At 43.1% G+C, this 131,498-nt stretch overlaps 1 protein-coding gene and 1 pseudogene across 2 annotated transcripts; one reads left to right on the forward strand and one right to left on the reverse strand.

Annotated features, from left to right (window-relative positions):
• Positions 1-9,395: 9,395 nt before the first annotated feature.
• PPP6R2 (protein phosphatase 6 regulatory subunit 2) lies at positions 9,396-121,648 on the reverse strand. 2 transcript variants are annotated; one of them, XM_034763226.1, is made up of 24 exons: positions 121,520-121,648; positions 97,200-97,445; positions 86,602-86,788; positions 85,413-85,550; positions 76,441-76,506; positions 74,862-74,974; positions 68,357-68,470; positions 65,412-65,538; positions 64,500-64,652; positions 60,369-60,572; positions 59,397-59,461; positions 56,915-57,030; positions 55,571-55,656; positions 55,096-55,176; positions 53,245-53,342; positions 50,780-50,837; positions 48,242-48,369; positions 45,480-45,655; positions 43,554-43,716; positions 43,104-43,192; positions 35,903-36,110; positions 24,424-24,447; positions 13,788-13,943; positions 9,396-9,948 (listed from the first exon to the last, which is right to left on the reverse strand). In XM_034763226.1, the coding sequence occupies exons 2-24, from the start codon at positions 97,424-97,426 to the stop codon at positions 9,897-9,899; spliced, it is 2,829 nt and encodes a 942-aa protein (XP_034619117.1). In that variant the 5' UTR covers positions 97,427-97,445; positions 121,520-121,648; the 3' UTR covers positions 9,396-9,896. The 2 variants fall into 2 exon arrangements, with proteins under 2 accessions (XP_034619117.1, XP_034619126.1); XM_034763235.1 differs by lacking the exon at positions 24,424-24,447.
• LOC117873648 lies at positions 37,901-38,688 on the forward strand (annotated as a pseudogene).
• Positions 121,649-131,498: the final 9,850 nt, after the last annotated feature.

A 131,498-nucleotide genomic window follows, 5' to 3' on the forward strand; every position in this document is an offset into this window, starting at 1 on the left:
TTCAGAAAAGAAGGGGTGATGTCCTGCCCGAGGACATTCTGCTTTGGTGGGCACGCTACCCTGGCAAGTCAGAGCTGCTCTACACGACAGAGGTTACGGAGGCACACGGCGCTGCAGCTGCGCACTCCAGCAACGGAGGGGGTTCTTCCTTTGCGACAGCGACTCCACCTGCCTGAGCGAGGGTAGTTCTGTTGACGGACGCATTCTTCCCTCAACCTAACCACCTCTACGCTGGGGCTGTAGGTCGGCATACCGACAGCACTCAGGAGTATGGACTTTTCACATACCCCTGACGCCTGTAGCGATGTCAATCTAAGTTTTAAATACATGCCAGGCCCCAGTCACAGTTCGGTATTTAAACCTTACTACAAAAATGAGATGGGCACTGAAAGGGTTAAAAACTTAGTGCGGGATCATTTATAAAACCACCATTGAATACTGAGGCTGAAGACCCAGGGCTTGTAGCATCAGAGAAACATGGTCGATAACTCCGAGTACATAACGGTACTCACACACAGAAGTGGCCAGTACATATTCTATAAAAGAAAACATCAGAGGCCCATGGGGACCTAGTTGTATTTTGTCTAATACATATCTTAAGTTAAAGCCCTCTCTATTTTCCTGGTACTTCCTATGGCCCTGATCTGCAAACATTTAAACATGTGTATAATTTTATTAATGTGAGTAGATTCGTTGAACTAAATTAAGTGTTTGCAGGTTGAGGGCCTATATTCAAAACTCAACCAAAATATTCACTGGGGGTCACCAATTTATCAGTACAAATAATCATTATTTCAAATTCTGTTCAAGTTTTATTAACATTTGATGTGATTTAGTTATATCCCAAGTTTGCACCCGTTAGTGGTCTAATTTAGGAGAAATTTTCCCAATACCTGGCAACGAACCGTCTTGATGCATGAAACACGATTACTCAAAACCCAGCGAAGTGGGGAATGCACTAATACAAACTAATTATTATGATTACCAGAATCTTTAAAAAGTTCTACTCAATCATTAGAACCACATGAAAAATGTTTTTAACATTTACATGCACACAACTGTCAAATGAAAACAGCTGAGGGAGACCCAGCCGTGTACAAAAAGCCGCCACTACTCCAGGAAAAATCCTCTCTCCTGAGCAATCAATATAAAAATACATTTTACAAAAATGCCCGTTTTCCAGCCTTTTTATAGTCCATTTTAAAAAGCTGAAAATAAGAAAAAGGTCATTCTGGAATAGAATTCAATTCTTTTATAAAATCGATTGGGAGGTTTTTACTCTTAGGTCAGGCTTATTAACACACTGCCCTTCCAGTAATGAGGTAAACGAGTTCTAGCCTAATTGGCCATAATATGGTAACTGCACAACCAGGAGCCAGTCAAACAGTGAATTTTTGTGACTCTCTGTATCAGAGAAAGCGAGTGTTTCAGTCTGTGATATTGTCTCTACTGGGGTTTACTAAGAAATGTCATTCTTCCTGACGCTGCAGGTGGAGGCCAGATCCTAGTGAAAATTTCTCTCTCTCAACCCACAACTCCAGTTTCCCCCATAAAAAGTCAGAAACTTTTGTCACTATAAAGTTAATGAGAGTTGGATAGGGCCCTGCCTGTTTTGGAAAAAATCTTCTTAGAAACTTCTGCTCAATTTATATTTAAAAAACTGTGACACCCATGCATAGATCCTCCTAGGGGGTATCTAAGGGCTACACAAAATAATTCTCACAGCATCATTCTGGGTTTTGATTAAGGCACCATCCACAATGAAGCCAATGTTGTCATGGTTTTCCTGATAAATGGAGACTGGAATTTACCTGCCATAGGGAGGCTTAGAAAAGTCTGACTGCTAGTTATGAACGTTGACATAAGATGGGGTTTACTCCAAGTTATTTTAAATTTAGTAACTGTAGAAGTTGAAAAATTAGTAAGATTCATAATTAAAATGTATTTGACAGTTTTCCCACTTACAAGCATCACTTACTTAGAGCAAGCAAATGTGCACCGAATGGACCATCATGCCGAAGGAAGTAACCTGCCTTTGAATTTCTACTCTTCCTCAATGCACATTATGCTGGGACCCTTAGTCCTCCAGGACTTTCCCCTGCTGTAAATTTCCGTGAACCATGTGGGTTCTTTTGGGAAAAGGGAGAAATTAACTAGTTTATGTGCATGATTACCTTTGTAATACAAATGTCCCCCTCTCTGTGCTCTAAGTGCCTTTTACATGCATCAGAAATGTATTTTTTAAAAAGATGTCCACAAATCAGCAGTCTTACCCCCGTCCCGTAAAACTTATATTGAATGACCCCACTTTCCCCTTTCCCCCAAAGCCTGTGGAAAGCCGATGAAACTTCATAGCACGGGGTAGATCCCAACAGATTCACACCGGTTTGGACCAGTGGTATGCAAGTAAGTACCAAAATCAAGTGACCGCTACAGAGAATGCCCTGGCAGCAGCAAGAGGACTCCAGCTTGTGTGTCTCTGCTGGTCTCAACGATGGTATCACCACACAGGGAGAGAGGCAGGCTTCTCACGTAGGTCGCTTCCAAGCCAGTTAGGGCTTTACCAAACAGCTTAAATCCCACTTGGAAATGAGTAGGCAGCCAGTCCAGATGCAACCTGATGATTGTGCAGTCGGACCAAGGGAATTATGAACATTTATTAATTACTGTCTAAATCCTTCTCAGACGACCTGTCGCCATGTTCCCATACCAGGCTATTGATTACTAGGCAGCTTGAATAACATGATTTTAAAAAAATCCCTTTAAAAGTGGATTAGTGAAACCACGCAAGTGCTGAGACTCAGAGAAGGCCATCCCTGGAAAAGGAAGAAGCGATCCGATCTTCACCAAGACGACCAAAACTACCAAGAAAGTGAAATGCATTTTCCTATGAACATCACCAGCAATGCAGCATTTTGGAAAAGTATTATCATGTCACCAGCTTAGTTTCTAGGCTATTGACCATTTTGTGGGTAAGCTTTTTTTGTCATTTGACCCCACTTCAACCAATTAGTAGCAGAAAATCCTTGGACTATACTAATGTGTATTGCCTTCTTACCCCCCCACCCCCCCCCAAGTTCACCGCTCTCTTCTTCAGCTGTTCCCAGCAGACTCTGCATGGTTTCGTTCGAAAAAACAGAAATCACAGAAAGATCCCTCTGCTAGTTGTTCAGAAAACCACAAAATTTTCTCCCCCAGGAGGGATGACTGTCCACGTGTTATAAGAAAATTTAGCCTGTAATGTCTAAACAAACTCAAACACTATAGAGCAGTGGCTCTCAAACGTTTGTACTGGTGACCCCTTTCACACAGCAAGCCTCTGAGTGTGACCCCCCCTTATAAATTAAAAACACTTTATTATATATTTAACACCATTCTAAATGCTGGAGGCGAAGTGGGATTTGGGGTGGAGGCTGACAGCTCGCGACTCCCAATGTAATCACCTCGCGACCCCCTGAAGGGTCGCGACCCCCAGTTTGAGAACCCCTGCTCTAGAGGTTAGAGTGGCACTGTACAGCACCATGGCAAGAAACACCTACACTGTACCCTCTAAATAGCAAACAAACGTGAGACTCTATGCAGCAACCTTTGCAACACATCCCCCTATTAAAAGCCCTCATCCCTGGTAAAAGGGAAAGGGCCAAGGTTATTTAACAAATTAACGTTCACTTTGGGGGGAGAACCTATCCAAAATATTTTATTTTAAAGCTGGCCCTGGTGAAAGAATAAATCTGTGCAGTACACTTGCCTTGTGAGAGCCTATAACCAGGAAAAACATGTTTTCAGAACAATAATGAAGTGCTCAATTAGGATTTCACAGAGAACTGATGCTGGGATAAAGAAAAACCAACAAACCATTGTGAACACAAGGTTTCATTTTGTTTTATAGACACTTTTGAAAAAAAAAATCACATCAAAATCTGTCTTAACAGCTAGAGACTAAATCAACTGACCGGAACACAGTTCAGAGTGAGGTCACTGTTATGCGACGATCAACAGGAGAAGGAAACCTATTCTTTGGAACAATGGTTAAAAATTATAAGATGAGCTGCTGTATTTTTTTCTTAAAATTAAACTGAAACAAGAAGAACTCCACCAGTCTCATGTGACACTGAGCTGCATGTCTGACTAACAGAATAGACAAAGCAATAAAGACTTGTTCTCCCTCCACTTCCACTGGGCCCCCTCTTTCAACATCAATACTGACAATCCACCATGCGCCTTAATAAGGTCAGCAGAGTTGCTGTGGATTCTGCTGTTGTAACACAATTGTTTCTCTGTTAGAATTGTTGGACAAGTGAGGGAATTGGGGATGCTTTCATTTAAACGTGATTACGGCTGGAGTAGAAGTGGCTCCTCATCTGGGAAGATGGAGCCATAATTAAAAGTACAAAGGCAGGGGAGTTAAAAATGCAGGGAAAGTTGCACAAGATGAGGAAGGGAAGCAAAACCTGTGATATCCCTGCAGAGGGCTGTGGATCCCGAAACCACACATCCGAGCACTGTACTAGCAACAAAGCCTCCAGCTGCTAAAAAGGCAGAAGGAAATCAAGAGGCTTCTGCCCAGGGGAACTAGAGGGAAAGTGGAACATTAGAAAGAAACATAGGAAAACCATTCTGGAGTAGATAGCAGTGAACAGCCCATGGATAGCGATCTATCAGCCAGAACGTCTGGCCAGGAACAACCTCTTAAATAAGCTAGATGATGCTTCAATTACAACTGGCTGGCCATCTTGCTGAACCTCATTTTTGGACACCCGCTGATAATGGGGGCAAACTGTACCGCCACCTTTAGGCCTCGGCTTTCCTTTTCCTCTCCCCCGGCCTGCAAATTTTACACCTGTGCCCCAAACGTTTTGACTGAGATGGCTGCCATCAACAGGGTGTTCAGACAAGCCAGAGTAAAGAAAAAACTTCACCAACTTTTCATGTGCTTTCCAGACAGCTGTGCTGAACACAACCAAATATCCTTGGTTCAAGTATCCTTTGTTTTTATGGTGGTACAATTTTGAAGTGAACCATACCTCTAGGTTAGCAGCAGGGGAATTCACACCTGAGAAAGCAATTCCAAGTCCCATTCAATCTGTAAGAATAGGTCTCCCTGCTAGCAGCACTCCCTACGTTCTCCAAATCCTGAACAGAACGACGTGAAAGAGAATTCAGACAAACAGGTCTGCACAAAAGCAAGGCAAAAGATTCTAACACAACAACTTGAGTTTGCAAGTTCCCATGCCCCCTAACCAGTTCTCTCTGAAACATCTCAACAACAGGATGGTCTGATAGCAATTACCATAGATTTGCCTTTCACAGATTTAATTTTTTTGCAAATGTAATAAACCCTGGTTTTCAACAGAGTGGTCATACACACTTGATAATGATCAACTGACATCACAAGACAGGACTCACCAAAGGTCCACAGATCATATTATGATGCCTGAAAGGATGAAGGATTTTTTTCACAGTCCTATCAGCTTCAAGGTGAGATGTCAGTACAACGTAAGAACTTTTTAATGACAGCTGATTTGTATACGTTTCTCTACGAAGTGTGCAACCAACTCCTCCACCTCTTCCAGTACAAAAGCACATTGGCAGATAAAGTATTGTCCAGCAGCAGCGTTGCCAGGAGCAATGATATAAATCAGTCATTTTGCAGCGAATGCACTTTTGTAATCCATTTATTTCAACGCGCTGCTGGGTGAAAATTATTAAACTAGAATATATAAAACAGATTTTCCCACCACAAGCTATGCTCCATCAGCCTCAGTCTTAACCAACAAATATGGCTGTGCATGTCTTGGAGTTTTATATGTACCTGTGCATACATATGTAAATCAAGTTCTTTGTGCATTGAGTCTCCATTTCACTAAGTTTCATACGATTTCAGATTGTGTGTGTATATAAACATACATATATCTATTGAAATCTGTATTATGCTATTTATATACACACCTGTGTGTGTGTGTGTGTGTGTATATATATACACACACACACACTCAAAACTAAACAAATTATACATACCATATAGATATGATCAGATTTAAATACTGCATATAGATGGGGAAGGAGAGAGCTGAATACAGTTCCTGTTCAGTCTTCATTGCTTTCTGATCATGATTTTGCCCCAGTCTAAAATTATTTTTGAAGGATACGGCTGGGAGTAAATAAATCCATCTTTGGTAGAGAATATGCCTTGCTTCCAACCGTGCACCAATTCCCCCCAGGATACAGTGCTTACCCTGTGGGAGGACCCAGATGTATAGCATACATCCGATGAAGAACACCTCCAATGGTCAAAGTAAGTCCCAATCCGTCATCATAAACAATGGAAACATCTTAGTTGCAACTGGGACATTGCACAAGGCATAGCACGGCCTAGGAAAGGGTTAACTCGATTTCTTATCAAGTCATTGTGAACCCTTAAAAGAAAATAACCACGAAAGGTAATCCGGATACAGTACAGCAATCAAATGGCCGGACTGCGACACAACAAGAGTACTAGACTGTAGCCTAAAGTGGCTAGGAAGAAAGCTCAGATAGCAACGAGGACCAAATGGAAAAACTGCATGCCACATGAACTGGAGACAGAGGGACCTTAATCTAGACATACTGTACATGACTTTAGATAGCAGAGAGTTCAATATACAGATAACCAGAGTTGTGTGTGTAGCTTACTAATAAAATCATTTGGGTCAGGCAAGGACTCCACCACCTGACAGGTTCTGCGCTAAATTACAACCTCCAAGATACTAAGGGTGAAAACATATAAAAGCTACTTTCCATCTCAGTCCACTGGCTAATAGGAAGGACAATGCTGTGGATTCAATGAGGTATAATTCAGAACCTAAACTCCAGAATATGGAGGAATCATTCACTGTCTTAAAAGCAAGAAATCTGGGGCATTTCTACAAGTTTATCTATTTATAAGATGCCTAATCACTAATTAGGCTCAAGAGACCAAGTTCACTACTGTCTTTTCAGATAAAGAGCCCCTCCAAATTCAGCGAAGGTTGTGCAGCGAAGGTTGGGGCTCACTCCTAACATATTCTGGGCCATGTAGAGCTGCTTATTGGATATGTTTTAAACACATTTTTAAAGCTTTCACCTGAAGTCATGAAGTCAATGCTCAAAGCTAATGAACATGAAACATAAAAGGTTAAAATCTGCTACTAACACTGCAGACTTGATGCAACTTACCCTACTGCAGTGGCTGAAATTGCATCAAGCCAAGAGAAAGACCAGATTCCTACGGACTTTTCCCCTTCTCCTCTGAAAGAGATCCCAAGCAGGCTGCACTTAGTCACAGAACGATACCAGCTGGAAATGCAGCCCCTGGAAGCCAAGAATTGCAACTGAGAAGAGATTGGGAACAAGCTATTGGCCTCACCAGGTACTTAATGGGGCTGTGACACCCAACCATGGATTTCAAGTAACTGCTGGGATCAGCTGCAGGTCTGTTGTATTTGGTTAATAACATTTCTGCTTTGACAAAGTACATTTTTTGAGTGCCCAACTTAAGGGATCTTAAAGAGGCCTGATTTTTATAAACTGCTGAACCTCAACTCTCTGAAAATCAGACTCTGCTAAAACATCTCCAACTGGGCACTCAAGGTTACTAATCATTTAATTGTTTTTGGAAAATCTTGGCTGTGAAGTGAAACTGGCTTCTGAACAGCCTGGGGAGCAACCAACAGTGAGTGTGAGGCTTCCCTCCCAGCACAATGCATCTTTCAATGATTTCTTTTCAATTGCATGATGGAGGGAGAGAGGGCCTCCAGAACAATGGAGCTGGAAAGCATTTGCTTACCAAATACCTGCAGTTGGGAGACAACACAGCTGTATCAGCTGCAAGAAACTGCCTCAACAACAACTTGCGAGTTCACAGGGCTGCTGAGTGCCATCTCATTTTACTTCCTGCACTCTGGACTTCATTTCTGACACTCCAATAAAGGAAATCCTCAGTCTACCCTAAGAACAAAACAAAATGTGTATCTTTGGACAAATAAATGAGAGCCTGGTGTTGTGGGCACCTCACTTCCAGACACTGATACTGAGTCGGTCTGTTCTGCTGGGACAAGGGGGAACATTTCATTCTTCACTTTTCTATACCAATATACTTTTAAGAACATTTAATATGCAGCATAATGTACTTCTACATCATGCATTTCAAAATAAAATATTTTAAAAAACAAACTGAAATATGGCTGGGGCGCTTTTGCTCACGATAACAGATGTGTGTCAGGGCTATTTTTCATACTCACAAGGTGAAGGCCTTCAGATTCGCACAGATGAGAATACAGCTGAAAATATGCTATTTGGCTACCTATGTGCCAAGCCTCATGCTTTTATTCCAAAGTGAATGATTTTCCAGCTTAGATCTTGGACTAGTAAAATAAGCGGCATTTCAAATGTGACCAGGTGGGTTTCAGCACACGGCTTACACACAAAAGCAAGCCCAGCTCCGTGTTTAAAGCCTACAGGAGTATAGACTGATCACAACGTATGTCCGTCTGCTGTTATGAGCCTGAGCCTGGTACTGAAAGTGGCCCATCTTTTACACCCGTACGACCTAGGGCACAAGTCCAGGCTGGAAACAAGCTCGCTGCTGAAGCCAGCACAGGCTGGGCACTTCATGCTTACGCAGAGACTCCTTTGTTCCAGGGTCAAGTACACAACCTTACATGACCTTGCTCCTGGGCAGTTCTAGGTACCGTCCTTTTCTCTGCACTGTTCTACCTCACAGTTCCTGAGAGCAGTGTGCCTCCCCAGCCCCCTCCACAACCGTCTACATGGGGCTTTACAGCAGGAGTCCTGTGCTGGGGCCACATCATTCTCCATTGCTGTCACTAGGTACAAAGTGCAAAAGTGTTGCTGTTCCTGCATCCATTAAAAACTTTAAAAACAGAACAAAAAGATTTCCATATCAATTTGAAAATACATTAGTCTCCAAAAAGCCAGCAAGCACCTGATAACCTGTCTGTGCCACATCAGCTCCTGTCCCTGCGTGGCAGCAGTCCTGGGATGACTGTCCTCTCAGATGGCAAACACAACATGCTACTGTCTTTGCACGCTCTCCAGCCCAACGTAGGACGACGACATCCATAGGGTTGAGTTTTGATGGCGTGGACGGAAATAACCGGTTGCTAAATGTTCCAAGCTCCTGCAGTGAACTGTCACGCCCCAGAAACAGAGCACTGTGCAACTCACTGGAATGCAGAGACAGCCCACTGCTCAAGACAGTTCAGTGTTACACTAACTTTGCTATCTGGCCTCTGGCTTGGGACACAATGTCATTGTCTTCCCTTTCACCCCCTCCCGCCCCTCCCCCCCCCCCAAAATCCCCAGCCCTCCCTGCCTCATCCCATTTAAAGTGTTTGTTTTATCTTTACCTCCTATGAAATGTTTCTGATAAGGCTTTATTGCTATACAAAAGCGGTGCAAATGCTGCCCAAAGACAGCTCCATCAGGAACTTTGGTCACACGACTGCAGGACTTATTGTGCACCGTCCAAGTCCCAGCGTTAGACCTGCTACCTTTCTGAAGAGAAGCTGAATACTGTGTGCAATAACACTAAGAAAATAGGATTGAACCCCAAATAGAAAACAAAAACAAGGGAAGAAGAGGGAGGGGGACAAGGTACTAAAATTAGGCAGAAGGCTTCCTTGGGTAGGGCCGAATCACTCCTGTGATGACTAACTGATCAATGCTACATTTAGACAATACAAGTGTCTTCCGGAACAGATTGTTGGTGTTGAAATCGTGTATCTGGTCCCGAATGCCAGCTCGCTCATCAATGCAGCATTTATTAAAAAATAAAATTAAAATGAAAAAAACTGACAAATTGCATCACCAGGTAGCAGCCTGGCCTGGATCAGACATGTCCCACTGCATTTGCTTCATCAAGCAGGGCCATTTAATGTGGCTTCAGCACATGGCAAGACCTCCTCTTTCCTACAAGAAAAACAAACAGTATTACAGTAAGCATTAAAGAACTAAGACAGCTGTGCAACCCACCCATCTTCTTTCAACCTTACACTGATCCGAGCATTCACCTGGACAAATCATATTTTCTGTGACACTGAAGCCATCCTTCCAGCGTATAGTTTTTTCAATAGCCATGACCACAACATTAATAACTTAGCACTTGTATGGCACTGGACTGCCTCATTTTACATATGGAGAGCTTGCAGTAAAGGTGTCCAAGGCCAAATGTCAAAACAAGGATTAGAAGCCATATGCTCCTGGTTCTCAAGTGTGCATTCATATAAAATGCACTGGATATTTTACAATCCGATTGGCTGATGGCTGTGCTAGTGGAGTAGAACTACCTGAACGCTGGGTTTTCTCCTGTAATACATCAAACAGCAGCTGAAGGAGGTGTCTAAAAGCACCCTTAAGCCGTGAACAATATTAATTAATGATGGATGCACTCCTTCAGTCAAAGAGTACCCTGTACCCTCTCCTCCGACTGCTTCAGCCAACCCATCCTCACCCTCAGTCTTGTCTGGGCAGAGTCTCGGCCAGCCCCAATCTCAAGTAGACACTGGGTGAGGCACTGAATCAGATGACACAGACATGTAGCTGGGTGTCATCAGCCCACTGCACCCTGTGCCTCCTCACTAACACTTCTAAATGCTCCACCCACGTGTTGAACAGGAGGGGTGACAGAATGGCACCCTATGGCACTCCAGACTTGAGAGCTCTTCGGGACAGGGGCAACTGCCCACAACTACCCGTTGAGATCTGAGAGAGAAAAGAATGAAGGCACTGAGTGAAGCCCCATCTGCTCCTGCCAGGGTATCACTTCTTGATTAACTGTATTGAAGGCATAAAATACCACCAGCATGGAGCCTTGGTCTTTATTCATCACCAGCACATCATCAACCAATGCGACCTAATGAAGTCTTGGTGCTGTAGCCAAATCTATATCCAGATTGATAAGGGTCAAGGAGATCAAAGGCATCCAGATACTTGGACAGTTGTCTCATACAAACCTTCTCCACAAGGGAAGATGATATACTGGACAACAAATTGCCAGTGTGAAGTGACGACTTCTTGGGCAAAGGACAGACTATTGCTTTCTTCAAAGCTATCGGCAGCCTGCCGTTTCTAAAAGATGTGTTGACAATCTTCGCAGGTGAGGCGACCCGTTACTTCCCGAGGGGTCTTCACCAGACAGGAAGGATGCGGATCCAAAGCACAGGTTGTGGGACAAAGTTCTCCCAACACCTCCGTTAGTTCAGGGAACATCGCTGGGTGAAACACTCTCAGAGAAGATGAGGACCTTGTTCCCTCAAGACCCTGCTCTGCCACCACAGAGGTAGATAGCCAATTGCTAATCTGATCTACTGTGTCCACAAAAGGGCAAACAACTTCCTCACAGCTGGTGGAACGCCAACCTGCTACACAACTGAGACAGTCCAGGTTGACCAGACTACCTATTGCCCAAAACAAATCTGATGTCTGAGATTTTTCTTTGCCTCCCACAGAACCACAACACAAGAACTTAAAGAAAATCTTTATGCTGCAACTTTCCAGCCTCAGCACAAAACTTCCCTCTCGCCTCATTTGTCAGAGATCATCTGTAACATAGCATGGCCTGTAAGAACAAAGCCAGCAAAGAGGGCACCCAGGGGCCATCTCATCAACGGTGCGAATGGGGTGGGAGGAGAGTATTACAGCGCTCTGCCAACCTGTCGAGAGAGGGGTCTGTCAGTGGAACAAGATTCTCCCTCAGAGCTCTCTAGAACATTTCTAGTTCCATGACTCTTCAAGGGAAGACCATCTAAACAGGTCCCTTCCCGACAAGACAGACGAGCCCCAACCTCAAAGCACAGGAGGTAATGGTCAGTCTATGACAGATCTGAAGGTGCAGTTGCCTAGCCTGAAATCCCAGCCAATGTGTGAGTTGAGACAGTAGCTCCCAGGGATAGGACCATGGTCATCATGGTGGCCAGGAAATCCTGAGCTGATTCTTCAACTACATGCAGACTGAAGTTGCCCATAGCACGCTCTGCATTTCCAATGCCACTGTAGTTAGGAATTCAGTTAGCTTGTGAAGTGACTTGGCAGCAAAGTCAGGGCAAGTGGTACACTAAAATCAGTCCCATCTTACGCCTATCCTGGGACTTTCATACTAAATGGACACGTCATCAGACGCAGTTTTGGAGACGACCATCTCCTATGCCTCAGGATGGATGCAGTGAGCATGGCCACACCTACTCTCCACTGACTCCTCCCCCAATCTTGATTCATAATGTATTAAACACCCAGCCGGGGAGAATGTAACAAAATTGGCCCAGCAGCAGCAATCAACCAGAGACCGTTAATACAGGCAAAGTCAGGGGGTTCGTCTATTATGAAATCACAGACGGTTGATCTATTTCACAAGTGAGCATTAAGCATCATGAACCGAAGGATCCTGAAAAACTCAGCCTTCCAAGGAGGTGAAACCAAAGAAACAGAAATTAAACGTCTTGTTCTTGGCTGACACCATCACCTTGTCTCCCCGCCGCTAACTACCACAGGGACCTAGGACTCCAAGTCCACACAACCCTTTCCTGGGCCCCCATATTCCTGGGAATGGCAGCATCATTCCACGCTCTCAGCAGCTTGACAGTGGCCATCGGAGGGGCTGCAGCTGCGTGCCCAAACAGTGACCCCTAGGGCTGGCTGCAGAAAGGCATAATAAAAAATGAAGAAACAAAATGACAACGAACAAACCTACACACACCCTATCTAACCCAACACCCAACTCGCTCTCTTTCATCAAAGGACTTATCTCATATTACAATGCCAACTCTCTATAAAAAACCCTGATCCCTTGACGGGCTAGCTGGGTGAACAATGGCAAAAGGGGCACAGAAGAGTTAGGAAGTTAAAAAGAATGTCCTTATGTTGGGGGTGGAGAGCCAATCTCACTTGTGGTAGACCCTTCTGCCTGGTACTCTCCTCCTCCAGTCCCAGAGCGTCTTTGCCTTCTGCTTACAATTTATTGTTTCTACAAAGCATTTTGTGATCCTGTGCATTAAGGACACCAAACAACAAGATGCATCAAAATTAACATGATTCTGAAAATGCTTCGTCTCTCCACCTAGAAGTGTTCTAACTGCAGCCAAGCACTGCCATGTGGGAATCAGGAGTCTGAGAGCAAGGACCAGGAAGTGCTACAGAGGCTGGGTGCCTGGCCCCGGGGGTGGAGGAAGCGCCTCATTATTGAGGGACAGCTCTCTGGCTGAAACACAGCGCAAAATGCCTCCATGACAGCAGGGCCTTTGAGGATGACATCACTGGAAAACCCCAAGGACCAAGCTACATAAAAACCGAAAAAAGTGACATTCCAACAACTTTATAATAAGCACTTCCCTCTACCTCCCTGACTCCCAGTCTCAGTCACCAAAACTATCCTCCAAATTTCTTCTCCCACATTTTTTTTTTTTAAAAAAAAAAAAAAAAAAAAAAAAAAAATCACTAAAGCTTTTAAGGTTCTTTTTAAAAAAACTAGACCATTTCCTTATGCAGAGTGAATATTAAACATCAAAGCCCTATGATTTACTTTTCATGGCATCAAAGATTTGATAAAATCCGTAAGAAACTGCAGGATGTGTGCATTATATTGTAATAGTCTAACACACTGTGCTTTCAGCCTCATGGGTCACTAGGCACCCAAGACAGACCAGCATGCATTCTACTGTGCGCTAGTGCTAAGCGGAGGGATTCAATGGTTTGGTACAGAATAAATTACCGTTTTTGTCTGACCCACGGTGGTTAGAAAATTTCGACCCGCTCACCTGTCTTTTGTTGTGCTTTCTGTGGCAGCCATGCTGACAGCTGCAGTGTTGTGGAGCTCCTCAGAATGCTGGGGCATGCTGTTTAGTGGTTTGGACACCTTTGTCGTTCCCATGTCGGTGATGGTCAACTTGTCAATAACCAGGCAGTCTGCATCACTGTGTGAGGAGAACTCAAGCTCAAGTCAAACTGGCAATTGAGGGGTGTTAAATTCCAATGGAGAAAAATGGATTCTCCTCCTCGCCTAACAGAAATCCACCATTCCCACAAGTGGAGTCATGTAATGAATGAATTCAAATGAACAGTAAAATTGAACTGGAATTAAAAGCATTCTACCTATCCTGGAGAATATGTTCCCTAAAATCAGGACACTAAAAACGCATAAAACCACTGATTTCCACAAAGGACACTTCCAATCAGTGCCACAGAAACAAGCCAACGAGCTTCCGTACATTCTTATTCCCTGGAAGAAAGACGCGTTAGTACTCTCCTAGATGCAAACGCTATTAATAGCATGTTGTCCAGCGATGGAGAATGGAGAACGAATACTGTCAGCCTGCTAAGTCATCAGCAGAAGAGACCCAACAAATGAGGGGCATTCAAATGAGAACCTTACAGGTGAGCAGGCCAAGTTCACTGCTGGATGAAAGAAAATGATTCACCTATAATAGTGGATGGAGATTATCCATCACTATTCTCGGGGCCGTGCTCCTGTACCCAACCAAGGCTGGAAATTCCCAAGCCCAAAGTTCTTAAATGTTAGTTCCAGCAGAGCACTTTTCACATGGTCACCCGGGCACCCCTTCTGCTCCAACCTACAACTGGCGAGTGAAGTCACGCCCATGTGTGTTTTTTAAAAAGTTTCATTTAAGAAGTACAGAACCTGGAGCTCTATGGGGAGGAAGGTGGACAAGAGGGGATATCTTATGATTGGTAATTTTCAGACCACAGTTACAGGTAGGTAATTCTCACCCCTGCAAAGATTCCCAAGAGAACAGATCCCCAACACTTGGAGATTAACCGTTCCAAGGATGTCTCTATAAAACAAAATACAACATAAGAAAATGAAAAAACCTGCAGCAGGAAGTAAAGCTGCAGGCCAGGTAAATCTATCTTGGACGTTAACACTAAAGAACACTTTTCAGAGTGGAGAAATAAGATATTTCTATAAATTCTGGTGTGTTTTGTACTTTAACGCAGTGAGATAAAATACCTCTAAAAACAGGCAAGAGGAGTTTAAAATACAGAGAGCCTAAAAATAAAGTCAGTTTGCTCCAAGTTAGGAGAGTTTGTCTGCCCCTAAACAGGAGACAGTGATTCTGTGACACTGACAGACCAGACCTCTACTCCAGCCTAAAGGATGAATCTAAGTTACAGTGCTTGGGGAACATACCATGCTGACATACACTGTATGACTGCACTGCAGATCTCAAATTAACAACATTATTTAATACTTATATTGCAGTGGTTAGCCTGTTGCTGCCAGAGTAAAACTTGCTTCGTACAGAATGAGCTTTGATGTGACAAACCTGTACTGCTGCCCGGTTATTAACATGAGAGAGGCAGCCAGCCACTTACACATGCTTCTTTTGGAAACAGTGAAAACAAAGCAAAACTGAGACATCCTGAGGATTTTAGTCTACTCCAGATAAAAACTTAGGGATCTTCTGACATGCAGCTTCTGGAGAACGGCTTTTCTGCAATGAGCATATAGGCATGGAAGGGAAGCTAGCAGGGTGAGTGACTGGTTAAGTAGAAATCCGGTCACCACCTTATGGAGGAATCTAGGATGTGTCCATATCACCATAGTCTGGTGGTTAAAGCATGGGATAGGCAATCTGATTTGGGTTCTATTCCTACCTCTGTCACTGCCTTCTCTGTGGTCTTGGACAATTCACGGTCTCTCTGCCTTAGACTTCCCCAGTTGTAAAAATAGACTTTTATAAGGTGCTTTAAGATCCTCTGAAAGGAGCTAAATACAGTAAGTACAAAATGTTATACTATCTTAAAAAGAATTTGCATGAGATGAGATCAGAAACTAACGCCTGTTATTATTTGTTATTTATAGTATCAAAGCACCTATTTACGAACCAGGATCCCACTAAGTTAGGTGCTATACAAGCACAGAACAAACAGAAGCTCCCTGGCCCAAAGAACTTACCATCTTAGTATAAGACGAGAGACAATAGATGGATGCAGAGACGGGAGTACAAGGAAACAATGAGAGAATATTGGTCAGCATGTTTGGCTGTGGTCTCAGCACACAGCGGCCTTACCATTGTCAAGTTGTAACCTTCTAGTAGCCTCATTCTAAGCAACTAGGAAGGGTAGAGATGCCGCCTCAAACACCAGTCTTCTATTTCTACGCTCAGCAGCCACTCTGACAATGCAAGCGATCACTAATTGGTCTGGTTCAGCATCATCAGATAGGGTCAGACACTCACAATGACAACACTGACCACTCAAATCCTGGACAGGTTTAAGAATATCATCTGTATGGAAATGTTACAAGCATGTAACATTTCTCTCTCATGAGCCTGGTTAGGACAGAGGTTGCCGAAGAGATGTGTCTGAGCAGTAGACTGAGATGGCATCACTTAACAATGCAGTCTGTTCCCAGTATAGTCTCCTCTTAGCTTGATGTTCAAAGTGCCTGTGAACAAACCTCTGATATTTCCTATTCATGAAAGATCTAATCACCTGCCTCCTGATCTGAGGCCACTCATGTGAGTCTTCTATCAACAGACTCAACCGATCTGTGATTGTGTCTTCCTTCCCAATGGATAAGTGGCCAGTTAAGCATGTCTTGTGGGACAATCCGTTTCCACACTTGCAAGGCTTTCTAACACAAGGAAGCATATCCTCCTCTTCTTCTTGTTGATGTAAAACATTATGGCCTAATTGTTCACATGTATTAGGACCAACTTTTGGTATACTAGTCTCTAAAGGTTCTTGGCAATCAAGACTGCGCTCTCCAACAGTTACGATGGTCCTGAAGATACTGTACACCGAATCTGTCTGCACAAATGCCTCATCCCTGCCAGAGCTCATCTGTGGTTACTACCGTTTGGATCACCAGAATTTGAAAGCCCCCTTCCAACTGACACCAAGTCACAGGGCATTGGAGGTCACTCGCCACCTGGATGTTATGTGGACCTCTCTGGGTATGTCTACATTGCAGCTGGGCAGTGTGATTCCCAGCATGGGCAGCCAGACTTGCCTGTGCTCTGCGTGAAATAGCAGTGTGGAGGCTGCAACACAGGCAGTGGCTTGGGTTAGCCACCGAAGTTTGGACCTGGGAGGTCAGACAGGCTTGGATTTGGGTGGATAGCCTGCAATGTCCACCAGCACTGGGAACTGCATCTCCTAGCTGCAGTGCAGACACACCCTGTAGAGCTTAGCAACACCAAGACTCCAGGGTTGATTGAGTTTGCCTCATCTGTTGGCATGTGATAGCAGATATCTTTTGGCCCTGGCAAATCCACTCTGCTGGATCCACAATGTCCTGATGCAGGAATGTCTTGAGTTAAGCCTTCTACCACAGGATTCTTTTGTACTGTCTGTCTCTACCGAACAAACTGAGACTTTGGGCAGATAATCTTGAACCCCAGAGATACAAACAAGTTGATACCAGCAATGGACTGATGCTTGGATCTCCTCCAAAGTGATGGTCTTGATCAGCCAATTATCCAGATAGGGGAACAACTGAACTCCATTTTTTAGGTATGTAGCTACCTATGACTGTATCTTGCTGGACCAAGACAAATGTGCCTTAAACACAATCTCAATGCCTAGTTGAGACACTCAACTCAGTACTCAAAGACTGTGCTACTATGGCCTAGAGAGCCAATATTTCATCTGACTTATGAGATGCATCAGAGGAAGCCAAGAGAGTTTTGAGGCTCTCCATGCAGGACTTGACCGCTCACCGTGATAGCCGTGAACAGTGGAGCTAGTCCTGCTCCATTCCAAAGTACAGGGCACAGTAGATATATATGCCTGTTTAGGAAGGACTTGGTTTGACCACACTCTTAACACATTTTAAAGCCTAGAATGCTACCTTCTCTCCATACCTCTATATAATAAAAGGAATTGGGGGAAGAAGGGGGGGAGGAACAAAGTCAAAATGTTCACCTGTACAAATGCTGAAAACAAGGAAAAACCAATCCCCTCGAACAGAGCTGTAGCCCAAGAGGTCAGAGTTTCAATGTGCTAAGTGACACATGCAACACTGTCTGCTGATCAAGCTGGAATGCTTTGAAGAAGTGGGCGGTTATGAGGGTTGGAGTTCCAAGTCGTCTAACAAATCGTTTTTGGGATGGTGGAATAATGCAATGATTGAAGTGCCAGAGTCTGGAAAAAGTGTACTCTGTGATATCATTAGTGCTGATGAGGTGTCCACGTGAGCTGGTAGCCATGAAGCCTGAAGTAGCTACATACAACAAATAAAGGGAAGCTCCGACACTGTCTAAAAAAATACGACAGTGATACATATGGATTAAAATGGAACAATTCAAGGCTATTTGATCTAGACTTTGCTGACGACATCGTTCTTATCTACGAAGATGCCAATGGACTACAAAAATGCACAAACCAAATAAAAGAAGTAATGGAGAAGATAGGTTTGAGATACAATGCAAAGAAACATAAAGACATGTTAATGGGGTTTATAGGGACAGAAATCAAAATTGAAGAAGAGAAACTGGAGAAGGTGGACAATTTTATGTATCTTGAAAGTACCATCAGCCAAGATGGTACTAGTTCCGAGGAAATAAGTAGTATCAGGAAGGCAAACGCTGCATTTGGAAGACTCAAAAACATCTGGCAATTCAAAAACACCTCCCTCAAGACAAAACTGAACATGTAAAAAGCAATTATTATCGCCATCACAACATATAGCAGTGAGACATGGCAACTTACCAAGAAAGAGACGCAAAAGCTGGATGCATTTCATCACAAATGTCTGAGAAGAATATTGGGAATAACATATAGAGATAGGAAGACAAAAGAAGTCAGAAAAATCACTGAACAAGGCACCCTCTCACAAATAATCTACAAAAGAAGACATCAGTAGTTGGGACATGTGCTGAGAATGGAAAAGGAATACATACCAAATACTGCCCTTGAATGGAAGCCAGAAAACGGAAGAAGAAAGAGAGGAAGACCGCTAGTAACATGGAAACGAACAGTTCTGAATGACATCAAGCACCTTAACAAGAAATGGGAAGATTTGGAGAGAAGGGCAGTTGACAGGCAAGGATGGCAAATGTGGGTAGCCCAATATGCAGCAAAGCACGGGATGGACTAAGGTCTAAGGCCTATGCTGACTCCTCTCAGACAGGAGCTGGTGGTTGGAGCCTCTGGGGTGCTGGCAGGAGATGCCTCCTGCCAGAACCAACTTTAAAACTTTGAGTCTGGGGAGTTTTCTGCCTCAGTTACTTGTAGGAGCATGTACTCAAGAGTGGAGATCTGCCACGAAGTTTGTCAGTGTTAATTTGTCACCCAGTGAAATGCCCCTCCCCGCTTTTTAAAAAATCTGTTATACCACTGTGGTCTGCTTTTCTTGTTCAACTAATGTTTTTTCTAACTTACATGTTGTCATTGTCTTTTTAGACTGTAAGTTCCTCAGGGCAGGCACAATACAATAATTATTAAAATAACAATGGTCTCTTCAGAGAAAGAGGAATTACTTGCAACAGAACTTCTTCCAAAAGATGTCATCGTTTGTTAGGTATCTCCTGTATGTTAGAGTTAGGCAGCTTCCAAAACGCCACTGGTTGAAGTTTCAAAGAGACAGATCAGATAGACTGACGGATGCACCGCACCTCACAGCTTGTAAAAAACACTTTTTTAGGTTTACCATTTCCAGCAAAGATCAGAATTCAGATCTAAGAGAAGTGGATTGATATATGTGAAAAATAAATAATTGGCACTTATTTAGTACATTTCATCTAGGAATCTTAAGGCATTCTGAACACAATAAATTAAGCCCCCATCCCTTTTTTTACAGATGGGAAAACAGCAGAAATTAAGCCTAATATTTTATAATCAGGGTGCCTCATGTTAGGCTCCTAAGTTCCCTGTTTAGCTACCTAAAAAACTGAAGTCATGGGATTTAAAAAAAGAAAAGATAACCCTGTCTACACTTGGAATTAGCCCCAATTGCAAGCCATCAGTGCAAACCCCTAGAATAGACAAGGAAAATCATGTTTTTGAGCTTACACTGGTTTCAAGCAGGTTTTAAATAACTTTTCAAGACGTGCATTGATTACATGCACATGTTATGTGAGGGGTTTGAGACAAGGTACACTGGCTCCTAGCCGCCTCTGGAGAATTTGTTAGGAAGCTCCCAAACTGGAAATGTGTCTTCGTCACCTTGTTCTCAGAGTAATTCCTCTCAGAGATTTGCCTTTCGAGAAGCTGTATGAGACACTGCCTCTACTGTAACGCAGCATTCCTGCAGCATGTGGCTTCCTCAACCTGATAATGCAACTGTGTGTTCTGAAAGCGTTATTTCTTCCTCAGCAGTGAACAAGAATAAAAGATTAGTTCTCATTTTGCAGTTACTGTAGGTCTCATAAAAGCATCCTGTAATGAAAATGATAGATTGTTAAAATGCAGCGGTAGGCTGTCCAGCTAATAAAGAAAGCAAGCTCTGTTTGGCAGCTTTACTGCGATACTTCTGTGCACAGGAAATATTTATCTTTTTATTTCCAAAATGTCTTTCCCACAGATTACTGTAAAATATTTTATTGCTGCTATATCTTGTTTCTATTCCTCCCTGCCAACCAGTTCGACTATGTAAACTCAACAAGTAAATCTAACCTGCATGAAGATCACTCCAATCAAACAGCCTTGCCTGTCTCATCCTTCCACTGACCTACTTATTGAGAAGCACCAAGTCTAGCAAAACAACATTAATTCCCATGGCCTCACTGGGAATTCAGACATGCCAGATGGACTCTCATTCATACTACCAGGCAGAGAATCCACAAACTACAGCACCTAACGTAGCTTCTGATGATGATGATGATGAGCCCGTTGATAAAATGTATCTCGTTGTCAAAGACCTGTAAAGAAGTCAGTCTGAAATGGTCAATGATCCAAGGGCTTAAAGTATTTCAGGAAAATATGGATTTGATACTAAATAAAGCAACCTTAGAATCCAATTCTACCCACCTCTGAGGCTTACTATTGTGGCTCCGGGGATACACTCTAGTTATCCTCTAGTCTCTCTTTGGTAAACAATTAATAAGTATCATAGACATCAAAACATTGTAAGGACAGACTAGGAAGGATGGTGACACTACAAATGGATACACAAAACTAGTATAAACGGCATACCTAAACAACACAAGCCCCATGCTGAGCCCAGAAAGAAGCCATTTAAAGCCAAATTCTGCAACAGTCAACCAAGGATCAAACCAAAAGGGGATGCAATGGCAATCATGCTAAATTACATACTTCTCAACAGGCTGTTGAAACGATCTGCTGGCTAGTAATTAAACAAGGTCACAGAAAATAGGAGGGCTCAATGAATAGTTCCCAAATTACATAATGCCATTTTATGTTGTAAAAGCCAACAGATACACCAGCACAGAAGATCCAGTCTATGATAATTAATTGCACTAAACTTCCATCTTTGATTACAAAACATCGATTTTTACAGTGAAATGTGTGACTGCAGTCTGGTCACCATGCCTTTGGGTTTTTTTGTTTTTTAAATACCTGTAAATTGATATTTAACCAATTTCTATAGATGGAGATGTGTTACATGCCTAATTTTCCACAGCATGCTTAGCTTCTGAATAATCCATTTAATGCATTCCAGCAAACGTGCCATGCTAAGGGCATAACTAAATGCTAACAAGACAACTGACTCTTCTGCTTTTTTTTTTCATGCTTTCTCGGAAAAAATGAGAAGTCCACAGGTCATGCAGGATGAAGAATCAGCAGGCACAGAAGAGAAAAATGTATCCCAAAATGGGAGAGCTCAAAACATCCACTGTGACAATATAACTCCATTCAGTCTGGGAAACTGGAGGGTTATTTTCTCTGCTGCATGTAAGTGGATGCTACACCAAATTCCTTGGTCAACAACAGCAAAAAGAAAATTGTGAGATAGCCTGGTACCAACTGTTTGGTTATACTTTACAAGTGCCATCAAAGACACATTCCTTTCTGGATCCTTCATGCAATGGAGAGAATGCCAGCTCCATGTCGGAGTTCATGCCCAAAGCAATGGGAACAACCATTTCCAGCTGTTATTTCAGAGCTATTTCAGAAGAAGGAATTTAAGGTTTTCACTGCTGCTAACAAGTATGTAAGCTAAACAGTTTCACCCTAGAACTAAGCTATCATTGAACACAAAAGAAGGGACTTCCTGTTCTACAGGAGCTCCTTAATGTATCCAAAATTTGGAATTTGTTGGCATCAGCTCCTTTTTACTTCAGACTTAAAAAAAACTACTGTAGTGCTTACTTATGATACATAGCCACTACCCCAGGCATTTACTAACTAAGAATGAGTATTATATAGAGATCAGAAAAAATAGTTTTCATAGCTAGCAAACAACATAGTTTAGACTAAATTCCAGCCTCCGTTCTAAACCCACTTTTTCTGTTGCTCATTAAAACAAACCCTTTGGGGATGAAATTTTCATGCTTAGCCTCAGCGCAGCGTTGAATTTTTTCTGGATGGGGGAGACGCTAAATCTAAACTGATCTGACACTTTTCAGAACAGCGAGTGTAAAGAAAACAACATTAGTCCCTCACTTGAAAACATCTAATGCTATAGACTGCAAACTCGGCAACATTTTAGTTGTCACCAAGGAAAGGTAAAAAAAACAAACCAACCAACCAGCCAAGTGTGGAGAAAAATTATGTAAAAGTTATGAATTTTTTAAAATGCTAGTCCAAGCATACACAACAAATTATCGGCCACTTTTTAGTGTGTCTCAGCTTTAAAAGGAGCCATCATTTAAGGGCAACTCAGCAGTGAAACACCTTCTACACCCTTTAAATAACAGAGAAATACAATCCAAAAGCTTATGTCGATAATAATGGTGAAGTTGAAAAATTAATCACATAGAATGTGGAAATTCAAAAGTCATTTCCCACAAAAAATAGGTACCACATTGCACATACGTAAAATTCACTATTGCTGCTTTCCTTGTTCAATGTCAATCTTACTACTGTTTATGCTGTTAATCATATGCCATAAATATACAAAATGTGAAACATGGCTGAGTTACCACCACTGAGGGAACCTTAACCTTCTGTTTTCCTGGCTCATATGCTTAATTCTACACCCCTAGCAATGCATTAACATTCGTTTTTCAGATCGCATGTTCACTTTTAATATAATTTAGAGAAATTCTTTACCTGGCACTATTTCAAATATCTTAATTCTGAGTAGTGTTGGTGTCTCTCTGAACAAGGACTTCAATTTCACTGACACTTCCTGCCAGGAAGTCTAGCCTGACAGCACAAGTTTGAGACAAAGGAAATGCAGCTCAACCTTTGAATGCTTGAGAAAGACAGAAAACTGTCAAAGATGTGTAAAGTGGTAATATTTATTAGAAAATGGTTAAAATAAGCTCAAGTGGTCCAAAAATATTTTTAAATACCATTCATCCACAACTTTTAAAACTGCCTGAATCTCAGGTACATTTAATACTGGACTGCATTTTCTATGTCTAGTACTACAGTATGTCAGAATGATGGCTCCCTATGTGACTGATAACTATGTTTCATTATGTTATGTCAGTTTAAATGATTTTCTAAAGTGATTTAACTCTTCTTTCAAATTAGACATAATTATTAGGATATCACTTATTTTATATTGGAGCTTTCTTTTTATACCTGATCTAATAAGGAAATAATTACAGCAGAGCCTTGCTAATTTGCACTAAATGACTGGGACATCCAGTGTGAATTGATGAATTATTGAAAATGAGTAAAAACGCAATTTAAAAAAATGAAAGATAATATAGCTCAAAATGTCTTGTGATTTGACGAATGTAATTTAGGGTTTTTTACTGATAATACTTCGTAACATCCTAGTAAGTGTTTTGCTAAGTTAATTCATTGAAGTCTCAAGTATGGAGACGTCACTACAGCACTGTCCCCCTACACTGATAGCAGAAATAACTGATTTCATTCGAATTGTGTACAGTAACAAAGGGCAGTTAACAAGGCTTCACTGTTAAGTCTACTTGAACATAAACCGACCCTTCCCTTATAAAATTATTAAAACCTATTCCTATTTGCAGAAAGAGCTCGTGAACAGGTGGAATGGCAGAAGCTCAAGGACACAATGAGATACATGAAACTATCCAAATACTGTCATTATTTTTAAAGGGTTCTTTAACAGGTGTGCTGCCTCTGCATGTATTTTTCACAGAGGACTCCACACAATTTCTAGTTAGGCATTTCAAAGTACTGCTTCTAGGCACACGTTTAACTGATAGTGGAAGAGTGAGTTTTCTAGTGTAATTTGCCAGTTCAGTAATACAGCAGCTCTGTTCCCAATCCAGCATCAAGGACTTGGAAATCAGAAGGAAGTAGCTTAATAAAAGGAGAGACGACTTGTCAGGTGGATGTTTGGAACCCTGAAAATGTCACCATTATACATACCCTCTGACTGAAGGTCTAAATATTCTGAGCAATACCCACAGCAAGATAGAAAGGCAGCAAGAGAGACAGAGATAGGCAGAAAGCAGAAAGGAGAGAAAGAAAAAGAAAACAGTAAAGATTAGTGCAAAAACAGACAAAAGAATTAACTTTGCATTGCTATCCTCGGATGGTTTCCTTCCCTGTAAAAATGACAAGGCAAGGGATGTTTAAAAGCTTTTCTAATCATATGCAGTAGCTGAATACTGTGCACTGGAACCTCCATGTAAAACTGTACCCAATACACACAAAAGTAGATGAATCAATACACCATAAACAACAGCCTGCTCAAAGTTGACACTTAAAATACAAACTTTAGATTATCAAATAGCAAAATATGCCAGAAACAGGAAACTTTCTAGTCATCACCAGAGAACTCTACAAGGTCCTTTTGAACATTTTTTTCCAATTAATCTAAGATGTCAAATTTACTATGGATCTTCCAGGGGGGAAAATATATCTGCTGACGATGGCTGAAACAGCCTAGCACTTGGGTACGACCTTTTAAAACTGCTGCTAAGAATATGGTACACCTGAACCAAAACTGCCATGGGTAATGTTTTGTTGTGCAATGCAAGGAGATGATTAACTCAGGTGTGTTTCAACCATACCATCATGTAAAAAGTTTAAATGCAGATGCCAGATCCATCAGTGACATCTCCAACCGGTGGATTCACAAGAGAATAAGTACCACCAGTCATGACTGCTACCTGTTTTTATTTATTTGGGGTGGAGGGAAGGTCAACAGGAAGCAGAGTCCTGGAGGTGATTTAAAGAGGTTCCCAGAATTTGGAAAAGGTATAGTGGCAGCAGACTGGAGTAGACAAAGAGGGCCATGTTTGTACTGCCCTTAACAGCAGGTGCTTTTAGGATACTAGTAAGTTTAGTGATTACACACTCACCAGAACTATTTATTAAACATAGGTTATGTTATAGTACCCATCACTGTAGTATTGAAGTCTACTGTAGCTCTTTAACACTTCTCAATCTAGGAGAAGATTTTGCTCCTCCTTGGTAGCTGGCATACTACAATGTTGCCCTGTTGTGTGTCATAATTCTCCTGGAGTGACCCTTGATCTTGGGTAGGAAGTGATGGCACGCATTGTAGACTACCCGTAGCTTGCGGACGTTAATGTGAAGCAACAATTCTTGATGGTCCACTTGCCCTGTGCTATAAACTTCTGCAGGTGTTCCCAACACATACCCTGTGGGGGTCCTTCAACCAATCAAGTGTGTCAAGGACCCCGTGGGGAATGAATGCTCATTTGGACAAGCTATGTCTATTTGGTGTGTCAAAGGTGCTGCGACAGGTTTGAATGCATCTGGAGTGGAGCCTTGCTAGGGGCATCATAAATGTGCAGGCCACCGTATGGCTTAAGAGTTGTAGGCAAGACCTCTCGGTGGTCTGAGGGCTCTATTGTATCACGAATATGAGGCTGGACATGGTGTTGCACCTGTCTGTGGTTAGGTATTCCCTATTAGTTACTGAGTCCAGCATGGCCCTGATTAAAAATACATGGAGATATCCTATCTCATAGAACTGGAAGGGACCTTGAAAGGACATCAAGTCCAACCCCCTGCCTTCACTAGCAGGATCAATTTTTTTGCCCCAGATCCCTAAATGGCCCCCTCAAGGATTGAACTCACTACCCTGGGTTTAGCAGGCCAATGCTCAAACCACTGAGCTACCCCTTCCCCCTTAAGTCTATATGCTGAGCGGGTATTAGGTTGGACCTCTCTGCACTGAGGTGAAGGCCCAGGGAAAGAAACAGAGCTAGAGACTTGTTGGTGTGTGACCTGACTTCAGAGAAGAAGCTGCCCTTGAGAAGCCAGCTGTCCAAGTAGGGGAAGACGACTATTCCCATCTGACAGAGGTGAGCAGCAGCTACTGAGAGCCATTTGTAAAGGCATCAAATTGGTCCCTTTGATCCTGTGGCAGATGGTCAATAAGTTGAAAGAACTTGGAGTAGATGCTGTCATCATATTTTGCCAGCAGGGCATGATAATTTTGCTACCCTAAATTGTAATGCTGCTGAGAAGTAGCTCTCTGCAGGGGCTGCCTGTTCTTCTCATTGACCACACTGACCACCAAGGAGTGGGGGTGGGAAGAGAACAAAAGATATTCAGAGCCCTTGGCCGGATGATGGTATTTTTTGCCAGCCGTCTTGCACGTAGGCAGAATGGTGGCAGGTGCCTGCCAGATGTTATGGGCTGGTGACAACAGTGCATCATCAATAGGTAGGGCTACAAGTATGTCATGGAGGTCACGGATTCCCTGACTTTCCACAATCTCTGTGGCAATTGGGTCCCTGCAGCAGCCCAGCCACCACCGGCAGCAGGGGAACCCCCCAGCTCCCAGTCGCTGCAGGCAGCGGGCGGGGGGATTGAGGGGGGCGCAGCCTGCTGCCGCATGCAGCAGGGAAGGGTGCTGGACCTTCCTCCCTCCCCATTTTGTAAGGGATGTTTTTACTAAAAGTCAGGGACAGGTCACGGCTTCTGTGAATCTTTGTTCATTGCCTGTGACCTGTCCATGACTTTTACTAAAAATATCCAGGGCAAAAATCATAGCCTTATCAATAGGCAGTGCTATCTTGTCTTGTGATGTAGCATGGAGGATATCCATCAGGGAATGTCAGGATTCCTGCACCTGCTCCAGCGGGAGCTGTAAAGTCTTGACTGCCCTCGTCATCAAGTCCTGAAAAACTTTACAGTCAGCTGCATAGGATGGCGGAAGGGGCATGACTGCTTCGTCAGGAGACGACGAGGATTTGTCGGAAGAGGGAGTTTCCTCCTTGACTCTTCACTCTTGGTGTTCCACAAAGCCGTCCCGCAGAGGTGGTGATCCCAGAGTCCAGAGGGCTGCTTTCCCTGCTTTCTATGGGAAGGCACCCTGCAAAACTGGTTGCTGTAGGAAGCCGAAGGCTTCCAGAATGCCAAGTGTGGCAGGGCATGTGGAAAGTGAGTAGGACCTCAGGGGTGCTCCTGCCAAGATTGGCGGGGAGCGTGATGGCCAGATCCCAGAGTCTCCTCCTCAGGGTACACTCAGGGGATGGAGGAGGGGAGAGAAGGAAAAGGTGGCTGAATCCTGGACAGAGATGTCCAGATCAGAAGATGTGTAATCCCTTGTGTCCAATGGGGAAGCTAAGGGTGTTGGTACTGCAGCTCAGTATGTACTAGGGGTCGGATAGGTACTGGCAGCTGGGTGGGAAATGGCATCCAAGTCAGTACAGCTGGCCAACTTTTTGTAGCAGGATGCGGTGGTACCAATCAGTAGGTCGGTACTGGTGGGTGCCTGAAGTACCGAGAAAGGAACCCTCTCTGTACCTCTCAGGAGAGTGGAATCTGGCTCCTCTGTCATGCAGAGGTCCCTGTGGGAAAGAAGGTGATCTGGGGCAGTACTCCTTCAGCTGACGAGGGTCAAGCGGTACTTGCGTCGGTGTGGATGACCGGGCGTGCACACTCCCATGGCCCTCAGAGGGTGCTGAAGTCGGGTTGGTAGTTTCTTTGAGTCCCTGCAACGGGAGGGCTCTGAAGGTACAGAGAATGGGGTTGAGTGGGTCTGTTTGCTGAGAGACTTAGATCTCTTCGGCAGTACTGAGCCTTCAGTGCCAAACAAAGCAGGAGCCTCAGCGGCACCTGGAGTGGGATGCAAAGTCTCTTAGACCATGATCTTTGGGGAGACCTCTCACAGTGCTTCAAGCCCCAATCAAGGGACTGGGATCACTGCTTCTTGGAGTGTTTGGAGGCCTTTGAAGATGTCTCCTGCTCTTTGCTCCCTGGAGCAGCAGCACAAGTCAAAGAGGCCGGGGCAGACGTAGAGGGGAGAATCTAACCTTGCAGGCCTCAGAGATCACCCACCAAAATGGGGCTTTAGTCTGCCTTATCTCCACTTGCAAGATCTGCCTTTAAACCTGATGCAGACCTTGCACTTAGACAGGACGTGGGACTCTCCAAGGCAGCTGGAACGCCTGTTGCTGAGGGGAAATAGCTGTGGCAGGTCTGGCAGGGTTTGGAGCATAGTCAGACAAGGAATAAACCGCAACTGAAGAAAGGCCCAGGCTGGGAAAGGCCCCGGCCTAGCCATGGCCAACCAAGGGGACAGGTGAGAGCACAAAGAAAATTGAAAACTTGTGCTAAGGGAGAGAACTAAAATAAAAATCAAGGTTAAAAAAAAGTAAAATAAGGGGATAAAAACCAAAAAAGGTACAAATTATGCAGGTAAGTAGCGGACACCACAATATTCTGTCTCCAACCTCAGGCGGCTGAAAAGGAACTGGAGCAGTGGCGGATCTGGCCCTCACTATATACCCGCCGTCCGGAGCACGAGGATGGGCAGGGCGCAGACCCACAGACACTGCTCAGAGAAAAAAATCTTTGCGAGAAGGCGTATGAGCACGCACATACAGAATGTGGAGCACCCATAGGGGCATATACTTGAAGAACAAATGTTATGTATTATTATGCATGTAAGAGTAAAGATAGAGAAAAACTAATCAACCTCAAATGTATTAGAGTCCTCTCTTGATGCTAAAAAGTGCACTGCAAAGCTTTCCCTAGAAGAAATGGGATTTTGATATCCTAAATATCCTTTTCTGAATCTGTTGCACAAGCCAAGGCGGGTTAAAATTCACATGGCTGGTGCTCTAGTGAGCCACGCATACCAACCAATGAACAGATCACAGCTGTTATTCCATGACAGATTCCTACAAGAAACACAACAACATACAATGCAGGAGGGAAACATTCTCAGAGATTATCAAAGTTCACTAATGCAAAATACTTCCAGGTCTGTTTCCTCTACTAGTATGTAAAAGCTTTTTTAATCATCATCCTAGTGATGATGTCAGAATCATAGAAATGTAGGACTGGAAGGGACTTCAAGAGGTCATCAAGTCAACCTAGACCATCCCTGACTAGTGTTTGGTCCAACCTGATTTCAAAAACCTCCAGTGATGGGGATTCCACAACCTTTCTTTGAAGCCTATTTCAGAAGTTAACTACCCTCACAGTTAGAAAGTCTTCCCTAATATCTAACCTAAGTCTCCCTTGCTGCAGATTAAGGCTATTACTTCTTGTCCCACCTTCAGTGGACATGAAGAACAATTGATCAACATTCTCTTTATAACAGGCATTAAACACGTGTGAAGACTTATCAGGTTCCCCCTCAGTCTTATTTTCTCAAGACTAAACATGCCAAGTTTTTTTTAACCTTTCCTTATAGGTCAGATTTTCTAAACCTTTGATCATTTTTGTGGCTCTCCTCTGGAACCTCTCCAACTTGTCCACATCCTTCCTGAAATGCGGTGCCCAGAATTGGACACAGTACTCCAGCTGAGGCCTCATCAGTGCCGAAACACAGTGGGACAATTACCTCTTGTCTCTTACTTATGACACTCTTGTTAATACATCCCAGAATGATACTAATCTTTTTCACAACTGCACCCCATTGTTGACTCATATTCAAATTGTGATCCACTAACTCCCAGATCCTTTTCAGCAGTACTACCACCCAGCCAGTTATTTGCCATTGTTAAATGATGCATTTGATTTTTCCTTCCCAAGTGTAGTACTTTGCACTTGTTTTTACTGAATTTCATCTTGTTGTATAGTAAGATGAAATTCAGTTAATCTTCTATATGAGCTCCATCTCAGGCCAATTTTCCCTCTCTTAATTACTGAGAACCATTTCTCCATGTTTTGCAACTCCTTTGGAGGAGATTAGGAAAGACAACATTTATTGGGTGCATATGGGAAAAAACTTCAGTTTGTCTCACGGTAATCCCTTTGGTGATTGCTGACAATCATTCATGTCTTCAGAATCTCTGGCATAGCACAGTACTGATTTACTAAATGTTAACATACACTGTGAAATTATCGGTTATGTAGCACCATGACGACAAATGAGTTTTAAACCCTAATAATAAGCATTTCTTTAGCACTTGACATCCTCTTAGGACTTTACTACACACATTAATTCATTAATCATCTGCATCCCGGTGGAATAAATATTAGCTACATTTTATGGATGGGCAAACTAAAGCACAGACCCTCACACCAACATCTTCACAACTGAGCATCTAAAGTTATATACAATGTTATTACAGTCCCAGGATATTAGAGAGACAAGGTGGGTGACCAACTTCTCTTGGTGAGAAAGACAAGCGTATGAGCTTAAACAGAGCTCTTCTGCAGGTCTGGGAAATGTACTCAGAGTGTCACAGCAAAATACAAGGTGGGTCAGATTGTTTAGCATAAGTTGTTCACACATATTTCAAGGGACCGTTCAAAGTGAAGAGGCCCGCTAACACCTCTCTAGTCATAGGGGGAAAAGGGGAAAAAAGAAAAAAAGGCAGGTGGGCAGGGGGTAAAGTTCCAGATTGTTGTAATAAACTATAAATCCAGTGGGCTTATTCAGTCCATGATTTTTAGCATCTAGTAAAGTTATGCACTTAAGCTTCCAGGCTCATCTTTTGAATGTGTTGTGCAGGTTTCCTTTGAGGATGAGGACTGAGAGGTTAGATACAGAGTGATTGCTTTGTGAGTAAAGTGTTCACCCACAGGTGAGATGGTGTTCTTGTTTTTTATCATTTTTCTGTGATAGTTCATCTGAGAGCGCGGTGATTGGTTTCACCCACATAATTGTTTTGGGGGTATTTAGTGCACTGAGTGAAGTACACCACATCTTGTGATTAGGTATATGTAGGACTAATAGGTCTTGACAGGTGCGTTGTGGGGGGTGCTGATCATCGTAGCAGTGGAGATATCAACACATTTTGCATCTGTTGTTTTGGCAGGGCCTGGTGCTGCTAGGGTGACCAGACTGCAAGTGTGAAAAAGCGGGACGGGGGCAATCTGTAGCTCAAAGTAGCATTCTGGAACCCCACTGTGACACGATCAGGATATATTTGGTACAAAGTATGCCTTGTGAGGTATTATTTTAAAAGTCTTAACCTGTTGAACCTTAATATCCTATTGATTTGTATGTGCCATCATTGTATGTGATGTTATGAAGTATTGCTATATGTGTTACTGAAATATGTTGTGAGGATGGAAGATGCCCCCAGCTGGCCTTTCAGTAGGGACAAAGGAGTAGCTATCACTGGCGAGACAGGTGGTGATGGCCCATCAAGAATAACCCACTCTCCCAGAGGCGTCTCAGAGACAGCACATACGCCATGAGGGCAGCCTAACCCACATCACAGCAAGGATCTTTCTAGCAGCTGAAAGAAAGTATAAAAGAGGGACAGTGACATCATCACTTAGCCTCCCCCCCCACACACACGCACATCTCAACACCTGGAAGAGCATCTGGAAGACAAAGACTTTGAACTGGGGAGATTGGTTCCAGGCTGGAAGGAAGTTCAGTCTGTGTATTAGGAACTGTGAACTGCCTGTAACGTCTGTTAGGGTGAGACACTGCTTAATTCAAATCTTAATTAGTGTGCTAAAGTTAGTGTTTAGACTGCAAATTTATTTGTATTTCTTAGGTAACCAACTTTGATCTCTATGCCTGCTATTTATAGTCACTTAAAATCTATCTTTCTGTAGTTAATGAATCTGTTTTATGGCTCATAAAATGGTGTGCTGAAGATTACAAAGGCTGGTGCATGTCCACATTCCTTTGAAGAAGTGGCGAACTAACTAATGAGCTTGCACTGTCCAAGGGAGTCTTGAGCAGCATAAGACGATATATTTCTGGGGTGCAAGGCTGGGCTTTGGGGGGGATTAGCTGGCGCCTCTCTCTGTATGATTCATGAGTAACTCAAGGAGTATTCATGCAATTTAGCTGGTGGGGGGCTCCACATGCTGATGGCTGAGTGATCGCAGCGCCTCTAGGGGTTTGCTGCTCATCACTGGCATAGCACTGAGAGAGGTTGGAGAGTTAAGGAAGCACAGTGATGCAACAGTTCCAGGTTGTGCCCCTAATATCGGGATATCTGGTCAACCCAGGTGCTGCTCTGAGATGGTGTGTCCTGGCCTGTAAGGAACTTGCTTCTGATAATGACCTTGAAATTGCCTGGGGGAGAAGGGTTGTCTGAAAGCCAGAAGAGGGGGTTCTCATCAAGCATGGGTTATAGATGTTTGATGCTACCCTATATGGGTTCCAGTGTGGGGTAGTAGGTGTTAACTAGAGGTGTGTGGTCAGAGGCGGTTTATTTCTGTATTGAAGCAGGTTCAACCAGGGTATTTGGGTGGCCTGTTCCATGATGCAATCTACTTCTCTGGTAGAGAGTCCTTGTTAGGTGAAGGTGGTTTTAAGTGTGTTACGGGATATATCCCGGACTTTCTCCTCAGAGTATACTCTGTGTTATCCGAGTGCCTGGCTATAGTTAACAGATTTCTTGCTGCATTTGGGGTGGTTACTGGATCTGGGAAGGTAGGTGTGGTGATCCATGGGTTTCTTGTATATAGTTGTCTGTAAGGTTCCATTGTTGGAGCTGATCATGGTGTCCAGGAAGCTGAGCTACTGTGGAAGTGTTGTAGTGAGAGTTTAATGGATGGGTGGGCGGTCATAGAAGATGCGGTGGAAATCTATGAGGGAGTGTATGTCGTCCGTCCAGAGGATGAAAATATAATTGACGTATCTCAGGTATATCATTGGTTTCATGGTGCATTTGCCCAGAAATAATTCTTCAAGGTGGCCCACAAAGAGGTTGGCATATTGGGGAGCCATCCTAGTACCAATGGCTGTTCCCATAGTTTCAATTAAGTGTTTGTTGCTGAATATAAAAGCGTTATGGGTGAGGATGAAATGGATGAGTTTGGCAATATGTTTGGGGTGCATATCTGAGGATTGTTCATTATCTTGTAAATATCTGAGGCAGACTGCAATGTCATCCATTGTGAGGGAGGTTAGTGTACAGGGAAGTGACATCCATGGTTTTCCGAGATTCGCAGTTTCTGGCGGAAGTCAGCTGTAACCCTGGAGAAGCTGGTCCTTTGTGTGGTGAGCGGTGTGAGGATGGTTTCGGAGTCCTGATATTCCTTCAGTAAGAGTGCCATGGCATTTTTTCCTCTCCCCCACCCCCATGACTGGAGGGATGTTAACAGACCACTTCCCCTTGAAAGGTCCCTTGAAATGCGTGTGAACTGATTATGCTAAACAATCTGTTTCACTTTGTATTTAGCAGTGCCACTAGGGCAGAAGAAGAAGAAGAGCTCTGTGTGGCTCGAAAGCTTGTCGCTCTCACCAACAAAAGTTGATTCAATAAAAGATATTCCCTCACCAACCTCATCTAAAGTTAGGCACCTAAATTCATATTTATGGACTTAAGAGGCCTGATTTTCAGAGATAATGGCAGCCCCAACTTCCCCTTATGACAATGGGAGCCAAAGGAGCTTAGCTCTTCTGAAAAATCAGCTCACTTTTAATTAGTGCCTAAATATATATTTAGATGGTTTCAGCAGCCATTTGTTTTAATTTCTGGTTGAGATTATGGCTGTGGTAAGATATCACACTTTTATAGTGGAGATTGTGGTTATCGGAGTATTTGCTTGCATTGCAAAAGCAGAATTAGTTTAACCACAATCCTGCAAAACAAAGCAGGTTCTGGAAACCTTGTTGTTTTGGTTTTTAAGTTATAACTGTACTTACCTGAGAGAGATCCTTATTACTAAAAAACATTAATCTAAAATTACAATGCTTAGATTTAGCAGTGTCATGGGCAATGACGTATCTAGCTAATCAAAATAAGAATACCCTTTTCCCAATCTGCTGTGAAGCTAATGTAAAAGTCACGCAAAATGCCAAACAGGATTTAAACTGCTGTTGTGTTAAACTGAACCAAGACAGACAGCTAAATTTAGAGCACAACTCCGGCTGTAAATGCCATAGGTTCAGAGATGAAAAAACACATTTGGAAGACAGTGCTGGCCACCACTCTATGTTCCAAATGTTTTATTTTGTTAAAATTCAAGGATCAATGGACACGAGAAAAGGAGCCAAGTGTATTATGAACAGCAGAGAGGGCTACTAGCCTAGATGCCCGAGTCAGCAACATTGACCATCTTTCATTTCTTCAGCCTGGTCTCTGAAAGCACAATCTGCTGGGCCGTCATCTCTGTGCATGGAAATTTGTCCCATTTATCCAAGTAGCTCTCCTGAACCAAACTGCTCGTCAGCAATGAAATTTTATGCATCAGATTTTTATTTCAAGTCTACAGCAGAAAAGGCAGCCTGGACTGACACAGAAATTCAAAAATTTTCAGATTATAAAAAACTCAACACAGATTGGATTAACCAAAATCTGTCACTGGTTTATTTTCTCCAGCAATTTCTCTTTGTTTTACAGCCATGTTACTTCAGCACACCATTTTATGAGCCATCTTTCCTTATTCCCAGAAAGTGTTCACTGGAGTAATGAGGTGTGCCAGGTACCTCAAACTGACCATCCCCAAAAGGGAATGAATCGTTATATTATATACACCGGGTGAATAACTGCTCCTAGCAAGCTTTCCAAAAGATTGCGTCCCCAGTTAATTGGCTCATACCCTACAAGCACGTGCGAGGAGAACAGGAAAGAAAAAAAACGGATCTTGTGTAAAATTTCAGAAAGTACCAAGTTGCCCATTTTCAAAAGTGATTTGGGCACTTTGGAGCCTAAGTCACTTATCAAAATTTTACCCCCCATGCTTGGTCTATTCCCCTTTTAAGAACTGTGAACTTGTGAAATGTACCCTCTCCCCTGAGGTGTCTTATGGTAAAACCTTATGGAGGGTGTGTATTTCAGGGCTCTTACAAAGATGCTGTCCATAAGTTACCATAAACCTTGGGATTGTAATGTCTAATTCTGGGGGTCTGTGCGTCTTACAATTTAGGAATGAATTTCAAAAAAAATGAGGAAATAGCAATAACTTGAGCCATTTCAACCCCTCACCCCCAGCAGTTCTGTGGGATGCCGATCTCAATGCTGATCCGTAACACCATGTGTTATTCATGACACGAAGCCTCACGTGGCTCTGCTCGCGGATCTCACTCTTGGCTTGCATCCCCCACTACTATTCCACTCCTACATCTCAAGTGAGCTGATATTGCCGATTATGTGGTAGTTTTGCAATATGATTCAGTGGCTAGGAAGACCCACATTTTCACTTGTGAACTGAGACAGCATTTGTGTAACAGTAATAAATACTTTAATTTATCAGCACCCAGCACCCCGGAGGGCTGTAAAGCACCTTAACAAAACCGCCTACAGTCAACATTCAGAACCCAGGTCTCAGAAAATAAAAAGCTGGTGCATTAATCCTTAGTGCCATGATGTTCTCAGGCATGAACATTTTTATCTTGTTTTCATGAACAGGCCCTGCATCCCATGAGTGATTTACACTTGATTTTAAACCAGAGGTGAGTTGCCAATTGTCTTATGCCATATTTGGATTCAGATTACACCTTACAAAACCCTAGTTACATATCTACCCCATCCCCAGCTGATTTCTTTCGCACCTGGTGAACACAGCCTTCTCGTTCTTAGCATCCATGGTGAGTTTGATGGTTTCCTGGCCTGAGCCTGTACTGATGGTTTCTGTGACGATATCAGCTTTATCCTCCTCTTCCTCACTGTCTGAGCCTCCAGATGAGCTGCTGTCTGAAGCCACCAAAGGTGCCTTCCTTGCCACACAGACATTCCAAACGCAGGGTGAGGCAGCGCTGACTGCAAAGAAAGAATAAATAATTTGCATGAAAAAAAATGAACAGAAACACAGGACGAACTGCTAAAACTCTCAAATATATCCCAAATACTTTCAGTAAAATAGAATGGTTACTTAATCTATAGCAGCTGTGGTTCTTTGAAATGTTGTCAGTATGGATCCCACCATAGGCAGGTACGTGCCTCACATATGTGAGGTGGCTTGTTTTTTTTAATTATAGCATCCATCGGGGCTGCACACAGACCCTGTGCTTCCTTGTGCCAGGACATAAAGGCTGGAGCAGCCACAACCCTCCTTCGGGTCCCTCACAATTCAAAGCCCGTGTAGCTGAGGTCTCCCAAAGCGGGGATGGAGGACGAGTTGTGGGATCCACACTGACATCAGCATCTCAAAGAAACACAATTTCTGTAAAGTAAGTAACCGTTCTCTCTTCTTCAAGTATGCATCTCTGTGGAACTCTTTGGTGACTGGCAAGCGGTATCCCCTAGGAATGGTGGCAATGAGGAGTTACAGCTGCACCAGTGATGCAGAGATTGTAGTACTGATCTCTCGAACATGGCATCTGCTCTAGCAACTAAGTCCAATGCATTATGCTTGACAAAAGTCAATGGGCACATTTGTGAAGCAAGCAGAAGATGTTATTGGAGCTCTGGTGGAATAAACCTGATGTTCAGTGGGAGAGGTACACCAGCTAGCTACACTGTGTTAAGCATTTTGATACCCTCTGTGAGGAGGTGACTTGACCATTAGAATATCCAGCTGCCACTCTAGACACATAGGGAGATAGTGTGAATGATTTGATCCTGTCAATGTAACAAAGCATAGTCCTGGATACATCTAGTGTGTGTCATTTCCTTCTTCCATGTGCCAAGTGTGGTTCTGGGAAGACGACGGGCAGGATGATTGACAGGTTTAGATGAAATTCTGAGCCCACCCTAGGAATGAATTTGGTGTAGCTGCAGCACCACCATGACGCTATGGAATGTTGTACTGAGAGTGGGGAAAGGGTTCGGCCAGAAGTGTCTGAAACTCAGTCACTCTCCTGGCCAGAGTAACAGAGACTGCGTTCAAAGCAAGGTGATGCAGGGCACAGGCTGACAGAGGTTCAAATGGAGGTTCCATGAGTCACAGGACTAGACTGAGGTCTCAGGAGAGGTAGGTTCTCTGACTTTCGGCAAATGCATAATGACCCTTTGAGAAACTCTGATATCATGGGGTAAGAGAAGAGCAACCCTGACCATACAGGCAAACGGAAATCACCACAAGGTGGGCTTTAATAGAGCTAACCGCCAGTCTGGCCAGTCTGAAGTGCAATAAGAAGCTGATGATACGTAATATCGAGGGGGCTGGGCAGGGTCCAGACTGTGTTGGGCAGCCCATTCTGAAAAACCTTTTTCATTGATGTGAATGTGTGTTCTTCTGGTACATGCTTTACTGCTCTATATTACGATTTCCTGGACCTGTAGGAAGCAGACTCTGTCCATTGTACTCAACCAGCCAGCAGCCATGACATCAGGTGCAGTGACTTCAGGTCTGGATGGAGTATCTGACCATGATGTTATGAGAACAGGTCTGGACAGGGTGGGAGCTGAATGAAAGGCCAGATACATATTTGCAGCAGGCCATCAGCCGAAACAGTCTTGGCCAATACGAAGCCACAAGAACAGTTGGAAGGTCCCTGAGTAGCGGTTGTGGTCCCGGCTGAGAGCGGGAGAGGTGGGTCGGAGGCAGCACTGGGAGCGTCCTAGCCCCTGGGTGGCAGCTCCCCGCGTGCCCGGCCTGGCAGTGCACCATGTCGGTCAGCGATATATTCATCACCTTGCAGGGGGTCCTCACCGCTAACCAGGACATCCTAGAGGAAATCAGGAAAGTGGTTCAGACCCTGGAACAGATGGCTTGGGAGATATTAATGCTGCTGCAGGGGGTTCACCAGGGAGCTGGATTTCAGGACATACCAAAGAAGTGTCAGAAGGCTCGAGAACACTTTGGCGCATTCAAAACACAGCTAGCATCTCTGAAGACCAAGTTTCCAGCTGATCAGTACTACAGATTTCACGAACACTGGACGTTTGTGCTACAGCGCTTGGTGTTTCTGGCAGCATTTGTTGTCTACTAGGAGACAAACATTAGTGACTCGAGAAGCGGTTACAGAAATACTTGGAATTGAGGCTGATCAATGTCCAGGTGAAAACCTCTCTCTTGAAGACTACCTCTCTGGGATTCTGACTCTCGCCAGTGAGTTGTCTAGGTTGGCAGTGAACAGTGTCATCGCAGGTGACTATTCTCGTCCTCTTCACATCTCCACCTTCATTAACTAGCTGGATTCTGGCTTCCGTCTCTTCAATCTGAAAAATGACTCCTTGAGGAAGCGCTACGACGGCTTGAAGTACAACGTCAAGAAAACTGAGGAAGTGGTTTATGACTTGTCAATCCGAGGACTCAATAAGGAGGCAGCGAGTGATGCTGGGGGAGAGAAACAGAAGCTGCTGTTCTAGCAGCATCATGGATTACCTCAGATGGTTGCCAGTGAGAGAGGTGTGTTAGCAAAGCCCTCCCGCCGTAGTTTAGAAGAACCACAAGCTGAAAAGTGCTCTCTATTTTCTCTTGATTTTGGAAGTCTCCCTGGGACTCAGGGAAGTCAGTGGAAAGGCATATGAGAATACTTGGGACTACTGCAGAAAGAAGGTGTCCTGTAACAACTTCAGATTCATGCTCACTTTGGAACAAAATCTCTGGCACTTGGCATTGATGACAAAAGCAAACATGTCAATCACTGGGTTTTCCCAACACAGGAACATCGCTGCTATGATGGATTTCCACAGATCAATTGTTTGCTCAGAAAATCAACCATGTTGTTACTGACACCCAGCAGGTGAAGTGTGAGACAGTTCTCGAGGCACCCAGAGCTGCGAGTCACCTTGTTATCCCCCTGCCTCTAGCATGAGAGTGTCTTTCTTGTGGTAGCAAAGTGTCAGCACCCTGACACCACCAGTCTTTCAGCCATTCAAGTACTCTTCTCCGGGCTTATGCCAGCCCTAATTTTGCCTTATAGACTCAGAGTTTAAGGTCAGAAGGGACCATTATGATTGTCTAGTCTGACCTCCTGCACAACGCAGGCCACAGAATCTCACCCACCCACTCCTGTAACAAACCTCTGACCTATGTCTGAGCTATTAAAGTCCTCAACTTGTGATGTAAAGACTTCATGGTGCAGAGAATCCTCCAGCAAGTGACCTGTGCCCCATGCTGCAGAAGAAAGCGAAAAATCCCCAGGGCCTCTGCCAATCTGCCCTGGAGGAAAATTCCTTCCCGACTCCAAATATGGTGATCAGCTAAACCCTGAGCGTGTGGGCAAGACTCACCAGCCAGACACCCAGGAAAGAATTCTCTGTAGTAACTCAGATATGTCTTTTGCCTCCACTGCTCCCCTTGGAAGGCTATTCCAGAACTTCACTCCTCAGATGGTTAGAAACCTTAGTCTAATTTCAAGTCTAACCTTCCTGATGGTCAGTTTATATCCATTTGTTCTTGTGTCCACATTGGTACGGAGCTTAAATAATTTCTCTCCCTCCCTGGTATTTATCCCTCTGATATATTTATAGAGAGCAATCATATCTTCCCTCAGCTTTCTTATGGTTAGGCTAAACAAGCTCTTTGAGTCTCCTTTCATAAGACAGGTTTTCCATTCCTCGGATCATCCTAGTAGCCCTTCTCTGTACCTGTTCCAGTTTGAATTCATCCTTCTTAAACATGGGAGACCAGAACTGCACACAATATTCCAGATGAGGTCTCACCAGTGCCTTGTATAACGGTACTAACACCACCTTATCGCTACTGGAAATGTGAGTCTATGCTCTCATTGGACCAGAACTGACCAGGACTCCTCAAACTCTATCATCTATGATGGGATAAGAAATTATTTTTTGGAGTTCCCTAGCAGGCTTATGTGCTGCTACCACCACTAGGCATTTGGCAAGACTCTCTGCAGCGACAGTCCAAACTGCCAAGAAGACCAAGAACCCTAGGTTTGGGCAGGCATAAAAGTATTCAAAACCTTCTGGTGGCACCTGATCCCTTTTCTCTGCACACCTAGAGGTGGGAAGAAGAATAGCTGAGATCTGCCAGAGCCTTTTGGATGGTTGTAGTATACCTTCATTACTAGGGAGAGTAATTCTGGTCGGTGTCATCACAATGACACCCAGGATATCAAAGAGCTTATGAGACTTCCTGTAGAAACAGTCTTATGTCCAAGATCTCCGCAGGTCAGGGCAGGAGGCCCTGGAAGGCTTTAAAGTCCTCTAATGCTGGCATAGGTGCTGGTGTTACTGCCTCATCCAGCAATGAGGAGGATTCCTTGCTGGGACATGGGGATTGTTGTTGTCCCTCTATCGTCTCCTGTTCCTGTGGTGGCCTAGCCATAAAAGCAGTTGGGAAACATGATCATCTTTTTCTAGACGTGCAGGAAGGAGAGCTGCTGCTCCTCAGAACGTGGAAGGACAGCCCCCAGTAAGACTAATATGGCCAAAGTGGCCTATTGTATGGGTTCTGACCAAATTGGGGCTGGCTGGCCCAGCTCCACTCCCATGCCATTTGGGGCAGCGCTCTGAATGGGAGCTCTTTAATACCCTCCTTATGGCCATTTTCCAATGATGGGGAGAGGAATCTCTGCTCAGTGCTGGAGAGAAGGAACGTGTTAGCAATGGTAAGGAGGAATCTCTCTCAATTGAAGGGAACTGCTAAGGGATGGCATGCTGCCAGCCACCTCTTTGGTATGAGGAATGTCTCCAGGGGTGATATGGACACCTGAAGTCCTTGCTCAACTCCGTCATGGGGATCAGTACTGGTATCCAGGCCAGGCCTCCTGCTCTGCCCATCTGCTTAGGGGCTTTGCTTTTGGAGTGGTGTCCTAGGTATTCCCTCCAGAAGACTCCCTCGGCCTTGAAGCTGTGCTTATGCTCGAACCAGCTATGCAATCCAGTGTCCTGTTTTGAGCACGCACAGGTGCCAGCTTTTCTACTTGAGTTGGGGCAGTCAATAGAGGAGCCGGAGTTGTAAGCACCAGAACTACTGGTGCAGAGGTGCTCGGCACCACAGCTGTCGTCACTGAGGTCTTACACACTGGAGATTTCACTGATGAGGAGGTGGTCAGCATCAGATGTGCTGACTCTGCTGGTGTCTTTTCACTCTCTTTCCACCGCCCTATCTCGGAACGTGAAGAGTGTTCGATAGGGTCCAATACTGGTTTATCCAATCTCGCTCTGGTTGTAACCATTTACCTCTAGGACCAAAGTGACCTGCACAGATTGCTCAACTAAATGCCACTTCAGCCATGTGTCCCTGGACTTGTGGGTCCTGGCAGAAAAGGACTCACACAAAAAGCACTTATCCAGGATGTGGCAGTCTCCTAGTTAGAAATGGTTATCAGCTCTGTCCATCCTTGATGGAGATCAGTCCATTGCAGGAAGGTAGGGTTTGAACCCTGAGAGCTTAGACTTCACCGTGAGACATGGAGCTTGGCACAAAGTGCCTTGTCCCACTGTACAGGGGAGTTGTCTATCAATTTTTTTTTTTTTTGAAGGAACATCTTTCGGAGAAAGGGGGTGTGAAGACAGAATTTTTCACTAACTGGGTGGAAAGAACTGAACAGAGTAGCAGTCAGGCACTTGCTGGGTTCCGTTTCATTGCCACAGGTGGTAAGAGGGAACTAAGGGAGGGTTGCAGCCACTCGACCCTTTATGCCCTCTCATGGGAACATGAGGAGCATAGAGTGTGTGCATGGCCCTGACCAACACTGCTATTCAAAAGAATCCAGTCTCATGCACATGTACACGCACTTGGGCTCCACACTGACCCATACTCAAAAAAGAGACCTGTCATAGGAGGATTACAAAGATTGTGCTTCCATACAGCTAGAAGCATGGATGGGAATAAACTGCACTGGGAATCTACCCTGATTTTCATAGGTACCTTTAATAATCTTAATGTTCTGAACTGTGACAAGATTGGGGCAAATTTGTGTCTCTACTATTGATTCTTAAAACCCTGTTTTGATCTAAAATGGGTGAAAATGCAACCAGGAGTTTCTTAATTTGATGTTCTGGCATTTATTAATGTCTTGAGGTTTGTTTGTTTGATATCAGTAAGATCAGTTTGAGGACCTGAAAACCAAAGCACCAGAGGGGATTTTCTAGGTTAACAGGAGAATCAAGCTCTAAACTAGCACTGAATGGAGCACAAAAAATTCAGAGGTTTAAATGCTTATTACCCCCGCCTTTTTTTGGGTCAAGAAATTAGACAGAAAAATCTCACTAGATATCCAGTACTTTCTGGCTGTGGCTCATCAGAAATACAACAGGGATAGCGTCTCTTGCTGGGTTTTGGCATTTCTACTTCTGGTATCAGATAAAAATCATGCAACACAAAGGAGTGTGAATTTATTTTCAAAAAGTTAAACCAAAATTTCAAAGCCTTTCAGCTTCAGTTCTGGGAGAAGCTCCAGATTGGTTCTCTAATCTAGCCTCAAAGACACCGATATTAGTGCTTTAGTCTCTTCTGTCACTACTTTCATCGTCTCCCTTCTATTGGAATCCAGATTCAAAGATCACTTTTTGTGGTATTACAATGTTTAGTCACTGATTTTATAAAGGAACACTTGGAAAGAAATAGGAAGGAATTTGCTGCTACAGCACAGTGCTTACAAGGTGTAAATGTGGGTCCTCCGCAATTTAACCATAATCCTATAAACATACAAGTTACTACTTCATTACTGATGAGAGTGTAACCAATGCAAAGTAGCAGCATTTCTTACTGTTTCGTTAGGGGGCTTAACCCACATTTAGGAGCTCTAATATGTCTGAGTGGATCTATCACGTAACATCTGTGAGGAAGCACTGGACAGGAACTTTGCCCCACAAACCTGGGATGTTAGGCAATACTCAAAATGGTTACAGATGCAAATTAACCCCTTTACATTTCATAATAATATTGCCACTTACAGTTCTTGTCCTGACCCTGCTTGGGGTTTCCCTCTGAGTCACTGCTTTCTGTATCCACAGGAGAACTACATCTGGGACCTGATTCTGAGCTAGAAAAGAAAAGACCCGAGAATGAACCACAGCTGCACTGGTCCTGATATAGGCTACTTAGAAATAACTCCTAAAAAAAGAAGTTATTACAAGCAACCCTAATAACTTACAGAATAGTCAGAGCCTTGCAACAGTGACAATATATACAGTATCATTATAGTACGAGATATGGATACCATGGATTTCAATCAGTGCCAACACAGAGGTGAGAGTATTGATTCAGAATCCACACAGACAATATGTAGAGAAAAGCAAAGAAAGATTACAGCACAGACCCCTAGCCAGTTATTCCATACAATCACACGCCAAACATTCTTTCAGAATTTGTGGAGAAGTTATTGGCATTTATACTTCATTTACCAACAAAAAGGTTGGAAGTCTGTAAATTTTGCCCATCCTTTCTCCTCAGGAGTGGCTGTCTCTGGTGCTGCTGAATCCCATACACTTGATCCAACATCCATGGCCACACAGGGTGCCGGGGGGTTTGAATTCACAGACTCAAACACAGCTGTCCACCCAGATCCTGAAGGTACAAAGATAAACAAAAGTTTCTTTTGTACAACCTTACACCTTCACAAAAAAAGGTCAAAGTGGGGGGAGGGGGGGGGGGAATTCCCAGAGGTAAAAAACAAAAATTGTGCAATGGGAATCCTTATGGGAATCTATAGGAGGACTGTAGGTGAATCTCATGTTGAAAGAAATCAGGCCATTTACCGTTTTATCTGAAAATTGGTTTCTCTGACAAATATTGTAACCTCCACAATAGGGGAGCACTTATTAAGAAATGTATTTATACAATTCTGTAACTGCAATGCACTAGCTGCAGGCACACAGTGTGCTGCAGGCAAGATCTGGGCAAGTTTCTATCCATCTAGGTACTTATATGTCCCTTATCACCATACTATCTGAATGTGTCAATCATTAATGGAATTCATCCTCTCAATGTCCCTATGAGGTAGGGAAGTGCTATTATCCCCATTTTTACAGGGGGGAACTGATGTACTGGGTAGATTATCCAAGGTCACACAGGTGGTCAAATAACAGAGCCAGGGATTAAATCCAAATCTCCCGAGTCCCAGTCCAGTGCCTTATCTATTAGAACATCCTTCTATCTCCTCAGTTTCAGACACACAGTTCTAACAGTGATTTGTTTCCTGATCTGCAATGCAGTACCTCTCTTAATACAATGTGTATTGTGCCAAACCAATCAGCTGTTGAGGAACATGCATAAATTAGGAGGTGATTCACCAAACCTATATTCACTCATGAATTGTACCAATATCTGAACTTAGTTTCTAGACAAAGACAATTGCATCAATTACGTGATCCACAGAAAGTGCCTGTTGTATAAATATTCTTAATTTAATTGGCCTGGATGTAGATGTCCCTCTGATGATGACCTGAAAATATCTGTGTTTTTGTAACACAAACAGTAGATAATGGCAGTGGAAAGTTATTGTTTTTTACAGGAGCAGACTTGCACAATGCTATCAGTTCTTCTGTAGCAACAACACTTGAAAAAAATAACATTTCTCTCTGCAAATTTTGTAGTCTAGTCACAAGTAACACCGAAGATTAATATAAAAGAAGTTTGCAAAAAACTTCTCTCCCTTTATTTCAGTTGTTTTACTTTGAGCAACTGACAGTGCAGTGTGTATAGTCAGTTTCACTCTTGTTTATGGTCAGTTGCACTTCCTGTCTCAAGCACTACATGCTGAGATCATTCCCTTGTATTGCTCTGGGCCAGGCTCATGTGTGTACACTCCTTTCCCAGGCCCAGCAAGGATGGGTTTACAACAGCAAAACTGAAACTGAAATAACACGTAGTTCTTCACATAGTAAAAAAAAGAGGAGGGGGAAGAAAGGTTGGGCTTGAATATATTCAGTTTTGCTCACCATAAAACCCTTAAAAACATCCTGGGGGTCAGCGCCTTAGTCCTCTCACTTAATATCTTCTTCGTTGATTTTTAATAAAAATTGACACTGTTATAGTAATTATACCCTGCTTGGATCCAGGAGAGTAACTGACACCGCAATCTTGCAGAGCTCTAACTCTCTGCACCTGCAAGACCCAATCCCTACAACATGTTTAAGGCAGGAATACACAGATGCAAATTCACAATGGGCATTTTACTTCCCAGCTGCTGAGGCTACATTACCGAGTAGCCTCAATAGTCATGTGGCTTGCAGGTGGCTATACATACACCCAAGTGGTAGACCTCCAGGAAAGACTGCCTGAGACATGTTTCTGGAGACTTAATTAAGATGGTATGTTGAACTTCTTACCTTCAGTAGAGTCAGAGTCTTTCTGCTCAGAAGGATTATTCTTGTTGGTGTTCTCAGTGAGAGGTGTTGTTTGTTCTTCTGTTTCTTCCTCTTCTTCTGAGTCCACACTGCCATCATGATCCCCATTCTCTAGATCACTTTTTGAGGAACTCTCTGAGGTCTGAGACACTCCAAACCTAAATCACAGAATCAGAGTTAGAAAGACCTATTAGGCCATGTAGTCCATCCCCTATCTGCTAGTCCCATCAGGAGGGGGAAGAAAGGGACAGTCCGGATGCTTCCTTAAAGTGTGTCTTTTAATGCTTTGATCAATGTAGTTTTTGATATCATAAAAGACAGGGCTTCCTACGGGAGATATTCCTCAACTTAATAAATGTCCTTCAGGAATTTTGGCCTAACATTCAGCCTAAATTTTCTGTTTTGTAGTTTCTTCCCATAATTTCCCATTTATATTCCCAGTAAACCCCTACAGAATCCCTCCTGTGTTTACCAAATATCAGAGGGGTATCCGTATTAGTCTGTATCCACAAGAACAATGAGGAGTCCGGTGGCACCTTAAAGACGAACAGATTTATTTGGGCATAAGCTTTCGTGGGTAAAAAACCCACTTCTTCAGATGCATGGAGTCACGCATCTGAAGAAGTGTTTTTTTTACCCACGAAAGCTTATGCACAAATAAATCAGTTAGTCTTCAAGGTGCCAGCGAACTCCTCGTTGTTCCTGTGTTTACTACACCCTTCTCTCCATCACTAAATAAAGCTATACAAACAATCCTGAATCATTTCTCATAAGTCAATTATTATTATTCACAGTACTATCACAAGTGTGCACAGCACTTTACAGGCACATCAAAAGACAGTCTTTCCCTGAGGAGCATGCACTTTAAACTAAACATAACAAAAAAGGCAAGAGACCGAAGTACAGAAGTGGGTGGGAAGGAAAGAGGAAGAAGAATACAGAATTCAAGGGAGGGCAAATCTGTCATGGAGATCATGGCATACATTGTACAGTCTGATTCACAGATTTCTTTTTAATTACAACTGAAGCCACTAAATTACTCTTTCACTTGTAAAATGGGGGTAGGAGGGCTAAATTAGCTAATGTATGCATTGCACCCTGAGGATATAAACTCTATGAATGCAAACAACCTTCCATATTCTAATTTACACATACAAACATTTTCAAGATAACCGAGTCTGAATAAAAAAATCAATTTTAATGTGATCACTAAAAGTCTGACTTACATTTCTAATCAAATGAGAATTATGACTTTACTGCACCCACAATTTTCATTCCTACTAGCAGCAGCTACATATTTCTGACCTTTCATTCAACCTTGTACACATAAAAAGGAAACAGAAGGCCTAATTCAATTAATATAGGTCCATCTTCATCTTCGGTGGCATAAGACTACTTTCTTCACTTAGATTTTTGGGAGAAGGAGATTTGGACAGGCGGGAGTATACTTGTTATATATAAACAAAAATTACACAGGACAGTAAACAAATCTTTCCACTTTTACACTCATCAAATGGAAACTGACTAAAACACAGTGATTTTACTCAATTACATTTTCCACACTGCAATGATGGAAAAGTTGGGATGAGTGATCAGTCCAGAACAACAAGAAAGAAGCGTCAGAGCGAAGGATAAGCAAAGGATAAACAAAATTGACATTACAAATGATCTTTAATAAAAACAAAAAGATTCGATTTGGAAGTTGTCCCCTTCTACATCCAAGAAAGTTAAAGTTATCAAACCAGCTGGTGTTACAGTGTGCACCACTGATTTTAACTGATTCTCACTGGCACCGAGAACGGTCACACCCATCCCGTTAGGATTTATTAATTCGCAGCTGATAAAGGTGCTGGAACTGACTGCCCTGGAGACTGAGGTCCTCTACAGTATTTATTTCCAAAATATAGCGCATAGGCAACAGCAGGGCAAGCTTCCCCACACAACCCCTCTACAGTACCTAACACCTGCCGCCCGTCCTAGAAGAATCATTTCTAGGCCAGGGAAGTGAGTTCAATCTCAATCGAGATTGAGAAAGAGAACAGCAGGCAAGTTAGTGCCACCTGGCCTGCTGGCTTGTGTGATGCAGATAATTGTCCATTAGCAACTGGACTGAGAATATTAATACATTTCACACAATTCAATTTCAGCCTCTTGGTTGTTTCTGCTGTCCAATTTGTCCACATCTTTTAAAACTGCAACTATAGAAGAATTTATTATTAAATAATTAATAAATCTAAGGGATGGATCACAAATTCATTACAATACCAGCTACACAACATGTAAGGGCCCTAATTCTCGCCAAAAACAATTTTTTCTTGTTTTCACAATTTTAAAAAGAACCCTACATCCCCTCCCTTATTAAACAAACTAATCGCTGTTCTCTCTGCCTCTTCCTCTGGAACAAGACATGGGCTTTACACTCAGTTTCTGGGAGGTGAGAAAAGGAATGGCTTCTAAAAAATTCTTCAAATAAAGGCAGTTTCTCTCCTCCACAACTGGTTGTGTATCCTAGTGTTTCCCTCATTATTACATGCCCTCAAGCCTGGCCTCATTTGTACATGACAGGTGTCTTGCTCGAAGTTTAAGACAAGCAATAATCTCTTTATAGGAGCAACTCTCATAAAGCCATTCTGTTTTATACATGCAAGAGGCTCCAAAGCACATATTTATAAGGAATAATGAACTGGAATATACAACCTGACAATATTCAGAAAAAAAAGACAGACCTTTTGCTTTCACCTTACCGTGTTCTTGATTTGACTTGGGTTGCATAGGTTATTTCCTTCTCCTCCCAGATATCTTCCTCCTCCTCTTTATCATCAAACTGTTGGATCCGTTCATTGCAGCAGGCCTCAAAGAGGGATGCATTTGGCTAAAACACATTTCAACAGAAATCAGGTTCTGCAGATTCCCGGGGGTGGAAGCAACAAGAATGCTGGTGCAGAGCAGAGTTCACAAAGCACAGTGTCTATATACATCTAGTCCCCCTGGAGGGGTACGTACACTTTTCACTTTACTTTCACCCAGGATAAGGAACAGGCAATATACATAAGTGGAAGGGCCAAGAGTCAGAAAGAGGTCTGGTAAGCCTGGAGGCAGGAAGCTAAGAAGACACCAAATAAGGCTGTCACAGCCTGGCTTGCGTCTGAAATAAAAGGTATCCCTGCTTGCTGCTTCATAGTCATCCTGTCATACAAATCTCCCCACTTCACCCACTGTGGTAGGGAGGCTTCTCTGCCATGGGGGGTTGTCTCAGAGATATTTCAGACAAAGTACCGTATATACTCGTTCACAAGCCAAATATTTTTAGTAAAAAAGGGAAGCACAAGAGAAGGGGGTCGGCTTATGAATGGGAATAGAGAGGGAGAGGTGGGACAAAGCCCCTTCCCCCAACAGAGGGAGCAAGGAGAGGCAGCAGAGCCAGAAGGGAAGAGGCAGGGCCAGAGTCTCTCCACGTCTGGCCACGCTGCTCTCCCCCTAGCCTCCAAAGCAGCTGCAGCTCCAGAGCTGGCAGGCTGCAGCCGTGCCGCTCAGCCCTGCTCCCCCAGAGCAGGCTGTGGTCGCGCCACCCGGCCCGCCGGAGCACACTGCGACCCCACCGCCCAGCCCAGCCCACTGGAACGTGCTGTGGCCGCACCACCCGGTCTGGCCTATCAGAGCAGGTTGCGGCCGCGCTGCCCAGCCTGCCAGAGCAGCTCCAGCCAGGCCAGAGACATCCTCCCCTGGCCCTCCCCAGATAAGTTGGGAAGGGATGGGATGGGGAGAGTGTGGGGGACCCGGGCTAGGGGTGGGGTCATGTGGGGGTGGTCACAGGGGTTACTCCCCAACCCCCAGTTTCTCTCCCCCCCAAAATTTCCCCACCAGTTGCTGTCCCAGCCCATCAGGGTAAGCAGGCGTGCCGGGACACTTTGTTTACTTAGGTTTACCTCCGTGCCTGCGGACGCTCGAGGTAAACAAACCATCTCAGTCCACCAGCAGCTTATCCCGATGGCCCGGGAGCCAAAGTTTGCCGACCCCTGAATTATTTTCCATTTTTACTTATCCATCTTGGGGGGGGGAGGGGAGGGGAGAGAAGACAGTTGGCTTATAAACGAACTGGCTTATGATCAAGTATATACAGTAAATCATTTTCCAGTTTGGAATTTTGAGAATAAAGAGATGATGTCATGGATACAGTCCACTCCACATAGACAAATGAACTTCCCACAGCATAATTTCAGCGTTCAGGCTAAATTTCAACTGAGTAGTTACATTCTTCCTACTTAAAGCACCCTGTAATGCTAACTGGTGTGCTATTCCTGAACTCTTGCTCTGTCCAACACATAGCACTTTCCATCCCAGCAGTGGCTGCATTTCAGTGGCTGGTGAAGTCGCATATTTCTGAACATACACAATTTGTGATCAGTTTGCCAAGTTCATTGAGTGCTTTGGGGATCTTTGGATAAAAGGTTCTAAGTATGTGTCAGTTATGAGATGATGTACTGTCATAACCAAGAGCTGTAGTGAAATTTCACTACCAAAAAAAACCTCTCTCTAGTTAGGAAAACACAGCTAAGCATATTAAATGCTATCTGGGGCTGCAGGTTTTAGTTTGCAGTTTCAAGCAAAACACAATGAATTTTTGCATCTCAGAAATGTTGCTGGAGGAGTGAAGAGAGAAAAGGGGAGTAGGAACTAATTTTTCACTGAGCAGTGTAAGGGAAGTTTTTAAAAGGAGCAGTTTTAAGACTAAGGAAATCAAATGCCCTCAGGTCTGAATGGAACAGGTTTTGTCAGGAAGCAGGTGTAGGGGATTCTTCACTTGCACCATCATCCAGCTCCCACAATGGGTGCTGACTCAGTACAGTATGGTGGAGAGACAAAGGATGGGGTGGCAATACTCAGATCTGCAAGGAACCAATTTTCTAATATTTTTATTCACCAACTTCTAATCAATAGGCAGAAAGGGTGGCAGGGAGAGACAACGGGCAAAGCATGCTCACAGGGCATTTGCTAGCAAAGACAGAAGCACACCATCCAGCTCCAGTGGCTGCTTCTGTAATGGAGTCTTAGAGCTAGACGATGCAACAGCAGATTGAAAGAGTAAGAGAATTATATAGTAAAGTGATTTCAGTGTCCTCATTCCCTTGCTTGGAGATAGGCATTGGGCATCTTTTTCTTTACTACATAAATAAAATTCAGCACCCCTTTTCTCCAAGATGCAAATGGCTGCATCTGATTCAAGCATGGACTGACCTGCTGGAGTCAGTCCTGTTCAATAAATATCCAGAAACCCCACTTACACTGTCATCATCCGCATCTATGTTGAAGTTTATCTCTGCAATCCTGTCAAAAGGTGCACTGCAAAGAGAAATCTGCATAAGGGCTTGGAGCAACAGGGACAAAGACAGCTAAACATATAAAGACACTTTGCAACCCAACTTCTCTGCTGTTCTCTGCACACTCACTGCTGTATTATTCCAACCCAATGATTCCTTTACTCTAGTCCTTGAGGGGAAAAAATAACGTAACCTTGTATTTCTGCTTCTCTGCAGATACCACTTGAAGGATAAATACCCCTAGATGTTGTTCAGCTCCTTAACATGAGACCAGTGGGACTATCCTAGCTCATAAGGTATTTTGACCGTATAGAGCAATGTAGCGGAACAGAGAATAAACCAAGCCTCTACTGGCTGTCACGTGCCAACTCCTGCAAAGTATAAATGCTGCCTGCAAATGTCTGTCAGTTCCTTCCACTGAGTCAGAGACAAAGCTCCCAAAGATGAGGCCAATTCCAGCTGATCATAAACCTCTAAGAGCTTCTCATATAATCATGTTCCGTCCTTACTGATCACTTATGTAGCTGCTCAAAGTGCCTAGTGGATAATGAATCAAATCACAAAAATCATCAAATAGCTCACACTGGCACTTAGATTACGAGAGACCATGACTAGAACGGGAAAGGGTTCCACAGGGCAAGAGTGCAGTTCATTGGAATAACCTGAGGGGATTGAGGAGGGGGATTTTATGCCACATCTACACATGCTTAAATCTGGGCAGTGTTATTTATGTCTCAAATTTTATCAATTAAAGCTATTAAGTTAGTGCATCTGTTGTAAAATATTAAAAAATATTCAAATGACCATCCTACTAAAAAAAGGGTCATTTTTAATTATATCTTAAGTTACTTCTTTCACAGGTTTCACCAACAAATATCCTACACTGGAAGAGTCTTTGTTTTCTTCTCTCTCCCTTCCTATTCATCCTCATGGGAATGGACAGTACGTTCCAGCTACGATTCTCCTTCAGCTCCAGTTTTACATTAACTGTCTCTACAGGACTCCTGGTAGAACTTATGCTGCTTCCCCCCCTCTCCAAGAATTGATTTAATTCCTATTTTATTACAAAATGGGAAAAACAATTACCTCATAATCAGTCAATTGCATGCTGGATTGGAACTTGTTGGCCCTATTAATGGCCCTTAGGACCACAATGCTCAAGAAAAAGGCTAGAGAATATCTAAGATCCTCCCTTCACACTGAAAAGTAGCTTCCATTTATTTAAATATCATTCTAGTGGAGACCCTAGAACTTTGAGAATCCTGAGACCTTCAGAGCTAGATAGTACTGACAGCTTTCAGGACATACTGGTTGGTACTTTCCTGAGGGTGACTCTAAAGATGGTACAAACTCATCTGAAGCTGGCATACAACATGAAATAGCAATTTGAAAACAGTTATTTTACTCAGGACCTGGTAGTGACTGAAGCTCTGCCATGAAGAGAACAAACAATGAACTTCCCAATAACTCAAATTCAACGGGAGCTGCAAAAGATTCAGAGTCATTTTGCTACCACAGAGCTTTCCAGGCTAAAAACTGCCCCTTTCCACTGATCACCAGGTCACTAAGTCCATCAGCCTCTAGCATTTTTCTATTTGAAATTAAGTCTCACAAAATGGAAGGAGACCTCTAACTTTTTAATGCTATATGAAATACAGTTATAAGATGTTATACTTTATTTTTAATGACAGAAACCTATAAGGGTGGTGATAATCTCGGGAGATGGGGATGAGGAGGTGTTTTTAATGAGATTAGCATCTCTTACATAACAGCTGCACAGTTATTATCACTTAGGGTATGTCTACAGTGCAGTGTAAGTCCGGGTTTGAACTCAGGCATAGCCTATCCGCCCCATCCTTCTAGCTACAACAACTCACACAAACTGAGGGCTCAGACCCTGGGTCACAGGATGCCACGGGGTGGAGAGTCCAAGCCTGACTTAAGTCAGGACCCAGGGTTCAAGCTCTATTGATTTGCAGTGAACTCATGCTGTGGGGGTTTGTTTACATTGCAATAAAACACCTGCGGCTGGCCTGTGTCAGCAGACTTGGCCTTGCAGGGCTATAAAATTGCCATGTAGACCTTCAGGCTGGGCTCTGAGACCCCCACCACTTCAGAGCCCAAGCGAGAACGTCTATGCCACTACTTCTAGCCTTGTAGATTGAGGCTGCGAGCACAAGCCTGGGTTCCAAGATTCACCGCCAAGGGTTGGATATTTGGGGGGGGGGGGGGCGGGGGGGGCAGTGTAGACGTACCCTAAGATTCTGTAACACGAAATCCACCCACCTCTCCCTTCTTAATGGTTTTTGGAATTGCCATATCACTTGCATGCTTCCTTCTACATGAGGAAGATGAAGATTTCCTCGGGGACTTCATCTGACTGCCAATCTTCAACTGTAGACATGAAAAAACTGGAAAAATGAACTCACTTGATATTGTCATCCTGGTCTGCAAACTCTTCGTCATTGAAGCCAAACTGATCCACAAAATTGGCTGTCATCTGTTGGATTTGGTACTCTGAGAATGCCTGAGGGATGCAACCAGAGACTGGTTATAAGGCAATTCAAGGAGTTTAAAATAAACATTACAAGAAGATGCTGCTAATCAAGCCTATCCCAGCCATGGTCTACTCCTCTGAGCTTGTTTGCCGCCTAGCACAATGGGGCCCCATTCTTGGATGGCCCTTAGGCACTACTATAATAAACTTAACTATATAATAGAATAGTTCAATTTTCCAGGCTAGGCATCTCCACCACTATTGTTTGTTAGGACTTTGCTGCAGTAGCCAGCAAACACCTGTTTTTCTGACCCTCAGTATACTGAAGTCCTCCTGTTAGCACCGCTGTTGAAACTGCCATCCCACCAGTGCAAGGAGGAAATTCCCATTTCCCTTGTAGAGAGAAGTCAGTTAATTTCCCTTGTTTTTATGGGGGGCTTTAACATAGCAACTAGGGAAAGAAAAACACTGGGGTGAAAAGAAAAGTGTTTTTGCAAAACCACAGAAGTTGGCTGGGGGACTCAGGTGAAAAGGTAAGTAACCTGAAACTCATTTTTTTGAACCTCACTAGATTTCAGGTTAAGGGTGTCCCTTCAATCCCCACACCTGGTTTTATATGACTAGCTAAAACTGAACTACCTAAAATGTCTTTGCTGGATCTAATCTGCCCTGCCCTTTCCTAAACTCCGCCTCTACTTTCCCCACGAGTCTAGAGACACTTCTCCTCCCATTCTACTCTCACCTAACAATCACTATGCAAATACACCCTCAGCAGCCCTCTCAGAGTGCTCCTGATGGATGACGAGGGCCAGATTTATACACAGGCAAACTAGGCACCTAGGGCCAACATTCATTGGCGGGGGAGTGGGCCCGCCATGCAATACACTCACTGTGGTCAGGGTTGCCATACCACAGATCCGCCAGGACCAGCTACTCATCCTGTCACTACTCAAGGCCCTGCTCACTATGACAAAAGCACAGGCAGGCCAAACCTGAGTGGTGCTGTGACCTCGTGCACCAGGTCACAACAGTGCTCATTCAAATTAGGCCCTGCCACACCTCCATCAGCATAGGTAGGGGCCCGTAGTGTATGTCTGCCTGGGGCCCAATGATGGGTTAATCCAGCCCTGCTGCTGTCCAACCTGGATCTACCAGTAACCATTAGGAAATTTCGAACATTTGCCTCCAGACACAAGAAAGCAAAATTCACCCCTTCATTTGGCTTTCTCATTTTATAAGAGAATACCTATACGATTGTCCTCCCTTTCCTTTATAAATAATACCATTTTAACCCATAGATCTCAATGAGCTTTACAAAAGAGATAAGTTTCACTATATCCCCATTTTAAAGCTGAGGAACCTAAGGCACAGAGAGATCATACCGCAGAGCTGCTGGAGAGCTGGGAAGAGAATCCAGGTCTCCCAGTCCAGCACTCAGTCTAATGGGTCACACTGCCTCTTTCTAACAAAATGTCTGGCTTCCCCATGGGCACCTCCAGAAGGGGAGCAGTCTTCACCAATGGTCAGCTCTATCCTCTGCTGCAGTGAGTGAGTAATATTTTCCAACAGGCACAAAAACTTTAGGGTGAGAAGGTTCAAATACTGGGCAAACTGTCCTTCCTTTCCTATAAAAACATCTCTACTGTTAATGGATTAGACAGACACACAAGCAGCATTAGACCCTGGTAAGAAGTCAGGAAGCTGCGCCATAGTGAGAAGGATTAAAGATGAAGCCAGATGTAGTGTGCTTCTTGGCAACAGTACGAAGCACAGAGTCTGTCACCTGTTGGAGGGAGAGTTCATTGGGGAAAGCGCTCTCGATGTCCTCGTCCTCACTGGAAGAATGCAGATGGTGGGTGCTCACCTGGAACAAAGATCAAAACGAATGTCAGGGAAAGTCAAGAGAGGTCACAGTATAATCTTGCCCTATTAAACATCCATGACCGCCAGAGACCAAAGCGATCTGGTAGGAATTATTTTCCTTCAGAGGGCAACCTCATGAGACACAATAGACATCAGAGAGGTTGCCAAGCTACAGCAGTATTGCCGCTAGGTCAAAGAGAAATCCCTCACATTCAGCCCTAGAGAGGAGAGGTTAACTAGAACTTCCTGCTCCGGCCCCTGTATACCCGCTGTGTAGGATCAAGGAAAAATATCACAGAAAAAGTCGTATAAAACCGATAATTTTCAAATAAAACAGGTGCCAGAAAGCGGCAGGCCCATCTGAAATATGCAGAAGCGTTTAGCACTGTCCTTACCAAATCCACTGTATTCTTCCGGTTTGTCTCTCTCAGTGTCTCTTCTACAAAGCTCTCCCACCTCCCTCTGCAATCCTCAGGTAACTCTGTAACAAATGGGTCACCACCATAGTTACCTCACGGAACAAAGAACCCGTGCCAGTCAATGGAACACATCAGTCTCCCTCTCTCCCGTGTATTACACAACGTTCAGATCCCCAGGCCAGTAAGGAACAGTGTCCTGGGGTATATGCATCTCAATACCTGATGCAATATTTTATATAACATGTTTTTAATCCCTCAGCACGTGTACAACAAAAACATGGTGATATTTAAAAAGATTAAAAACATTCCTATGATCCAAAACACTGAAAGTCAATGGAGAATCCAACAAAGCAAACAGAAGACAAAACAAAAATATGGGGCCAAGACTGGAAATACACACATCTGAGGAAGAGGGGTACATCTGAGGTGTCATTTAAGAGCTGAGAGGGCATTGGCTGAGATGGATATCAGAGCATGGAGAGATTCCAGCCCTAAGGACCTCCAAAGGAAAGTTAACTCATGCCATTTCATATTCCTTGGATACTATCTACTGTAACTACTAGTTGTGCCCATGCATTATAATGTACCACCTCAGTTCTGGGCGTTGCTCAGTGTTTAACATGCTATTCTCCCATGCAACGAACCGGGTTAGAGAGCTAAGGAGAATACAAATAAGGAAAATTCCTCAGCCAGTGTAGCCCCTAAATGGCCAAGCAAACTAGAAGACAATGCTTAACAAATTCTTGCCCAATGCAACTTCTCAAGTTGCTAACATTAGTGTTTGACAAGCATGTAAGAAGCCAAGAAAGGTGAAAGATTCCTCCCATCTGCACCAATGTGTTTTCCACTAACATACTTAATTGGGTATCCTTATCTTCTCCTAGACATTCTCCCCATAACACCTCTTAAGCCACAACACCCACACTTTATTTATTGTCATTTCTTGATATGTCATGTCTAAACTAGACTGTCAGCTTCCTGGGACAGGGCTCCGTTCTCCCCTGTAAATCTAAGGTACTGCAAAAATGTACAACCTCCTGTTGAACAAGGCATTCTGTAGGACAAAACGAGTCAAACTCTGCACATGGTGATGCAGATACAATCCCACAGACTTCGATGTCGCAGTGTGCATGTAAGAGAGAGCAGAATGTGGCCAAAAGCCTCCATACGAATCAAATATAAACATTCAGCCAGAAATCTTTTTTGTAAAACTGTAAAATGGACTCTTACCAGAATGTAAAACAAGGCAAAATAAAGTGTTTCAGAAAGAGCTATTCAATCAGAAAAACACATGATGGAACAGGGACTAGGACCATGTACCTTTAATGAATTCACTGATCTGGGTCTGCATGGGGCCCTTCTCCATATTCTGTACCACAGCATTGGCTATTCGGGTAAGGTGGCCCATATTCCCTCGCCTCATTCCACCTTCTGCCCTGAAAACAGCAACAGTCAGTACCAGTTCAACAAAACACTCATCAACAAATTCTTAAGAGTCACCTGCTGCTGCCACAATTTAACGTGTGTAAACAGTAATTACTACCAGTGTGGCAGATGTAAAGACGCTGCATCAACACAGAACAGGCTGAAGGGGATGCGCTGTCTCCCAACAGAGGAACCAGTTCATATTGTCTCAGGCAGATAGTGAGAAGGGAAGAGAGAACTCCCATTGCACCGATTACACCAGTCATCTATAAAAGCAGCTCTGAGATACTAGCACAGAACTAGATCATTTGTTAATCACTTCCCTGAAACAAAGACACAGCAACAGAGAAAGATTCGAATCATTGCTGTATTTAAAAAGCATTGGGATTGTAGTTGAAGGTAAGAGAGAACAAAAGAGATCCTAGTCTATGATGATATATTTCCCTCTTAGAGAGAATTTAAAAAAAAAAAAAAAATTACGTCAAATAATAAAGTCACATTGCCCCTGTATTTTCGTTGCTCCAATACTATCCAATGAAAGTGTCAATCTCAAAATCTATCAGTGAGTGAAATGGCTGAGCCAATCCGCCTATCCACACTATGCAGAAAAGGACAGAAGTGACTCAGGAATCATTAGAAAATATATTAGCGTTGCTGGCAGGTCAGCAGGTGGCACTTACACAGCTCAGACCAGAACTACTCAGCTAATATAGGAGTACTTGTGGCACCTTAGAGACTAACAAATTTATTAGAGCATAAGCTTTCGTGGACTACAGCCCACTTCTCAGCTAATATAGAAGATCTGCTTTCAAACTGGCAGGTGCTGACAATCAAAAGAATGGCTAGAACTCAAACAAGTAACCTAATTATTCATTTCAACCCTTCATTCACATTACAGAATATCTCATCAAATATTCAGGTTTGAGTCAAATATTATTTGTGCAGCTCTGTGTGCAAGGCTGACACAGGCAGCCCTGCTGAATATTGTGGAGGCTGGTCCAAACCAAAGCACATTAAAAACATCATAGAAACACAATGTAAAAGAAGTCTCTATGTCACCCCCTACTGAACTCTAGACAAAATACTGTAAAAAGAAAACCACCTCTTTTATCTGAGCTCCTGGAGGAGATGTTGATGATAAAAGCATACAGTACTTCAGTGACACGTAAAACTTTACACTTTATATTTTGGAGTAACTGGAATATATCAAAAGTTAATTTTGTGATGGTTTGCTGTTCTAATGTCAATTCCCCATAAATGCTTTGGAGTTTTCATAGACTGATTGATTTTAGGGCCAGAGGGGACCACCTTGATCGTCCAGATTGACCTGCATAACACCAGCCGCAGGACTCCCGTTTTGCTCAGGATGTTACTGTAAAATTCAGTATTAGATAATAAGGTGACAGGTTTTATACAAACCCCCTAGTCAGGATGTTCCTTTTAACAACATGAAGTTGTGCCTAAATATTCGAGCATTAATTATGAGCTAAATCAAGAGCTCCACAAGTGTCTCCTGAATCTCAATGAGTGACAGAAGTCAAAGCCCAAACAGAGATGACAGAGAGGCAAGGTGGGTGAAGTAATATCTTTTATTGGACAAGCTTCTGTTGGTGAGAGAGACAAGTCATAAGGAGGAAAGGAAGAGGTGTTAATGGGCCACTTCACTTTGAAATGTGTGTTAACTACTTAGGCTAAACAATCTGTTCTACCTTGAATTAGCTGTGAGACACTGAGTAAGTTTCATCACCCCCCCAATCATTTAAATCTATAAAACAAAATTCAAGTAATATCGACAGGGGGATTGCCAAGAGAAATTAGCAAATTGCCTCTACAGCACATTGAAGCTGTAAAGTGCTATAAGTAGCAGCAAAATGTTTAGGCAAGCAAGGAAACGGAAGCCCAGATAATTTTCTTTCACATCAGTCTATTCCCTTTATTTTTAGAGTCGTATTTCATACCAATCACCACATTCCCTGAATGGCTTCCAGTGTTAGAAAATTACAGGAGGAATCTAATCTCAAATAGGGTTTCTCAGACATTCTTCTCCCAAAAGTGGGGGGAAGAGTACATAGGTTTTTTTTTTTAAAAAAAAAAAAAACAAGCTGATGTGCTATGTGATGTTCTTTGGGAAACCAAGAATTAAGTGTACGTTGCATGTCTACTGAAGCACTTTGAGGTTCTTACCTGTCCACGAGGGTCTATGTATGTGTTTACTTGGTATGTATTTGATTTTTAACATCTGAACAATCTGCATTCTGATTTTCTAGCACATTAGCAAACTTCTCTATTGTCCAAATAATTGAAAGAATATTCAACACAATAGTCAAAATTTGCAGCCCTCAAATTGGGCCCTCCATACAACCAAAAACACCCTTACTGTATTTTGTCATTGACTTCCCAGGCATCCAATATCCTTTGCAACAGGCAGCACTTCTGGAACAGCTAGAGAGGGAGAGATAGCGAGAACGTTTCAGACACGGGCTAAAGGAAATCCTGTGGCCTATATTAGATCGGGGATCACTTTTATTAATCTCTTTACACTTTCTATCACTTAAAATTACTTTAAGACAAATTTTAAATGGATTCATCTTGACAGAACAATCTGCACAAGAACACTAAAAAGGTCCAGCAATCCTCTCAAGTCTTCCGTAAGTGGTTCCATCTTCCTCTATGTCACAGAATTTCCCTTCTCTTAGAGGAGGGGAGAGACGGTGATTCCTGTAAGATTCTTCACTTTACCCTTAGAGGGTTCATCATAATATTAATGTAAGAGAGCTATCATGGTTTTAAGACAACAGCACAGAATATTCTCAGCATTAGAAGCACAGGCACAGAAAGAGTCAGGAATCTGTAATCATACCGATTGGTTCTGGGGATTTTTTGGTCCAAAACGTCTATGCATCTTTACTAAAAGGAAAAGTGATCTCTAAACTCATGAAGAGGGGTGATATTTTTCCTCTATACACCTCTACCTCGATAGAACGCTGTCCTCAGGAGCCAAAAAATCTTATCGCGTTATAGGTGAAACCGCGTTATATCGAACTTGCTTTGATCCACTGGAGTGCGCAGCCCCCCCCCTCCCCCCGGAGCACTGCTTTACCATGTTATATCCGAATTCGTGTTATATCGGGTCGCGTTATATCAGGGTAGAGGTGTAGTTGAAAGAATAAATCATCTGTACAAAGGCAAGTACATTTCCATCCAGAACTAGAAGACCAAAGCAATGTCTAGACACCTTGATAAGCATTACCCTCTCTTCTTGAGCAGTTTGTCAGGTTATTCTCTTGTTAACCAAGACCCATGCTGAATCCATCCATCTAAAGCTCTCAAGTGACATGACTAGACTTACATGTGTCACCATAATATTCTCTGGACTGAGGTCTGGAGTCTTCAAGTCCTCTGTGGTCACATTCCCATTCAGCACCTCCTCTTTATTTTCCAGATCATTTGTTGCTGATTTCCCTTCGTGCACTGAGTGTGAGAGAATAGCTGCTATACACAGTTCCACTTGGAAGTGCAAAAAGTTATTCCATGTATATTTAAAAAATAAGTCCTGGAACAAAATAAAGGACAGAAAAAAATCCACTTAGGACACACGTCTGATCAGACCTTCACTCACTCACTCACTCACACACACACACTCACTCTCACACACACACACACTCTCTCACACACCCTTTGTAACAACAAGAGGGACAAAGTGGAAGTATACTGTCAGTCAGTCCAATCTACAGAGCATATTTCCTGAGGGCAAGACAGTGAAACTTCGATCAGTGGAATCACTTGTGGAGTAAGGTACTACACTCAACATAAGATAGTCTGTGTTATAATGGTGCAGCCTGGTTTCTATGCAGGCTTCACTCCAAAAACTGAGGCCCCTTGAGACTGCAAAAGTGTAATCTAATTCACCCAAACAAAAACTTTGTTAACATAAGGGTTATATTTGTTCAAGTGCTAATTCTACCAAGATAATCTCTAAAAATCAAGGAAATCAACAGTTAAGACAACCTTCATTCACATACCTTAACATCATTACTCCTGTGGGAATTCTGTGCCACTGCACACACACAGAATTCATGTCTGGAGCAAAACAAAATTTTCCCCTGCAGAAAATACATTCAGCCCAAGAAGTGCGGCAGTGGTGCCAGAACAGCTGGTTGAGCGGCAGTAACAGCCAGCAGCAATTGGCGTTCATCACAGCAGCCTGCCGGTGGAGCCAGGGTAGGAGGCAGAGTGGGGCACACAGGGCTGCTTGGGGGATCACAGACTGGGGTTCAGAAGGGCTAGTGGGGGGCAATAACCCAACAACCCTCCAGGTTCACTCCCAGGCTCCTTCCCCTTCTCTCAACTCCTCCATTACCCCTGACCCTCCCCCCCCCCCCAAGTTTTTACACTGCTTCTGCAGGGTGTGGGAAATATGATTCTGGATTGTAGTTTAAATGAATTACACTAAAATGCACTCACAGATATCTCACCTCCACAACAAACTCTTCCAACACATAAGTTATAACCAAACATAATGCACTCTAGTTCCTCTAAATCATACACAAACGTAACTATGCCTCATAGCACAACTAAATTAAGATATATTCTCTACCCTATGGCTTGGTTGGCTATGATAAAAAATAATCACTGACAATAACTTAACTGTACCGCTCAGAAAGTATCAGAAATAATTTTTCCTAAGCCATTTTCTTAGTTATTGTGGAGTTTATTTGGTTTGTACCCCAGGGTAAGGATGAGCAGCGGGTAAAAAATCTGTTCTTGGAGATCTGGAGTCCGTCCCATTAAACATCTGAGCCTTCACAATATATAACTAGGCTATTTTGCGGATATTCTGCTAAGTTACTTTAATAGTTAATGTTGAAAGACTCACAGAATCATAGCGATGTAGGACTGGAAAGGACACTGATAGGTCACCTAGTCCAGTGCCCACTATTATCTAGAGCATCGCTGACAGGTGTTTGTCTAATCTGTTCTCAAAAAACTCCAATGATGGAGATTCCACAACCTCCCTAGGTAATTTGTGCCAGTGTTTAACTACCCTTATAGTGAGGAAGCTTTTCCTAACGTCTAACCAAAATCTCCCTTGGTGCAATTTAAGCCCATTATTTTTTGTGCTGTCCTCAGTGGATAAGGACAACAATTTATCATCCTCTTCTTTATAACAACCTTCTATGTACCTGGAGACTTATGTGCCCCCTCAATCTCCTCTTCTCCAGACTAAACAAACCCAATTTTTTTAATCTTTCCTTGTAGGTCATGTTTTCTAGACCTTTAATAATTTTTGTGGCTCTCCTCTGGACTTTCTCCGATTAGTCCCCATCTTTCCTCAAGTGTGGTGCTCAGAACTGGACACAATATTCCAGTTGAGGCCTTATCAATGCTGAGTAGAGTAGAAGAATTACTTCTCTTATCTTGCTCATAACATTCCTGCTAATACATCCCAGAAGGATATTTGCTTTTTTTGTGACAATATTACATTGTTGGCTTGTATTTAGTTTGTGATGCACAAAAACCCCCAGATCCTTTTCTGCAGCACTCCCTCCTAGGCAGTCATTTCCCATTTTGTATTTGTGCAATTGACTATTCCTTCCTAAGTTTAGTACTTTGCATTTGTCCTTATTGAATTTCATCCTATTTAATTCAGACCATTTCTCCGGCTTGTCAAGATCATTTTGAGTTTTAATCCTGTCCTCCAAAGTGCTTGCAACTCCTCCCAGCTTGCTATCATCTGCAAACTTTGTAAGTGTAATCTCTATGACATTATCCAAATTGTTTATGAAGATACTGAATAGAACTGAACCCAAAAACAGATCCCTGCAGGATCCCATTCAAAATGCCCTTCCAGCTTGATTGTGAACCACTGATAAGTACTCCCTGAGTATGGTTTTCCGGCCACCTGGGAACCCACCTTATGTTAGATTCGTCCAGGCCAGCATTTCTCAAATGTGGCCACCATGACTGCATGCGGCCACCAGGGGGTTTCTTGTGGCCACAGCCTTCTGGGATTTGATGGGGTGGGGTGGGTGTAAAAAAAAATAGTGGCCCCTCCACCTCCCTGTTGCTCCTGGATGCACCACCTTAGGCTATGACTACACTACACCACTTTTAGCTACATGGCTGTGTCACTACAGCCGTGCCACTAAAACTCATGCTCTCCTGCTGACAAAAAACTTCCACCCCCAACGAGCAGCGTTTGTGTTCACGCGCTGTTCACACTGGCACTTGTCGCAGCAAAACTTTTGTCTTTCGGGGGGCGAGGTGGGGGGCGGGGATTAATACCTCTGAAAGACAAAAGTTTTGTCATTCAGTTGCCAGTGTAGTCATAGCCTTAGGGCATGTCTTCACTAGCAACGTTAAAGCGTTGCCGCACCAGCACTGGGAGAGAGCTCTACCAGCACTATAAAAAAACCCACCTTCCTGAGGGGAGACAGCTACCATCGCTGGTGCACTGTCTACACTGCCACTTTACAGCGCTGAAACTTGCAGCGCTCAGGAGGGTGTTTTTTCACACCCCGAGCGAGAAAGTTGCAGCGCTGTAAAGTGGCAGCGTAGCCAAGGCCTCAGTGTTGATTGCTGGGACCGCCAGCCGGGGTTGGGCTCTGCACCCCTTTGGAGACACCTGGGCACAACGCTGGAGGAGCAGACAGCTGGTGAGTTCCTCAGCTTCCCGGGGTGGTGGGGCTCAGGCTTTGGGCCTCAGTTCTGGGGTGGTGGGGCGGCAGGTTCTGGCCGAGGGGCTTCAGGCTCCAGCTCCGGGCTCTGGTTGAGCAGCGGCAGGCTCCAGACTCTGGGGTTTCAGGCTCTGGCCGCAGGGCTTTAGGCCCAGCCCCCCATTGACTCCCCCAGCCCTCCACCCTCCAACCTCCATTGTCCCTGGCCCCTGCTGCTTCCCCTGACCCCCAATACAGGGCTTAATTTGTCCCCAGGCTTGGCAGGGCTGAGTAAGTCTGCTGTGAAAAGTTATACTTGTATGTTTGTCAATATCATTTTTCACAACAGATTTACTAGCTAGCAATAAATAAATTACAATGATTTGGCCGTGTCTATGTGCATATTTATTTGTTTTTTCTAAAGCTAATTAAGTATTTTAGGGGAAAGTGTGAGAGCGGCACACTCTGAGGCTTCCAAAAAATTTGTCCTGAGAACCCCTGGTCTAGGCTATATTTCTCTGGTTTATGAGAAGCAAGAGAAGATCTCCTGGTTAAGCCAGGGTGGCCTCTTACTATACTTTCTATCTTGCTTCCTATCTTGAAAGTTTGAGGTGTGTTTCAACACATTAACCAACTATAATTATGTTATAAAGACTAGTTTGAGAATAGGTATTCCTACTTTCAGGAGATTAAGCAATTAATTACACACTCAAACAGGCATACATCAGATACAGTGTATCTGTCTTTGTACTGTACAGATCACAGATAACGTTCTCTCTTTAAACAGCATATTCTTCCACAATATGTCACACTGTATTACTCACAAGTAATAAATCCATGGTATTGAGTCTGCATAGTTCATAGTTAATACTGGGAGTGTTTGTGTGAAGCAGAGCAGCTATTAGTCGAGCTCCATGAAGACGAGCATTCCCCAATGGCTCCTCCAAGACACCAATTGTAGTCAGGATAGACATTTTCTACCACAAACAGAAAAAGGTACCAGATTTTGAATCCATCTCTACATAGGTCAAAATGTCATTACTCTAATCAGTCTGATTTTACATTCAGTCGGCTTCATATAAACCTCCTCGGCTAAGGAAACTGTTTGATGCCTAAGTCAGCCTTTCCTTCTACCCATTGAGTCATGTTTAGGGACAATACAGTAAGTGAAATTAAAGAACTTCTGAATCAAAACTAACAATATTCAGATAGTATTTTCTATATCAAATTTCAGAAAGCTACAACCACCAATGAGTAAATACAAATCTTTATTACAATGGGCTCGTGACAGGACAGAAGTCCTGCCCTATAGGAGACAGAGACACCTATTGATAATCTGACTATCCCCTGGGATTAATAGCAGACTTGCATGCCAATCAGAACATTTGTGAATTCCAACAGGCTATATTTGGAAATGCTTCCTTTCCCCACACACTCTCCAAAACCCTAGTTACAATAAAACAATATCCTGAATGTTACTCAAATACAGCAACTCAGCCGCCAAATCCCACCACTTGGTACCTAGACATCTAAAGTCTAAAACTGAACTCTGAATTTCTCTTTGAGGGTTTAAGTTAATTTATTGTAGGATTTGGGTTTTTTTAGTACATGATGCTTTTAGGTGAGCAAAACTGAAAATATCCAGGAGGTAAATGATCCTACACAGAGAGGAAAGAAAACCTCTGACGTGCATGTTGTCAGCTACTGTGAACATAGGAAGGTCTGAGGTGCTTTACCTTAGGGGGATTGAGTAGAAGCTGGTGAAAATCCTTTAGCCGTGGTTCAATACCATGTAAGATGCTGCTATTGACAGTGTAAGACCTTTCAAATCCCTGAGAGAATGAGTCCATCAGTCCCTCCACTCTGTAGGGAGAAAGATAAAATGTAATATTCAAAACTTGGACAAAACCACCAAGAGTAGTCATGCTTGACTTCATCAGAAACCCATCCCAACCCTATTATCTGCCTTGTCATTCCCTCTTCAAATCCACAGCTATTTTCCAAGAGGAACTGTTTACTGCTGGCTGAAGTTTAAAGTACTATGTAAATACAAATCCATGAAGCAGAATGAGATGACAGAGTAAATTACTGTTTACTCATCATACCAAGGACAGCAAGGAAAAAGAATTAAAATATGTCCTTGTGTTTAACATTTCTGAAATATTTAAGCATTAAAGATGTATCTGGAAGTGTTAATCTTGTACACAACTGTTAAACGCTATAACAAAACTTCAAGACATGTTTAGCAAGAATAATGCAAATACACTAGCTGATATAGCCCCGATCACTTGAGTATTTTTGAATGCACAACAAACATTACGAACCCTTGAGAGGCAGGGAAGCATTATCTTCCTTTGACAGATGAAGAAATGAGCCACAGAGAAATTAAGTGATTTTCCCTGAGCCCCCACAAGCTATCTGTGGCAGAGGTGGAAACTGAATCCAGATGTCGAGTCACTGCCAGTGCCGTAACCACAAAATAATTCTTGCTTCGCAAGTCTCCTGATGGCCTTGCAAACCTACACTTCCTTCCGTCTGTTCTGAGCAAACAGGAAGGAGTTTCCGGTAGACGAGCAGTTCTGCTGAAAAGGATCTGGGGTTCTAGTCTATCACAAACGGAGTCAAGTCAACAAAGTGATGTAGTTGTGAAAAAGGCTATTATCATTCAGGGGTGTATTAACTGGAGTGTTGCATGTAAGACAAAGGAGGTAATTGTCCTGCTCTACTCAGAACTGGTGAGGCCTCAGCTGAAGTAGTGTCCAATTCTGGGCACCACACTTTTGGGAAAGAGGTGGATAAACTGGAAACAGTCCAAAGGAGAGCAACAAAAATGATACCTTTTCATATAAAGATACAAAAGCCCCCCAACTCTGCCCCCACCCCCACTCCACCCCTTCCATGAGGCCCCACCTCTTCCCACCCTTTCCCTGCGCCCCTATTCCAACCCCTTCCCCAAATCCCTGCCCTGCCTCTTCTCTGCCTCCTCCCCCAAGCGCATGGCTCCCCGCTCCTCCCGCCTCCATCCTGGAAAGTTCTAAGCGCTGCCAAACAGCTGTTTGGTGGCAGGAAGTGCCTGGAAGTAGGCAGAGGAGTGGGGACGCAGCGCGCTGGGGGGAAAGAGGGGACAGCGGGTGAGGAGAGCTTGACAGGCCACAGCAAATAACTCCGGTGGGGCGGGGAGCTTGGCGGACTGCAGCAAATAACTCTGGGGCCACATCCGCATGTTTGAGACCCCTGGTCTAGGTTTACTTGGTCCTGCCTCAGCACAGAGGGCTACATAGGATCACCTCTTGAGGTTCCTTCCAGCTCTACATTTCTAGGATTCCAGTCCCCATTTACTGTCTGGAGAGTTATTGGCTGACCTTGTGCGGTCCCTGCACTCAGCTTGTTGGCATTTTCTGTCTGGATGTAACATGATAAGTTTTGAACACCTCATCTGATCAAACTGTCAGGGAATGATCAGAGCCCTATTGATTATGGTAAAAAACAGAAAAAACAAAAGGGGCAAATGGGGGCACGGAGCCCAACGCATCTGGTTATCCCAGCCACAGTTTCAATCACTTCTAATTTTTCTACAGATCAAAGAACTTGCTGACGGCAGAAATTAGCATATGCCAGCGTAACAATACCCCTCTCTGACAGACTGAAGGAGACAGAGAGGAAGGAAGGGAAATGGAAAGGCATTTGGGGAAGAGGCACACACAAAGTCCCTGACATGGGAGAGAATGGATGACCCGAGTATGGGGGAACAGGGGTGTGCCAGAGGCCCTGACATGAGGGGAATGAGTGACTCTTGTATGGGGGGAGAGGGGTATGAGGATGCAAAGAGCCCCTGGCATGGGGGATAGAGGTAGGTTGGAGGCACGCAGGGAGATTGTGGAGGGATGCTAGGAGTTCCTAGGTGTATGCAATGAGACAGTGAAGTGTGCCTCCCCTTAGTTATAGCATTCTCCCAGTCCAGATGTCTGAAGAAATTATTCTTCTGCCTACTGTGTGCAACAAATGGGAGAGACCCAGCCAGGAACCTTTGAGCCCTGCCATTTCAGATCATCACAGCCCCAGGCTCTTTGGTGTCCATATTCCAATTTTTACAATTTCAGCTTTGAATATTATTTTCTGTTTGCTGGTTGATTGTTTGCCCAAGCCTTGTCCCCTGCCCTTCTTCCCCCACTACCAGCCCTCCATGCTCCCCTCCATTCTTCCTTTTGTTCTTCTTTCTTATTCTCCCTACTTCCCCCTTGGTGCCTCTCTTCCATGTCTTCCTTTTCCCCACTTCCTTACTCCTGTTTATTCTTCCTCCTCCTGCCATTCTCCCTCATTTGTCCCCACAAACATAGAAATTAAAAAAAAAAAAAAAAAAATTAAAAATGAAGAATTGGAACTAAAAAGCCATGTTCCCATCATGACCATGTTTATGTTGTACCTCTTTCTCCCACCTTCTGTTTTTATTTAGATTGTAAGTGCTCTGGTGTAAAGATGTGCTTTCCTATGTGTTTGCCCCTATCACAAAGCGGTTACAACCCTGAGATGCTACCTGGAAGCACAACTATTACATTTAAAAACAGCTTTTCTTGTATTTATTTTAGGCAGCCCTTGAAAGTATGCCAGGTACTTATTTTTTGAACAAAGTCAAACTAGATTTTGAGCTGTAACATTTCCTTGCTGAGGGGAGTAAACCTACCCAGAGCGCCTTGTCTCCAATAACGTTAATAAAATCTGAGTTCCATTCACTATGCAGTTTTCAGTCTGGTCTCCATCAAACATGTTTTTCAAAAGCTGCTCCACGCATTCCTGCCTGTTAAATGACACACAGGAGTTAAAGAAAGGCATTAGAGATACAAATAGTTTGCAGTATTCATTGTTTTAATTTTAATAACTCACTCCCTTTCTGAAATAAAGAAACAGCAATTCTTTGGAAGACGGATGAGGGGAACTCCCCTCTCAGTGGCAGATATGCCAGGGATAGACTTATGTCAGGTCTAGGAGTCTGTTTATCCATGGTTTCGGCATGTACCTGATTACACCACCGACCAAAAAGTGGCTCTATCTCCCATGAGCAGAGGAATGTCTCCACATTATGAGCTGCTAGCTAGCCAATGCAGTGCACTCAATCTATTTAACTTATCAAAGAGAAGGTTAAAAGGTAACTTGATCACAGTCTATAAGTACCTGTACAGATCCCATGGAGAAGATATCAAATGCTACTGGACTTTAATCTATCTGCCAAAGGCATAATAAGATCAAATGACTGGAAACTGAAGTCAGTAGGACTCAAACTGTAAATAAGATGCAAATTTTCAACAGTGGTGGTAATTGTCTACTGGAACAAATTACCAGCAAGAAAAGTGGTAAAATCTACACCTTGGGGTGCCTTTAAGTAAAGATTTAATATATTCCTAAGCAATATGCCCTAGCACCACCACAGGGTTATTGGGCTACATGCACAAATCAATGGGGGAAAGCTGGTGGCCTGTTTTGTGTTGTAGGTCAGGCTAGATTTCATAAGAGTCACCTCTGGCTTTAAAAAATATAAATACACAGATGTGACTCTCCAACTCAGGCTTAGGGACTGACCAGCACAAATGTAGGCAGGTAGTACCTCTACTGCCTAATGTGTGACAAACAGGCAATCCTTGATTGCCCATTTTGTGCCACTGTAGTCTAATGTGTACAATAAACAAAAGACAGCATCAAGACAAGGTTTTGATTGGCACTGCGCACTCTCTCACTCATCCATAATGATTTGAATGCAATCTCTATTTCCACATCTGTGTCCAAATCTCTTTTTCCAAAGTGGCTTCTACAAATATGTTTTGAACATTCCTCCAAAAACCAGTACAAAGGAGCTTTCCCACTTTGCAAAGTCATAGGTGGGGCTACAAACAATGCTTTCCAAGTCTATGCACTTCAGTCGTTAATCCCTAACTCTCACTGCTTCCACAGGTTTTCACAAAGAGAGGTTATTTACCCTGAACAGTCACTGGAGCTCTCCGAGATGGGTGGTATCCCCTGTGTATTCCATTCGCAGTGCACATGTGCACCATGCACCTGAAACAGGAAGATTTTTCACTAGCAGTGTGTCCGTTGTCCAGGCCTGCACCCTTCTCCTCATGCTCCAAACCAAGGGTATAAAGGACCACTGAGGACCAATCACCTCTCCAGTTCCTTCTCTATCCCAAATAACTTTACAATAAGGATCCAGAGCAGAGGAGGAAGGTGGATAGTGGACTACAACTATGTACACATCTGGAAGAACTCCAGTTATCTCTTTTGCTCCTTCAAGTGATGGTCCCTGTGTGTATTCCACTTGCGATGACTCACAAGCAGTATTCACTGAGGAGGAGGAGGAGGAGGATGCAAGGGGCCCTGCTGTACCACAGAATAGATGACCATTATCCCAAAGGATACATCTGTTGTAGAATCTTGTATCATGGTGTACTGTCTCACAAAGGTTATGCACAGAGCCATGTGTGGCTGCGCCACAGATCTCCAGAAGGGGGACATCACAGAAGGAAGCTACTGATGCAGCATGGATTCTGATCAAGTGGGCTCTAACATCTTGTGGGAGCGGTCACCGTTAACTCATAACAAACCAGGATGCAGTCTGAGATTCCCCTTCTCATAGGTTGGTGAAAGATACAAATAGTTTGGGAGATTTCCTGAAGGGTTTTGTCCTCCGAGGGCAGAATGTCAATGCTCGACGGACATCCAAAGAGTGGAGCTTCCTGTATTCTCTGGAGGCGTAGGGTTTTGAATAGAAGATAGGTAGATGGACGACCTGGCTCAGATGGAATTCCAAGATTACTTTAGGAATCGATTTTGGATGTAACCTCAACGAAATTTTATCCTCATGGAAGACCATATAGGGAAGGTCTGCCATAAGAGCCCCAGCTCACCTGCTTTTCTACTTGCAATCACTGCAGCCAGAAAGGCAACCTTCTTCACAGAGGAGTGAAGATACATGAAGCTAAAGGCTCGAATGGGAGATTTGTTCATGCTGAAAGGACTGAAGTGAGGTCCCATATTTGAGCACTGAAGAAAGATTGTGACAAGCCCCTTCTGAAATCTTACTGTAGTCAGATGGGCAAAGACTGAATGATTGTCCACTGGAGAGTGAAAAACACTAATAGCTACCAAGTGTACTTGCATGGTGCTGAGGGACAGCTCTGAAATATTTAGAGATGGGAGATAGTCAGAATAAGAAGGGATTTGGGAACTTTCGGGGGATATCCAGCGATGCTGGCACCAGGTACAGAATGTTTTCCATTTCATTTTCTCCTGGAGTCTTTTCTGCTATTGCTAATGATGAATGGGATGGCCACTGAGCAAACCCTTTCTAAGCTCAGTGTCCATCCAAATACAAAGCTGCTAACTGGAGAGATGTTGGATTGGGACAGAAGATCTTGCCCTTGTCCTGGGTCAAAATGTGAGGACATCTAGAGAAAGCTGGTGAACCTGAATAGCCATTAGGATCACCGACACTTCGTCTTGTTTGCACTCTCTCAGGACTCAGGGCAAAAGGGAAAGGATGGGAATGAGTACATCGGGGGTTCCGAACGCTGTACTAGAAATGCATCTCCTCTGGCCACTCAGGATCAGTAGGCTGTTCTCTTGAGATACAAAGAGATCCCCAAACAAGAATCTCCATTATTGAAAGATGCTCTGCAGTACCGAGTCATGCAGTTCCCACTCATGGTCTCTAGAGAAATGCCTACTGAGGCAGTCTGAGAGAATGCTCCGCACCCCCAGAAGGTGCACTGCTGAGCGAGTGTCCTGGTGACAGATGCATCAATTCCAGAGATTGACAGCTTCTATATAAAGATAAGTGGACTTTGCGTGAAACTATCTCTGTTAGTCAGGAGAAAAAACAGATGAAGCACTAATATAATATTCTGCTGAGGTGCCATCTAAATGTTCCTCCAAAGGGGATTTGTATGGTCTTTCTGAGGGAGTCTCATTCCATTCCTCAAAAATAGGCAGACCCTTTCTGCAGATGAGAGGGGTCTGATGCAGGCATTGGTGCTGGTAAGGAAGTTTATGTTGGTGCTGAGTGAGGAATAGGCATTGATGAGGGGGATCGGTGCTGAGGGAGGCAATGGTGCCAGAAGAGGTATCAGGATCAGGAGGGAGGTTAGTGCTGCAATTGTTCTCACAGTCTCCAGCAGGGCTTTCATGGAGTCCTGTATAAGGGCCACATAAGGAGCTGAAGAGGGCCTTACATGATGCTTGGATTTGAGATGAGGGAAGAAGACTGGAATCTCGAAGTCCGGGACCCTCCAGCTTAATTTCTGAAGGGGATGAAGCTATTCTGAGGTGGTTCTGGTTTGAGACCAGAGAAAGTCTATCCAGGTACCAAGCGAAGCAACGGAAAAGCATGCAGACAGGTGGCTAGTAGCTTCAATAGTGGATGCCCCTTGGGCAAAGAGAGAATAAAAGTTTTGGATCCAAAATAACAAGGAGTCTAAATTAGTCAGTCCAGAGACATCCCGCATAGAGAAGAGGGGACAGCAGTGCCATTTGAGCCTCTTCAAAGAACTCATAGGTCAGAAAGCACAAAGGAGGAGAGAGATGGCACTTCCTTTTTTCTTCTGCTTGAGCCCCTCTTGTGGGAAGATGTGCTTCCTCTTCTCCTTCCTTTTACCTGGAGGAGCATGCATGTGGACTTTTGGTTCCAAAACAGAGGCATCAGCATCGGAAGACAAGTCCAGAGTCAGTTCCAAGAGCAAAAGTGCGAGTAAGGAGCGGACACCAAGGTCGGTGCTTCCTATATCATCACTAAAGGCTACTGAGGCCTAAATAGGTACTGACACCACCTATTAAGATTAAACTGGCACCAGTGGAGTCAGATGGTGGTAGGTAAAGGATTTGCTCCCAGTAGTGGGCAAAAAAGATTCAGATCTCAAGCCTGTGATAAAGCACAGAGGTGAAGCCAGAGCAGAAAAATGTACCTTGGCATGAAGGCCGGTCTTGGTGCCCTTGATGGGCCTCTCTGAATATCAGGCTGAAGGCATTTAGAGCCTGGAACCTCAGGCATCAATCCCTTCCAGCACAGGCAGTGAATACACAGCAAACCATGCACTGGGTTACCAAGTGGGTCTCGCCCAGACATAGAGAACACCAGAAATAGGTGTCCATTTCTGGTACAATCATCAGGCAAGAGGGCACATCTCTTGAAGCTCATACAAGACTCAGAGTCCAACACAGTCCTGGCAAGGAACTGAAGACCCTCAGGATGAGGGAAGCTATATAAATGGAGCTGTCGTATAATGCTCTAAACTAACTATTGACAAGAAAGCATTAAGCTAGGCTAAGAGAAGATCTAGTCTGAGGGCATGAGGGAAAGTTCAGTTTGCTCCCTGCAGCAGCAGCAAAGGAACTGAAGCAGTTAAAGTTATGGATTCCCTTATATGGACTAGGGTGCTAACATCAACCTCATGCAAGATCTATCATGTGCCTCCTAACAGACCTGGCTTACCAAGGCAGTTCTGCAGCTAAGCAACTGGAGCACCATATCCCTTGTGGGAATGCACAGAGGCTCTCAATTATTTTTTTTCCTGTATAAACTGAAAGCTTAGATTCTGCAAAATTACCTGCATCGTTCCACACACCAAGAAAGCTACCTACACTTGACGAGACAAGTGAATGAGTAGAATTTTCAAGCCCTAAGCTCTCCTGTTTTTCATTTCACTACTTAAAGATGAGCTCCATTCAGTGCAACCCTGTTTTTGATTTCCCCCACCCCCTTCTTGACAAAATAATTCCTTTTGGCCTAAAAAAAAAATCTCATGCTTAGTCTCAAAACTGAAGTGAATATTTTTAGAATGTTTGATACAAATAATTAGGAAATTACACACAAATCACTTATGTTAAAAGAACAGTATTAAGGTTGCAAAATCAAGCATCCAGAGGAAATGCCAGAATTCAGGTTGCCTGTGCAACCTCAATTTGGCCCCTCTGGGCTTATATTTTTCTATGGGGCCCCTTCCTAGTTCAGTGCACAGCATGGACTGTGCTCTGGGAATGGTTGTGTAGTGAAGGATGCTATTGTCTGTAGGACCCCCAGGGTCGGCTCTGTTTTTTTTGCCAGTGCGGCAGGGGAGGGCGCTGGGGGAGAGGGCGGTGAGCCCCAGCCGGGGCTCTGCTCTCCCCGGCGGCGAGCCCAGTCGCAGCGCCGCGGGGAGGGCGGTGAGCCCCGGCCGGGGCTCCGCTCTCCCCGGCGGCGAGCCCAGTCGCGGCGCCGCGGGGAGGGCAGCGAGCCTAGTCGCAGCCCCACTCTCCCCGGTGGCCGGAGCTGGAGCGCTGCACCGCGCCACCCCCCTCCAGGTGCCACCCTAAGCACAAGCTTGGTGGGCTGGTGCCTGGAGCCGGCCCTGAGGACCCCTACCTCATTTGTCACAGAAATTGGAAGGTGTGTAGAGAATGATGCAGAGGATTGCAAGAAGAGACAGGATGGTCTCATAGATAAGGCAACTGAATGCCACCCTGGAGAACTGAATTCTTTCCCAACCCCTACCACAGAGTTTCTATGCAACACTGGACAAGTCACAAACTAAAATGTTCACAGGTGGCCACTAACTGTGTTTTTCTCACTTTCAGGGTGCCTCACGAGACACCTTGGGCCAGATCTCTAGAAGTGTTGATTGCAGCTGTGCTTGGAACATACAGCATGCTAGAGACATGCTACGTACACTTGAGAATCAAGCCCTAGAGGTCTCAAGTTTGACACACAAAATTAATGGAGAGTTTTGGCTTTAAACTGTCTGAGCCTCAGATCCCCAGCTGTAAACTGGGGATACCACCCCTCAATCTCATAGGGGAGTTGTGTAAATAAATTCATGTCTATGAAGTTGTCAGATACTATGGTGAGAACATTATTACCATGACCTTCTTCTCAGTTCCCTTCTGTTTGTCACTCTCAACGGTAGTGTCTTTTTTATCAGCATAGGCTTTTCAGGGCAGAGACCAAGTTTTCCTGTGTCTTTGTACAATGCAAAAGTACAGTAAGGCTTGACTGGGGCCTTTGGGTGTTATCATAATGTAGCAACAATAAATATCATTAGTTAGAACCATTGTGAGGAGTGTGGCAAAGGTCTGAGATTATTTACTGCACAGTTCATGCCATGTCAGGAAATAACAGTGCCAGCAAGTCATTTTAGTTTAGTAATACTCTTCTGACATGTACTTACGATTCCAGTGCTGTGAGAAGCGGGTCAGGCTCCGATATCTCCTGTAGCTGGTTGCCCTGGTCTCTGCTCAGTCTTATGATATCACACAAGGTCTGGGAAGCATTTGATTGCCTCTGTAAACAATGTCAAAGGTCACATTTAAGTACTAACTACACAGCTGGGTTCATCGTGATCTTCAGAGAAAATGTAATGCAGTTGGGACAGAAGAGAGAACAGCAGCCAGAAATCCATGAAAGCCAGCAGTACTCCAAGATAACATGGAAGATCAGATATATTCTGCCTTAATTAACTAGCTTTCAATCCAAGCTTATATCTTCATAGCATCATTCATATCAGCAACATAATTAACAGAAAGATTTTAGATTCTTTAAATCATAAGTTAAAATAAACTAAAATTTAAAAATGAGGTTTTTCTTCTTTCCTTTTTAGGGCAAGACTGTTACTGCAGAGGTTTCATCTTTGCTTATCTCTACTCAGTAATATTTCTTACTTCCTTAAAAATATGAAACACACAAAAGAGTTCTTTGACAAAATTCCTTAAATGCCACTGGTTTGTGTTACAAACCTTTAGTTGCTGTATTTTTTTTGATTGTCTGTCATAATAGGTATCTGGTATCTTGGATACCATAATAGGTATCCAAGCCATTTGTTTAGACACTCTACATGGCCATCTTGGTACTGTAACCTTCACCTATTCAATAAGATTGCTGAAGATACCTAAGTTCACAAACTATCTATCTGTTTCCCATGTACTTTCACAAAGGGGTAACTTCAAATGTGATGACATCAGAATTTGACCCTTCCAGTAAAAGCACAAACAGCATAACAAGAAAATCATTATACAACCACTGAATTCATTTTGCTGCTGACAATTGTGGTGATGTGTTGGTGGTGAACAACCAGATCAAATACACCTAGCTAAAACAGAAATGGAAAATTACCCTAATGTTTTCTGGTCTTAACCTTTCAGCACCAGTGACTGCAATCAGGATACCCAGATGTGATGGATTCATGTAATGGGCTAAACTCCAAAACCAAGATTATATGTTAGGTGAAAATGGCTGGAAAAAAAAATAATTTGAGCTGTCCTTTTTTATCTGTATAATCTAATATTTGGCACATTTCTTGCACAGGCTCAAATAAGTGCATCTTATAGATTTTAGTAGGATATTAAAACAAAAACATTGTTTTTGGCTTAAAAAATTAGCTAAAGACCACTACTAGCCAGTTGTCAAAGTCTTCCAATAGCATACTCCAAGTAGCATGTTTTCAATAAACCTCATTGAATCATCATCGATCGTAAGGATTTCATCTAAATTCATATCATACAGAGTTTGGCTTAGAATAATCAGGAAACTGGTACTCAAATGACTAGAGAAAACCCCTTTAGTTGATGTCAGGCTCAGTACTCAAACGAAGGACAGCACTGCCACACATACTCTCCATTACTATTCTCTTCCCATTAGCAAGATGGGCATTCTTCCAAGAGTTAGAGAAAGAGTACTCTCAAGTGCCCGTGCTGCTAGACCTCTTATTCAGTTTACAAAATCAGACAAAAAATAAATGATGTCACACTCACATCCTCATCCTGGCTCGAATGGATCAGCTCCACAAGTCTCTGAATTACTTTTGCTTCATTAAGCCACTGAGGAGAAAGCAAAGAGCCCCTGGTTTGAGATCACATAACTCGGTCAGTTACTACTTACGGCAAGCACTGCTTAGCATCGGATACATACAGTTAGGAAAATTAGTCTCCCTCTATTTCACAGTCTACAAGACATAAGCACTATACTCTACTTCCTCAGGGCTAGAAATTGTTGTATGTTAATTTGCACTGACCAAATAAACATCAAATCTTTGCTACGTATTGTCCCTGCAACAACTGCCAGACCAAGTCAGTAAATGTAATGGGAGTTGAAGCCAACTAAGATGGATTCACTATGTTTCTTAACACAAATAAATATTATGGAATCTCAGAAAAGAGAGATGAATAACCTAATAGGTCATCAGATCCATTTCCTGGCCAATGCATATTTTTTTCTTACAATGTGTCTTGTTTTAAATCTCTAGTTTTATATATATAATAGATTAATAGATTCCAAAACCAAAAGGAACCTTTGTGATAATCTAATCTAAACTAACCTCCTGTATACACAGACCATAAACTTCCCCACTATAATTCACAGAGCAGATATTTTACATAAAAAATATCCAATCTCGATTTTAAAACTGTCAGTGTTGGAGAATCCACCACGACCATTGGTGAACTGTTCCAATGGGTAATTACTTTCACTGCTTAAAATGTACATCTTATTTACACTCCAATCTGAATTTGTCTAACTTCAACTTCCAGCCATTGGATAGTGTTAGACCTTTATATGCTAGACTGAAGAGCTCACTATTAAATATTTGTTCCCCATGTAGGTAATCAAGTCACCGCATAACCTTCTCTAAGTTAAGCTAGATAGATTCAGAGCTTTGAATCTATTACTATAAGGCATGTTTCTGAGTCCTTCAGTCATTCTCATGGCTCTTCTCTGAACCCTCTCCAATTTATCAACATTCTTGAATTGTGGACACCAGAACCAATCCCTCTAGCACCCCATTAGAAACATACCTTTTCGATGATGACTGGCAGTTTACAATTACATTTTGAGACCTATCAATTATCCAGATTTTAATCCATTTAATGTGTCCTATTTTAATTTTATACCATCTACGGGGGTTTTGAATCAAAATTTCATGCAGTACCAAGTCAAACACCTTAATTAAGTCTAAAGTCTCAAGCAATGGGCCTAGTAGTTTTTGTGATCTGACCTCAACCACGAAGGATACCTGTGCCAATACCACCTAGCATATTGTGCCCATAGATGAACAGGTTGTAAGGCCAAAAGGGACCACTGTTAACATCTAGCCTGCCCTCCTTCATAACTGGCCAGAGAACTTCCATGAATTAATTCCTGTTTGAACTAGAGCAGATCTTTTAGAAAAACATCCACTCTTGATTTAAAAGTGGCCAGTAATGGAGAATCCACCACGACCCTTGGTAAGCTATTCCAGTGGTTAAGATGCAATTTTTTAACAGTGATGGTAATTATTTCCAGTCTGGATTTGTCCAATTTCAACTTCCAGACCACTGGAATTAAGATCAAGATATAAGCAGACAAGGGAGTAACATCTTCAGAAAACACTGAGCAAGTTAGTCAAGAATGTGGTTCCCTGTCTGAATCTGAACTATGTTTATATTCAAACTGGATTTACTAATCTGGGTTTTAACATGTGCTTTCTTCTCTTTCCTCTTCAGCCCAGGTGAGGGCACTGTTCTAGGGACACTAGGTCCCAGCAACCTGCTCCCCTCTCCAGGAGGGCATCATTCCCCACCATTAACACTAGCTGGACCTTTATTAGGACAGACTTTTACAAAGCCCCTTCTCTCCCAGAAGGGTCTCAGCCACCATAAACAACCAGAAAGGAAGTAAGAGGTGAGCAGGCTGATTACAAAGGAAACATTTCCTATCTGTGAAGTCTATTCGATCAGGGAATATTCTCCTAAGGAAAGTGGACACAGTACTCTAAAATATACTGCCATAACAATTCTGCATTGGCTGAGGGGAAAGGACAAGATCCATAAATCTAGTTATATGGTTCCCATCACCCTACTATCAAGTGATTAAAGATAGTCCTGAAGCTCGGTTTACATTACAGAAAACTGTTAAAATTGTCAGTTGCCACAACAGTGCTACTAGGGTAAACTTGGTCTTCCTACTTTCATAAAAAGTGGTCCTCCTTTGGGTGGGACACTGGTCCAACGCTTTACCTCCTCCTACCCTCTCAACTATTGCCCTATCTCCTCTTATTCTCTTCACCTCCTAACCATGCCACCTATAACCATTATACCAAAGCTCCTCTCCTCCACTTTATCTTCCACTTGGCTTCTGCCCTCTCCACTCCTCTGAAACTGTTCTTACTGAAGCTTCCAGTGATTTCTTCCTAACCAAATCTCAGGACCTTTATTCCATCCTTTTTAATCTCTTAGCTGCTCTGAACACCACTGACCATTCCCTAACTGTTCAAAATCCTGTCCTCCCTTAGTTTGTACAATCCCATCTGCTCCTAATTATCCTCCTACCTCTCTGTTCATTTCTTGTGTCTCATTTGGAGTCTCCCTCCTCCACCCATTTCCCTTTATCAGTGGGGGTCCCTCAGACTCCCTCCTCCTCCATCTACACCCACTTTCCATGGGATCTTATATGCTGACGTGGCTTCAACTACTGTCTTCATGCTGATGACTCAAATTTATCTCTGTACCCCTGACCTGTCACTCCCTATCCAAATCCCTAATCTTAGGCCAGTCTCTTCAATATCTCCTTGTGTAAGTCCGGCAATCATCTTAAACTCAACATGGCAAAAAAATGAACTCCCTTTCTTGCTATTGATATTACGACTATCCTCCCACTCAAACTCATAACATGGGCAGCTTTGACTTCACTCTCTCTCTTTAGACCCATACATCCTGTCCGTATCTAAACTGTGCTATTTCTGTTGCCATAACATTTCCAAGAAACAGTCTATTCTCTTTGCCCATACAACTAAAACTACCATTCAAGTCCTTATTTCATGTCTTGACCTCTTCTCTCTGGCGTATCTGACACCCACGTCACACAAACAAGCCCAACCAAAATGCTGCTACTAAGACTAACCTGTCATTTTAATCAAGTTATAACCCCTTCTTTACATCCCTCCACTGGCTTCCTTTTCTCCACTGTGTCAAAATCCAACTTCTGGTCCTTCCCTTCAAGGCCCATCCCAATTTAGCTGCTCCCAACGTATCTGATCTTGTATCTTAAACACATAGTTCCTCCCTCTCTATTCCACAAAAGATGCCAGCATCCATTTCCTGTTTGTTCGCTTGTCCTACACATACCTCCACTCTCTCTACCACATATGCATTGTATGGCACATGGCGACCCAAAGTTGCAGCTTGGGATAACAGCCTGATACTTTACCAATCTTTCTGGTGTGGCAGGAAATCCCTTTCCCTCTATTACACTCTCCCAGGGTGCATGAAGGAGGATGTAAAGTTATAGCTTATCTAGGGCAGCTCCTAAACCTAGTTTCACAATACTCAGTACACTTGTACCTGAGAGAATCTATCCTCTAATGTTTTTTTTGTTTGGCTGGTTTTTGACTATTTGATTCCCTCTCTCTGATTTGGGCTGTTAGCCTTCCTCCCTAAAAAGAAATAACTCCTCCCTTTTTGGGGGGGTTGGGGAATATTCATGCCTAGAGGAATCAGCACATGTTCATGGTCTGATATTTGCTGTGCTGACCTGCCATGCTGCACTTCATGAAGGTGAGCAGGTGGATCAAGCGTTGATTTTAGTATTCATTTATTTCCCCTTTAGAAGCTTGTCCCCATGAGCCTGTTTCTGAGGGGGGGAGCAAAACTGGGCTCAGAGATTGCTCCAGAAATAGTTCCTGTGTTTATCAATCTCCCTGTCCTTGAAGAGGCTGGGCTTAGTCGTTTCCCCTCTTCCACATGGGCCCTTTATAGGTCTCTCTAGAAATGTATTGGCTTGGGGTTTACTGATGGGCTTCCCAGAAGCTCTGGCCCTCTCTGTGCATAGGATCCACACGGGCCAGATAGGTCTGGTTTTTCCATGGAGGTCTCAAGAAGGAATATGAGTAGGGATCCCCAAGGAGCCTGTTATTGAGACAGTTAGTCTGAAGGCCTGGACAGAGACCGTCGAATTGTGGAAGTCAACAAATGGCTACGCAGGTGGTGTCGAAGAGAAGGCTTTGGATTCTTCGACCATGGGATGGTGTTCCAAGAAGGAGAAGTGCTAGGCAGAGACAGGCTCCACCTAACGAAGAGAGGGAAGAATATCTTCCCAAGCAGGCTGGCTAACCTAGTGAGGAGGGCTTTAAACTAGGTTCACCAGGGGAAGGAGACCAAAGCCCTGAGGTAAGTGGGGAAATGGGATACAGGGAGGAAGCACGAGCAGGAGAGTGCAAGAGGGGAGGACTCCTGTCTCAGACTGAGAAAGCAGGACGATCAGCGAGTTATCTTAAGTTCCTATTCACAAATACAAGAAGCCTGGGAAACAAGCAGGGAGAACTGGAAGTCCTGGCACAGTCAGGAACTATGATGTCATTGGAATAACAGAGACTTGGTGGGAGAACTCACATGACTGGAGTACTGTCATGGATGGATAGAAACTGTTCAGGAAGGACAGGCAGGGCAGAAAAGGTGGGGGAGTTGCATTGTATGTAAGAGAGGAGTATGACTGCTCAGAGCTTCGGTATGAAACTGCAGAAAAACCTGAGAGTCTCTGGATTAAGTTTAGAAGTGTGAGCAACAAGGGTGATGTCGTGGTGGGAGTCTGCTATAGACCACCAGATCAGGGGGAGGAGGTGGACGAGGCTTTCTTCCGGCAACTAGCAGAAGTTACCAGATTGCAGGCCCTGGTTCTCAAGGGAGACTTTAATCATCCTGATATCTGCTGGGAGAGCAATACAGTGGTGCACAGACAATCCAGGAAGTTTTTGGAAATTGTAGGGGACAATTTCCTGGTGCAAGTGCTGGAGGAACCAACTAGGGGCAGAGCTCTTCTAGACCTGCTGCTCACAAACAGGGAAGAATTAGTAGGGGAAGCAAAAGTGGATGGGAACCTGGGAGGCAGGGACCATGAGATGGTAGTTCAGGATCCTGACACAAGGAAGAAAGGAGAGCAGCAGAATATGGACCCTGGACTTCAGAAAAGCAGACTTTGACTCCCTCAGGGAACTGATGGGCAGGATTTCCTGGGAGAACAACATGAGGGGGAAAGGAGTCCAGAGGAGCTGGCTGTATTTTAAAGAATCCTTATTGAGGTTGCAGGAAAAAAACATCCCAATGTGTAGAAAGAAAGAACGGTTACTTACCTTCTGTAAGTGTTGTTCTTCGAGATGTGTTGTTCACGTCCATTACACATTAGGTGTACGCGCGCCGCGTGCACGGACGTCGGAAACTTTTTCCCTTAGCGGCTCCCGTCGGTTCGGCAGGGCCCCCTCCTTCCCGCCAGAGCGGCGTCCCGCTCCAGGGTATATATATCCCTGCCGACCCGACCCCTCCGGTTCCTTCTTGCCGGAGACTCAGACAGAGGGGAAGGAGGGTGGGAAGTGTAATGGACGTGAACAACACATCTCGAAGAACAACAGTTACAGAAGGTAAGTAACCGTTCTTTCTTCTTCGAGTGATTGTTCACGTCCATTACACATTAGGTGATTCCCAAGCTTACCATTGGAGGTGGGTAGGAGTCAAGGTACAACTGACTGTAGCACAGTCCGGCCGACCATCGCGTCCTCTCTGGTCTGATGATGGATCGCGTAGTGGGCTGTGAACGTATGCACGGACGACCAGGTGGCCGCCTTACAGATCTCCTGGATAGGGACCTGCGCCAAGAAGGCCGTTGAGGACACTTGGGCCCTAGTCGAGTGGTCCCGGATCTCTGGGGCCGGAACATTGGCGAGCTCATAACACGTGCGTATACAATGCACAATCCATGCCGACAAGCGCTGTGTCGAGATAGGCAAGCCTTTCATACGTTCCGCAATGGCAATGAACAGCTGAGGTGTTCTGCGGAACGACCTGGTCCGTTCCAGGTAGAATGCCAATGCCCTTCGAACATCAAGGGTATGCAGGCTGCGGTGATGAGGGTCCGTATGGGGTTTAGGGAAGAACACCGGTAGACAAATGTCCTGTCCCATGTGAAACTGCAATACCACTTTCGGAAGGAATTTAGAGTGCGGCCTCAGCTACACCTTATCCTTATGAAAAACTGTATAAGGGGGTTCTGAAGTGAGGTCCCTCAATTCCAATACCCTCCTGGCCGATGTGATGGCCACGAGAAACGCCACCTTCCACGAGAGGTGCATGAGGGAGCAAGTGGCTAGGGGTTCAAAGGGGGGGCAGTAAGTAGTCCAGGATCGACGGAACTGAGGCCTGCAAGGGCTGTATGTGCTAAGGGACACTCTCAGACGAGAGACAGAGTTGTTCCAACGCCGCCACGGACGGTAAGAAGGAACTGGAGGGGTCGGCAGGGATATATATACCCTGGAGCGGGGCGCCGCTCTGGCGGGAAGCAGGGGGCCCTGCCGGCCCGACGGGAGCCGCTAAGAGAAAAAGTTTCCGACGTCCGTGCACGCGGCGCGCGTACACCTAATGTGTAATGGACGTGAACAATCACTCGAAGAAGAACAGTAAATATGGCAGGCGACCAGCTTGGCTTAGCAGTGAAATCCTTGCTGACCTTAAACGCAAAAAAGCAGCTTACAAGAAGTGGAAGATTGGACAAATGACCAGGGAGGAGTATAAAAATATTGCTCAGGCATGCAGGAGTGAAATCACAAAGGCCAAATCACACTTGGAGTTGCAGCTAGCAAGAGATGTTAAGAGTAACAAGAAGGGTTTCTTCGGGTATGTTAGCTACAAGAAGAAAGTCAAGGAAAGTGTGGGCCCCTTACTGAATGAGGGAGGCAACCTAGTAACAGAGGATGTGGAAAAAGCTAATGTACTCAATGATTTTTTTGCCTCTGTCTTCACAAACAAGGTCAGCTCCCAGACTGCTGCACTGGGCAGCACAGCATGGGGAGAAGGTGACCAGCCCTCTGTGGAGAAAAAAGTGATTCGGGACTATTTAGAAAAACTGGACGAGCACAAGTCCATGGGGCCGGATGTGCTGCATCTGAGGGTGCTAAAGGAGTTGGCGGATGTGATTGCAGGGCCATTGGCCATTATCTTTGAAAACTCATGGTGATCAGGGGAGGTCCCGGATGACTGGAAAAAGGCTAATGTAGTGCCCATCTTTTAAAAAGGGAAGGAGGAGGATCCGGGGAACTACAAGCCAGTCAGCCTCACCTCATTCCCTGGAAAAATCATGGAATCAATTCTGAAGCACTTAGAGGAGAGGAAAGTGATCAGGAACAGTCAGCATGGATTCACCAAGGGCAAGTCATGCCTGACTAACCTAATTGCCTTCTATGAGGCGATAACTGACTCTGTGGAAAGCAGTGGATGTGTTATTCCTTGACTTTAGCAAAGCTTTTGATACGGTCTCCCACAGTATTCTTGCCACCAAGTTAAAGAAGTATGGGATGGATGAATGGACTATAAGGTGGATAGAAAGCTGGCTAGATCGTTGGGCTCAGCGGGTAGTGATCAATGGCTCCATGTCTAGCTGGCAGCCGGTTTCAAGCGGAGTGCCCCAGGGGTCGGTCCTGGGGCCGGTTTTGTTCAATATCTTCATTAATGATCTGGAGGATGGCGTGGACTGCACTCTCAGCAAGTTTGCAGATGACACTAAACTGGGAGGAGTGGTAGATATGCTGGAGGGTAGAGATAGGATATAGAGAGACCTAGACAAATTAGAGGATTGGGCCAAAAGAAACCTGATGAGGTTCAACAAAGACAAGTGCAGAGTCCTGCACTTAGGACGGAAGAATCCCATGCACTGTTACAGACTAGGGATCGAATGGCTAGGAAGCAGTTCTGCAGAAAAGGACCTAGGGGTTACAGTGGATGAGAAGCTGGATATGAGTCAACAGTGTGCCCTTGTTGCCAAGAAGGCTAACGACATTTTGGGCTGTATAAGTAGGGGCATTTCCAGCAGATCGAGGGACGTGATCATTCCCCTCTATTCGACATTGGTGAGGCCTCATCTGGAGTACTGTGTTCAGTTTTGGGCCCCACACTACAAGAAGGATGTGGAAAAATTGGAAAGAGTCCCGCGGAGGGCAACAAAAATGATTAGGGGGCTGGAGCACATGACTTATGAGGAGAGGCTGAGGGAACTGGGATTGTTTAGTCTGCAGAAGAGAAGAATGAGGGGGGATTTGATAGCTGCTTTCAACTACCTGAAAGGGGGTTCCAAAGAGGATGGATCTAGACTGTTCTCAGTGGTAGCAGATGACAGAACAAGGAGTAATGGTCTCAAGTTGCAGTTGGGGAGGTTTAGGTTGGATATTAGGAAAAACTTTTTCACTAGGAGGGTGGTGGCACTGGAATGGGTTACCTAGGGAGGTGGTGGAATCTCCTTCCTTAGAGGTTTTTAAGGTCAGGCTTGACAAAGCCCTGGCTGGGATGATTTAGTTGGGGATTAGGTCCTGCTTTGAGCAGGGGGTTGGACTAGATGACCTCCTGAGGTCCCTTACAACCCTGATATTCTATGATTCTATGAAATAAAGTTTGGAAATTCCCCTCAGAAAAGCTCAGCAGCAAAGAGGTCTTGTTGAGCCTGCTGCTCACTGGAGGCTCAGGAACAAACAATGGGATCTTCAGGAGGTGGGGCATTCCTGTTACCAGTGACTGACAGGCCTAATTCTGCCCCCAAACTACAAGCAGGTTGACGTACCTATTGCACCAGATCTGTGGCTCTTAGCACAAGCAAGAAAAATATGTCTTTAGAAGAGGAGTGAATTTACTCTCGTATTACTTGAAACTGAGTAATATCTCCTCAGAAATGCTTTCTTCCCCCCCACACCAAGCACAGGGAAACGTTAAGCAAGCCTCACGTTTAATACTTCCTGCCGTAGAGGTGCTGGTTCCACGCAGCTGATCAGACGAAGCAGCAGGTCCATCATTGCAGATGTATCAATATGCTTTAGTACCAGGCTAATAAATTGGTCTTTATCTCTCAAAAATCCAATCACCTTTAAAAGAAAAAAATGCAACATGACTTTTCTGTACAATCCATGGAGGTGACGTCGCAGAGCTCTCATTACTCCCCAAATTTGTGTTTCAATCAACCAAACAATGAGAAACAGCTAGGAGGATAAAGAATTCTTCTTGAGAGAGAATAGGGAAGCAAAGGAACTTCTGAAAGCAAGGAAATGCCAAACAGAGCTCCATTAACAGTCCTTTGTCATATCCCAAAGAAATCCTATTCCACTGAGAGATATGGAGATTGAGGACACGGGTGAAGCTGAAGAATTTTTAATCCCACTGAGGCTCCTTTGTATAAAATATCTCCATGTTAAAAGGAAGTAAAATTTGGAATGGAGTTAACTCCAATATTATTATTATTATTATTATTATTATTATAATAACTCATCCCCATAATACTGTATGGCAAATATTCCAAGCCTCTTAGCTGTATGCACAATACTTGTATGACAAGTTTATATGTTAAAACATCAAAGTATGGGCAACGTGCAATACCCCAGACACAACTGCCCCTCTGAAGCAAAAGTGAAAGCTATCTACTAATTCAAGGGTAGGCAACCTGTGGCACTCACACTGCCTGGGTCCTGGCCATCGGTCCGGGGAGCTCTGCATTTTAATTTAATTTTAAATGCAGCTTCTTAAACATTTTTAAAACCTTATTTACTTTACATACAACAATAGTTTAATTCTATATTATAGGCTTATAGAAAGAGACCTTCTAAAAATGTTAAAATGTATTACTGGCACGCGAAACCTTAAATTTGAGTGAATAAATGAAGACTCAGCACACCACTTCTAAAAGGTTGCCGACCCCTGTACTAGTTGCTAGGTGCATAAACAATTCACACACATCAAAATGGTAGGGTTGACAAGATGCCTTACAAAATGCATACTCCATTCCCAATTCCAGCAATCCACACCAGATCTACAAAGCTCAGCATTTTCCTCCTCTGGGGAGGAGGGAAGAAATTGCCAGTTCAGTGCTCATACAACCACTAGTAATCAGCGTGTTTGTATCAAAACAGACTCAATCACTACCTGTTCAGTTTTTCTTGCAATGAGATTCCCAATAGTCTTGCTGAAGAAACTGGCAAGCAAAGGGTTCAAAGGCGGCTCGTGATGCAAGAAGTCATACAGAATGTTCAATAAAGTTTCATCTCCTCCTAGCTTGTCGTTGATCTGTGGCACATCAGAGGTCAGGAGTTCACAGGCTGTATTCGGATATCTAGAGAGACAGAACCAAAGCAGCAACTGAAGGTGAGATTAGAGCCTTCTACAAATTCTTAGAAGACAGCCGAAATAATAATTCCTATGAAATAAAGCCACAACACAAATTCCTCCATCCATTTATGATGCAAGAACTCACTTCAGAACTCCAGCTTTGGACGGGTATCCTCAAGCAATGCCCAACTCAATCTGCCCACCTACAAGTGACTCTCAGAGGCTCACTTAGGAGATCCCAAGAGTGCACCAGGCACACTGAGAGCTGGAGGAAGGGGGGCAGCAACACCCATCCCTGACAAATATCTGTAGCTGCATTTAGGGCAGCATGAGAATGAATCTCCTTCCCCAAAAAAGGGGAGAGAGATGGCCTGACAATGGAGAGGTGGGAGTGCTCTTGAGGAGATGAATAGGCCAGTTACAGTGAAAACAGCTCTGAATGCTGAGATCCCTGTAGAGCTACCATCCCATCCCATGCCACTTCCCAATGGAACTCTGTGGTCACAAGAGAGGGAGAAGAAATAGACCCTGTGGGTTTTCTATCTGGACCCTCTTTTCACTACTAGCAGAGTTGGCAATTTTTTTCCTTCCCAAACCCCTCTCTGCACCCCAGCCCCAAAATTGAGGGTTTTTTTTCCTGAGAATACACTGGGAAACAAACCAAGAAGTTTTAGAAAAGAAACATAACCCTCTCACTTTGTAAGTGAGTATATTCATTCCTCAAATACAAAATGCTACACACATCATCCAAAGGAAGCACCTGCAATTCTATAAGTAAAATACAAGAACAGGATAATAAAATCCTCACCGTCTATTAGTTAAACAAGGTCTATCACTCTTTTGTATCATTAGATACTGACCAACTTTTGCCAACTTACTTGCTTTTTCAGCACCCAGGCTGTTACAAAGTTTTGACCAAATCAATCCAAATATGCTATCTAATGAAAAATCTAAAAAAAAAAAAAAAAAATGAATGCTCAGTATACTGGGAAGGTGTTTGGTTCTCTTAAAAACCAACACAACGATTTGCGTTCCAGTGGAAGAAGAAAGGGGAGAGGAGGAAATCCAATGAAACCAGAAGCTGGGAATGAGCGACAGGGGATGGATCGCTTGATGATTACCTGTTCTGTTCATTCCCTTTGGGGTACCTGGCATTGGCCACGGTTGGAAGACAGGATACTAGGCTAGATGGACCTTTGATCTAACCCAGTATGGACGTTCTCATGTTCTTAAAATAGATACAACATTTTCTATTCAAACTGTTTCGTTAAAAAAAAAAAAAACTATGAAAAAATGTAAACAAAACAATTGGTTAGCTCCACAGCAACACCTATTGACTATCTTCTAAGCATTTACTCCTCAAAAATTGTGTTAGTTTGTGTGTCAAATGTACTGTCGGCAGATAAGGGGGTGACAGTCACTGCTAGTGCTGACTGTGTGCACGCACTATTGCAAATTTATCTGTAGATTTCTATTTCAAGATAACTCTAATAGATATTAAACTCACATTACAGCTCCCACAGAAAATATTTAACCAAAAACGCAGCTCAACATCCTTTACAAGCCAGGATAAGGGCTGTAAGATTGTTCTTCTATGTGTGATTTAATGTCTTATAAAAATTCCACTGGGCCCTTTGTGGAATGTTGACAGCTTCTGAGAAGGGTTAATTATTCAATTTAAGCCCCAACGGGCATAACTGATAAAGGTCACAATAGTTACTGCCCCAATTATATTTACAGGCTATGATTCTCCAGGCGCTAAGACAGAGCCCAATAAATCAGCGGTGACACCGCGAGAACGAAAGGAAAATGTCAGCCCTTCCAAGTCAGTGGCCTGCGTATCTCCAATTTAGAAGACAAAAGATAGTTACCGACCTGTACAGTAACTATTGTTCTTTGAGATGCGGGTGCAGACAAGTATTCCGCTCAGGTGTGCATGCGCCCAGAGCATCAAAGCCGGAGAATTTTGCCCAGCAGTATCCATAGGGCAGTGCTTGTGCCCTCTTGCCCAATAACGCCTCCCCTTGATATTTAAGGGCAGCACAGGCTCCTACCCCCACAGTTCCTTCACAGCGAATGTCAAGAGTTGGGACTCCAATGCAGTGGCGCTGGAGGACGGGTCGTGGAATACACGTCTGCACCCACATCTCGAAGAACAACAGTTACTGTACAGGTAGATAACAGTCTTCTTCAAGTGGCTGCAGACATGTACTTCGCTCAGGTGACTCACAAGCTGTAACAGTAGGAGGTGGGGCTTGGAGGTTACTTAAAGAACGACTGCAGAACTGCCTTTACAAAGTTTACTACTGCTTCTAGGTCAATAGCATCACTGAAGAATGCTACTGATGTCACTTGGGCCCTCACTGAATGTGCCTGTAACCTCTACAGAGACGTGGTCTGAGCTATTTCATATGTCATCATTGTGATTGCCTCGGGCGATAGACTAATTTCAACCACACTTGAAGAGGATGATGGAGCAATCTCACATGCTGGACTTGCAAGTGCTTGCGGCCATATGGCCTAGTAACTTCAGGAATACATGAAGCATAGCTGAAGGTTGAGACTGGAGTGCTAGACACAGGAGATAAATTGCTTGAAATCAATCGTTCAGCAGAAATGCTCTCGAACTCAGAGTCTAGTAGGGCACCAATTAACTCAATGTTTTGAGTTGATATTAACATCAACTTTCCTTTGTTCAAAATCAGGCTCAGATAATCAAAGAGACAGTGTGAACTGGACTTGACAGAGGACTTGTTCTCTGGACTTGCCTCTCACTAACCAATTGTCCAGGGATGGAAGGACATGAATCCCTCTTATTCGGAGATATTCTGCTACTACAGTCATGCATTTGGTAAATACCCACAGAGCAGAGGACAGCCCAAAAGGAAGCACAGTGTACGGATAATGCTCACCTGCCTCTAGAAATCTCAAACCTCCTGTGGCTTAGGAAAATCACCTCATGGAAGGAAGCATCCTGAAGATTGAGAGCAGCAAATCAACTGTTGTGATTCAAAGAGGGAAAAATAGTCGCTAGGGTAACCATGCGAAATCTCATGTATTTGATGTACTTGTTAAGACTGTGGAGATTGAGGCTAGGTCTCATCCCTCCCTGGGATTTTGGGAATGAAGAAGTACTGAGAGTAGAATCCCTTTCCCCAATTCTGAAGAGGAACTTTTTCTATGGCCCCTGAAGCCTGGAGAGCTTACACCTGGTGAGAGGGGGGTCCCTGAAAAGGGATGGGGAATGGACAGGAACTGAATAACATAACCCAGTCTCATGGTGCTTTGGACCCACTTGTCCATAGTTATCAACTCCCAAGCCTTGTGGAAGTGGGATAGTCTAACCCCAGACGGAGGGGAAATGGCTTGAAACTCAACGATTGGAATGCCAACACTGGAGAGTCAGATTGGCTGCTTGCCTGAAGCTGATGAAGGATGGGCTGACTGAATAAAATTGGCACCAGAAAACCTTCTCCTATGAGACTTGTGCCCCTTGTGTTTAGCGGGATAATATAACCTAAGGAACCGCTGAAGGCGATATTGGTGTTGTCGCCCCAAGAAGTGATGCCTCTATTACCAGTGTAAAACCCCCCAATGAACACAGCTTAGCTTGAAAGGACTTAAAGGAATGTAATGTTTCGTCAGTTATCCCTGAAAACTGAAATTGGACATCAAAGGGTAAGGTTCTCAATCATCTGTTGGACCTCAGGAACTATACCAGAGTTCTGCAACCATGAAGACCTTCTCCTTGTTACAGAGGAGGCTGTAATTCTAGAGGAAGTGTCAACCATGTCCAAAACGGACTACAGCGATATCCTCACAACTAGACGACCTTCTGCAACGAAAGCCTTAAAACTCTTTCCTGGAGGATTCTGGCAACTTACTTGTAAATTTTGCCATTGATTTCCAATTTACAAAGTCATACTTTAATAAGAGTGCTTGCTTATTGGTAATGTGCATTTGTAAGAATACGGTAGAATAAATTTTCCTCCCCAACAAGTTCAATCTTTTAGAATCCTTGTCCTTGGTGTCAACTTATATCTCCCCTGTATCAACCTCTCATTAGCTACCATTATGACAAGAGAGTTAGATGCCAGATACAAGTGGAAGCACTTGAAACCATGCAGAGGCACATAGTTTCTCTTATTGGTATGCTTTGCTGTGGGTGGTAAGGGCGCTGGGGTGTTCCAAAAAGTTTTTGCCAGTTCCAAGATCACTTCATTTATCCTCCCTCGATCTGAGGATTGCAGAATATCCAGCAACTTGTGTTCTCCTGAACAAACTTAGCCTGAATACCCAAGGCTGAAGCCATGCATCTCAGAAGGTCCTGGTATGATTTAAAATCCTAAAGTACAGGGAAGGAAGAGTCTGGCATAGAATCATAGAATCATAGAATATCAGAGTTGGAAGGGACCTCAAGAGGTCATCTAGTCCAACCCCCTGCTCAAAGCAGGACCAATTCCCAGCTAAATCATCCCAGCCAGGGCTTTGTCAAGCCGGGCCTTAAAAACCTCCAAGGAAGGAGACTCCACCACCTCCCTAGGTAACGCATTCCAGTGTTTCACCACCCTCCTAGTGAAATAGTTTTTCCTGATATCCAACCTGGACCTCCCCCACTGCAACTTGAGACCATTGCTCCTTGTTCTGTCATCTGCCACCACTGAGAACAGCCGAGCTCCATCCTCTTTGGAACCCCCCTTCAGGTAGTTGAAGGCTGCTATCAAATCCCCCCTCATTCTTCTCTTCCGGAGACTAAACAATCCCAGTTCTCTCAGCCTCTCCTCATAAGTCATGTGCTCCAGACCCCTAATCATTTTTGTTGCCCTCCGCTGGACCTTTTCCAATTTTTCCACATCCTTCTTGTAGTGTGGGGCCCAAAACTGGACACAGTATTCCAGATGAGGCCTCACCAATGTCGAATAAAGGGGAACGATCACGTTCCTCGATCTGCTGGCAATGCCCCTACTTATGCAGCCCAAAATGCCGTTAGCCTTCTTTGCAACAAGAGCACACTGTTGACTCATATCCAGCTTCTCGTCCACTGTGACCCCTAGGTCCTTTTCAGCAGAACTGCTACCTAGCCATTCGGTCCCTAGTCTGTAGCAGTGCATGGGATTCTTCCGTCCTAAGTGCAGGACTCTGCACTTGTCCTTGTTGAACCTCATCAGGTTTTTTTCTGCCCAATCCTCTAATTTGTCTAGGTCCCTCTGTATCCGATCCCTACCCTCTAGTGTATCTACCACGCCTCCTAGTTTAGTGTCATCTGCAAACTTGCTGAGAGTGCAGTCCACACCATCCTCCAGATCATTAATAAAGATATTAAACAAAACCGGCCCCAGGACCGACCCTTGGGGCACTCCACTTGAAACCGGCTGCCAACTAGACATGGAGCCATTGATCACTACCCGTTGAGCCCGACGATCTAGCCAGCTTTCTATCCACCTTACAGTCCATTCATCCAGCCCATACTTCTTTAACTTGGTGGCAAGAATACTGTGGGAGACCGTATCAAAAGCTTTGCTAAAGTCAAGAAATAACACATCCACTGCTTTCCCCTCATCCACAGAGCCAGTTATCTCATCATAGAAGGCAATTAGGTTAGTCAGGCACGACTTCCCCTTCGTGAATCCATGCTGACTGTTCCTGATCACTTTCCTCTCCTCTAAATGTTTCATAATTGATTCCTTGAGGACCTGCTCCATGATTTTTCCAGGGACTGAGGTGAGGCTGACTGGCCTGTAGTTCCCCGGATCCTCCTTCTTCCCTTTTTTAAAGATGGGCACTACATTAGCCTTTTTCCAGTCATCTGGGACCTCCCCCGATCGCCATGAGTTTCAAAAGCATTGCAGAGTCATCTTCTGATGAATGAGAGGAAAGAAGTAGAGCCAATCGAACCTCCTGTGGTGCCCGTAACAGTTCAGGCTGAACCAGTTCCGCAGGAGCAACCGCTAAACTGTGGTTGCAGTGATGGAGGTTGAGGAGAAAAGGCTACTGGAGGAATAGGTGACCTTGCTCTGGGCTGCATCAAGGATCAAGACCAAGCCAACCACAGAAAATCTTAGTGAGTCCAAGGAGCCACTGTGGGCAGGAGTATGGCTCTGGTGGCCAGCAGGAACTGGGCCAAGGACCTTATCTCTGCTCCGGGAGCAGTGCCGATCTCTGTACCAACAGTGATCCCCAGGAGGTCAACAACTTTCGAAAGGGATAATAAGGTGGCATGGAAGAAAAGGAGAACATCTCTGAGTCCAACCCTGAGGATCCTTCCAAGTAGTCCACAGGCAACAGAGGAGTTGTCCCAGGAGCGGCCAGCAAATGTCTAACTTCATCCAAAGTCCAGCACAAAGGACACATCAATTCTGACAAAGATAAAGGAGTCGGTGCCTGAAACACTGATAAAGGCCTCACACGCGACACTGGAGTAGACGTCAGCACCAAAGTCGAAACCGGCACGTTCCCACACATGAAATGTGCACTGGAGTCATCATCGGCACCGAAGATCATGCCTGCACTGACAATCCCCTCAGTACGGAAAAAGCAGCAACCTCAATTCAGCACTGTGAACAGGGAGAGGCCCAGAAGATGGCACCAACAATAACGGCAGGTGTGCAATCAGTTCAGACAGCACTGAGGACACCAAAGCAGCAGCAACCACAGCCAAACATTCTCGAATTAGAGGAGAATCAGGAACAGACAGGAAAAGTAAGTCCAATGGTGGTGTGGAAACCCTGGGTCCGACACCGACATCACTGGTACTGGACTCAACAGATGCCCCACAGACAGTACCAGTGTCAATGATATCAAGTCCACTTGCTCTTACCTTGACACCAGAGAGCAGATAGATGGCCCTGCTCTATCTCACATACTGGATGAACCATGATACTGGTCTACACTCCTCTTATATGGGAAGGAGGAATACCTCCTAGCTCTGGAACAGCCCCAGTCCATTTTATGAGATCTTTGTCTAGGAGGACCAGAGAAAGGAGAACGGTCTCTCTTCCTCCTAGGACAGGAATCTGAATCTGGCTAAACAACAGCCAGTGCCCACTCGGACATCCTCAAGGGGAGCTAACAATCTGTGGAGGTCGCCAGTATCAGTGGGCCTCATGGCCTGCTTCAAACACAAGTCCCTCGTCAGCTGGGTTCTTTTCTTCAATGATCTGCAGATGGAGCACCTTTCTTTAATGTGCTCTTCTCCCAGGCACAACTAACATCGCATGTAGGGGTCACTAGTGGGGATAACCACCCCACGCAATGGACAATGTGGGCATCTGTAACAGGGTGCTATCAGCAGCACCCTGGTCACTTACAGTGCTGCATCCTGGAGAAGGCTGCAGGACCAGCTGAGGGCAATTACATGCTTTCTGATGGGGAATTGTGAGCACCGGGGTGACAATCACAGGGCTAACAAGATAACTGGGGAGAACAGAAGGAGAAAACAGGAAGTAAGAGGGAGCGCAAGAGGCACTCAGAAGAAAACTCAGAGGGTGAGCCTGGGCTGAGAAGTAAGGGCTGCAGGGAAGCCTGTCTTGGCTATAGCCAGTGTTGCACGGTATCGTTATGTAAGAAGGAAATAAATGTACACCTTGGTGAAAGCTAAACGGCCTCGTGTGCGTTTGTGACTGTGAAACCATCTGAACTGGCTAAGCAGAGAGGTTCACTGGGTAGTAACAGCTGCACCTTGTGACAGCAAGACACCAGATAACTATCTATCTTAACTAACTACTACTCACTAAAGCTAAGGGTACTACTAAACTATACTATTAACTACATACAACATCCCAGAAAGACTGAGTTAGAGAACTTTGAGGTGCATTAAAACACAGAACACTCCAACTCTAGCTACGAACTGTGAGAATGAACTAAGAAGGATCGGGGTGGCACTGTCCTTAAATAGCCAGAGAAGGAGCTATTGGGAGAGAGGAGGTAAGCGCCAACCCTATGGGTACTGATAGGCAAAGTTCTCCAGATCTGATGTGCTGGGCGTGTTAAGTGAAATACACATCTGCAAGCACTCAAAAAAACAAAAAAACAAAAAAAAACCCCACAAACTGCTGAGCAGTTCCACTTCCACCTAGGTGAGGCTTTGTGAAAACTCCAAGTAGCATTTGCTTCTCAGATGACTTTAGACAGGTATGCTGCTGCTCCCTTAGGCCGGGTCTTCTGGCAGTTCTTGTATCAGTAAAGCTATTTCAGTTGGGGAGAGGATGATTTTTTACCAAAATAGTTTTATACTGAACCAGCCCCTAATGTGAACACAATGATAAGGAAATCACTATGCAAGTATAAAGCATCTTAATACTGGTATAACTGTATCCGCAATCGAGGGGTTGCAGCACTTTAATTATACCAGCACAGTTAAAGTCATACAACTTTTGTGTGTAGACGAACCACTATACTAAATTTAGCTTCAAGAATAAATCATCCAGAGAGAAAGGAGAGAGGAAGTTTACTAAATAGCTCTCAGATTAGCTGATAACTTTGCACTAACACAAAGACTGTATGATATACACAATTCACCCATGTTTGCACTAACACAAAGATTGTATTATATATACACACACTTCACCCATGTTGAAATATGAGCTTTCAGAAAGTATGGGAATGGTTCGGAGGTTGGAAGGAAAACCACACTACACAAAGGCAAATGCACAAAGTCTAAAACTCGTAAGACTTCATGCACACAGTTTAAGATGAGAAGACAATAATGAGCATATCTCATGATCTTTCTTATTTGTAACTCTCACTCTCTTCACCCTTAGTTTAGAGTCATCCCAGGCTGTTACATCTAGTTTAGACTATAAACTCCTTGGAGTAGTAACCCGCCATTGTTTTGTCTGAAACGTCATGCACATATAATGGCACAGTTTAAATAAACCTTAAAATCCTACAGATCCCTTTGCAAACAAGGTGCAGGTCTAAGAAGAGGTTTTCTCTTCTGCCTCTCAGCAAAAAGATTAGAGGTACTAACTGTCTGGTGACGATGCTGAGCAGTGATGCTGATGACAACCACGAAAAAATGAAAAGAAAAAGAACTTCAAGAACTAGGTCTGGTTAAATGGAGAAATTACAGTGCTCTGCCCTGACATATGAAACTCGTGGCTTTATTTTCTTGGCACTGATCACTCATACCCCCAGAACATGCTTAGACCCTAGTTTGCCTCACATTGCTCAACATCACTCCATCTCATTAAGCAGTAGCACTAATGGACTCCTAAAGCAAATCCTGCCCAGTCCTCCTTAGCCAGAAAAGGGGGAAATGGGTGGAGGGCTCCATTAAGGACTCTGAAGATTAGCCTCACCAATGCATATTATTCTGGAATGTAAAAGAAAATGGAGAAAGCCATAATAATGTTGCCTGTATAAACTCTGGTACTACAAGTTATTTGATACAAATCTTCATTCGTAAAATAATGACAATCTAATAATAACCATTCCTGGTTCCTTCTAACGTCTCCGATTTTATAACAGAAATATTACCATAGTAGCCACAAGAATACAGTAACTTTTCACATTGTTTCATCACATTCACAGGCCTGAATATATTCACACACAAAAACATTTCACTATCTTACATACACATGAATACTGTCACTGTAGACAGTGTTAATTTAATGCGTATTTAAGATAGTGAGATATAGATTTCTAGTGACAATGGTAATAACTAACCCCTGATCAATCCCCAAGAGCACAGTCACATACAATTGCACATGTACATCAAGATTTCTGACATAAATTTAACAAAGAAAAAAAACAGCGAATTCCCCAACTCCAAAACAAAGGAGTTTGATCACATTAGAAAAGAGTAATAAGTGAAGCATGCATGTGTAAATACAATTCAACACAATAAGCAAACACTACAGAAAGGAACAAGCTCTTTCCACACACCCTAATCCAAAAGTGTATTCACTATTTTAGTGGACCTTCTAATTCTGCCATTTTTATGTATGCAGACTCCACAAATTCCAAAACTTTATTCCTGGGAGAGGTCCCTATATTTTATGGACTGTATCAATTTTAAGTCAATGGCCCTCAATGAACCTATACCTCAATGAGCATCATTACTGTCATTTCTGAGATTCTGACCGCAGAATGATGGCCTGGGAGAGATTCTGAAACACAACTGATCTCTCTACTGCCAGAGTTTCCAATTAAAAGAAACAGAAGAGATGAATTTTTAGATAAAACACTACATATAAACTCAATGGAGTAATATGAAAAACAGAGCAAGAAATAGAATATTGTGAGGTAATATTCACTGTGAATCACAAAATAGCCAAATATTTATTTCACAACCTGAACCTCAAGGCCTTTTTCCAAGGCAGGAGGTTTCATCAGCCTTGCACCAGAGAAGAATTTCTGCAGCCAATTCTTCAGTTCATTTTTCTTCCCATAAAAGAAAGAATCTGTGTACGTACTTGAAGCGGACCTTCTCGTCCATGTCCACGGGGGGCTCATGTGTGATGAGGCTAACCAGCTCCTCCATGCAGTGCTGCTGGCAGATGAAGTCCAGCAGTTTGCGGTTCTGTGCCTTGCACTCCTGTAGGATGTCATCTTCATCCATCAGCTCGTGCAGTGTCACATCTTCCTTATCCAGCAGCTTGTCCACATGTGATGTTGTGTTCAAATCAAACTTCCAGAACATGATGATGGAACACACCCAGCTGCAATGCAAGAGAGTAAGTGTTAATACTCAGCCTCCACAAGTCAAATGAAGATACAGTAAGGGTCTTTTCAGGGTTCCTTATCCTGTCTCTGAAAAGGAAATAAAAATGAGTTAAATTATTTAAGCAAAATGAAATACACATTTATGTGACTAAAAAAATTAATCAGCACCTTCATGCTACATCTCTGTGCCTTAAGGTTCAGTCCTGCAAGGTACTAAGCACTCTGACCCCAATAAAGTAAAGTATTTAAGCATGTGCTTAATTTTATGCAAAATAGTCCCACTGAAGTCAATGTGAGTGCTCAAGTTAAGAAAGTGCTTAAATGTTTTGCTGTTCTTAAAGTGCTCTCTATCTTACAGGATTAAGAGCTTCCATTGTAAATATAGGGTTAATTTTTCACGACATTAGTTATAAGGAACAGAACCAAAAAAGTTAAATAGGTGAAATTTACTTATCTATCAGTATTTTTTCCTACTCTGAAATAAGCACTTTCTGCTCCATGATAACTGGTTTATTGTTTTCTCATCTTCCAAGCACAGAGAGAGGCTCCTTAAAAACCCTCTTTCTAGCTACAAAATGGAAAGGGAAAGACTAAGAACCTTTTGTGCAAGCGTCATATCAGACAAAGACAACACATCTATTTTAAAATGATAAAGAAATGCACTGAAGACCAGACAACCACACTGCAAAAATTTTTGAACGAAGCACTATGCTGCTCTGTGCAGGAAATGGCCACATGTTGAGCCCTCACAGAAGGAGATGGGATCTTTTATGATATTTTGTAGGCCTGAGAAACCCTTGAATTTATCCATCTGGAAATAGCGGATATGGATGCTTTGCACCCTTTCTTAGGTCACTCATCTACTCCTGAACTTGAATCTAATTTCCTGCAAGGATTAGTTATGCATAAACAGAATTTGAATATCCCGACCATAATTAAAGTCCATGACTGATTAAAAGAAGGCAAATAGACTGGATCAAGTTAAAACCATAATTCTGGAGGACAAAATTCTGAGGCAGGCCTGAAAATTATCTCATCTGGGAAAACCTGTAAGTATTCCAGATAAGTAAGGCACCTGATTTTACTAACTCTTCTGGTCAACATAATTGCTAACAGGAAAAACAATATTTTAATGGAAACTACAGGGAAGGTCCTCTCAGTAAATGAAGGTTCAGAGATTACATCAAACCATAGTCAAAAAGGCATCTCTACAGAGACACAGCTTTCAGGAATTAGAAAATGTGAAGTTGCTACCAAAACAGGTTAGAAATGGAACCAATATGCTCCAAGACTCCTAACATTGAGTTTTGGACCTTCAGGAAGCTGGGAATCAGACCCAATCAAGATCTCAGTTTAAGAGAAGGAATTTCAATATATCCCTGATTGTGAGGCCACATGCGATTTTTGTCCTTTAAAGGTCACCATGAGGATCAAATTTTCAGAATCTCTTGAAATGTCCAGATTTGGGGACAGTTTCTAAGTTTACAAGCTCTCCTGAATATTCATCGCTCTAACAGGCAAAACCCCTCAGGTTCCAAGCTAAGAATCTCAAAGTGCTTTAAATCTGGGAGTTTAAGAGAATCCTGGAATTTAATTTTTCCCAGTCCAGGACGTTTAGGAATGCTGAACTGACATATGCAGGCGTCTGAGAGACTAAGGGTCTCTGTACCACTACATTTCTGTTAACTGCTTGAAGACTAATTATTTAGTTCCCATTCTCATTTGCCCAAGTGGCATGTGCTTAGAAAGCTGACCTATAGGTTTCTCTTTTGCTAAAATGTAGGTGATTTTAACTCTGAGATGCCTTAAGTTGTGAGCTCCCCAGAACAGCCTAAATGAGGCTTCTGAAAGCACCCAGTGGGTACTACTTTAAACAAGCCATCTAAGTAATAAATCAACAAAACCATCTGCCTCAGGAGCAAGAGAATTTCCCCTTGCTTCATTCAGAACTTTTAACTTCTATTTTCTTGCTCCAGCCTGGAAGTGCCAGTATGCAATAGATGTCTTACTGTTGTTTCTCATATGAACCACAATCAAGTCCAGTAGAAATCTCACTAGTAGAGAGAAAACCATCTTCTTAACTGCTTAAAATCCTAGGACATTGTTGTGATCATCTTCCTGGGACAATCATTTGCCTAGAATTGTATAGGGTCAACCTGAGCTTACTCAGGTGCGCAGAAGATAATCTGGTTCCTGATAGTGAACATAATCAAGATGTTTCGTAAAGTACAAAAATGCATCACCACCATGGAACAGTTTCCAAATCCAGCAACTGTCCTAACAAAAGTAACTAGAGTCTCTGAATAGAAAGTACTCGAGGAGTTCCCAGAAGAAATACAAATTATAACATCCTTCTGGGCAACTGGTTTAGAACCACAAATGTCTCACAGAATGCCTAGAGGTGGGCCAGATCCTGGCAGGGCACTAAGGCATTCCTCTGAAACATATATAAAGAAGTGAAGGATGCAAGCAGCTGAAAGACCTCATCAATATGTGCAGATACTATTTCATAAGGGTGGGCTATAAAGGAGTTGTCTATGATCATCCTGTTATAGACTGCTCATCAGAGACACCATCAAACTGATGAGAAAACAAGGAATAGGAGAAAAGTGAAGGCCTGGAATTGAAAATGGGGCCACAATTTTACAAAGTGCAAGTAGTTTGGTACCACAGGCAAACTAGCACATGCATACAGTCTTCCTTGTAGGACAATGAAAATCCTGAGGAGAATTCTTTATCAGAAAGACCAGCACTTCATGAAGAATCGGGCCTTGAACACCATCAATCAGCCTGGACAGAACCAGCACTGGTGAAGTCTGTTTGTTCCCTTTCCTTCCAAAAAGAGTCCAGAATGAACAAACACCCCCTCAAAAAAAAATCTTCAGTAAAAGGAGTACCTGTTACGGGAGAAATGGTTACTTACTTGTAACAAGAGTTCTTTGAGATGGACTGCATATTCACACTCTTGGGACTTGTGTCAACCGATGCAGGGATGGTAGAACCTTTCAGTAGCAGTGCCCATTAAGCACCCAGGCTCCCCGGCCCTCCCTGTCTAGCACTCCAGTGTGTTCTAAGGGCTTGAGGGTAAAGAGGCCGTGGCTCTATTGCAACCTCAGTTCCTTCCACTGCTAACGCAGAAAAACGCAGACATCTTAATTTGTACTCCAGAGGAGCAGGGAAGGTGGGCAAGGAGTGTCACCATGCAGAATCCATCACGAAGAACTCCAGTTACAAGTAACCTTCATTTCTTTATTGAGTGTCCTCTGCTGTTCTTCACTGAATGTTTAGTGGTCCAGAGGCAGGAGAAGTGGCAGGATGGATGAAGGAGAGATACTTGGAAATCCATGGGAACACCTCTCTCCTTTCAGTTTTGAGTCCACCTAATTGAAGGTCTAATCTTTGGAAGAAAGCTCTGTTCTAAGAGGGAAAAAATGATATAAATCCAAGATGGGTTTCTTTATTAATTTATATATTTGTTGCCTTTTTTCACTTTCCCCTTTTTATCTCTTTCCCCGTCCCTTCCTCTTACCCTTCTGGGTCACTTATTTGGTCAAAAGACACAAAGGAATATTACTTAAGGTTTGAACTAACCAACTCAGGAATGGTAGCGCATCCCTCAATCTACTCTGTTACCCAGGCCCAGAACTGTAAAGACTTTTTTGCTTCTGCAGTTACAGCCTTTGCAGCTGAGCCAGTCTATGAACTGCCCCTTGGAGACAGAGAGGGATCTCTTTTTAACCAAAACAAAACTCAAAACATTTGTAGAAGATGGGGATGATAAGGAAGGGGGAAGAACAGAGCTGGCCCTGCCGGAAGACCTTTGTTGATTCTGTAATGCTCTGTGAGCTTTAAAGCTTTGCACATGTGCCTGCACAACAAAATAGTACTCTCTCATCCCTTAATGTTGACATTTTAGTGTAGACTCACAGACATGTGGGTTGTCTGCTGGAGCTGACAGGCTAAGTGAGGTGTGAGTAACCAGACACTTTCAATGTTGCTTGGTTGAAAGCTGCTGCCAGGCTGTAAGCGAACCTGACTTCCCCAGATAATCTCATTCACAGTTCTTCTCTCAATAATCCAGTCACTTGCATTTAGGGGACAATTAAGGCATGTACTCCAGCCCCATTCCAAGAGATCTGAACAGGGCAGAGGGGGAAACGAGGGGAGAGAGTCTAAGGGGATTTGGGCTGTTTGTGGGATCTGGGGAAACAGTCAAAGTGGAAAGAGAGTCCTACAGAAAGAGTGTTTTGGAAAAACAAACATTTAAAAGAAATGAAACTACACAGAAAAAAGAAAACTAAGGATGACATTAAAAATAAAAAAAAGATGGAGAATAGGGCCAAAGATGCTCTTGAATCAACAGATCAGCATATCAGGCACAGATGTCATATATTTGGCATGCGTCTGATGAAGTGGGTATTCACCCACGAAAGCTTATGCTCCAATACATCTGTTAGTTTTAAAGGTGCCACAGGACTCTCTGTTGATATATTTGGGATGTTATTCTGCCTTAACATTGCTGAGGTCACCGTTAAGGCTCTATGCTAGAAGATAAGTTTCATGAAGTTGGGGTATGTATCGCTTTTCAGTACCTGTTGGACATAAAAACATAACAGCCATACTGGGTCAGACCAATGGCCCATATAGTCCAGTTTCCTGTCTTCCAACAGTGGCAAGTGCCAGATGCTTCTGAGGGAGGAAACAGAACAGGGCAATTTTCAAGTGATCCCTTCTGCCAGTCAAAGGTTTTGGAACACCCAGAGCATGGAGACAGAAGTGAAAGCCTTATGGAGCACTGGAGTATGCTATAAACGGTGTTGTCTGCAATGTGAAGTGGCAAAGCAGCAGATGATCCTTAATCTGTCATTACCTCTACTTTTCAGGGGGTTTTCAGAAGTTTTTCTCACACATATGCACAATGTTCCAGGGTCACAGTGGGGCAGATAAATGACTGATATTTACAATAATTTAAAGTTTATAATAGTTCAAAAGGAGGACAAGGACAAGTGCAGAGTCCTGCATTTAAGACGGAAGAATCCCGTGCACTGCTACAAAGTAGGGACCGAATGGCTAGGTAGCAGTTCTGCAGAAAAGGACCTAGGGGTTACAGTGGACGAGAAGCTGGATATGAGTCGACAGTGTGTCCTTGTTGCCAGGAAAGCTAACGGCATTTTGGGCTGTATAAGTAGGGTCATTGCCAGCAGATTGAGGGACGTGATCATTCCCCTCTATATTCAACATTGGTGAGGCCTCATCTGGAGTACTGTGTCCAGTTTTGGGCCCCACACTACAAGAAGGAAGTGGAAAAATTGGAAAGAGTCCAGCGGAGGGCAACAAAAATGATTAGGGGGATGACTTATGAGGGGAGGCTGAGGGAACTGGGATTATTTAGTCTGCAGAAGAGAAGAATGGGGTTGGGGAGGATTTGATAGCTGCTTTCAACTACCTGAAAGGAAAGAGGAAGGATCTAGACTGTTCTCAGTGGTAGCAGATGACAGAACAAGGAGAAATGGTCTCAAGTTGCAGTGGGGGAGGTTTAGGTTGGATATTAGGAAAAAAAAATTCACTAGGAGGGTGGTGAAGCACTGGAATGGGTTACCTAGGGAGGGGGTGGAATCTCCTTCCTTAGAGGTTTTTAAGGTCAGGCTTGACAAAGCCCTGGCTGGGATGATTTAGTTAGTGTTGGTCCTGCTTTGAACAGGGGGTTGGACTAGATACCTCCTGAGATCCCTTCCAACCCTGATATTCTATGATTCTATGAAAAGTCCTTACAGGATGTTCTCTCATTGTACGAATTAACGAAGCAGTTTAAAAAAGCCTTAAAAATCAAAATCTGTCACATGCAACTGAGTCAACAGCAGGGATTAAACCCTCAACCTTCACACTGACAACTCAGCGCTATACCACTTGAGCTACAGCAGTAATAGATAACCTCTATTTAGTTCAGCCCCTAGAGGAGGATTGACACATTTTCCCACTGACTTACAAAATTGTTTGCTAGACAGCAGTAGCATCAGAGAGATTAGGAATACTGGATTCTATTCCTGACTCTGGGAAAAGTGTGTGGTTTAGTAGTGGTTAGAGATTTAATATTCTTTGGTTATATTATCTGAAAGCCAGAGCAACTAAGGAGCTGAGCTTTGGGTCTACCATGTTATGATCCTGTGTAACCTCCATTCATTTATTTGTAAAATGGGGTTGAACCACAGACTTGACTGCCTTTTACAGCTGGGGTTTATCACCTTTGTCAATAACAAGGTTGGTGAGGTGCATGAGAATGTAAACCACAGTTAGAGATGAAATCTGAACTCATGGTCTCTATTTGCAGCTCAGGGAACTTTCCCCTAGTCTACAAGAAGTTTTGGTGGGGGAGTGTCTCTGTCCATCACCACCAAGCCCCTGATGGAGATTTTTATATAAGTAGATACGTTCCATCATCTCTGCTAACTACAACCTATTTGTTTTGGCATAGTTCTTTACAATTATGAAGAAAAACTGTCACAAAAAAACCACACAACCTATTTGTAACTGATTAATCAGCATGTGAAAAGCCACATGGGGAACACTGCACAGATCCAGAGATTTTTAGATTTCTTGCAATAGACACCCAAAGAAAGGGGACACAATCCAGTAAAAACTTCATAAAGGGCTGATTTGGGAACTCATTACTCTCTGTGTATCAACCCAATTTTCATCAAACCACCATGACAAATTCAAATAGTACTTAAAGTTTACATTGTGTTTATTTTTATTTTTTTTGCCATTTTAATTAAAGGAAAACATAAATAAATAAATAAATAAATAAATAAATAAATAAAAACACATACATCTGACGAATTGAGCATTCATCCATGAAAGCTTATGCTCCAATACGTCTGTTAGGCTATAAGGTGCCACAGGACTCTGTCGCTTTTTACAGATCCAGACTAACACGGCTACCCCTCTGATACTTGACACAAAATAAATGTTTATACATGCTTGTTATACTGAAAATTTTGACTCAAACTTAACTATTGAGTTGTGACCAAAGCCGCCATAATATTAAAACACAATACAGCAAGTTGGAGTTACAAATATAGCATGGGTATGGCATGACGGCAACAGTGAGTCAAGATGCTCTGGCCCACCACAGAAATGATTAAATAAAGGACAGAAAAAAAAGGGGGGGTGGGATTTTTCAATAAAACAATGTTTCCCATCAAATACAGAAATGGCTAACATACATACCAGTCTTCAAAAGTGCAGAGTAATATGCCTCCCAAGAGTATCCTCTACATTGAAGTTACAGGATAAAAAGCAGTTTGGAAACCTGCTCCCCTTGACTGGTCCTGCCTCTCACAAACAATTTCAGCTACATGATTACCACCTACTACTTCTGTGCTCTCAACTGCTCTGAAAGGGTGAAGAGTCTGTATTTTAATGGCCTCAGGCACCTTGCCTTTCCTGTTGCTCTGCTGTCTGCTATAAAACAAGTGACAGCCAGGCCTCCTGATATTAGTACCTCATACCATTCTGAATTAGTGGCTCAGATCAGCCTCAACTGGTTTACTCTTTCCTCTGTTCCAGAACTAGCCTATTCTGCATCATATCTCAAGCCCATCGCTGAAGTAAGAAAAACAAACAAATTTCAGGATTTGCTTCCTGGTTGCCCCCTCAATCCATAGAAATGGATAAACGAGTTTTCTAACATTGAAGAAAAGAGTTCTGAGCCACCTTTCACTCAGGGCTCCAACCTCTAGGCTTTAGCAAAACACAGAGAAATCAAGTCTAGCTTATTATTAAACAGTAAGTTGTCCTATCCAGAGACTCTTTACTTATTCCACAGTGACAACTTGCCCTGTGACACTGAGAAAAGATGAGGGTCACAGTGATTGTCACAGAGTGTGGGGGGTCAGGGCCCTGCACCCCTCTTCCTGAGATTCACCATGACTCTCAGCCAGCCAGTAAAACAGAAGGTTTATTAGATGACAGGAACACAGTCCCAAGCAGAGCGTGTAGGTGCAACCAGAACCCCTCAATCAAGTCCTTCTGGGGGGTTTAGGGAGCTTAGAACCCAGCTTGGGGTTCCCTGCGTTGCACCACCCAGCCCAAACTGAAAACTAAAAACTCCTCCAGCCCCTTTCTCCCCCCTCCTCTCTGCTCCTCCTCTCCTTTGTTCAGTCTCCCGGGCAGAAGGTGTCACTCCTCCCAACCTCCCTCCTGGCTCAGGTTACAGCTCAGGTAGCTTCCTTCGAGGGAAGTCCCCCATCCCCAATGTAACCCCCCTGCAACATTCCCAGGCCAAATCTGCCCCGCTCCCTGCTCCATCACAGTGATATCATCAGAGAGTTACTCAGCTAGATATGAAAAAATCTTGATGTTTCACTTAAGTATTTTGTTTATTTTAAAATACTTGCCACGCTATCTATTTTATAGGCATGATGGAAGACAGTCTTAAGCAAGGATTTAACTGTCCTTTTCCCAAATTAATTGCTGTAACTGTGGCAAGTTATATGAATAAAGGAAGGGCTTATATTAAATTGTGAAAGAATCACATAATTGCATTTTCATTCTCTTTCACTAGCACAAATAATTAGGAGGAGAATTCTAAACTAAATTTTGCACCTGAAGTGAAATTTTAAAGTTGAACTATTCATTTCAAAATCAACAATTGATAGATGGACTATCAAGGCCATAATAAAAATAATATAATCAAAGATTCCTCCCTCCCTCCTCCCCCAACCCATCTTCCCCCAAGGGCTTTTACTTTCCTTTGTCTAACACAGCACTTCAGGGAGAAGAGATTACTTTCTAACCCTGAGATAACAGATCCACCCTTGACAGACAATCCCCAAATGGTTCATCTTTTGGTAAGTTGTGCAGTCTCAAGAGAGGTAAAAAGAGAGAGTGTGGAAACAGCTAGAATTTGAAATCTGGGTTTTCTAGAGGGAATTAATTAATCAGTGGTTCAATCAGAGAGTGCAACGGAAATACATCTTAACCAAATTCTTCCTCAAAACTATTCTGGCTCACTCTGGGAGTTTCTTTGCTACCCCAGGGGCTATATTTAATAACACTTCAGCCAGTAAAAGCTACCCAAGGTCACATCATCTTCAATTTGATTTTTCTGTTTCCCCTCCAGTGATGCAAGGAGAACTCCCTCCTCTGGTCTTCATAAGGATACACACCTCTAGGAAGCCAAAACAGGGACTTCACCTTTCCCCCACCCCATATGAAATTCTCCAAGCTTTTTAATAAAATATAGATATTACTTTATTCCCTCAGTAATAGATGTTCTGATTGTAACATACAGTTAGCTGTTTTTTTAACTAATGAGAACTTGTGTACAGAATTTTCCATTTCTGGCTCTGACTGGCTGGATTCCTCCTCAGACATTACCTCATCCTCAATCAAAATTCTGAAGTCTACTATGTTTGGAAGAGGGCTAATATGGGGAAATGAAGCTTTTCAAAGAGGAGCCCTCCCACACCGGGGTCAGTAAGATGTAACACTAGATGGTACTCAGAAGGGGCAGCTGAAATTTGAGTCCCTACAGAAACGGCATGCCTTTAGATGTTATGGGGATCTGGGTTGTTTTTCAAAAATAAAGGAAGATTAATACTGTTGGTTTAGAACAAAATGATTATTGCCCCTGCGGCGTTCCCCTGGTGTTATCTGGACCAATGAACTGCTAGGTCACTCCAATCCTCAACTCTGGGAGCCAGCCTTACTCTGCTCTGCTGTGAAAACCCCCACTCCTGGGCTCCTCACGCACAGCCTCTGGCATGCAAGCTGCTCCTTGGATTGTGCAACCAAATGACACTAGCCGGTCCCAGACACAACCCTAACAAACTCCGTCTTGCAGTGTCCAGTTATGCCCACTGGACGCTGCAAGCTTATACAGTTCGTCAATTTAACAAAGAAATTGATATGTACTAGGCTTGTTATCCCAAGGAGAGTCTCTGACATGCTTCAAACTAAAAGCACTGCTTCAGGTAGAATAAACTACCTGAGGGGTGGGGGAGGGATAGCTCAGTGGTTTGAGCATTGGCCTGCTAAACCCAGGGTTGTGAGTTCAATCCTTGAGGGGGCCACTGGGGGATCTGGGGCAAAATCAGTACTTGGTCCCGCTAGTGAAGGCGGGGGGCTGGACTCAATGACCTTTCAAGGTCCCTTCCAGTTCTAGGAGATGGGATATCTCCATTAATTATTATTATTATACTAATGTATTAACTATAAAGACAGATTTTAAGTGATTATAAGTCAAAGCACAACAAGTTGGATTTGGTCAAATGAAATAAAAGCAAAACACATTCTAAGCTGATCTTACACTTTCAATGCCCTTACAAACTTAGATGCTTCTCACCACAGGCTGGCTGGTTGCCCTTTGTGCAGGCTCTCCCCTTTGATCAGAGCTTCAGTCGCTTGGTGGTGGTGGTGTCTGTCGAGGTAGGTGGAAGAGGGGAAAGAGCCTGGCAAATGTCTCTCCCTTTTATCACGTCCTTTCCTCCCTGTTGGCTTTGCCCCTACCCCCCCTTCACAGTCAGGTGAGCCTTACCTCATCATAGTCTCTGACTGACAAAAGGAAGGGGGGTGACTCACTCAAGAGTCCAACAGATCCTTTGTTGTTGCCTAGGCCAGTGTTTTTTGTTCCTGTGAGGCTGGGCTGGGTTTGTCCCATACATGCCCTGATGAGGTGTGAGCTGCCCCTCTGCTTTTGGAGAGTTTTTGTCTGGGCTTATTGTAAGCCATGAGGATACATTTTCAGCCTCATAACTATATACATGAAATTGCAACCTCCAACATTACTATAACATTACTGTAACAACAATTATTATAACATCACTATAACAACAATGCTCAGTGCATCATGAGCCTTCCGAAGACACCCAACATGACAAACTTTGCATTAGATACCACACAATCATATTATAAAGATGAACATGGAGGTGTGGGGTGTTCCCATGAGGTACAGAACGTCACACGCTGATCTAGTGAATGCGGCTTCTCTTTCTGTCAGAGGCTGTTTACAGATTCAGGCAGATGTCACTGCACCATTGAGGTCATATTTTCAAGTTCTTCTTCCCAAACCTAAGTACCAGACAATTTTTTTAAATAAATGAATGTTAAAAATCTGAGTTTATCACTTGATTCTGGGAAGCAAGAGCTCCAGACATGTGCCTGTGGTGCTTATGCCTTAATTTGACCCTTCTCCCAGGTGTATCAGAACTCCAGTGAAGGAGAGCCCAACCTGAGAAGCCCAGCACTGCATACAAGTTTATATTTTGAAATCTGCACAATCTACCATGAGCTGTGTCAAGTGGGCAGAGCTTGAGAGAGTACCACTATTCCCCACCACCCCAAATCAAGCCCTGCCCAAGGTTGACAGCAACAGATTTTTAAACTGACCTCTCGAGATCCTTTCCAGTCCCACATTCTATGATTCCATGATTAATTTCTAAAGGAGAGGTTGCACGTGCATATAGCTGGAAACATGTTAAAGCATTATTGTTTGTTCTCTTAAAGAAATGTCTAGTGTTTAGAAAAACTGTTTCTATGACCTTTCTAACAATGCTGCCAGCTTCAGTAGTGTGTTGATTTGCTTCTTCCACAACCATGTTCCTGCCTTCTTCCATGCCCCCCTTACACTTGGAATGGACTCAATGACCCACAAGGTTGTAAGCTCTTTGGGGCAGGGACTGTCTTTTTTGTTCTGTGTATGTACAGTGACTAGCACAATGGGGTCCTGGGCCATGACTAGAACTCCTACGCTCTACAGTAATACAAATAATAATAATTAGTCTCATTCAAATTCCTTCTTCGCACCCTCTTCTACTGTGAGGTGGTACACGAAATGAGCCACCTAATTATTAATGGGCACAGGGGTAGTTAGGGATTGATTGTGCATACAGAAAACCCCTAACAAAAGTGAAACTAAGAATATACATTCCAGCCATCGTGTTGACCATCCTTCTTGTATTTTGTATCTCATTCCCCCATCATTTTTTTTTTTTTTTTTTTTTTTTTTGCCAGGGTGGGGAGGTCTTCCCAATGGTAAGCTTTTTTCTATATGTCTATATACAAAGCAGCACATTTTGGGTGCTACCACAATAAATATAAATAATAAATGTAAAAGGCACCAGATTTGGAACCTAATATTCTTGCTTTCTTGAGAAAAGAGGAAGTCTTAGAGCTGAAAAACATTTAGAGCTTGCGTGCACAAGACATCCTACTTGCAACATTTTAGCTTACAAGTTACACAGATATGTAGATTAAAGTGGTGATGTTATTTTCTTTCTTTTATATACTTTAGAAACCTTTTTCTAAATTACTCTTTAATGGATCATTCATTGGGTTAAGTAAGAGAAAATCTGAAGGTTTCCCCAGAAGGGGCAGGATTAAGTGAAGCAACATTCATAGAATATCAGGGTTGGAAGGGACCTCAGGAAGTCATCTAGTCCAACCCCCTGCTCAAAGCAGGACCAAGCCCCAACTAAATCATCCCAGCCAGGGCTTTGTCAAGCCTGACCTTAAAAACCTCTAAGGAAGGAGATTCCACCACCTCCCTAGGTAATCCATTCCAGTGCTTCACCACCCTCCTAGTGAAAAAGTTTTTCCTAATATCCAACCTAAACCTCCCCCACTGCAACTTGAGACCATTACTCCTTGTTCTGTCATCTGCTACCACTGAGAACAGTCTAGATGCATCCTCTTTGGAACACCCTTTTAGGTAGTTGAAAGCAGCTATCAAATCCCCCCTCATTCGTCTCTTCTGCAGACTAAACAATCCCAGTTCCCTCAGCCTCTCCTCATAAGTCATGTGCTCCAGCCCCCTAATCATTTTTGTTGCCTTCCGCTGGACTCTTTCCAATTTTTCCACATCCTTCTTGTGGTGTGGGGCCCAAAACTGAACACAGTACTCCAGATGAGGCCTCACCAATGTCGAATAGAGGGGAATGATCACGTTCCTTGATCTGCTGGCAATGCCCCTACTTATACAGCCCAAAATGCCGTTAGCCTTCTTGGCAACAAGGGCACACTGTTGACTCATATCCTAACCACTAGGTCCTTTTCTGCAGAACTGCTGCCTAGCCATTCGGTCCCTATCTGTAGCAGTGCATGGGATTCTTCTGTCCTAAGTGCAGGATTCTGCACTTGTCCTTGCTAAACCTCATCAGATTTCTTTTGGCCAATACTCTAATTTGTCTAGGTCCCTCTGTATCCTATCCCTACCCTCCAGCATATCTACCACTTCTCCCAGTTTAGTGTCATCTTCAAACTTGCTGAGAGTGCAGTCCATGCCATCCTCCAGATCATTAATGAAGATATTGAACAAAACTGGCCCCAGGACTGACCCCTGGGGCACTCCGCTTGAAACCTGCTGCCAGCTAGACATGGAGCCGTTGATCACTACCCGTTGAGCCCGACGATCTAGCCTGCTTTCTATCCACCGTATAGTCCATTCATCCAGCCCATACTTCTTTAACCTGCCGGCAAGAATACTGTGGGAGACCGTATCAAAAACTTTGCTAAAGTCAAGGAATAACACATTATATTGGCTAAGTGTAATATCCTAATGTTTTCTATACTTTTATATCACTTAAAAGTGATTCTAGGGGAAGTATTCTAGAAATTGTAATTCCGTATATACTGCATGTGAAGTTATCTGTCTTTCACCAGTGAACTATTAATCATTCATTTGGAAGAAATATTATTTCATTTCCATTTTTTTTTTTTATATCATAGCGGTGCCCAAGAATGCCAAACGAGGCTCAGAACCCAATCTGTTAGTCACTATACAGAAAAAGAACAATACTTCTTGCCTCAGTGAGTTTTCTATCTATACTATTTGGTGAAAATTATATTGTAAGAATTCTTTGAAGATGACGCATAATTCGTAACAAGATTTTTGCTTCAAAATTGGTTTACATGTTATTTTGATGAAAAGGAAAAATAATTAGAGCATTGTAGGTTGTCAGCAAATACCTTAGTCAATAAAACCCACAAAGAAAAGAGGAAGGTTTTTGCATTGCACATCAGAATTCAATGCAACTCCTCAGCCTGGTAAGAATAAAAACCTAAATTAAGATGACCTATGGCAGATGTGAAGCAAACTGACTACTTTTACTACAGGAAGGGTGTCACAGCTCAGTTAGCTCTAGTTACAACTAAGTTTTATCACTAAGCTAACTCCCATCCCCACATAAAAATCTCCAGTTAAACAATGCTGTAAGCTACAGTTCACTGGCCCGTGGGGGGTAGAAGGTGAGGTTGTTCATAGATTCAAGACCAGAAGGGACCAGAGTGATAATCTAATCTAACTTCCTGTATAACTGGAATATGTCACAGACCTTCCCCAAAAGAATCTGTAGAACAGATCTTTTAGAAATGCATCCAATCTTGATTTAAGAATTGTCAGGGATAGAGGATCCACCACAACCCTTGGTAAATTTTTCCAATGGTTAATTACTCTCACTGTTAAAAATGTAATCTTATTTCCAGTCTGACTTTGTCCAGACTCAACTTTCAGCCACTGGATCATGTTATACCTTTCTCTGCTAGACTGAAGAGTCCACTGTTATATATTTGTTCCCCACATAGATATTTCTAGATTGTAATCAACTCACCCCTTTGCCTTCTCTTTGTTAAGGTAACTAGCCTGAGCTCTTTGAATCTAAATCCTTTAATCATTCTCATAGCTCTTCTCTGAACCCTCCAGTTTATCAACATCCTTTGTGAATTGTGAGCACCATAACTGGACAGAGTATTTAAGCAGTGGTAGCACCACTGCCAAATATAGAGGTAAAATAACCTCTCCACTCCTACTCAAGGTTCCCATTTATGCATCTCAGGAAAACATCAGCTCTTCTGGCCACAGCGTCACACTGGATGCTTATGTTCAGCTGATTATCCACCATCGCCCCCAAATCTTTTTCAGAGTCGCTGCTTCCCAGGATAGGGTCCCCCATCCTTTAAGTATGGCCTGCGTTCTTTGTTCCTACATGTATACATTTACATGTATCTGTATTACAATGCAGTGTTTGCTAGTGATGCTGATGCTCGAGCTAGTGATGCAGCTGTAGTGCAATAGCTCAGTTTAAACTGAGCAGCTAATCCACTCTTTTCTAATCCAATTACTCTGTGCTGCTTGCTAATGGCTGAATCATAGAAAGGCAGGGCGGCAAGGGTCCTCGAGAGGTCATCAAGCCCAGCCTCTGCACTAAGGCAGAACCAAGCACACGTAGACCATCCCTGATAGTGTTTGTCTAACCTGCTCTTAAAAACCTCCAAGGACGGGGATTCCATAACCTCCATTGGAAGCCAACTCCAGAATGTAACTACACTGATAGTTCAGGCAGGTTACACTTTGAAAGCTGCAGCTATGCCGCTGGAATGCGTTAGTGAAGATGCTGCTAAGCCGACGGGATAGCTTCTCCAGTGGGCGTAGTTAATAGCTACTCCCTCTCATGGAGGTGTATGTGGAAGGGAGAAGCTCTTTCTACACTGGGGATTAGGTCAATATAACTGCGTCACTCAGGGTGCGGATTTTTCACACCCTGAGCGATGTAGATATAGCAATGCACGTTTGTAGTGTAGGCCTGGCCTTAGAAAGTTTCTCCTAATATCTAACCTAAATCTCCCTTGCTGCAGACTAAGGGCATGTCTGCACTACAAAATTAAGTTGAACTAACCTACATCAGCATACAACTGCCACAGTAATTAAATCGCTGGAGCATGTCTACACTTTGCTCCTTGTGGTGCATGCAGGGCCGGCTCCAGGCACCAGAGCAAGAAGCAGGTGCCTACGGCAGCCAACGAAAAGGGGTGGCACGTCTGGCTCTTCGGCGGCAATTCAGTGTCAGATCCCTCAGTCCCTCTCGGAGGGAAGGACCCACCACCGAATTGCAGCCGAGGAATGAAGCGTCGAGGGAGAGCCGCCGCCGAAGTGCTGCCGATCGCGGCTTTTTTTTTTTCTTTCCGACGCTTGGGGCGACAAAAACGCTGGAGCCGGCCCTACGTGCACGTCACTAGGAGTGCTTATATCGATTGTACTGTCAGTGTGGGGCCTTGTGGAACTGCTTCTGAAAGCCAGAACAGTTGACATAAGCATCACAGTATCTACAATGGCTTACGAGGAGAGGCTGAGGGAACTGGGGTTATTTAGTCAGCAGAAGAGAAGAATGAGGGAAGATTTGATAGCAGCCTTCAATTACCTGAAGGGAGGTTCCAAAGAGTATGGAGCTAGGCTGTTCTCAGTGGTGGCAGATGACAGAATAAGAAGCAATGGTCTCAAGTTGCAGTGGGGGAGGTTTAGGTTGGATATTAGGAAACACTATTTCACTAGGAGGATGGTGAAGCACTGGAATGGGTTACCTAGGGAGGTGGTGGAATCTCCATCCTTAGAGGTTTTTAAGGTCAGGCTTGACACATACCCCTGGTTGAGAACCACTGATCTAGTCCAGCCCCTACACTCATGGCAGGATTAAGTATTACCTGTCAGAGATGGTCAGATGTTTGTCTAACTTGCTCTTAAAAATCTCCAATGATGGAGATTCCATAACATCCCTAGGCAATTTATTCAAGTGCTTAACCATCTTGACAGTTAGGAAGTTTTTCCTAACATCTGTCTAAACCTCCCTTGCTGCAATTTAAGCCCAGAGCTTCTTGTCCTATCCTCAGAGGTTAAGGAAAATAATTTTTCTCCCTCCTCCTTGTAAGAACCTTTTATGTACTTGAAAACTACTATCATATTCCCTCTCAGTCTTCTGTTTTCCAGACTAAACAAGCCCAATTTTTTCAATCTTCCCTCATGAACAGGTCACTCCAGATGACAGAACAAGGAGTAATGGTCTCAAGTTGCAGTGGGGGACGTTTAGGTTGGATATTAGGGAAAACTGTTTCACTAGGAGGGTGATGAAGCACTGGAATGGGTTACCTAGGGAGGTGGTGGAATCTTCTTCCTTAGAGGTTTTTACGGTCAGGCTCGACAAAGCCCCGGCTGGGATGATTTAGTTGGGGCTTGGTCCTGCTTTGAGCAGGGGGTTGGACTAGATGACCTCCTGAGGTCCCTTCCAACCCTGATATTCTATGTTTCCTAGACCTTTAATCGTTTTTGTTGCTCTTCTCTAGACTATCTCCAATGTGTCCACATCTTTCCTGAAATGTGGGGCCCAGAACATGGAGAGCTGTTGATCACCATCCCCTTTATAACAGCATTTAACGTATTTGAAGGCTGTTATCAGATCCTCCCTCAGTCTTCTTTTCTCAAGACTAAATATGCCCAGGGTTTTTAACCTTTCCTCATAAGTCAGGTTTTCTAAACCTTTAATCATTTTTGTTGTTCCCTTCTAAACTCTCTCCAATTTGTCCATGTTTCCTAAAGTGTGGCGCCCAGAAATGGACATGCTACTCTAGTTGAGGCCTCAGCAGTGCCAAATACAGCGGGACACTTACTTCTCATGTCTTATATATGACACTCCTGGATAACACACCCCAGAATGTTATCAGCCTTTTTCACAACTCCATCACATTTTTGGCTCATGTTCAATTTGTGATGCACTATAGACTCCAGATCCCTTTCAGCAGCACTACCACCTAGCCAATTATTCCCCATTTTGTAGTTATACATTTCATTTTTCCTTCTTAAGTATAGTATTTTGCCCTTGTCTTTATTTAATTTCATCTTATTGATTTCAGACCAATTCTCCAATTTGTCAAGGTCGTTTTAAATTCTAATCCTGTCCTCCAAGCGCTTGCAATCCCTCCCAGCTTGCTGTCATCCATCGACTTTATAAGCATATTCTGTTATCCATTATCCAAATCATTTATAAAAATACTAAATTGGTACCGGACTAAGAACAAACCTCCTGCAGGATCTTTAAGTTTGACAGCAAACCACTGATAACTACTCTTTGAATGTGATCTTTCAACCAACTCTGCACACAATTTATAGTAATTTCATTTATACCACATTTCCCTAGTTTGCTTATGAGAATGTCTATGAGACTGTCAAAAGCCTTACTAAAATCACGTCTACTACTTCCTTCCTATCCACTAAGCCAGCTGCAGCCATAGTCAAAGAAGAAAATGGGGTTGTTTGCAATGATTTGCTCTTGAAAAATCCATGTTGGCTATTACTTTTAACCTGTTATCGTCTTACTTACCAATGGATTATTTAATAATTTGTTCCACTATTTTTCCAGGTATAGAAGTTAAGCTCACTGGTCTGTAATACCTCTAGTCGTCTTTGTTTCCCTTTTTAAAACAGGTACTGTACTATGTTTGCCTTCTCCAGCCCTCTGGGACCTTACCTATCCTCCATGAGTTCTCAAAGACAATTGCTAACGGTTCTGTGAATGCTTCAGCTAGTTCCTTAAATACCCTAGATGAATTTCAGCAAGCGCTGCCAAATTGAATACATCTAATTTATCTAAATTATCTAAATATTTTAATCTGTTTTTTCCCTATTTTGGCTTTAATACCTTTCCCCCTTGTTAATATTAATTGTGTGGAGTATCTGGTCACAATTAACCTTTTTAGTGAAGACAACCAAAATAGGCATTGAACACCTCAGCCTTCTTGATGTCATCTGTTATTAGCTCTCCTTCCCCGCTAAGTAAAGGACATTTACTTTCTGTGCTCTCTTGCTCCAACTGCATTTATACCAAATCACTACGTATAACTCCAGTGTAGTTTTGAAACTCCAGTGTTTTTTTGAAGTGTGGTCACTCACTCTAGCTAGAGTAACTCAAGCATGCTAACTTGAGCTAACTGTTCCAGTGAAGACAAGCCTTAAATGTGTCAAAATATCTATCTGGGCTTCTTTTTTTTTTTTTTTTTTTTTTGGGGGGGGGGGGGTGCGTTGGAGGGGAACAGAGCCAGAGAAAGGACACAGTATTTACCACTATGAGCTATTAAAATGCCAACCACTAGGTGAATCATTTAGTCAGTGTGATCTAATAGAAGATGCAAGATTGACTAACTGCATTTCTTTGAAAGCTTGTATATTAGCATTTTACAACTATTAGTCTTCATTTAACTGTAAAAGAATGCTGCAAACATTTTGTATAGAACTCAGTGTTTCAAATGGTCAGAAGAATTTTTCATATGAATTGCACTTGACAACACAGTTATTTAATTAAAAAGTCATTCCTCAGGATTTTGTTTGCAACACCTTATCTATCTATAAGTGTGTACTTCTGTGAATTAGAAACAACCACTCCTAAATTCTCTGGCAACATTGATCTATTTTATTGCCATACAATATGTTTCATCCTCTCCCTTTTTTCCTTCCAATGCAAAACACACACATGTGCAGCTCAGGTGAAAACACTCATTGATACAAAACTTACTGAAACTATAATAAAGAACACGATTGTCATTCACATAGATGAACATAATTTGTTGGGGAATAGTCAACATGGTTTTTGTAAAGGGAAATCGTGCCTCACCAATCTACTAGAATTCTTCGAGGGGGTCGACAAGCATGTGGACAAGGGGGAATCCAGTAGATATTGTGTACTTAGATTTTCAGAAAGCCTTTGACAAGGTCCCTCACCAAAGACTCTTAAGCAAAGTAAGCTGTCATGGGGTAAGAGGGAAGGTTCTCTCATGGACTGGTATCTGGTTAAAAGATAGAAAACAAACGGTAAGAATAAATGGTCAGTTTTCAGAATGGAGAGAGGTAAATAGTGGTGTCCCCCAGAGGTCTTTACTGGGATCAGTCTTATTCAACATATTCATAAATGATCTGGGAAAAGGGATAAACAGTGAGATGGCAAAATTTGCAGATGATACAAAACTACTCAAAATAGTTAAGTCCCAGGTAGATTGAGAAGAGTTACAAAAGGATCTCACAAAACTGGATGACTGGGCAACAAAATGGCAGATGACATTCAATGCACACTGGAAAACATAATCCCAACTATACATATAAAATGATGGGGTCTGAATTAGCTGTTACCACTCAAGAAAGATCTTGGAGTCATTGAGGATAGTTCTCTGAAAACATGTATTCAATGTGCAGAAGCAGTCAAAAAAGCGAACAAAATGTTGGGCATCATTAAGAAAGGGATAGATAATAAGACAGAAAATATCATATTGCCTCTATATAAACCCATGGTACACCCACATCTTGAATACTGCGTGCAGATGTGGTCGCCCCCTCTCAAAAGAGACACATTGGAATGGGAAAAGGTTCAGAAAAGGGCAACAAAAATTATTAGGGGTATGGAACAGCTTCCATATGAGGCGAGATTAATAAGACTGCGACTATTCATCTTGGAAAAAAGATAACTAAGGAGGGATATGATTGATATCTATAAAATCATGACTGGTGTGGAGAAAGTAAATAAGGAAGTGTTATTTACTCCTCATAACACAAGAACTAGGGGTCACCAAATGAAATTAATAGGCAGCAAGTTTAAAACGAACAAAAGGAAGTATTTCTTCGCACAAGGCACAGTCAACCTGTGGAACTCTTTGCCAGAGGATGTTGTGAAGGCCAAGACCATAACAGGGTTCAACAAAGAACTAGACAAGTTCATGGAGGATAGGTCCATCAATGGCTATTAGCCAGGATGGGCAGGGATGATGTTTCTAGCTTCTGTTTGCCAGAAGCTGGGCATGAGCGACAGGGAAAGAATCATTTGATGATTCCCTGTTCTGTTCATTCCCTCTGGGGCACCTGGCATTGGCCACTGTCGGAAGACAGATACTGGACTAGATGGACCTTTGGTCTGACCCAGGATAGCCGTTGTTATGTTCTTACTGATTGTTAAAAATTATAATTCCTGAGGCTTCCCCTCTCCCCCATGCTCTCCAGGTAGCCCAGCTTCCCAGGCTGTGGCGCTTCATTATTCTGTCCAAACAACCTAGCTCAGAACCTCCTTCCCCAGAAGTACACCAGAGAAGCAAAGTGGGCAGTTTGTAACTGGTTTCAGCAAGTGATAAATTGGAGAGGATTCAGAGAAGAATGATTAAAGGATTAGAAAACCTGCCATGCAGTGATAGGCTCAAAGAGTTCAATTTATTTAGCTTAAAGTAAAGATTAAGGGGGGGACTTGATAACAGTCTATAAGAATCTACATGAGGAACAAATATTTAATGATGAGCTCTTCAGTCTAGCAGAGAAAGATCTAACACAATCCAATGGCTGGAATTTGAAGTAGACAAATTCAGATTAGAAATAAGGTGTAAATTTTTAACAGTGAGAGTAATTAACCATTGGAACAAATTACCAAGGATTCTGGTGCATTCTCCATCCCTGACAATTCTTAAATCAACACTGGATGCACTCTTCACATTTTCAAAATCATCGCCACAATTATATGGGCTAAGAAACATTTTGAAATGAAAGCTGAGATTCTGGAGCACAATTATCCATCAAGGGCTGAATTCCAAGACAAACTCCATGCCTATGAAATCATGAAATACGCAGGACTCTTCTTATATGATCCTCATAACTGTTGTATCTGAGCCCCTTCTAATTAAAACACGTAACAAAAAACAAACTTTCCCCTTTCTTTGTGTGCGAGGATCACTTGAAAGTTAACAGGTAGGAGTGCTTGTAAGCAAGAGAGAGTCTCTCTACATACACTATCTAATGTGAGATGGGTTTTGCACTTAGTTCTCAATACTGCAATACTCTGTCAAAGCATTTGTTGTCTAAGGCAATCCAATCAGTCCTCTTCAAGGACACCTCCAGAGTGGTGATAGGCTTTTCCTTACCAAGAGCACATTCCCACGTGTCCAGAGGTATCCATTTTAGTTTGCCTCCTCTTCAAAATCTGCATGAGACCACTTAAAGAGGTAGTAAGTCACCACAGGTTCCAATGACAAACCTACGCTTATTAAACCAAGCTGATCATCTACTTTTCCACAGATGTAACCAGTCCCATCACCAGAATATCACAATGCCTACAACAGATAGGCAGCATTTGATGTTGGTCATGAGATTCTGCAGTCTTGCCTGAGACGTGGCACGGGTCCAGGATAATGTACTAAAATGGTCTAAGTCCTTCCTGGAGGGATGAACCCAGTAAGTAGTAATGGGAAACTGCAGCATCACCACTAGTCCCCTCGCTTGTAAAGTTCCACAAGGATCAATTTTCAATCTGCTCCTTTTCAGTATCTACATGAACTCAAATGCCAGTGATACACAGCTGACACAGAGCTCTATCTATCCTTCACCACAGCACTACCACCAAGATTGCCTAGTGCTTGGAGAAGACCAGCTCTTGGATGAAGAACAGCTGGCTGAAACTGAACCCAAGCAAATCAGAGGTGATGCTGGTGGGCAGAAGAAAGTATTTTGAGGAGCTTGCAGCTTCAGTGCACTCTCCGTTGGTTGAAGAGAGACACCACAATTAGTCCAGTCAGTCCCTAGTCTAGAAGTAATCTTGGATTCCTCACTGATGCTGAATTCTCACATAGCAGAATCCACAAGTACTGCTTGCTACCCCTCTGCTTGGCTAGGAAACTCCATCCCATCCTGGTGGAAGAAGACCTGGTTTCAGATATTCATGCCTTGATCACCTCTTGGCTGGATTACAGCAAGACAATATACCTGGGCATGAAGCCTTCAGCACTTAGGAAACCTGAACTAGTTCAGAACACTGCAGCCCATCTCCTCAGCAATACAAACTACCATAAACATACCAAACTGCCCTCTGCTCTCTATACTGGCTTCCAATAGATTTTCAAATTAAGTTCAAGGTCTCAGTCCTGATCTTCAAAACACTCCATGGCCTGAGCCCAGGACTTCTAAAAGGCCATCTAAAGCACTGGGATGAAGAATGGGGGAAAACAACTATGGCCCTCTCGTACAATGGAATTCTCAACAATAAAGAGTAAAGCTTATTCATGCGAAAGAGAGAACCTTCTCTGAGGGACGTCTGAGACTGCGGAATGAACTCCCCCAGGAACTCAGAACCTCAACCTTCTGCTCCATGTTTCTTTCATGTTGCTTTCTCTAATGTGAACACACAGGTACATTTAAAAAAAAAAAACAACAACAACACCACCACACACTTCTAAAACAAGACATTCCACTGCACACAACTCTCCTTCTGGGCAGAGGATGAGAGAACTACACAGGAGAGATGTGTAGTTACATTGCTTAATGCACTACTGGAATGCGCTCAGACACTACGGTCTAGTCTATATACAACCTATATAGACTAGACAAGACCGATCAGCTGGCTCAGACTGAATACTAGCAAGACCAAGTAAATGCTGGTCAGAAGGGAGTTAAATCCCCTGGAGAAAAATCACAGCAGCAAGCGGACACACTCTACTGATCAAGGGCAATGAGAAGGGACTTTGGGGCAGGGCAGTGTCAGCCCTGCCTTTCATACCATTGTGTAGCAGTGCAAGGATGCTAAGGGGGCATGCATCACACCTCAGAAGGAATGAACGTGCAATCACTTGAAGAAGAAACTTGCCTTATGGTGACTGAGCTCCTCGAGTCTATCTAGCTTAACTTCTCTTTAAGGGGTGACCTAATGACAGTCTACAAGTACCTACATGGGCAATAAAAATGTGATAATATACTTTTCAATTTAGCAGTCAAAGGTCTAACACGATTCAGTGACTGGAAGTTGAAACTAGACACATTCAGACTGGAAATAAGATGCACATTTTTAAGAGGACGGGCAAGGAACCATTGGAACAACTTAGCGAGGGTTGTGGTGGAGTCTCTGTCATTGGAAATTTTTAACTCAAGACTGGACGCTTTTCTAAAAGATGTTCTAGTTCAAAGAAGTCTTATGGGATGTGTTATATGGAAGTCAGATTATCACAGTGGTACCTCTTGGCCTTATCTATGAGTCATAGATTTACAGAGTTTAAGGCCAGAAGCAATCATTAGAGTAACTAGACTGAGCTCCTGTATATCACATGCCTCCAAATGATGGCAGAGGAGCTGAACCACATTGGTTAGCGCCCTCCCAGCATCACCACTCTCATCTTATCTACCTCTCAGTATAAGATGCCAAGTAAAATTTTCAAGTTCTGAATACTGAGATGCATTGTACAGTTGTATTTATTATGAAACAAATGAGCTTTAAAGAGGAAGAGTAAATATTCATACCTTCCGTAGAAATCTTGTTTCAAAAATGAAATCTTCTCCACGGACAGAGAAACATTTGGGTTACAGTTCCCGGGGTGTATTCATCTTTAAAAAAAAAAAAAAGAAAAAAGCTTTCTTTCAATGTGAAGTTTTGCTCGTCTCTTTTTCCTGAGAATTAAAGAAAAAGAAAATACTGTTACTATTCACCAAGGAAAGCCCTTGAAAGGCTACTGTGGCATGAAGTATCTTTTACATGTAACCTCACCTAATGGGAAATTTAAGTTAGAGTAAAGAAAGATGGAACTTATTGTAGATGCCAAGTTTTTTGTAAAATCATTATCACATATGAATATACTCCCTTCTATCACACTACCTGCAGCTTTACCGTTTAATACTGTAGACAAATATGAACATTTATTCTGGTTTCTGGAAGTACAACAGTTAACAGTCCCTCCCCTCTGCAGTCCTTAGACTCAGCTTATGAAATACCTACTTCATTCAGGAACACACTTTGTTTTCCTGACATCACTCTAAAAGAAAGTTCTAAGTTGCCAGGGAAACCAAAAGGTCATTTTCCTTGTTCCAAGAATAATTACAACAGAATACATGTATTACATATTCAGTCTGAGGCCCCTATTACTTTGAAGGGACAGCAAGACACTGAAGCCCAGAACTGAATATACAATACATTGAAAAGGAGACTCACATTGAGGAAAACTGTGAAAGAACTATACTTTTCTTAGCGTCCCTTTGCTTTTAGTGACGTTCTATTTTAACTAGGGCTCTCGATTAATTGCAGTTAACTCAGGAGATTAACTCAAAAATATTAATCGCAATTAAAAAATTCATTGTGATTAATCGCAGTTTTAATCACACTGTTAAACAGTAGAATACCAATTGAAATGTATTAAATATTTGAGGATGTTTTTCTAAATTTTCAAATATACTGATTTCAATTACAACACAGACTAGGAAGTGTACACTGCTTTTTATTACAAATATTTGCACTGTAAAATAAAAAACAAAATAGTATTTTTCAATTCACCTCATACAAGTACTGTAGTGCAATCTCTTTATTGTGAAAGTGCAACTTACAAATGTAGATTTCTTTGTGTTACATAACTGCACTCAAAAACAAAACAATGTAAAACTTTAGATCCTACAAGTCCACTCAGTCCTACTTCTTGTTCAGCCAATCGCTAAGACAAACAAGTTTGTTTACATTTACAGGAAATAATGCTGCTGGCTTCTTATTTATAATGTCACCTGAAAGTGAGAACAGGCATTCACATGGCACTTTTGTAGCTATCACTGCAAGGTATTTACGTGCCAGATATGTTAAACATTCATATGCCTCTTCATGCTTTGGCCACCATTCCAGAGTACATGCTTTCATGCTGATGATACTCATTAAAAAAAAAAATGTGTAAATTAAATTAGTGACTGAACTCCTTGGGGAGAACTGTACGTCTCCTGCTCTGTTTTACCCGCATTCTGCCATACATTTCATGTTATAGCAGTCTCAGATGATGACCCAGCACATGTTGTTCATTTTAAGAATGCTTTCACTGCAGATTTGACAAAATGCAAAGAAGATACCAATGTGATATTTCTCAAGATAGCTACAGCACTCGACTCAAGGTTTAAGAATCTGAAGTGCCTTCCAAAATCTGAGAGGGTCAACATGTGGAGCATGCTTTCAGAAGTCTTAAAAGAGCAACACTCCGATGTGGAAACGACAGAACCCAAACCACCAAAAAAGAAAATCAACCTTTTACTGGTGGCATCTGACTCAGACAATGAAAGTGAACATGCATCAGTCTGCACTGCTTTGGATCGTTATCAAGCAGAACCCCTCAGGAGCATGGACGTATGTCCTCTAGAATGGTAGTTGAAGCATGAAGGAACATATTAATCTTTAACGCATCTGACACAAATATCTTACAATACCGGCTACAACAGTGCCATGTGAATACCTGTTCTCACTTTCAGGTGACACCGTAAAAAAGAAGCAGGCAGCATTATCTCCTACAAATGTAAACAAACTTGTTTGTCTGAGTGACTGACTGAACAAGAAGTAGGATTGAGTGGACTTATAGGCTCTAAAGTTTTACACGGTTTTATTTTTGAATCCAGTTATTTTTTGTACATAATTCTACATTTGTAAGTTCAACCTTCATGATAAAAAGATTGTATTACAGTACTTGTATGAGGTGAATTGAAAAATACTATTTTTTTAAGAGCACAAATATTTGTAATCAAAAATAAATATAAAGTGAGCACTGTACACTTTGTGTTGTATTATAATTTAAATTAATATATTTGAAAATGTAGAAAACATCCAAAAATATTTAAATAAATGGTATTCTATTATTGTTTAACAGTGCGATTGATCACAATTTTTTTAATCACTATTAATTTTTTTAATAGCCTGACAGCCCTAGTTTTAACAAGGTATTTTTACACAATCCAGGGTCTTCTCGTCAGATCTTGATGTGAGGTTCCAATCTTGTGTTTAAGACTAAACTAAAGCGCAACATTAACAATGAACATGCCTTAAGAAACCTTATGTATATATCCGCCCTTCAGTACCACACCAATGAAAAATGGACATTAGATAGAAGCATTAGACACATAGTCTAACATCTAGACAGTATTTCAAACTAGAATTTCAAAATCTACGGAAAGCATGAGGAATTTATAATTCATATAGCACTCAAGGAAAAAGTACTATACTTTCTCACCGTCCCCATCCTGAATTACTTATTAATTCATCAAAATTATTAAAATTTGTGAAGTGGGTTATAGCCTACGAAAGCTTACGCCCAAATAAATTTGTTAGTCTCTAAGGTGCCACAAGGATGCCTCACTGTTTTTTCACCGCAGAAAGGATTTGGAATTCTGTTTCTAGCCATTGTGATAAACATGCCACTTTAATTTACACATGGAATTAACAGCACAAATTTAAAGATTGAAATTAATCCTTTTTAGAGGCACAAATACAAAGTGATCATGTGATAAAACATCCCACAGTCTGAAGATATGCTAAATGATATGAGTAAGCAAACAGATGGACATCATACCAAAAGGACTGAAGATAAAAAATCCATTACAATCAACATACCACACCGACTGTGGTGAGAGATTATGCCACACACTCTCAAAGAAACTGCAGAACCACCTGATCAACATCCTATACAGCAAACAGGAGAAGATCAAGAATGAGCTCTCAAAACTAGAGACTCTCATAAAAAAAACAACCTTCCACACAAACTTCCTCATGGCTGGATGTTACAAAAACTAGACAAGCCATTTACAACACACATTTCACTTCTCTACAGAGGAAAAAGGGCACTAAACTATCTGAACTCCTACATGCCACAAGGGGCCACAACAGTGATACCCTTAACTCACCCAACAATATTGTTAATCTATCCAGCTATACTCTTATCCCGGCAGAAGAGTCTGTCCTATCTCAGGGCCTCTCCTTCTGCTGCACCATCCCCACGAACATAATACAGTTCTGCGGTGACCTAGAATCCTACTTTTGCTGTCTCCGACTCAAGGAATATTTCCACCACACCACTGAACAGCACATTAACCCACAGAAACCTTCCTACCAACGCTACAAGACGAAGGATTCTGCATGGACTCCTCCTGATGGTCGAAACAACAGACTGGACTTCTACATAGAGTGCTTCCACCGAAGTGCATGAGCTGAAATTGTGGAAAAGCAACATCGCTTGCCCGATAACCTCAGCCGTGCAGACACAACGCTATCCACAGCCTCAGAAACAACTCTGACATTATAATAAAAAAGGCTGAGTGGTGGTTACCAAAGGAAACTGCACCATTTGCTCAAGAAACTCCCTGAAGAAGCACAGGGAACAAATCAACACAGACACACCCTGACCAGAGGCAGTCTGCTACCCGTGATCCATAAACCTGGGAATCCTGGACTCCCCATCATCTCAGGCATTGGCACCCTGACGGCAGAATTGTCTGGCTATGTGGACTCTCTCCTCAGGCCCTACGCTACCAGCACTCCCAGCTATCTTCAAGACACCACTCACTTCCTGAGGAAACTACAATCCATTGGTGATCTTCCAGAAAACACCATCCTGGCCACTATGGAAGCAGAAGCCCTCTACACCAACATTCCACACAAAGATGGACTACAAGCCATCAGGAACAGTATCCCCAATAATGTCCTGGAAAACCTGGTGGCTGAGCTTTGTGACTTTGTCCTCACCCACTACTATTTCAGATTTGGGGACGATTTATACCTTCAAGTCAGTGGCACTGCTATGGGTAGCTGCGTGGCCCCACAGTATGCCAACATTTTTATGGCTGACTTAGAACAACGCTTCCTCAGCTCTCCCCTAGAGCCCCTACTTCACTTGCGCTACATTGATGACATCTTCATCATCTGGACCCATGGGAAGGAGGCCCTTGAAGAATTCCACCAGGATTTCAACAATTTCCATCCCACCATCAACTTCAGCCTGGATCAGTCCACACAAGAGATCCACTTCCTGGACACTACAGTAAAAATAAGCGATGGTCACATAAAACACCACCCTATACCGGAAACCTACTGACCGCTGTACTTACCTACACGTCTCCAGCTTACATCCAGACCACATCACACGATCCACTGTCTACTGCCAAACCCTAAGATACAACCGCATTTGCTCCAATCCCTCAAACAAAGATAAACACCTACAGAATCTCTATCAAGCGTTCTTAAAACTACAATACCCACCTGGGTAAGTGAAGAAACAGATTGACAGAGCCAGAAGGGTACCCAGAAGTCACCTACTCCAGGACAGGCCCAACAAAGAAGGTTACAGAATGCCACTAGCCATCACCTACAGCCCTCAACTAAAACCTCTCCAGTGCATCATCAAGGATCTACAACCTATCCTGAAGGACGATCCCTCACTCTCACAGACCTTGGGAGACAGACCAGTCCTCGCTTACAGACACCCACCCAACCTGAAGCAAATACTCACCAGCAAGTACACATCACACAATAGAAACACTAACCCAGGAACCAACCCCTGCAACAAACCCTGTTGCCAACTCCGTCCGCATATCTATTTAAGGAACACCATCACAGGACCTAACCACATCAGCCACACCATCAGGGGCTCGTTCACCTGCACATCTACCAATGTGATATATGCCATCATGTGCCAGCAATGCCCCTCTGCCATGTACATTGGCCAAACCGGACAGTCTCTACACAAAAGAATAAATGGACACAAATCAGACATCAAGAACTGTAACATTCAAAAACCAGTAGGAGAGCACTTCAATCTCCCTGGACACTCAATAACAGACTTAAAAGTGGCCATTCTTCAACAAAAAAACTTTCAAAAACAGACTTCAACGAGAAACTGCAGAACTGGAATTAATTTGCAAACTTGACGCCATCAAATTAGGCCTGAATAAAAACTGGGAGTGGCTGGATCACTACAAAAAATAATTTTCCCTCTGTTGTTACTCACATCTTCTTATCAACTATTGGGAATGGGCTACTTCCACAATGACTGAATTTACCTCATTAGTACTGGCCCCCTACTTGGTAAGACAACTCCCATCTTTTTATGTGTTGTATATTTATATCTGATTACTGTATTTTCCACTTCATGCATCTGATGAAGTGGGTTATAGCCCACGAAAGCTTATGCTCAAATAAATAAGTTAGTCTCTAAGGTGCCACAAGGACTCCTCATTGTTTTCACAGAAGTACAGGGAGTCCTCGGACTTACGACGCATGACTTACATCGGACACCACTTACAACGCTTTTCAATTGACTGCCTGTTTCGCCCCACGAAGCTTATTTCGTCCTTATGATGCTGGATTTGCATAAAGTTCACTTGAAATCACTTCCTGGTTACGTTATACTGGTATGGAGCTAGAAGGGGTTGCTTCTGATTGGCTTTGAGGCAGCAGGGTAGCTTGTTGCCGGGTAGGGTTGCTGCTTGTTTTTGATTGGCTCCCAGCCCCGGGCTCAGCCAATCAGAAAGCTTGAACAGTGATTGGCTGAGGCTTAGCACGTGTACCGTTCTCCATGGCTTTCTGAGCCTGTGTTGCTGGCATCCTGAGCAACATTCGTGAGTTTATATGTTTATTTGAATGTGTTTACAAAATACAGTGTACAGTAAATACACTAATGTTGCAACATCTATACTTCATTTAGTACAAAAATCTGTGTTATTGTGGTGAAAATAGTATCAAGCCTTGGTTCAGGAACCAATCCCACCTTCATACCATTGATTCCTATGGGAAAAGTGGTTTCGACTTATGACAATTCATTCCTCAGAATAGCGTTGTAAGTCCGAGAACTCCCTGTAAATTATACTCGTTACTATTTTAAGTCCTTAGCTTACTATCAAAGTCTCACATATAAGCTAATCTATATAGAAGAAAACTTTATGGTGAAGGTGGGTGAAACCTCTTTGAAGCTGGTGGGCATGAAAGCACTGTTCAGGATAAATTTAAGAATTTAATCTTCTTTTTGGAGTAAGCTGAAACAACAGTAACCACTGCCAAAAACACAGGCCATGTGCATGGCCAGTCAGAAGCTGAAGAATGAATGCAAATGCAGGGAGCTAGGTACTGTTTGGTGAAAATCCATGTGTCTGTGAGCAGCAACACACAGAAAGCCAAGGAGACAGCTAGAAAAACACCATGGCAGTGGCCCTGAGAGAAAGCCCAGAGAGATCTTTTGAGGCAGAGTGCTAGCTGGAATGAGGCTAGGAACTGTTAGCAAAGAAACTGCCTCCTGTTTGATTACATTTGCTTCCTATTCTATTCAGAGAAATGGGACTTAGTATGCAATTTTTTGTAAATAAACCAGACTGCATCAAAGAAATACCTGACTTCATTATCACTTTCTCCTCCTGATACAACCCTGAATAACGGCCAATTGCACGGATCAAAACAGGTAACAACACTACCAATGTATGTCACACTAAGCCATAATGATCTATAAAACAGGATACCTATTAGTTTGAAATGCCACTATATTTCTCATCTTACCATCTGCAATGGCTGCACTCACATATACCCAATCAACCTGATGATGCAACTCAGTTATACCCAGTCTTGGACAGCTAGCAAGTATCTTCCTGGTTAACAAATAGAAGCACCAAAATTAGCGTAAAAGTTATATTTGGTTGCAAATCAACATGTTTTAATGGTAACCAACTAATAAGAATAAACTTTTATTTAGGAAAAGATGTAAAAAGCACAAATGCAAAACAATTAAAAGCAATTATTTAAATCACAGCTTCCTGCTTGCTCACTTAAATCATGATTTTAAATGGTGATTTAAATCAATCTACTTTGCCATTTGGTCATCACATGTAAAACAGAAATAAGGGGGAGGGATAGCTCAGTGGTTTGAGCATTGGCCTGCTAAACCCAGTGTTGTGAGTTCAATCCTTGAGGGGGCCACTTGGGGATCTGGGGCAAAATCAGTACTTGGTCCTGCTAGTGAAGGCAGGGGGCTGGACTCTATGACCTTTCAAGGTCCCTTCCAGTTCTAGGAGATGGGATATCTCCATTAATTTAATTTTAATTTCATTTCAGAAAAAAAAAAAAATAACTGTAGACTCTCATCATGACACTATGTTGTGATTTCTACCTGGAATAGAATCAGACTAGATGATAAGGCCATTCAGACCTTAAAACCTAGATCCAAAATTTTCAAAGGTCACTAGTGACCCAGGGTACCTTGAATTTTTGGTTTGCCCAATTTGAGATGCCTAAGGGGGTCTGATTTTCAGAAAGTGTTCAGCACCCACACTCTGAAAAATCAGAATCTCAGGTGTCTCAAGTTGGCTACTCCAAAATTAAATCACCCCAAATCACTAGCCCCTTCTAGACTTCTGAAAATCTTGGGGCAATCTATTAAAAATCTTGGGGGAAAACTATGAAACTATTAGATTTTTCACCAATCTGGTGGGAGAGAAGTGAATTACCACTGCCCTGGATCCAGTCATTCCCAGACAAATCCCAGAGACTCTTGATGGACACATGTCCCTTACCACCCAAGCTCCTTTACTAAAGAATCCTGTGCATCTCAATACTCTCTCTCTTCCCCTTAAACTAATTGCTCTTCTTAAAACTCAACCAATTATAGAATTACGCTGGCAAAACAGGGAACATATTGTGACAAAATTGGCCATATCCTGACTTCACCAATATTCAAAGTCACTAGACTATTGATTGTCAAGGTGCTACCAACCATCAGGTCATGCTGGACTCATCACTACTTCTGCATATGCCAACAACACTTCTATCCATCTTTCACTGACTAGACTACATCCCTTCCTCCCAAACAAAGACAAACATCATGATCCACAATTTTAACTCCTCCAGGTTAGACAACCACAAATTTCTCTATATAGGATTAAATGCAACCATTTTAAATTAGTACAATACGCACTATCAGCAATCAAAATAGTTATATTTGTACTCACAAACCCCACACTCCATTTCACAACAGAATTCAAAGTTCTGGTCCTAATATACAAAACATTTACTGGATGGAGCCCAGTTCTTTTAGACTGCCTCGCCCTCCCTGATCCTCCAAATAAAGTAATGCTCCACAAAAGCAATGAACATAGAGAGGCCCAACTTTAGATTATTGGGGAGGATCCCACAGAGAGTTCTCAGTGTCAGGAAACTGACTATGATTTTTTTTGCCAGAAGAAATCAGACAAAGCCCAACCCTGCATTTAGAGCTAAATGAAAGACATCTTTCCAATTTTGCCTCCTTCACAGGGAAGCACCTCTAGAAAACAAATGTCACACTTACCTTTGTATATTCCTGTATTCAAAAGACTCAAGGGAAAGCTCATCATTTTTTGTATTTGGTCATAAATTTGTTCACTATATATAGCTATATATAGACACATCAAGATGATAAATGCCTTACAAATCCTGTGATAGGCAGTCCATAAAAAGTTACACATTACAAACATTGTAAAGTAACATAACTTTATGTTACTTTAGGTCTGTTTTGGGACCGGCGCTGTTCAATATCTTCATCGATGACTTAGATATTGGCATAGAAAGTACGCTTATTAAGTTTGCGGAAGATACCAAACTGGGAGGGATTGCAACTGCTTTGGAGGACAGGGTCATAATTCAAAATGATCTGGACAAATTGGAGAAATGGGCTGAGGTAAACAGGATGAAGTTTAACAAAGACAAATGCAAAGTGCTCCACTTAGGAAGAAAAAATCAGTTTCACACATACAGAATGGGAAGAGACTGTCTAGGAAGGAGTACGGCAGAAAGGGATCTAGGGGTTATAGTGGACCACAAGCTAAATATGAGTCAACAGTGTGATGCTGTTGCAAAAAAAGCAAACATGATTCTGGGATGTATTAACAGGTGTGTTGTGAGCAAGACACGAGAAGTCATTCTTCCGCTCTACTCTGCTCTGGTTAGGCCTCAGCTGGAGTATTGTGTCCAGTTCTGGGCACCGCATTTTAAAAAAGATGTGGAGAAATTGGAGCGGGTCCAGAGAAGAGCAACAAGAATGATTAAAGGTCTTGAGAACATGACCTGTGAAGGAAGGCTGAAAGATTTGGGTTTGTTTAGTTTGGAAAAGAGAAGACTGAGAGGGGACATGATAGCAGTTTTCAAGTATTTAAAAGGGCGTCATAAGGAGGAGGGAGAAAACTTGTTCACCTTAGCCTCTAAGGATAGAACAAGAAGCAATGGGCTTAAACTGCAGCAAGGGAGGTCTAGGTTGGACATTAGGAAAAAGTTCCTAACTGTCAGGGTGGTTAAACACTGGAATAAATTGCCTAGGGAGGTTGTGGAATCTCCATCTCTGGAGATATTTAAGAGTAGGTTAGATAAATGTCTATCAGGGATGGTCTAGACAGTATTTGGTCCTGCCATGCGGGCAGGGGACTGGACTCGATGACCTCTCGAGGTCCCTTCCAGTCCTAGAATCTATGAATCTATGAA

This window comes from Trachemys scripta, chromosome 1 (assembly GCF_013100865.1).
Source record: "Trachemys scripta elegans isolate TJP31775 chromosome 1, CAS_Tse_1.0, whole genome shotgun sequence".
NCBI lineage: Eukaryota > Metazoa > Chordata > Testudines > Emydidae > Trachemys > Trachemys scripta.

What these genes read in the sequence shown, in the direction of transcription:
- PPP6R2 (XM_034763226.1), bottom strand. Translation starts at nt 97,426, where the DNA reads ATGTTCTGGAAGTTTGATTTGAACACAACATCACATGTGGACAAGCTG. An exon ending in ATTCGAGCCAGGATGAGGAT is followed by an intron (nt 74,975 to 76,440) that starts GTGAGTGTGACA and finishes CATTGTTTACAG; the next exon opens with AGGCAATCAAATGCTTCCCA. An exon ending in TTTAGACCTTCAGTCAGAGG is followed by an intron (nt 13,944 to 24,423) that starts GTATGTATAATG and finishes CTCCTCACACAG; the next exon opens with TGATGCAGACTGCCTGGTTA.